The following is a 144,179-nucleotide window of genomic DNA, read 5'->3' as shown; positions in this document are numbered from 1 at the left end:
TATTTTTTTAAATTTTTTTTCAGTGTTCCAAGATTCATTGTTTATGCACCACACCCAGTGCTCCATGTAATATGTGCCCTCCTTAATACCCACCACCAGGCTCACCCAACCCCCTACCCCCCCACATCTTAATATTTTCTACTTAAAGATGAAGTGTGAAGAAATAGTAGGAAAACGGTGATAGCCCCGACATGAAATTTTAACCTCCCTAAATTCCCCTGATTAAAAAACTCTGTAGACAACGACTACCAGAAGGTATCTACACAGCCCCAAATGCAAGTGATGATAGGACAAACCACCAAGAGCTACAGAGCTGTGTGGTTTCAGCAAGAGACAGCAGAGAGAAGCAGCAGAGACATGGGAAAGACTGAGAATACCAAACTAGCCAAGAGGGACTCACTGGAAAGCTCAGTGGGCCAATCTGAGGACAGCAGCTGAAACTGAAAGGAGCCCCGCCCAGTCCAGGAGCAGATGCATGGAATGGGGACGTTTGAGTTCTGAAGGGAATGGAGAGGACTTTGAGGCCCATCAGCTGTCAGAGCTAACTAACCTTAACTCCATTCCCAAACTGAAGAGAAAGTGCTGGGAAAATGAAAATAGTGCAGATTAGAGAAAGAGGAAAGAGATGATCCAGAATTGAAGAGAGGAAGGAGCCAGGAGGTCTCAGAAAGTAAACCAGGAGCCTGGTGAACATAACATTAAGAAAAGAGTGAGCTTTAAAGCCTGAAGTTGAAAAGGTATCTTAACCCACCCATCCTTCAGCTCCTGATCAAACCTATAGTTTGAGTCCCAAACTAGCAGGGCATAACAGAGGGCAGAGAAACATCTCTCATCTCTCATCTCATAATGCAACTTAAGCATTATGGGGATGCACTCAACAAAATCCAGACATAAGACAAATGACCTGATTTCTTCAAGATTAAATTACACAGCAAAACAGGGATGGGGAAAGGAGGGGAGAGGGATATTTTTAAAGTCTTTAACCTGCAGATTAACATTTCCCTCCAGGAGGAAGAAATCTCTATAGAACCAGGAGCACCAAGGGCAAGAGAAGACTGATACTCAGCTCAAGCAGTCAGGAAAAGAGAAAGCAAATTCTTCTTCCCCCATCTTTTTGTTATATTCAGTTCTCAATAGATTGGATAATGCCCTCCCACATTTCGGGGGTTGGGGCAATTCACTTTACTCAGTCTACTGACTCGAATGATAATATCTTCCAGAAACACCCTCGAGATACCCTGAAATAATGTTTTGTTTTGTTTTTTAAGATTTTATTTATTTATTTGACACACAGAAGGAGAACACAAAGAGGTTAAGCATTAGGCAGAGGGAAAGGGAGAGGCAGACTCCCTGCTGAGCAGGAAGCACAACATGGGGCTCCATCCCAGGACCCTGGGATCATGACCTGAGTCCAAGGCAGATGCTTAACCGATAATGTTTTAACCAGATAGGTAGACGTCTCATGATCCAGCCAAGTCGACACATAAAATTAATAATCACACCATGTGATATAATGAATGCTGTTTTAAATTGTTAAATTGGTTAATTTGTTAAGCAAAGATAACCAATATAGGCCTGCTCCCTTTTAAGAATTTTCTAAAAATATGTAAATGTAATATGTAAAATGTAATATGTAAATATTATAATTATATAATATATGTTATATATATTATATATATATATATATATACAGACACACACACCCTCTTTTTTGGTATTGTTTTCTTGCCTATTCTTTGCTGTTTATATTTCCTGACTAGTGTTAGAATCACATTGTCAAATTAAAAAAAAAACCATTGGGATTTTAATCCAAATTGCATCAAACTATTAAGTAAGTAGTTAATAATTAATTTAAGGAGAAGTTAAAATTTTACATCATTCTCTTCCTAGCCATTCTATAATGATTCAAGTCTTGTATGCCCTTCACTAAGATCTTGTGATTTTTTTTGTCATAGGTACATTATTTTATGTATTATTGCAATTATTGAAATAAGTAAAATATACATTTTGTTTTACTGAATGAAATCTATTTTCTCTTTTTTTTAATTTTATTTATTTATTTGACAGAGAGAAAGAGAGCATAAGCAGGCAGAGTAGCATGAAGAGGGACAGGGAGAAGCAGGCTCCCTGCTGAGTAAGGAGCCTGACATGGGGCTCGATCCTAGGACCCTGGGATCATGACCTGGGCCGAAGGCAGTTGCTTAACTAACTGAGCCACCCAGGCACCCCAAGTCTATTTTCTTTTAAGTAATTATTGCTGGCATGTGGAAAAATTACCAAAGCCTTGCATTATACTCAAGTATATAAGTAACTTTATTATCTGTTTGTGCTATCACTGGAGTTGAACATCCTGCCTTGTGGGCAGATTTCTCAATATACAAGACAGAAAAATGAATACCATGGCAATCATATTTCTTTTCTGTATCCTGTGAATTTTAAGATTATCAAATTTAGTTATTAAGGTCTACAAGCAGCAGAAATAATGACTACTTTTCTAAAAACTCCGTATTTCTTCCCTGGCCTAATATCCTTCTCCTTTCACAATCTACAAAACTTACCATGTCAATTCTAAAAAATACTAGAGTTAACTTTTATTTTAAAAATACTTCCTACACTGTTGGTGGGAATGCAAGCTGGTGCAGCCACTCTGGAAAACAGCATGAGGTTTCCTCAAAATGTAGAAAATAGAGCTACCCTATGACCCAGCAATCACATTACTGAGTATTTACCCTAAAGATAAAAATGTAGTGATCCAAAGGGGCACATGCACCTAAACGTTTACAGCAGCAATGTCCACGATAGCCAAACTACAAAAAGAACCTAGATGTCCATCAACAAAGGAGATGGACAAAGAAGATGTGGTATATATATACAATGGAATACTATGCAGCCATCAAAAGAAATGAAATCTTGCCATTTGCAATAACGTGGATGGAACTAGAGGGTATTATGCTGAGCAAAATAAGTCAATCAGGGAAAAACAATTATCATATTATCTCTCTGATATGAGAAATTTCAGAGGCAGGGCGGGGTGTTGTGGGGATAGGGAGTGAAAAAAATGAAACAAGATGGGATCAGGAGGGAGACAAACCATAAGAGACTCCTAATCTCACAAAACAAACTGAGGGTTGCTGGGGGGTGAGGGGGTAGGGATAGGGTGGCTGGGTTATGGACATTGGGGAGGGTATGTGCTATGGTGAGTGCTGTGAATTGTGTAAGACCTGTCACAGACCTGTATGCCTGGGGCAAATAATATATGTTAACAAAAAATTTTTTAAATAAAAATAAATAAAAAATAAAAGATTTGCCCATGCTATAGATCACCTTTATTATTCTTGAGCATTCCGTTGTTCAAAAGAAATGCAGTGTATTTTCTGTTTTACTGTTGATTACTTTGGTGTGTCTAGCTTTTGAATATTAACATTGCTACTATGAAAAAAAGAATAAATAAATAAATATAAATATAAATATAAATACCTCTCTAGGAACACCTGCTTAAGCATCTGCCTTCAGCTCAGGTCATGATCCCAGGATCCTGGAATCCAATCCTGCATCAGGCTCCCTGCTCAGTGGGGAGTCTGCTTCTACCTCTCCCTCTGCCTGCTGCTCCCCTTGGTTGTGCCCTCTTGTGTGTGTGCTCTCTCTCTCTCTCTCTGTCAAATAAAAAAATCTTTTAATCAATTAATTAATTAATTAAAATGCCTTTCTTATTCAGACCAGTTAGTCTCCACCTGTTTCTTTGTCACTGACATCACTAATGTGATCTCAATTTTGCATGCCCATTATGAAAAAGCCAAACCATACTTTTTCCTGACCCTTCACACTTGCAGCCACTATTCTGTTTGGGAAAAATCATTGTGCATCCACATATTCCTATCCGTACCATTTTGTGTATATGCTTATCAATGATATCTAAAATGGCAAGAATAATAAATTTAACATTGGAAAGGAAGAGCCTATGGGAAATAAGAGCCTACCATGTCAGGCCCCGTACTGGTGGCTTTATGATTCTTACAACAACTCTAGTGAGGTAGGTATTCATTTATCCATTTTATAGATGAGGAAAATGATTCTGAAACCATGGGTTCTAGTTCAAGGTTGTTCAACCTAGATCTCTTGGACCCCAAAGAGGTTTCTACTCAATCAGAGCTCCTCAAACTCTAAATATGCACACAAGTCATGTGAAGATCTTGTTCAAATGCAGATAAGTTTCTGTAGGTCTGAGATAAGGACTGAGATTCTACATTTCCAACAAGTTCCCAGGTGATGCCAACACTAGTAGTCTCTATCTCTGTATCACACTTTGAGTAGCAAAGCATGTTGCACAGAATTTAAGACAATCTGACTCATTGGAAGGAGCACAGGCTTTGGAATTTGATCATCTAAATTCAAAATCTAATGCAGTTACTTAGCAGCCTTCTAACCTAGCATAGATTCTTTCTGAACCTCAGTTCGTTAGTACAAAATATGGAGGAAAATAAGACCTGCTTCACAGTATTGTCAGGATAAAAAGATAATGTATGTCCAGCATGTGACACATAACAGTGGCTTCTCCTTGATTTGCCTCTTCTTGGGAACTTAGAATACTGCTGTAAAATCTATAGCTGTTCAATATGTGTACTTCTTGGTGGCAATGACAGAAAACAACTAAAAGTGATTTGGGCAGAAGGAATGGAAGGATATTGGGGATTTCCTTGTAGCCCAGCTATGAGAAAGGCAGTTAGACTCCTGGAACCAAGGACTCAGATGCTGCTGGGAATCTCTCTCAAAGACCTGTTTGTCTCCTAGTGCAAATTCGATTCACACTGTTTCACTGCAGTCTTGTTTCTCACGGGTAGGAGACTTGGATGCCAATAGTTCGCAAACATTACAGCTTAAGGTTTCCACCATCAAAGAAAACTGAATCTAGGCTCTATCTTTCTGGTCCAAATTTTAAAACCCTTGAAACAGAATTTTCTTGTCCGCCCTTTAATCCAGCATCACTGGTCTGAAGGGCAGGGGCTCAGAGAAAAGAGTATTGCTAGTGAAGTACCAGCTACTTCATTGAGTCAATTGGTGGTGACTACAGTGAAAAACCTTAGTGCCAAAGGAAAGAATTGGAAGAAACCTCAGTGCTTGTCCTAGTTGTGACACTAGTTTTCTAAGTGACTGGGGGTGAATCACTTGATTCATCGTCTTCTTTATTTGCATAATAAGTGCTTTGGATTAGAGATCTGAGCTCATATCCAAACATGAAATTTTATGAGCCTATACATATATGTGATAAAAATGTATAATTCCTTCCAGTTTAACGGTTAGCTTTTGGGGGCAAAAAAGATCTCTCAAATGGCACGATCTTCCGTTAGTATTTTCCAAGCAATTGAAGAATGGGAGGCACACATGATGAGGTCCCAGTGCTCCATTCCAGGGCTAGCGTTCTTTAACATTGGTGAGTGGCCCACAAGTCACTTTTGAAAGGAGAATACACTCAAAGTTGACAGAACTATCTGTCGTTTGTTATCACCTGTCCCTGGCCTATACTGTCCAATTTGTTTTTATTTTTGAGCAGGACAACCCCACCCTCCCTTTACTTTACAATCACCACAAGTAATAAAAATATATCCATGGTTGAAGGTTTAGCTGAAAAGGTATGAGTAGAAAAGACCCTCCTGACTAGCTTCCAAGAAGGTTGCTATTACTTTACAGGATTCTGTCACCTCATTCACGTATTCATTCAACAAATATCCATCAAAGTCTGCTACGTTTCAGTTTTCCAGGTGCTGGGGATACAGCAGAGAAGGCAAACAAGATCCCAGAGTTCCTGGTACTTATTTCCTAATTAAGAAGATAAATAATAAATGTAAAATAAAGACATGGATAAAATAATATCAAAGGGCCATAGTGCTATGAAGAAAATTCGTCTTTAAAAAAAGTGACTAGTGGGGGCGCCTGAGTGGCTCAGTGGGTTAAGCCTCTGCCTTCAGTTCAGGTCATGATCTCAGGGTCCTGGGATTGAGCCCCACATCGGGCTCTCTGCTCAGCAGGGAGCCTGCTTCCTCCTCTCTCTCTCTCTCTCTCTACCTGCCTCTCTGCCTACTTGTGATCTCTGTCAAATAAATAAATAAAATCTTAAAAAAAAAAAAAGTGACTAGTGGGGCGCCTGGATGGCTCAGTCGTTAAGCATCTGCCTTTGGCTCAGGTCATGATCCTGGGGTCCTGGGATGGAACCCTGTATCAGGCTCCCCACTCAATGAGGAGCCTGCTTCTCCCTCTCCTACTCCCCCTATTTGTATTCCCTCTCTCACTGTGTCTCTCTCTGTCAAATAAATGAAAATCTTAAAAAAAAAAAAAAAAAAGTGACAGAGAATGCATAACAGAAGAGACCTGAGAGAAGGGTCAGTAGGGAAGGTATTTCTAAGAAGGTAATACTTGAACTTCTGCCTGAATAAGCAGAAGACGTCTTTCACCCGAACATTTAAAAGAAAAACATTAGATGTTCCTGAAGCAGGAATTAATATTGTGTGGTGGAGAAAAAGAAAAAAAGTTCAATATGAATTAAAAGGGGAGTGATAGAAGATGATTTGGGAAAAGATGCAAGACCAGATCATGGAAGCCAGAGAAAGAATTTGAGTTTTATGCTAAGTGCAATAAGAAGGTTGAATTCTATTGAACAGAGAGTAACACAATATGATTCTTACTTTTATGATCATTTTATGAACTGTGTGAAAAATGGCTTGGGGGTGCCTGGCTGGCTCAGTTAGCAGAGCATGTGACTCTTGACCTTAATATCCTGAGTTCGAGCCCCACACTGGGTGTAGAGATCACTTTAAAATTTAAAAATTAAAAAAAAAAGGTCTTCCACATTGGATTGATTCCAAATATATATTACCTTAACTTTAGAAAACCAATTATGTAATTCAGCATGTTAACAGACTAAAGGAGGAAATCTGTGATCCTTTCAATTAGACGCAGGAAAAGCATTTGATTAAAAATGTAAGATCTGGGGCGCCTGGGTGGCTCAGTGGATTGAGCCGCTGCCTTCGGCTCAGGTCGTGATCTCGGGGTCCTGGGATCGAGCCCCGCATCGGGCTCTCTGCTCCGCAGGGAGCCTGCTTCCTCCTCTCTCTCTGCCTGCCTCTCTGCCTACTTGTGATCTCTGTCTGTCAAATAAATAAACTCTTTAAAAAAAAAAATGTAAGATCTGTTAATGATTTTAAAAATTAACACATTCTGTCTGGCATGTAAGAAGCTGGGAAGTCATCACTTCACCCTAACAACAAGTTAAAAACTGATAAACTGAAAAATCAACAACTCTCCTCAGAGTTGAAGATAAATGAGGTCAAGGGTAAATCGCTGTCCCTATAATTAGAGAGGCCAACAGGAGAATATAGAGAATCACAGCTTAGTGGAGAAAAAACCCATAATCAGAAACCTCCTTGGGAGCTAGTGGCTGGAGGAAAAACTGAACTGTAATTGACAATTACTGGAATTTCACTACAGACCATTCTGAGAGTTAAAAACTTCAGTACATAGTTAATGGGTGGGGGGAGGGTCACACTTTTGTTAGTTTTAGTTCCTGGAGTTCTACCCGGGTTCTCAAAGTGAGTATCAGAGAAAAATCTTCTTACATTTCTAGCAACCAGGAGGTAGAAGGAACTATTTTTGAAATATGCAAGAGCTAGGGCACCTGGGCGGCTCAGTGCGTTAAGCCTCTGCCTTCCTCTCAGGTCATGGTCCCAGGGTCCTGGGATCGAGCCCTGCACCAGGCTCTCTGCTCAGCAGGAGCCTGCTTCTCCCTCTCTCTGCCTGCCTCTCTGTCTACTTGTGATCTCTCTCTGTCAAATAAATAAATAAAATCTTTAAAAAAAAAAAAAGAAAGAAAGAAAGAAAAGAAATATGCAAGAGCATTCTGTTCTTGATAAGATCTGCACTCAGGAGATACTATTTAACCAGAGACTAAGCTGTGAGGGTCTTAACAAAGCCTCACTGACCTGGGAGAAGAGAAGAACCCAACTCCAGCCCACTCTAGCCAACTTGTTCCTTGTAAGGAAGTGGGGGTGACTAAGAAGCATGTGTGAAGTTCACAGTCCAGAGGCATAGGCTCACTAAAAGACTAAGACCTACTCAGAGGGCTATAAAATACTTCCCCTGCAACCTGCACCTACCACCACATCATTAAAGGCCTACTTATAGCAGTTCACTCCGCCCAGGATATCATGATTGGATATTAAGACCAAAAAATTACAAGGCATACTAAAAGGCAAAAAAACACAATTTGGAGAGAAATAGCAAGCATCAGAACCAGACTCAGATATGATAGGATGTTGGAATTATCAGACCGGGAATTAAAACAACTATGAGTAATGTGCTAAGGGATCTAATGGATCAAAACACTGTAACCTAAATGAAGAATGCCATTATGTGTTTATTAGGAAACCAGACATGCCATATACATATATGCCATATATGTGTGTGTGTATATATATACACATATATATGTATACATGTATACATATATATACATATATATGTGTATACACATACACATATGTGTATGTATACATACATGTATACATATATATACATATATATGTATACACATACACATATGTGTATATATATACATATATATGCCATATACATATATATAATGTCTGAGCTTGAGGATATCTCAACTGAAACCTCCAAAACTAAAAAGCAAAGAGGAAAAAAAGACTGCGGGGAGAAAAACAAAAATCTGAACAGAATGTCCTAGAATTATGGAACAACAACAAAAGATGTTACATTCTCATATAACAATGCAGATCTAATAAGTCTCATCATACAACCCAATGAGAAAGTTGAAGGCAGAGATTGCTCAAGTAGGCAGGACAAAAATCCATCCAGTACCCCCATACACTCAGTCATAGGCTAAAGAGTATGGCATTGTCTCAAATGCTGGAGTAGATTCCAAAGTTGCTATAGTGGAGGCTGTCAGCTAATGGAACACCTCACCATTCAATGGCAAGTTCTTTCTTAAAGGGAGATCTGAGTAGCCCAACTCCAAGGCTGCCACAGTCCCTCTCTTGCACCAAATAGATCCACTATTTCACTCATATAGGAAGTAACTTCTCCTCTCTTGCTAATGGATAAAATCAGTAGAAGGAAGAAATGACAGCCCCATTCTTGTAGGTGATCTCCAGACTGCAACTTGTCCTCATCCTCTAATCTCTGCTATTCTCTCTCACTCTCAACTGTCATCCCTGCAGGTCTAGATGGCTTACCTTTAGGTGTGAATTACACCTTTGTTCCAGAGGGGTCTGAGCCCCAGGTAACCATTCACTTTTCAGGCTATGGTTGCTAAACTTCTCCAGTCACAACTCCAACTGGGTAAGGGATAACCAAGAAGTACCCAAACTGATCACTTGAGTTCCACATGGTTCTTCCCATATTGTTCCCCATTATATAACAGTGTCCTACTGCTTTGAGATAATTGCCCATGTCAAGATGTTGACTCCTCTTCTCAGCTGCAGATTCCTAAGTAAGCAACATCTAAAGTGCCCAGGAAATAGCCATATCTTGTAGTTCAATGAGCTTATAGGTGTGTCCCCTGGATAGTGCATCCCCTTTAGGGACCAGGACCTCTATCCCACAGTTGCAGGGTTATTTCAGGGATAGGAAGCACTATGTCCTCCAAAGGATAATTATGAATAATGATAGGTGAGGCTTAGTCCTATCTCAGTTCCTTGGATCCTGGTCCCATGTGTATTTCTAATTGAGAACACGGTGTCCTATGGAGATCTCTAAATCATATGCATCAAGCAAGATTCAGCATCAAGCAAGATGATGTTTCAATCTCACAAAATACTACATTTGTCCCTAGAGATACCCTTCTATTAACCATCTCTTCAATTCTCTGTAGCTCAAGCCTGCTGCTATGAATTGAATGTTTGTGTCCCCCCAAAAGGTATATGTTGAAAGCCTTAAAACCCAATATTTGGTAGAGCTTTTGAGAGGTATTTAGGTTTAGATGAAGTCATGAGAGAAAGCCCCCATAATGGGATTAGTGTTCTTATGAGAACACCAGAGCTTCTTCTCTCTACCATGTAAGGATACAGCAAGAAAAAGACTATCTACAAACCACAAAGAGGGCCTCACCAGAAACCACCACCCATTCTGAACTGATAGCTGATTTCTAGCCTTGGAACTGTGAGAAACAAATTTCTGTTGTTTAAGCCAGTCAATATATGGTATTTGGTATAGTAACCCAAACTGAGCAAGACAGCTTCCATTCAACCTCTCTGGATAGTACAATAATTGGAACTCCCTGGCTTTTGACATATAAGCATTACTCTTTGAGCTCTATAGCTTTAAGATCCAATTATCCCCATTGATACCAGCCTCTCCTACCATTAGGAGAGCCTCTCCTACATTAATCATAGACTGTAAAGTAGAACTACCACTGACCTAATTAGTGATGTCCCTCTCACTTGTGCATTCAGGATGGCCTTCGTAAATAGTATGTACTCTGGATCTTGGACCTTAATTCCCTGGTGGGTTTTCTGGCAGCATATAATATGAACATTTTGGCAAGCTCCATCTCCAAGTCTTTTAATCTCTTCCTCCACCATTAGCCACGGTATTTTAGGCATTTCGATTTCATTCAGCGTGGGCCCTTATCTTCTTCAAGCTTCTTACAGTCACTCTAGCAATGACCTTACATCATGCTCTGGGGTCTTTGTCATGATGTTAAATCTCATGTTCCAAGACAGTGATCCCCAAGTCAATAACCTCTTCCACATCCAGTCTTAAATTTTAGCCATTTTGATCAAGAACTTTCCCTGGGTCCTGCCAGTACTTGCTGACCAGTTCTCACAGCTCTTTTGTGGTATGGTCTTTCTTCCCCTTTTTGGTCAAGTCATTGGATTGTGATTTAATCTTAGTTATTGGCCTGAAAGCCAGGAGAGTAAGCAAGGACACATCTTGAGAGAGCCTCTGCTGCCTTGCAGAGGAGAGACCGTGAGAATAGGAGATGGAAGTGCTAGCTTTTAATAGGGAGGGTGACCCAGGCTCTGAGGGTTCAGAGGAATCTGGGATTCAAAATCTTTGGGATTATCTACACAAATGTCCCAATCCCATGTGTCAGAGCCCTAAGCTTCCCAACCACAGCCCCAACCTTAGCGTAGCAGGCCTGTCTTAGCTGAATACGCAATTGTCTTTGTAGCTTGGTGACTCAAAATGTTAAATCCCCAGTATGGTTTTCAGAAATCTCTGCTCTCTTAGTTCAGGAAATAAAGGCCTTTAGGAGTTACCAAAGAGGTCCTATGACCTTCACACCCAGTTTTCAATTGTTTGTTAAATGCCCTCAACATTCCATTTATCCCTCTGTTGTTGGGATATCAGTGCAACTTAATAACAGCCAGCTAGTTTCAGTACACATGTCCACCCAACACCAGGCACTTTTCAAAAGCCTGAATTATTGCACCATTGAAGGTTCTCACCTCCACAAGAACATTTTCCCAAATCACACTGGTGGAAATGTTAGCAATTTGCTGCCAGCTTGAATATACATTCTCTTTGCCTCATATTCCACCTAGAATGGGACTATCATTGCCAGCCAATCCCCAGGCTTCACAGCTGGTTCCTCACTGCATTACTTCAGGTACTTGAGCAGGTAGGCACAAGGTAATACTAGGAAAGCAAGAGGTTTACTGGAGGTTGATGTCTACAAAAATTAAAGGGAATGAAGCAGACTGGACAGGAAAGCCTTCAAGAAACAATGCAGATCTGACCATCTTAATCAGCCCAGTGGGGAGTGGCAGGATGAAAAATGCTGTTAGAACTCTTGTATCCTATTTTATAATATGTCTGTTTGAATATAGAAACAATGTTTTATGTTAATTACTGCCAGGGGCAAAAATGAGTAACAGCACGCGCTGTGGCAAATAGACAAAATGTTGTAACACTGAAGGCATTGATTTTATAAAATTGGATTGAAGCCAGCTCCTACCAAACATGTTTTTTATTTCTTGTCAATTTTCTCTTCTTTCTTGAGATAACGATATTTTGGAGACCCTAGAATCCCATGAATCTGTAGATAGAGCCTAACAAGATGTTTATTTGTATGTTTGTTACTACATCACAAGCTATGAAGGGAAATCATCAAAAGAAGAAACTCAGAATGCAGCTATATACATATATATATGTATATGTATATATGTATATACATATATACAAAGATAATAGGGTGCAAGCAGAAATTCAGGCTAACGTCAGGCCTCCTGTGAGAATGTGTCCCTAGGGACATAAGAAAGACAATCCAGGGTCAGCACCTTTTACAACTTTGGGATTAATTGTCAAAAGACATTTTCAATGGAGAAAGTGAGCTTTTACCATTAAATCTATAACTTTTATCACATGTAAATTAGAAGTCTCAAATGGGTCATGATTCTTGAGATCAACTTTCTTCACACACCCTCAAAAATCATTTTTCATTGGAGCAATGCTATTGTTTTCGATAAAAAAAATGTTCACAGCCTGTCATTTCTGCCATCTTGTTAAACATGCTAAGTAGAGAGGCAAATTTTCTCAAATGACATGTTCTCAGTAAAAGATACAGGATTAGTTAATAAATTCAGGAGATAAGCACTCCTACAGCTTTATATGTGATACCCATTTGTTCATTTTTTTCAGTTGTTCTCTGTTCACTTAAAATTCCATATCTTATTGAAAATATTTTTGTTTGCCTTTGGCAAACAACAATGATTTCACAAGTATTCTCATGGCAAACAATAGTAAAGAGAAATCAATGAAAAGTTGATCAATGACTTATCCTCAACATGATAGTGTTATGTTTGTTTGATGGCATGTTTTAACCATATCAGAGTGTGTCTTTTGATGGTATAGTTCAAAAAGTTCCATTTTTTCAGCTTGGATAATAATTTTGGAAGCAAAACATTTTGATCAAATATGCAGTACCAAATCTTCACCAAATTTTCTTCTATTTGGCAGCTTCACTGCCAACAAGAATTCTGAAACTGATTTTAAATTTTGGTTTTGTTTAACTCTTCTAGTTATTTAGATGCCAACAGGCTCAGTGTATGGTGAGAGCCCCTTTCCAAGTTGGCAGATAGCCATCTTCTTGCTGTATCCTCACTTGGCTGATAGAGTTCTCTAGTCTCTTCTTATGAGGTCACAATTCCCATTGTAAGGAACTCATCCCTATGATCTTCTCTAAACTTAATTAGTTCCTCAAAGCCCCATCTCAATATCATCACATTGAGGGTTAGAATTTCAACACATTCATTTTGGGAGGACACAATCATTCAGTTCCCAACAAAAGGACACGTAAAAAAACATTCATATGCAACTCATACTAGAGTTCTTTTAGATTGTTGAGACCAACTTTTATAATTTCACATAACATCCCCCTTATGTCATTCCATGAAATAAATTTCTTTCATATCTCAGTCCGGGGGGGGGGACAACTTTTTTCCACAATACTGCTTTGTTTCTTAAATGAATAACATTGAATCCTTTAATTTGATAATTGTGGAACCATCCACCAAGTTAACCCCAATGATCCCCATCTCCTGATACATTCTTATGTAGCTGCATCCACAATGTAATAGAGTTGGTCTGTGTCACCAAAGAGAGTATCATAGAAGTAATAGTATGTTATTTCCAAGATTAAGTCATTAAAGGTAATGTCTCCTGACTTCTTTCTTGAATCACTCACTCTGGAAAATCCAATTCCATGCTGTGATAGCACCTAGGCAACCCTGTTGAGAGACATGGTGAGGAATTAATGCCTTCTGCTACCAGCAATTGATCAACTAAGACCATCAATCTCAGCCAACAGCCATGTGTTGAGCTATCTTGGAAGAAGATCCTGCAGCCCCAGTCAAGCCTTCAACCAATTGCAGCCCCATCTATCATCTTAACTTCAACCTCATGAAAAACCCAAGCCAACCCTCAAGCTATACCACTCCTGGATTCCAGACATAACAAAAAAAATTTTAAGCGGTAAGTTTTGAGGTAATCGGTTATACAATAATAGTTTATCACTCCGCTTCCCTTTTTCTTTTGCCTGTTAGGAATCCTAAATTCAAATATGAGTCTCTCCTCCAAAATTTAGGAATTAGACTAAGTATTTTTTTTTTTTTACAAAATGAAGAACTATAAGCAGGGTAAGTTAACAGAATAAGGCTAAAAATAAACATTGCAGCTAGACCCAAGCTTGAAGTTTTTTTCAACATGGAAGCAACAAAGTTACTATCTGAGTCTTTCTTAAAGGATTTGAACATAAGGTCTGGGAAAAAATAAAAATATTCACAAAATTATAAGTTACCTAAACAAAGATTATGCTTTTATCCTCTGCATAATGATTCCAAACAACCAGTCTATAAGAGATGTTTTCACCAGTTCACTAGAAAGCAAGAAAAATAGGGTAATGCAGTCATTTTCATTAAATTGAGTTTATTCAATTTAAATTTATTTGTTGATAAATAGACATTTTTCCAAAGAAGACATCCAGATGGCCAACAGATACATGAAAAGATGCTCAACATCACTCTTATCAGGGAAATACAACTCAAAACTACAGTGAGCTATCACCTTACACCTTTAGCCTCAAAAGGGCTAAAATTAACAACCGGGAAACGACAGGTGATGGCAAGGATGCAGAAGAAAGGGGAACCCTCTTATACTGTTGGTAAGAATGCAAACTGGTGCAGTCACTCTAGAAAATAATATGGAGTTTCCTCAAAAAGTTAAAAATAGAACTATGATCCTGCAATTGCACTACTAGGTATTTACCTAAAAAATACAAAAAATACAAAAATACTGATTCAAAAGGGCACATGTTTTTAACATGTTTATAACACCAATGTTTATAACGGCATTATCAACAATAGCCAAATTATGGAAAGTGCCCATCAACTGATGTCCATCAACTGATGAATGGATAAAAAAGAGGTGGTATGTACGTATGTGTATATGGCAAGAATGAAATCGTGCCATTTACGGTGATGTTGATTGAGCTACAGAGTACTATGCTAAGCAAATAAATCAGCCAGAGAAAGGCAAATACTATATTATTTCACTTATATGTGGAATTTTAGGAACAAAACAGATGAACATAGGGAAAAAGAAAAAGAAAACCAGAAAACAGACTCTTAACTACAGACAATAAACTGATGGTTACTGGAGGGTACATGGGTTGGGGATGGGTTAAATAGGTGATGGGGATTAAGGAGGAAAATCATGATGATCACTGTGTGTTGTGTATAAGTGATAAATCATTAAGTTCCACACCTGAAATTAATATTACACTATTGGTTAACTAGGTGAAATTTAAATAAAACCTTGAAAAAATAAATCTGTTTATGTTGAGATTATGTTCTTTCTTTTTTTTTTTTTTAAGATTATATCTAGGGGCACCTGGGTGGCTCAGTGGGTTAAGCCTCTGCCTTTGGCTAAGGTCAAGATCTCAGTGTCCTGGGTTCGAGTCCCGCATCAGGCTCTCTGCTTAGCGGGGAGCTTGCTTCCTCCTCTCTCTCTCTCTGCCTGCCTCTCTGCCTACTTGTGATCTCTCCCTCTCTCTGTCAAATAAATATATAAAATCTTTAGGAAAAAAAAAGATTATATCTATTTGAGAGAGAAGCAGAGATAGTGACAGAGAAATCAAGAGAGAGCACGAGCGGGGAGAACAGTGGGCAAAAGGCAGAAGCTTAACACAGTGAGCCACCCAGGTGTCGCAAGATTATGTTCTGTCTATTCTTGATGCATCTTCTTTTAAAGTATAATAATGATAGTGTATTGTGGTGTGGGTTTTTTTAATATTCTTAACCATACCGTTTTTCTCATTTCTCCTAGCATTTATGTGTTTTTGTTTGGTTTTGTGTTATTAAATGTTCCACAGTGTTAAACCGCTCTGCAGGAACCTGGGTTACCAGAGAAGTATTGAGGGATGCTGAGGAAGTTGGAAAAGCAGTGCACAAATCTCAAGGCAGGGGAACATCTGAGAGGGAAGAACATATATACTTTCAATACACGCTTTGTTTTCATAACACTAACTACACAAGCAAAAGTTTAATCAACTTGCATCTCAGAGCTTCTCCTCCCCAACCTGGTTGAGTTTCATTGTTTCAAAGCAGTAGACAGGTTCCTATCTTTGGACCTTAGAGACAGTACAAGAGATTATCTAATCCTTTTGCTCACTTAACATGATCTATAGTCCGAAGAGTATCTCCAGGTAGCATATACACTATGTTTCAAATGTGTAGAATTGGAAGGCAAAATTCATCAAATTTCATTAAAGTGGTCTAAATTCATGGCATATTTTTACATATTGTGTCATCTTCTCATTACTAGACACAAAAATATCATTACTATGAAAGGAACATCCTATGTTTGTTTTAGAGGTTTTTAAAAATATTTTATTTATTTGAGAGAGAGAGAGAGAGAGAGAGCACAGAGGGAGAGGGAGAAACACACTCCCCGCTGAGCAGAGAGCCCAACTCCGGGCTCTGTCCCAGGACCCTGAGATCATGACCTGAGCCGAAGGCAGACAACCAAATGAGCTACCCAGGCGCCCTCATCTTTTAATTGTTCTAATGTTTTTTAAAAGGGGCCCTTGAAATAATTGGGATCCACTTGTGCTAAATAAATGTTTTTGGATAGATTATAGAAGCCAGAAAGAAGAAAACAGAAAAGAAAGAGTGAAAGGCTTGTATCTTCTTTTCCATAATACAAGCTCCTGAGAAAGGTTCTTAACGGTGATAGACTTTCAGTCTGACACATAATTCTTTATTTTCTTAATAAGGTCAAGTGGTTCCATGCTGCTATCTCCAAATGAAGTAAAATTGCCTCACTTTTAAAGGTAAAATTCTTTCTGTTCTCAGATAATCTGAAGAATGTGTTCATTAAGTCTAATATCCTACTTACGAGTTGATAATAAGTCCAATTTTCATAAACTACTCCAGAAAATCAGTAATTACTTCATAAAAAGAGCTCCAGTTTCCACAAGTAAGGCAAGTACATGGTTACAGCCTGCAGCTTATCAGGGAGGAGTCTGGATATTCTGCGTCTCCCGTGGTGTTTTGAATGTTTCAACATGCCTCCAGGACTGTCCAGTACCTTCCATTCCAGTTTATCTCACCTGAGCTTTGGGCTCTCTGTGATAAACTGCATAGTGTGAACTCACATCTTTCCCAACACTGCGTATCATATCCTTTTACTAACAGAAACACATGTTCAGACTTCATCCAACCAGCTTTTTAAAGATTTTATTTATTTATTTATTTATTTATTTATTTGACAGAGAGCTTTTTATATTGTGAGGTGATCTCTGATACTCTTCTGCTCCCTTTTAGCAGACGGACCTGCGAGAGAATGGCAACCAGTTAACTTTCTCCAACAGCTCTTCCACTGCTGATCCCTCCCTCTTCAGGAATTGTTTTCTGTTCCAGGTTTGCATTCCTTTCAAATCCGGAAAATAAATAAAGCTCAGTAAATGGTAAGAAAAATCACTGCACCTTGGGGTGCCTGGGTAGTTCAGTCATTAAGCATCTGCCTTCAGCTCAGGTCGTGATCCCAGGGTCCTGGAAGCCTGCTTCCCCCTCTCCCACACCCACACCGGTGGCTTGTGTTCCCTCTCTTGCTGGGTCTCTCTCTGTCAAATAAATAAGAAAATAAAATCTTAAAAAAAAGAAAAATCACTGCATCTTGAAGATGGAAAGGATCCTCCCCAAAAAAAGTCTAAACTAGTGCTTGATTCAGCAGCACATATACTAAAAAGTCTAAACTAATTGAATTTCTACAAGAGGAAAGTGGGGCCCAGAGTGGCCTATGTGTCTTAACTAATTTGCTACCACCACTCACTACAGGAGCCAGGATGAGAATTCCAGATCTCCTGGCATCAACTTAAGAGTTTCTCCTGGGTAGAAATCCATGATGTTAATGATACAACTGAAGAGAGAATTGGGGAAAAGAAGGAAGATGAAATATTCAAATACAGCATTCTCTTTCTAATTTAGTACCTCTCAGGAAACTCTGAGGAGCCCTAAGCCTGGAAGGCAGGAAGTCCTCCTTCCGGAGTCTCTTCCATCACAGCAAATGCTGGCTTAAAAAACAACTTAATTTTACACTTGCCTTGAAAGTCTAGTAATGATGTCATGGTAGACTTACGCAGCCAACATTTCTTTCAGAGCCACAGTTTTCTAAAAGTGAGATAAAAACCAAAATGGTATTTTCATTTGCACAGAATGCAAAAAGAAAGGAAAGGGGATGGAGGGAGAAATAGAAAATGACAGTATAATAGGTATGTGACAATTGAAGCCAGGGAATAAATTAAATTGTATTTTCTGACCTTAATTTACTTAGGATTTTTTTCAAATATCAAACAATTACACAATCTACCTAATTTTTAAATATTAAAATGATCGGGCATCTGGGTGGCTCAGTTGGTTCAGCATCCAACTCTGGATTTCGGCTCAGGTCATGATCTCAGAGTCATGAGTTTGAGCCCGGCCCTGGGCTCTACACTGAATGTGGAGCCTGCTTGGGATTGTCTCTCCTTCTCTCTCTGCCTCTTCTTGCTCATGCTCTCTCTCTCTCTCTCTAAAAACAAACAAACAAAAACATTAAAAATGATCATTAGGAAAACATTAACAAACTTTGAACAGACAAGATATGTGAACCCAGGGGACAGCAACACAGGACAGAGGGTTACTCCGAATCACATCAAATTCCATTATATTACTTTAGAGTGTTCTTATGTTTAAATATATTAGTTTTTCTGTACCCACCATCCCTTGAATTTTATGTCAAGCTCTTCCACTGACTTTGCTTTAATACAAAGACTCGAATCTGAAAAATCATTACACAGTATTAAATAATACCATCTTTTATGACACTTTCCAGCTTTTTTTCAAATTTTAATTATGGCTTAAATTTTTAAAGGAATTATGAAGGGTAGTACTTCTCAAAAAACCAACAGAGAATCATGTTGATTAAAAACAACATTACAAACAAGATGTATAAAAGAGCAACAGGTACATGAAAAGATGTGCAACATCACTGGTTACTAGAGAAATGCAAATTAAAACCACAATGAGATATCACCTCACACCTGCTAGAATGACCACCATCAAAAAGACAAGAAACAACAAGTGTTGGCGTGAATATAGAGAAAAGGGAGCCCTTGTGCACTCTTGGTTGGATTGTAAATTGGTGCAGCCACAATGGAAAACAATATAGAGGATACTCAAAAAATTAAAAATAGAACTACCATATAAGGCTGCAGTTCCACTTCTGAGAATATACCCAAAGGAAACAAAAACACTAACACAAAAAGATATCTGACACCCATGTTCATAACAATATTATTTACAATAGCCAAGACATGGAAATAACCTAAGTGTCTACTGATGGATTAATGAAGAAGTTGTACACACACACACACACACACACACACACACACACACACGCACAGTGAAATACTATGCAGCCATAAAAAATAATGAGGAAATCCTACTATTGGGGACAACATAGGTGTTCCTTCTTGAAGGAATCATTCTGAATGAAATAAATCAAACAGAGAAAGACAAATACTGTATAATCTCACTTGTGTGTGGAATCTAAAAAAAAAAAAGTTCATAGAAAAAAATCAGACTTGTGGTTCCCAGAGGCAGAGTGGGGCAAGAGAATGAAGGAAGGTGCTCAAAAGGTACAGACTTACGATTATATGATAAATAAGTACCAGGGGTGAAACATACAACATGATGACCATAGCTAACACCGATGCATGTTACATAGAAAAGTCGTTAGAAGAGCAAGTCCTAAGAGTTCTCACCAAAAGGAGTGCATGTTTTCCCTTTTTTCCCTATTCTTTTTATCGCATCTATATGGGAAGATAAATGTTAGCTGAACCAATGGTAATCATTTCACCATATATGTAAATCAAACTATCTTGCTGTATGCCTTAAATTTATACAATGATGTATGTCAATTATTTTGCAATAAAATTGGAAAAAATGGCAACATCAATTTTATTACACTAGGTGGCAGCAAATAATTAGAAGGGCCAAATAAAACATTTGGGTATCACATAAATATTGAAGCACTAGAATGAATAAAGAAATAATGATAATATTTGAGAAAGACAAGTATAGCTTCTACCTGATCCTGAACATTCTTTAAGATTACCCTTTATTTATTCCTTCACTCAACAAACACTAACACATACTTTGACTATTACAAAGGGCAATGGCAGTATTTCATGCTGATTTTATAATCCTCAAACAGCACATGAGGACTTAATCTGATGCTCTTGTACAGGCAAGAACAGTGTTTTGGTCTTCGAATACTCCCTGTTTACTACATAACTGATAGATAGTAGGTTCTCAGATTTCACATTCAGTTATTTGCTAGTTTCCAATCACAACACCAGAGTTCATACCTCTGTAGTTTGTGTATGAGGTTCTGTATCTGGAATTAAGTCCAATTCCCCCCACACACAGCCCACTATCACCCCCTTTCACATGCTCTCTCTTTACCAAGCCTTCAGTGACCATCAGAAGCAAAGCAGAACTCCATCTTCTATGTTGTCACAGAATTCTGAGAATGCCTGTGTTACATTTGACTGTCTCCTCCACTAGACTATGAGCAGGGTTTTATATAGCCGCTACCCAGCACAGTTTCTTTCACAGAGTAGGCCTTCTGTAAAATGTTGAAAGTTTTAACTGTGTTATAGGAAATCAAGCGTCTATGTTAGGGGTTTGATTATAACTTGCAAATATAGGTACCAATATTTTAAAATGTGATGTGGTAACATATGGATAAGACTTGTGAAAGTGTCCAAAAAGCCAGAAGTGCCTTCAAGACAGATTCAAAGTTCTTAATAATACATTGTTTCATAATATTAACACTTAAGAGAAATATGAGGGGCGCCTGGGTGGCTCAGTGGGTTAAAGCCTCTGCCTTCGGCTCAGGTCATGATCCCAGGGTCTTGGGATCAAGCCCCACATCTGGCTCTCTGTTCCTCGGAGAGCCTGCTTCCTCCTCTCTCTGTCTGCCTCCCTGCCTGCCTATGATCTCTCTCTCTGTCAAATAAATAAATAAAATCTTTTAAAAAAAAGAAATATGAGGTCAAGGATGAGAAGGAGAAATGGAGAAGAAGAAAGAATAGGAGGAAAAGAAAGAAGAGAGTAAGGGGAAGCAAAAGGAGAAGAAGAGGGAAACAGGCACAGAGCACTGCCAGACACTATTCTAAGGATCTTATTTGATTAAATCTGTATAACACCCCTAAGGTAGATACTATTAATATTCCCATTTTACAAAAGAGGCTCTTAAAATTTAGGAAACTTACTTAAACTCAATGGCAATGAGTGATTCCATTGAACTTTAGCTTTGTCTGGAAACCAATGTCATACTAATTCAACACTCAATCTATTATACAAATAACATTTAGGTTTTCTTAACACAGCCATATAACTTCTTGGTTTTTCCATCATACAGTTTAGGAACAGGGGAATTCAAGTAAAATAGTGTAAAATCACCACTGAGTACCTCTAACTTACACTATAATAAAAATCTTTGCCAAAGATGGTGTGGATTGTGGAATTTGAAGACAGTGATAGTTGATAAAATTATGAGCAAAACAGAGAAAAAGCTTCTAGAATCTATTCATAGACCTCTTTCTCTTATAGGATATTCAATCGTCTCCTCCAACTTTACTTTTCCTCCAACTTTACATTTACCATTTGCTTGCCTTCTCTCACCACCACCCTACTACTACTTCACTCCCAGAATCTGTATTCCCTTCTATTTCTTTGGCTTTTGTCAACTATCCTGAATTAAAAAAAAAAAAGGCAAAGGAATTAGAGACAATGCAGTTTTCTATACACCAGTAAGGAAGCAACAGAAAGAGAAATCAAGGAATTGATCCTGTTTACAGTTTTGCCAAAAAACATAAGACACCTAGGAATAAACCTAACCAAAGAGGTGAAAGATCTGTACTCTGAAAACTGTGGAATACTGATGAAGGAAATTGAAGATGATGCAAAGAAATGGAATTTTTTTCTTTAAAATTTGTATGGAACCACAGAAGACCCTGAATAGCCAAAGCAATTTTGAAAAAGAAAAGCAAGGCTAGAGGCATCACAATTCCAGACTGCAAGCTACATTACAAAACTGCACATATCAAGACAGTACAGTACTGGCACAAAAACAGACACATAGATCAACGGAACAGAATAGAAAACCCCAAAATGGACCCACAAGTGTATGGTCAACTAATTTTCAACAAAGCAGAAAAGAATATCCAATGGGAAAAAGACTCTTTAACAAATGGTATTGGGAAAACTGGACAGCAGCATGCAAAAGAATTAAACTGGACCACTTTATTACACCATACACAAAAATAAATTCAAAATGGATTAAGGATCTAAATGTGAAACAGAAAACCATTAAAATCCTAGAGGAGAACACAGGCAGGTAACCTCTTGGACACAGTTGGAGCAACTTCTTACTAGATATGCCTCCCGAGGCAAGGGAAACAAAAGCAAAAATTGGAACTTCATCCAGATAAAAAGCTTCTGCCCAGCAAAGGAAACAATCAACAAAACTAAAAGGCAATCTATGGAATGGGAGATGACATATACAAATGACATTTTTGCAAATGACATATCCAATAAAGGGTTAGTAACCAAAATACATAAAAAACTTATCAAATTCAGTACCCAAAAAACAAATAATCCAATTAAAAGATGGGAAGAAGACATGAATAGACATTTCTCCAAAGAAGATATCAAGATGGCCAACAGATATACGAAAAGTGCTCACATCATTCATCTCACAGAAATACAAATCAAAACTACAATGAAATACACCTTACACCTATCAGAATGGCCAAAATGAACAACCCAGGAGGGGTATCAGGTGGCTCAGTCAGTTGAGCCTCGGACTCTTGATTTAGTTCAGGTCACAATCTCGGGGTCCTGGGATCGAGCCCTCCCTCGGAATCCATCCTCAGTGAGGAATCTGCTTGAGATTCTCTTTCCCTCTGCCCCTCCCCCTGTGCTTTCTCTCTCTCAATGAATAAAATCTTTTAAAAAATAAATAAATAGGGGCGCCTGGGTGGCTCAGTGGGTTAAGCCGCTGCCTTCGGCTCAGGTCATGATCTCAGGGTCCTGGGATCGAGCCCCGCATCGGGCTCTCTGCTCAGCAGCAAGCCTGCTTCCCTCTCTCTCTCTCTGCCTGCCTCTCTGTCTACTTGTGATCTCTCTCTGTCAAATAAATAAATAAAATCTTTAAAAAAATAAAAAAATAAATAAATAAAATAAAAAATAAATAAATAAATAAATAAAGTTAACAACACAGGAAACGACAGATGCTGGCAAGGATGCAGAGAAAGGGGAACCCTCCTTACACTGTCAATGGGAATGCAAACTGGTGCAGCCACTCTGGAAAACAGTATGGAGTTTCCTCAAAAATTTGCAAATAGTATTACCCTACAACCCAGCAATTGCACTGCTAGGTAGTTACCCAAAAGAAACAAAAATACTGATCTTAACTGATACATGTATCCCAATGTTTAAAGCAGCATTATCAACAATAACAAAATTATGGAAAGAGCCCAAATGTCCATCAACCTATGAATGCATAAAGAAGAGGTGGTGTATGTGTGTGTGTAAATATATATAAATATATAAATTTGTATATAAATGAATATATATGCAATGGAATATTAGTCATAAAAAATAATGAAACCTTGTCATTTGCAACAACATGGATGGAGTTAGAGAGTATTATGCTAAGTGAAATAAGTCAGTCAGAGAAGGCCAAATACTATATGATTTCACTCATATGTGGAATTTAGGAAACAAAACAAATGATCAAAGAGAAAAAGAGGGAAAAGAGAGAGAAAAACCAAGAAATAGACTCTTAGTTATAGAGAACAAACTAATGGTTGCCAGAGGGAGATGGGCTAAATGGGTGATGGGTATTAAGGAGTGTACTTGCCATGATGAGCACTGGGTGATGTATGTAAGTACTGAATCAGTAAATTCTTCACCTGAAACTAATATTACACTGTGTGTTAACTAACTGGAATTTAAACAAAAACCTGAAGGAAAAAGAGACAATGAAGTGAGGAAAAGAAATCAAAATAAACAAATAAAAATTATTAATGTACTGAAAAATTATAGAAGATAAGAATTTATGAAACAAGAATACGATGTTATAGAGGCAAGATATGTTACTTATCTATTGCTGCATGACAAATTACTCCAAAACTTAGCGACTTGCAACAAACATTTACTATTTCACACAGTTTCTGTAGATCAAAAATCTGGAAACAATTTAGCTGGATGGTTCTGGCTCAGGGTTCCGTGTGAGATTGCAGTCAAGCTCTCAGCTGGGACTGCAATTCTCTGAGGACTTGTCAGGGGCGAGAGGATCCTCTTCAACATGGCTCACTACATGGCTGTTGGCAGAAGACCTCAGTTCCTCACTATATGGAACTTTCCATAACACTATGTGTGTTCATAGCAACTGGATTCTCCCAGAGCAAGTAATCCAGAGAAATAACAATAAGAAAACCATAGTATCTTCATGACCTGGTATCCAAAAGTCACACACTGTCACTTGTACCTTTTTCCTATTCATCAGAAGCAAGTCACTAAGTCCAGCCCATACTCACAAGTAGTAGTATTCGGCTCTACTTTCTGATGGGAGCATCAAAGAATTTATGAACATACTTTAAATCACCACACAAGAAGAATAGCTTCAGGAAATTAAATATGATCAAAGTATAACCATCAAAATAAAAATTCAATAGAAGCATTAAAAGGTAAAGTTGAAAAAAACTGACAAAAATCAGAGATGGCTACCACATGAAAAATGGAAAGAAAAATAGAGCTTTAATCCAGAAGCTCAAATTCCCATCTAGTTGGAATTTCAGAAAGAGAAAACAAAGAAAATAAAAGGGGGAAAATAATTAAAGACAAAATTTTTCCAGACCCAAAGGATATAAATCTCCAACTTTGTAAAAAGGCTTCCTTACTGCCTAGTACAAAGTATAAAAAATGACCCAAACCAAAACATGATTACACTAGAAATAAAGAGGAGATCACAAAAGCTTCTAGAGTAGAATTTTTATTAATTATAAGTTTTTAAGCACCACCCATCTGGTATTCAAATTCAATATGTTTGCAATGGAGACTATAAATCTTTAAATCTATTAAGATCTCCAGGCATTTTTAAAGATTAGCAAGCTTAGAATCTTTGGTTTAAAGAGTTCTGAGGAGAATAAGATAAACATCTTCATATTTAAGTATCTCCTTTCTCTAAAATTGTTGGACATATTTTTATCATATTCTGTTATAAATTAATCCATTATTTATTTATTTATTTGACAGACAGAGATCACAAGCAGGCAGAGAAAGAGGGGGAAGCGGCTCCCCGCTGAACAGAGCCCGATGCGGGGCCCCATCCTAGGACCCTGAGATCATAACCTGAGCCGAAGGCAGAGGCTTAACCCACTGAGTCACCCAGGTGCCCCTTAAATTAATCCATTTTTTTAAATGTGTGACAGAATTTTCCCAATTTTATAGAATTATGGTGGAGGGAGGAGAAAAGAGTCTTTAAAGCACATCTTAAACTAAATTTTGGTTCCATGTAACATTCTTCTGAGATTTATACACAAGGATTGGTAACCTGTTCTCTAACAGCACTAAAGGAAGAATAAAAGGAAATGACTTAAACTACAGCAAAATAGCATTCGGGTAAGGAAGTTTCCTGACATTGAGGTTTGTTAAACACTAACATAGGTTCTAGGGATATTATAAAATTTCACCTTGGAGAGTTTTTAGAAAACATTTCCCATCTGTCTGAGTTTAGAGAATAAGCCTGAAGGAAAGAAAGATGGTTAGAAGACCAAATACATTCATTTATACAATAAGTTCTTATTGAGCTACTGCTAAGTGCATGGTACTATGTTAGGTGTTGAGTATTTCAAGACAGCATTTTTCAAATTTATTTGATTACAGATTATTTCTCAAATGAGGGTGTGTGACTATATCTCCATCAGGAGGAACTTCCAACATATGATGCTTATTTTCAGAAAAAGGAAATAGAAAAAAAACTTTCACCGATTAATTGCTCCAAGAAATTATATTTATTGACAAAATTTATCAAGCTTCGTAAAACAGCTTTCATCTCAAATTTGTGTTGCGAAACATGATACACATTTAAAATTAGGTTTATACACATTAAAATAAAATAATCAACTATTTTTTTTGAGCTTGTACTAGTGTCACCCACACTCAATAGAAGGGTATCATGCAAGTCATGTACATGCAGGAGAAGAAATCTTGAGGGCCATATTAGAATTCTGCCTATCACATCCAACCAAACCTTCAAGTTTGAGTCAATCTGGTTCTCAACTCTGGTATCACATTAGGATCTCCTCGAAAACTGTAAGATCCTAATATCAGACTCATTTAGTTGGTCTGAGGCAAGGCCCGAGAAGGTTTTTTTTGTTTTGTTGTTGTGATTGCGGTTGTTTTTAAAGCTCTCCTTTGTAATTCCAATATTCCACCAGGGTTGAAAACCACTGGCATAGAATAAAAATCTTTCAGATATCCAAAATCTCAAAGAATTTACTTTCAATTCACCATTTCTCAAGAAGCTACTAGAGGAGTACTCCTCTGAAATTAGGAAGTAGTAAGAAAGAGGAAAACACAGGACTCAAGAAACAAGGACAGTAAAATCGGAAATAGCAAAGGGCAGTCCCAGATGACAGGCAGGGGGAGCTTAGAAAGTAACTAGTCCAGACTGGAGCAAGAGGTTGAAGGGTCCAGGAAGAGGTCTCAGAGCAGCAAGTGGAACTGATGGATTATCTGATATATCTGAGCAATGAAGAAGAGAACTAGTATTAGGAATATGACATACTGGTTGTGTAAGTGGGGGGAAAAAGGTAAGAATTGTTATATGGGAAAGTTATACACGTGATAAATGATGCAAAATTAAAAGACAGAAAAACATGTACTATTTAGCTATGAAGTTAATATTAATAAAGTCATAGCATAAATATTCATTCTTAACTGAAAATTATAATTATACTGAGAGTATAGAATAAAGGAAGAATATATTTGTGTCTACCTAAAGGAGCTAAAACAAGAAATTGCAAAGTGGTTCTATAATATGAATTTCTGAAATAACTAAAGAGTTTAATGGGTTTGTCTTCAAAAGTAAAATAGAAGGTGTGGGAACTGTTTTTTTATGTAATCTTTTCACTATTATATTCTTTTCAGCTATGTGCATGTGTTACTGCATTAGAAGTTTGGTTTTTTTTAAAGAACAGAAGGAAACTCAACAGCAATAACGTTAAAAGAAAACAAATTGGTGATGGGATGTCAGTTTTCACTTGATAATCAGCAAAAGTTTAAAACTCTAACATTATCAATAATTAGGAAAGATAAGGGGAAATTCACAACTGATAGAATAGTAAATTTGTGTAGCATTATGGAAAGCAATTTAACAATCTAGTAAAATTGAAAATGTGCACACACTGCCACCTAGAAATTTACATTCATACATGAGAAATAGAAGGATAGCTGACATAGCGTTGCTTGTATTATGGAAATTTTTAAACAATATGGAAATTGAAAATAACTTCTCTATTGATTGGCATATTACTAAAATTCATTTCTTCATTCAACAAATATTTACGGAATGGCTACTATGCATCAAGTACTGTTCTGAAAACTGGAAACAACAGTTAATAATACAGACAAAAATCTTTGCCTTTATGTAGTTTACATACTCATGGGAGACGTGATAAATTAAGGAGTAAATAATATTTTAGATGATAATACAAGCTATTGAGAAAAACAAGGCTGGGAAGGGATAAAAGGAGCCCTGGGAAAGTGTGTGTATAATTTTTTTTTAAGATTTTATTTATTTATTTGACAGAGAGAGATCACAAGTAGATAGAGAGGCAGGCAGAGAGAGAGAGAGAGGGAAGCAGGCTCCCTGCTGAACAGAGAGCCTGATGCGGGACTCGATCCCAGGACCCTGAGATCATGACCTGAGCCGAAGGCAGCGGCTTAACCCACTGAGCCACCCAGGCGCCCCGAGTGTGTGTATAATTTTTAAAAAGATGGAGAGGAAAATCCATACTGACATTTGTAATAAAGACTTGAAAAAAACAAGTGAGCAAGCCAAGTGAATATAGGAGTTGGGGGTGAGAAGACTTTTAAAAAGGTAAACTAGATCAACATATATGTGAAAAAGATAATGTTGAGTAAAAAATGGTTGTAAAAGTAAATGGATCACATGACACTCTTTTAAAAATTAATTTAAAAATAATAATACTGGGGCATCTGGGTGGCTCAGTGGGTTAAAGCCTCTGCCTTTGGCTCAGGTCATGATCCCAGGGTCCTGGGATTGAGCCCTGCATTGGGCTCTCTGCTCAGCGGGGAGCCTGCTTCTCTTCCCCTCTCTCTTTGCCTGCCTCCCTGCCTACTTGCAATCTCTATCAAATAAATAAATAAAATATTTAAATAATTAATAATAACACTATTTCTTATTCCTAGATATAGGTGGGTAAAAGTTGAAAAATGCAGGTAAAACTAAGAAAGAAAAATAGCAAATTAAAAATAGTGTTTGGTTCAAAAAAAAATAGTGTTTGGTTCTGGGGAAGAGAAATTGGAATGGAATTTGGGTAGGGGTCAAATGGTACTTCAGCTTTACTGCAAGGTCTCATTTCTTTGATGTAAAACAATAAATTTCACTCAAGTATAACAGACTGTTAAACAATTGTTAATTCTGGGTAGCAGGAAAATGGGTTTTGTTATATCATTTTTTTGGTACTTTCCTGAATTTAAAATTTGTCAAGAAGGTTAACCAATACACTTTTTAAGAGAATAGTGAGAACAGAATAGAACTATCAGATATCAAAATGAATAATAAAGCTACCATAATTCAAATACTGCCATGCTAGCATAGACAGAGATTAATGGAACAGAGTAAAGTCTAGAAACAGATTCAGCTGCATATAGGAATTTATTACATGAAAAACATGGCACTTCAAATAAATGAGGCAACCAGGAAAATGGCAAAGAGGCACAATAAATCATTTACAAAAGATGAATATCTGAAGAGTCATCCAAATTGCTGCATGTATCAGTAGTTTGCTCCTTTTTATTGCTGATTACTACTTAAGTTGGTTGTAACTTTCGGATACTTATTTTGTAAAACAATTGTTATGTATCTACATTGGGAAAAAAAACTAGGAAGATGTACACAAAAGTAAAAATAACCATCTTTTATCCTTTAGGAATACTTTTTCTCCCCTCTAAGCATTTCTTTATTGTTATGTATTATTTTTAAAGGAATAAAAATATCATTTGAGTGAGGAAGCTCTTATAAAATTACATTTGTCAAAACCCAACACTTTAATAAGAACAGAGGTTTCTGCCTTATTATCATATAACACCCACTAACCACTAGGAATGATGTTTGTTGAAGTGGACACTCTCAATTCACTGCAAACTCAAGTCCATCTCTACAATTTGTTTTTATTGTCACACAATGTAAAAAAATCTGTTTCACATGATGTTTCACCAAAGGGAAGAAGAAGAAAAGAAGAAGAAAAACTGGTGGTTTTTCAAATTCAGGTATTCATGAGTTAGAGAACACTAAAAATTACTTGGTTAAATTAAGATTAGTTTTACCTGACATTGAAATGGCCCTTCTATCAGAACCTCCAAATCCTACCCTTCTCACACAGCTGGTATGACTAACTACAAGGGTAGCACAAATACACATATTCTTGTTTTTTCCTAGGTAGAAATACTTTAGCAGAGTAGTGTGCAAATCCTTAGACTATACAATGACATTGAAAACATCTTTAGCAACTGAGGAATTAAATTTAACCACAGCTATTGAGTACAAGAAAATTGTTCTCTATTGTGGTCAATGTGCAAAACTTGTTTTCTTAGTTATTTTTGCATTTTTAAAGCAGTGAAATTCGCTATTCTTCCTTAAAAGCTGTTTCTCCCACTGAACCTCATAAAAATATCTGCAGTGTTTTACTAACTGTGCTCCCTGAGGTAAGGACAAATAAATTTATGAATAGGAAACTACAGGTTCATAGCAGAGATATAGAAACCATAACCAGTTAGAAAATTAAGAATTGAAAAATATAATATCTAAAATATTAAAATTTCCTGAGTGGGCTCAGTAACAGAAATGGATATAAAAGAGACAAAAGTAAGTGAACTAGAAGACAGATCAATAGAAATTATCCAATATGAGAGATATATAAGATAAAAAACAATGGACAAAGCCTTAAAGACAGGAAGGACAATATCAAAATGTCTGACATTCTTGTCATTGGATACCCAGAAAAGGAGAAATAAATTGGGATACAAAAATATTTGAGGAAATAATTGCTGAAAACTTCCCAAATTTAGCAAAATATATACAGTTTCAAATTCAAGAACTCAACATACCTAAGTAGAATAAACTCAGAAAAAAATACCTACACACATCATAAATCACTGAAAGAAAAAACGTTAAATATGGAAGTAATCTAGAGAAAAATGACAAATTACATATGGGGGGAATCTATTTGAATGACCATAGGTGGAGCCTAAGGAGAGTAGAAAAGCATCTCTAAAATCATAGCGAAAAAAACTTATTAACCCAGAATTCTGTAACCAGCTAACATATCCCTTAGGAACAAAAACAAAATTAAAAAAAACCCTCAAAGGAAGGGACGCTAAGAGAATCTGTCACCAGCAGACCTACTCTAAAGGAAATGCTAAAGGAAGTTCTTCAGGTTAAAGGGAAATGATACCAGAAGGAAACATGAATTTTTAGGAATGAAAGAAAAGGAATAGAAATGGATGAATAAATATAAAAGACTGTTCTTCCACTTAAATTCTCTAAAATATGTAAAATGGTTGAAAGAAAATATTAAAAAATTATCTGAAGGGGTTTCCATATATATAAACATAATATATATACCAACTATGACATAAAAGTCAATGAGCGGGGAGAGAGGAAGTATATGACTGCAAAGGTCTTTCTACAATTTACCTGAAGTGATATATTACTAACACTCAGTAGACTGTGAAAGTTTAATATAGGTATATTGTAAACCATAGAGCAAATACAAAAGAGAGAAAGATGATAAAAAAGACAATATATAAATTAAAATGTAAAATTAAAAATATTCAAATAATCCAAAAGAATGCAGGAAAGTAGAAACAGAAAAAAACATAAAGGAACAAATAGAAAACAATAAAATGGCAGGCCAAATCCAACCATATCTATAATTACATTAAATATAAATCATCTAAACATAGCAATTGAAAAAAGATATAGTCAGATTGAAAAAATTTTAAAAAGAAAAAAAAAGCCCCAACTATGTGTTGTCTACAAGTTACTCATTCTAAATATAACAACATAGATGAATAAAAAGAGAGATCCAACACTAATCAAAAGAAAGCTGGAGTGACTGTATTAATATTAGACAAAATAGATTTCAGAACAAGGCTATTAGAGGGACAAAGAGATATAGTACATACAGTTAAAAAGAGTCAGTTCATCAAAAAATCATAATTCTAATTGTGTGTGCACCTAACAGCAGAGCTTCAATATATGCAATATACAGCAAAAATACATAGAAGTGAAAGGAGAAATAGACAAATCCACAATATGCCTGGAGACATCAATGCTCCTCTCCCAGAAATTGATAGAACTGGTAGAGAACACCAGTCAGGATATAGAAGATCTAACAGCATTATAAACCAACCTATATAATTGACATTTATAGAACATTCCACCCAATGACACACATAAAATGATCTTTTATAAGTGCAAATGGCACACTCAGTAAGATATTTGGGGCAAAACAAACTTATCAAGTTGAAAAGAACATAAATTTTATGTTTTCTGACCATAATTGAATCAAAAAGTGCTATACAGTAGATCACTTTGTTATCCCTTGGTGTATTTTCACTGTTGAACTTGGCAATTTTATACATCCAGAGTACATTGCTGCATGCCAAACTGATTCTTCTTTTCAAGTGACTTCAAAGCTCAGCAATGACTTAAGTGCTGTTAGAGAATATTTTGGTCCACAGTGCACATTTGAATATTAGTTATCTTTATTTTCAATGGAAATAAATCCAAAAGGCAAGTAGCTATTACCATATTTTCAATGTGTTAGAACAGAATAATTGTTTCATCTTGGACATTTCACCTCCTAACTTTGAAAAACTTAGAATACAATTCTTAAATTCTGAAGAATTCCATTTTTCGTTTGACTGACAGTCTGAGAACTGCTATTTCAACTTTTCCTTTAAAACACTCTTCCTACAGCCACAGGACACTTGAGCAATGGGTTTTGTCATATAGATGTCTAACATACTGTATACACTGAAAAACAGTGCAAACGCTTTTAAAAGCAAGATAAAACACATGATAGATCAGTGGTCATCAAATAAATCAAATGCATCAACTGAGAATTGGGCAATAAATGCTACTCCTGCAAAGTGAATAATTACGCATTCAAGTACCAGGTATGGCATATTCTGCTATGATACATGATTTCTTAAGTGCCGATCATCACATAACAAAAAGTATACATTGTAACTTGCATTTTCTTATTTAAACATAAATTTTGGAAGGAAAAATATACCTAGGAAAGACTACCTATTAATATTTCACAAAACTCTGTGCCTGGAAACATAGTTTTGGAAATGCTGCCTTAAGGTTTACTTTGATTCCTGATTCAACGTTGTTTGCTTCCTCTTCCCGCCCCCTGCCCCCTCCCTTAAATTCCCTGCTCTGGAGTAAATAACATCATGTCCTGAAACTACCGGAAAAAACCCTGGTTCAAGAGAAATATTTAGAAACATACACCTCTGGAATGTGAGATGAAAATCAGAGCTTAAGAAAAGAGAAAGAAAACAAGAAATAGTCAAAGTATGAACACATAAAGGAATGAATCTCATTTATGATTGCGTACGGACGTGTGATGTTAAAGCAAAAATTGGTTATTGGTCAGGTTTTTGCCCTTGGATGACAAATGAGACTATAACCTCTCTAGGGTGGGTCACTTCCAAGACCTAAAAATTCAATAAAGAAGGGTTGTTTGAGGACTTGTATTGCAGACTTCAATCACGTTCCGAGCCTTTTCAATACAATGAAAGACCACCAGGGGGAGAAACGCGAAGAACACTGGACCTTTATTAGAACCGCGATCGCAAAAGGCAACAGATCCCATTATTCTTAAAGAAAGAGGTGGGGGGAGTGGGATTCTGTAGCAAACGACACCAAAGCTTGAATCTGATCTAAGGCTAAGAGAGCTTTTTTGAAGTCTCCGTGGGCACTACGCGAAAAAAAGGTCTTCTTCTCAAGTCAGAACTGAATCCTACAAGCTGACTCAAATCTGAATTTAAAAACATTGCAAAAGGTCTCCCCGGAGTGAGTCAGGATTGCAGAGGGGGGTGGCAGTGTATTACTCTTCCGATTTGGGCTATAACTTAACTTTACATTGGCAGAATGACGCGCACCAACGCTTCCTAAAGTGCCTTCTTTCTAGTATCCATAACCATTTCGGGTTCGCCACTGACAACCGCGGTGAACCACCAAGGCCCCTTCTCTCGCCCCCAAACAAGAGGAAATCTCATTTCCTCTATGGGCGTATAAGTGAAAGAACTCATTCGATCCCTATATCTCTACCCTAGCCTGCCTAGTGCCCCTGGAAACAGATACACAACATATATGCCGTTCTAGGATGACACAACATCCTCACTGCTGCAAAAGACAGAGCACAAACACACCCGCTACAGAAAAGTACCCTTCCACCACACCAACTTCGGGCGGAAAAACAAGGCGCAAGCGCACTGCCACACTGTAACCCGATTTGCCCACTTCCCCCTCCCGGTCTCAGCAATTTCACTTCCCCTCCTTTGCACATCTGCTTCCGGGGTATTGTAGACTCAGCCCCTCCTCAGTTCTTACCCTCCTCTGCCCGAGGAGGGGGGGGAGCCGAGGGGGTGGGGAAGAGTTCGTTGTTTGTTTACACGATGTGAGCGGAAAAAGAGACCAATAAAGTTTATTCTGGAAACAAAAGGAAAAAAAAACAGGGTGACAGAGAAAGGAGACGGGGGCGGGGGCGTGTGGCGGGGGCTAGAGAGAAGAGGGAGCTAGAAGGAGAAAGCGGCAGTTCCGGTGCCGCCACTGCGGCCGCTGAGGTCTTGGGCTGCTGCTGCCGCGGCCGCTGGGGCTGGGGCCGCCGGCGAGGCAGGGCTCGGGCCCGGCCGGGCAGCTCCGGAGCGGCGGGGGAGAGGGGCCGGGAGGCGGGGGCCGTGCCGCCCGCTCTCCTCTCCCTCGGCGCCGCCGCCGCCGCCGCCGCCGCCCGCGGGGCTGGGACCCGATGCGGTTAGAGCCGCGGACCCTGGAGGAGACCCGAGCGTGAGTAGAGCGCGGACTGGCCGGGCGCGGGCGCGGCCGGGCTGGGAATGGGGTGGGTGTGAGGGCCTCTCCGGCGCGCCCGTGGTATTGGGCGGGGGCTACCCACGGGTCGTCTCTCAGGGTCGACCCGCTGCAGACTTCGGCTGTGATCGCCGCTCCCTCTTCCCCGCCTGCCGCTGGCCTCACCCAGATGCAGAGGCGACGGCTAGCCTATTACTCTCCTTTCCCCCTAGCCGCCGCCTCGTTCCTGGTTTCCTTCCTCTCTCATTTTTGGGGATGGGGTGGCTGGAATCTGAGGAAGTGCACCCAGGGCCGCCGCCCCGTGGCAGTAGCTCGGTGCCCCGCACCCTTGCACGCCCACCGGGCTCGCGGGTGGTCGGGCTGCCGCGACCACCGCGGCGTGAGGGATCCTGACGGAGCCGCAGGCTGTTCCATAGGGGCTGTCATGCCCCAAGACACCGGCCCTGCCGGCCAGACGCCCCTGCGTTTGTCTCACGCTGAGTTTAAATCGCCCGGCTGGGCCAGAGAAGGAAAACCGCTCCCCCCACCCCGCAGTTCCCCTCCCACCCTTCCTCTCTAGGTTGTTTTTTTGTTGTTGTTGTTTTGTTTTTTGTTTTTCCTTTTAACCGAGACAGTCAAACGTGTTGGATCTTTCATTCATAGACCCTAGACATTGTCTCGTGATTTGTGTCTTTACTAAGTCTATTATGTGATGCCCGTTTCATAGCTCCTAAGTGGTTCAGAAAGGTAGGGTACGCCCAGCATTGGACTATGTAAACACAAGACGTTCAGCCTGTTTTGACCGTGGCTTGAGGGGTTTATTTTAGGATGCTAAAGGAATAGTGGTGATGGTGGCAAGTTCCCAGACTTAGGAATCGAAAGCTATGTCTTAGATGGGGGACTGTTTACATAGTTCTACGAAGGGTAAGGGAGCGCAACAAGAGGGGGGGCTTTAAGGAAAACAGCTCGTATATTCTTTAATGAATTAGAGTTGTGATTTCGTTTTAGAAAAAGCTTCCTCATTCCAGCGCCTTTGTGCACATTCGGCACATGGGTTTGCGATATAATGTTTTGAATCTATTTTGTGAGGCCCCGGAGAACCCCTCGAAAACTTGGGTAGATAAACTGCTGGTAACTCAAGTCAGATGATTTCAGTGGCCACATTTGAACCACTGCAGGCAGTATTGGTCGCATGCTTTCCTCCTTAGATAATAGATTCTTGGGGGTATTTGCTTACAAATTTGCTTTTATGCTGGATTGTGTATTGTTGAGAAGAGACCTGAAAAAACCTTAAGATACCATGTTACTAATTTAAATTGGATAAATCAATATTTTATGTCTTTATTAGGCCCTTGAAGCAACTGCAGTGTAAGAATTTATTCGTATGTCTGTGTATTCAAGTTTTAAGATTTTTTAACTGAAGTGTTGTATTCTGGTTGACAGCATAGATCTCTAGATAAACATCACATGTAATGGAAATTTTTAATTATCAGATTAACTGTTCTGCAGTGTCATCAACCAAAATTATCTGAGGAGGGCCCAGTAGGGTGTGTGTGTGTGTGTGTGTTGGTGTTTGTTTTGTTTTTTAAGTTTTCTTGTCTCATGTTTTGGGATAAAATTAAATAAAATGACATCCATAACTTTTTTCAAAAGTTTCTTGTACATTTTTCATCTCTGTAAAATAGAGTGCTTTTCTTCACAAACTAGGTGGTTGAAAGAAATGATAGTACATCTTAATAGCAATAGCTCCATGGAGGAAATACCAAGAAAGTAAATGAATATTAACTTAATATTCAGTTGACTGTGAGAATAAAGTTTGAAAGGCATTTCTGTCAGTTTTAGTTGAAGAATTAAAAATGAACCATATGTAAATGCAGAACGTGTTTTATATAAAGTTTTTAAATTTTAAGTAAATTGGATATAGCATGAAAGATGTGACTGGATACAGTACTGTACTTGAACTGAAAGATTACTGCAGGAATGTGTATATTCTCATGGGGCTGGATATATGTAAAAGGGAGACTAAAAGAACAGTGACTTTGCCTGGCTCTGTGTATGGAACAGTCCTTCTGGAGGCAGAGCTTCCTTCCTGTCAGGATAAGATCCTCTCCATCCCAAATAAGTATTCCCTTAAAAAAAAAAAAAAAAAACAACAACAACAAAAAAAAAACCCACCTAAATTTATAAATAAAATACTTGTATAAGAACATAGATCATAATAACTTTTTCCTAAAACAGTTTACCTTGTATGTAGCTTTCCTGATTAGAGCCCTTCACTGAACAAAGAGTTTTAACATTTGTTGTTACCATTAAAGGGCATTTACTCTGTTGATCTGTTTATTTGAAAAGAGCTAACTTAATCCCAATTGATCTCTTTAGTAACTAGAGTAGCATTAAAAAGATCAGTTCTCTATTTTATTATTTTAATATCTTGAATTCCAAGGTAGCTGTGATTCTTTTTTTTTTCTCATTTTATTTATTTTTTCAGCGTAACAGTATTCATTCTTTTTGCACAACACCCAGTGCTCCATGCAAAACGTGCCCTCCCCATTACCCACCACCTGTTCCCCCAACCTCCCACCCCTGACCCTTCAAAACCCTCAGGTTGTTTTTCAGAGTCCATAGTCTCTTATGGTTCGCCTCCCCTCCCCAATGGGTAGCTGTGATTCTTTAAGTGAAATGTGTTCCTTAAGCATCATAAAAGATCTCATCTTTGGTAAAAATATTTATGATCCTTAAAATTGTGCAATTTTAGCAGCATAAATCATGGAAGATTGTGGTTTATATTTTATTAGCAGAGTTATCAAGCTGTTTTCTTAAGTGTTGTCTTGAGTTACAGCAGTCCTGTAGGCAGGTAGTATTACTGTCTCTGAGAAATGACATTTTAATCTAAGGTCATACAGGTGTCGGGTGACAGACTCATTGACAAAACCAGTGTTTTCTGACTCATTTTACTATATCAAGCTACCTCTAACCTGCTTCGTCCTGCGTTTTAATAGCCAAACTAAGGCCTAGAGAAGTTAATTACTTAAGATCACTTTTTTTCTTTATTTCCAGGAAAAATATATGTTTTAAATTCCCTATATTGCTTAAACAGTAGTTTTCAATCCTGGCTACACATTAGAATCATCTAGTTAGCTTTTTAAAAAGTACCAATACCAGGGTCTCATTCCCAGAGATTCCAATTTAATTGGTCTGAGATAGGGCCCAGACATCTGTGATTTGTTTGTTTGTTTCAAAGTTCCCCAGGTAATAGTAATAGACAAGATTATAAAGCCCTTTCTTTCAAGGACCTGTATGATTTGGTCCTTGCTTGTCTCTAGGTTCATTTCTCTCCCACACCTTCCTTGGCCTTTCCCTGATCTCTTGTGCAAATGCTCTTCCTGAAGTATTTGCGTACTCCATACCTCTTCCTTAACTGGCTGACTCCTACTTGTTTTTCATAACCACCTCCTTTGAAAAGTCTAGTCTGAGTTAAGTATCCCTGCTTCCTGTTCCCATAGCATTTTGTATTCCCACTGTCATAGCATTGATTCACTGCATTATAATTGCCTATTTATTTCTCTGTATCCTCCACCAGGATATAAATTCCATGGGAAGGATAGGGAATCCTTCTATTTTATATACAGTTGTATTCTTATTGCCAAGCACAGTAGCCAGTACATAATAGGCGCTTATTAACTGAATAAATAAATATATTGGCAACAGATTTCTTTACAACATGTATGAATTTACAAACATCAATTCGGTTTTTATTCCTGCCAAATACACTTAATATATTTGGTCACTAAGGATGTATATCCCTGAACTTGCCACACATATAATTTTATTTGGAGACAGGCAAGACATTATAAATTATATATAAATTATACCAAGCATGACTCAACCCCAAACGCACACACAAGCAATAATAAGGATCATTATTATGCACAGAACTCTACTGGGAATCAGAAGACTTGAATTCAAATCCCAGTTTCACCACAAGCATTAGGTCCTTAGGCAAATCTCAATCTTTTGGGGTCTCTATTTACTCTTCTGCAATACAGAGAGATTGTACCAACTGCTCTACATGCGACTCAGTAGTCTAGCCTTAAAATCTAATGAATACTAAAAATACTGGCTTTGGAATCTGAGGATCCTTGGTTCAGTACCTGGCTCTTAACAGTTACTGGCAAGATTACTTTGGACAGATTTCCTAATCTACATAATGGTAGTAATTACTATTCAGTGGAGTTGTTATTGTTGAATTAAATGAAATATAGATCCAAGAGAGTTTTTGTCCTGTCTCACATTGTATCAAATGTTCGTTTCCTTTCCCCTTAGGAAGTGTTAGATCTCAGGAGTGGACTTATCTGAGGTAACAGAAAGATAGTTTATGTAATCCTATTTGCCACTTTGCTAACTGCTAGCATTACAGGTGTGACTAGGGACCAAAACCAGTGTGGATTTTAGTTTCATTTTCTTAGAACCACATTGCACTGTCAAACACTCAGGTGTTAGTCCGCCTACTTGGGAAGTAATTGTGCCTAGAACTTTCAACCATGACAAGGTATCAATACATCTATAATAAATAATATGAAGGAAGAGAGAGTCTGGTGATCTTAAACTATCTCCAAAGCCAAGTGAAATCAGACTTGACCATTCCAAAAGAAGGGGACAAATTAAAACTAAGGGTGATTTATAAAAGAAGACCCAGAAATTTGGTGAAATTTCTATTCACAAGCTAAAATTCAGGGACCATTACTTAGTAATTTCTAGGAGATATAGAAAATATACCTCTGGTCAGGACCAACTCCAGAAGATAAAATTGCTCTTGATGTCACTTAGCAATTACAGATATCAACAGACCGAAATTATTGATATTTTTCATATTGATATTGATATTTTTCTCTATTTAAATATATAGTTATTTTAGCCTTTATTTAGTAATAAAGAGTAACCTTACATGCGGTGTAATAATACCTATTTGCTGAAGTTTCTTGATACCAATTTTATTATCATATTAATCAAATTGGTGTGCCTGAGTTTTCCCTTAAGTTTATGTTTAGAGTGAATTTTAAGATGCCTGGGTAGCTCAGTCAGTTAAGCATCTGCCTTTGGCTCAGTCATGATCCCAGGATTCTGGGAATGAGTCCCACATGGGGCTCCCTGCTCAACAGGGAGTCTTCTTCTCCCTCTCCCTTTGCCCCTCCTTCCTGCACATGCTCACTCTTTCTCTATCTTTCCTTCTCTCTCAAAGAAATAAATAAAATCTTAAAAAAAAAATAAAATAAAGTGAATTTTATTGCCAATTATTTTGGGGAAAATACCATGCTAAGAATTGGGGAGGAGAAGCTAAAATATTAGGGCATAAAAAAGAAATATGAAGGAACACATAATGAAGTTAGAGGATTCAACTTGAAAGCTTGAGATTACCATCATTGGAAGCGTTATTAAATCTTAAATGTACCAATAATGTTTTATAGGCATATCTTATTCACATTTAGTACTTTATTCTGTGAACTAATTGATCCTAGTTAAGGAATTTTTAGGTGCTTTCTCCCTCTTCCCAAATACATAGTTTGGGGAGTTTAAAGTTGAAATGTGCCAATAAAGAATTTGTAAGTTTATAAGAAATATGATAGCTTAGAGCTTTTTCAAGTTTAATATTTCTTAAGGTAAAGCTGTTTTTAGTTTGGATTATAGAGCTCTAATATAGAGGGCTAAGGGATTAATTCCAGTCCCAAACTGCTACTTTGTGTTTGTGTATGGGGAGGAAGAGGCAGATTATATCAAATTTTTGCCTCTTTTTCTTCATTGATGGGATAGGAATTGTATTATGTTACTTGCTAAGTTACTCATATAATTAATGAGATAATTTAAGTGATCCCAAATTACATAAAATTAAGTAAGGAAGAATGTATACATACTAATCATTATTCTAAGTTTATATCTACTACAAGAATAACATATTTCATATTTAGCCCAACAATTACTCATTTCTTCTGTATTATTTTAGTAGCTACCTTGGTAATTTATCAAATTGTTATTTATTAGGAATTAAGTTTTAGTAACTTTCAGCGTATAATTGCAATTGTTACGGGGTCTTTGTATCAAAGCCAGCATTACCATTTGAAATAAAGGTGGGATTAAAAAAAAATAGTAAGAATTCTTACAGATCCTACCTATCTGGTACACTTCAGAGTTTAAATATTTGTTTAGTGGAAGCCAAAGAAGTCAATGTTGTGATTTAAAAAAAAAAAAAAAAAAAAGCTGCAACAGGATAGAATCATATACTCTGATCATAATTCTCTTGCTAAACTCAATACTAACTCAGAAGTTAGTAAGACTCAGTGGAGAGATGCATCTTACAAAGTACTAGAGAAATTTAAGGCAATATTATAAAGATAATTTGAAGCATAAATTTTTGAACAGGAAGAAACCATGTGCATTCTTGTTACCTTCAGCACCTAACATAGTGCCTAAAAGTAAGTGGCCAATATGCATTGATATTTTTGCAGTAGGATCATAATTGAGAATCAAAATAATTTTCTTATCTTTTATCAATTTGTAGCTATGTACTTTAAACTATCTGAAAAGTAAGTAAATTTCTCTGTGCCAGTCTAGTTGATGATATATTTAGTATAGACTTGAAGTATATCAGAAACACTTTTCAGTAAGTTGTTAACTAGTTGCATATTTCTGTTGCTATTTGGAGATATTTTTAACAAAGATTGATAGGTTAAGGAGAGGCTGTGTGCTATGGTGAAAACAATATAAGATTAGGAATCTAAAATCTGGATTCCATATTGAACTATTAACTAATTGTTTGGTTTTAGATCTTCATCTTTTAACACTTGTTCCTTTTACCTACACAATTTCTAATGTTCTTTACAATTCCAAAATTCTGAGAGATTCCTAGTATTTTAAAGTCTATTTTGGAGGCCACCTGAGTGGCTCAGTCTATCTTGGGCTCAGGTCATGATTCCCAGAGTCCTGGCATTGAGCCCTGCATTGGGCTCCCTGCTCAGAGGGGAGCCTGCCTCTCTCTCTGTCTCCCTCTGCCTCTCCCCCAGCTTGTTCTCTCTTTCTCTCTCTCTCTCTCTCTCTCGCTGTCACTCTCACTCTCACTCTTGCTCTCAAATAAATAAAAAATAAAATCTTTAAAAAATAAAATAAAAATAAAGTTTTTTTGATGTCAGGGAAAAGTAAGCCACTCCCTAGAAAGGAAAGACAGTCTATGTCAGTTTGTTATATTTTCGGAAATTAAAATCTTTCTGTCTGCCTGTTTATAAATTTGCACGTATTTGAAGGCCCTTGTGTGAAATTCTGTGGCATAAACAAACTGCCATCAGAAAAGAACGGACTGGAAAGTTTTTTTTGTTTCTGTTTTTGTTTTTCTTTCTGAAACCATCAGTGTCTTTGGAGAATCAAACTACTTCAGGCGTAGCCATTTTGGTTACTGGCACTGAGAGTAGTTGAATGACTGACAGGCATTGCGTTTGCACACATCCATTTGCACACCAGTTGCCAGAGTTGTGAAAGCCAGCAAACCTGTCACAGTACCCTTAATAGCCACTGGTCACCATCCTTACTTGTTAAAGACTTCTAGGAAACTATGTTCCAGAATTTCCTTTGGTGACCCATCCTACGAGATGGTTTTCAGAAAATGTGTTCTAATTTTAGGAATATAATTTCAGAAGCAGAGTAAGCCTTTTTTTTTTTAATATATCATTTTTGTGCAGACAAATACAAGGAAAGATGACAAAAATCATTGTTCTTGATTGGAAAACATTGGTGTTTATGCTACTAATTTGTTGTTTCTTTAACTATTCAAATTACTCACCTATAGGGTTTGAATATTTTTTAACCAGCAAACTGTTCAAGTTATGAGATACTAGTTGGGTTTTTTTAAAAAATATTTTATTTATTTGTTAGAGCATAAGCGGGATGGGGGCGGAGGGAGAGGAAAAACCCGACTCTCCGCTGAGCAGCTGAAGGCAGACACTTAACCAACTGAGCCACCCAGGTACCCCCATTTAGAGTTATTATGACTATGTACTCATTTTTCAGCAAGCTAAACACATTTCTGTGGCTTATTTTTCTTTGAGAGATCATACTTTTCCAAGTACTTTTCTGATGGACTCATTGCAGGTCTGGGCCTGAAAGAACTATTGCATTTTGAAACAATTGCCTCTAGCTTAAAAGTGAGTGAAATGTGTCTGAGTGTGTGTTTGTGTGTGTGTGTGTGTGAGAGAGAGAGAGAGAGAGAGAGTTTTCTTTAGGAGGTTAGCTTCTTGGCAAGTGCAAAAATAAAAATCTTAAGTTTTTTGCTAAGTAAGCTACTATTCTGTGAATATAGATGTATGGAACACATCATCAAATATAAAGCATCATTAATGGGAAAAATTGTGGAGAAAAAGATTGAAATTAGGACTATTAAAGTCCAATCTGAAATCAAACCATATATGAAAAAGGCAAAGGAAAAACTGTTTCGTACTGTCATTTTTTTAATTATAAATATTAGTAGTAACATTTTAAAGTTATTTTCCTGGGGCACCTGGGTGGCTCAGTGGGTTAAAGCCTCTGCCTTCGGCTCAGGTTGTGATCCCAGAGTGCTGGGATCGAGCCCCGCATCGGGCTCTCTGCTCCGCGGGGAGCCTGCTTCCTCCTCTCTCTCTCTGCCTGCCTCTTTGCCTACTTGTGATCTCTGTCTGTCAAGTAAATAAATAAAATCTTAAAAAAAAAAATAAAAAATAAAGTTATTTTCCTTCTGAAGATTTCCTTAAAATCTGATGGCTATTATTATTTGCATTTGAGATTCCAGTGGGCAGCATCTTAATATATTTATGAAAGAGATATCTGTATTCTTTTTCTCTAGCTATATAGCAGTTGTAAAAGTTGAACATAACTTTTTGAAAGCAGCTTCTGTACTTGATAATTATCAATGGTAGTAACACTCAAAGTAGTTTGGAATATTAGTAATTTTATATTGTGGAGACTGGTTGTTTTCTCTTCACTAAAAATGACGAAACTTCAAGTTACTTAGTGATATTATGGGACTCCAGATTTCTTCAAAATCACTTTGAATAATTTTGACTAATTCTGTGGAATAAAAGGCAGCATTTTTTACAGCCATGTTATGTTCATAGGCACTATTAATGTAGCTAAATGTATATGTATATATGCATTTGTATACATGTATACATGTGTATGTATGAGTAGCTAAATGTATCTACTAATGTACAACTACTGAAGCACAGCAACCATATCATGCTATGGTCTTTTTTGTTGAGTATAGATATCAGGCATATAAATTAGTACATTTCTCTTGCAAATAATTTTTTGCCCAGTCAAAATGAAGGTAAGTAATTTGACAGTAGGACAGAATATTTGAAGTCAGGACAGTCTTAGAATCTCCACAAAATATGGTCAGTGTACTTGGCTTCTTTAATTTTCTTTTCTTTCTCTGAAATATATTATGTCATAATGGTTAAGATCATGTACTCTGGAGCCAGACTATTGAGATTTGTAGTTTTGTAGCTTAAGGCAGGTTATATTACCTGTCTGGGTTAAATATTCTCTGGGTTAATACACATTTCCTTGTTCGTAAAAAAAGGGATGATAAGAGTACCTACATCATAATATTGTAATGAGGATTAAGTGACTAATACATTAAAGCATTTAGAACATTGCCTAGCATGTAGTAAGCACTCAATAAATATTTGTAGCCTCCTTGAAAGTACAAACTATGTCATATTCACCAATTTTGGCGGGGGGGGTGCTTTAACATTATGTAGTGAATTGAATTTTGTCCATTCTGCGGATTTACATATGGATCCAGTCTCTGGAGAATAAATAGTAAGATTGCCTTCTAACGAGCTTCTTTATTACTGCTTGCTTTTTGTTCTGTTACAACTCTTAAAATTTCATTCTAGCTCTAGGAAGCTGAATTCTGTTTTATACCTTCATGCCTAAGTGAAGTTAGCATATGGAGATTTAGTTTGATAGGAATGAGGTTTTGATGGACAGAAGATACCAAGTAAATGGATGTACATTTTCACATCTAGTCTAATTGTATTATGGATTGATTTTTTTCCCCCATCAATTCCTGGAATCTCAAAATCCCCAGCAGTATCTTAATAGCACTCTGCCATTGAAGCAGTACTTGTTTCAAACTAGTAGGCATTTCTTTTCCCTGTCCTCCATGTCCTAAAGACCATAGTTGTGTCATATTGTCACATAGTCCCTATGTTACATGGCTTTTATAAAATTCGCATGTCATGTTTTAAAGCTGCTTGTATCTCACCCTTTATACTTGTTATGAAGTCTTTATTAAATACAATATTTAATTTTTATGTACGATTTTGATACACAGTTTACACTCATTGGATTGTGTAAAACTTGCAGGCCATTTATGTGAAGATAAGGAAAGCAACCATGTGTTTTTATTTTTCTGTGAGTTCAGTCTCTTAATTCTTTGCCTTTAATTACTAAGTTACCTGCATAGCATCACTGATACAAATCTTTGAGTCATCATCTTGTCAGTACCTTACATAAATGAGACAGACTGTTAGTTCATATTTAAGTTTTTGGTAAATATATGTGTTTGTTTTCTCACCTCCTACTTTTTAGCAACTTAAACTGCTCTTGATGGTCTCACACCAAAACTTACTCTTCTCAAGCTGATGATCCCATTGCTTGTATCTCTCATATCAGATTGATAGTAACAATAAAATCCATGTACTTTTTAAAAGCTTTATATATAATTATTATTACCAATTTATATGGAAATTGCTTTAGAAAGGATCTATAATTCTGGCACAGTTATTCAAAATTCCATTGTTACTTTTAAAGAATCATTAAGCATACTTCTAAACATTTTTTATACATGTAAAACTCTATAGAATTTCATCTCTTTTAAGGGATGTGTGCACAGTGAAAAAAAAATTAAACAAAACATGACAGTGGACTGCCCTAGTACTGACCAAGAGTTTATTGCCATACTATGTGGTTATGATTAACCTACGCATTGAAGTTAAGAATTAACTACTTATTTTAAAATGGTATCATGGAGACTTACAGCTGACAACCCATGTGAGAAAATTTCCTTGATTTTCTAAATGTACACATTAGTGTATACTTTGAGTTACCTCAAACCCAAACTTTAATATCATGAATGTGGGAAAGAGGACTATTACAGATTTTGTTTACAAAGTCGGTAATAATGTTATCTCCCTTAGTCTTCACATTAGCACTTCCATACATACGTAGTCTCTCCACTACACACAGTAGGAAACTAACGTTACACATCTAATCAGTAGAGTGGAGTCTCATCACACTTAATTTACATGAATTCAACTATATACACTCAGCCAAAAGTAAAATGACAAAAGTAATCATTTAAATATTGCAGTCCCTTCCTGCTACTGAGCTTTTGTTTCAAAATAGACATGAGATTAAAGATGTGAATCTCTGTCACCTCAGATGACCTCAGCATGTAGGTATGAACATCTCAGTGTTGAATGTGATTCTGTTAGTCATATGTAATGTTCATACAACATGGCTTATAATGCCAAACCTGAAGCGCTTAACCAAAGAAATAGGAATTTATTCCAATGCTGGAAGAGAAACTGCTGTTTTAGACTTACTGAGCAATTGTGTTGGTTTCCAAGATGGCCTGCAGCTATTGCCACAACAAACCACCACCTCTACGCGTGCATCCTCTCTGCTACATACATGCACATGCATAAAGCTACACCCTTTTAAATACATATATTTTATATGTTGCACATATAATTTTATTGTGTGTTCTCGTTTGCTGTAAATATATTCTGTCTATGCAGAATGTTTCTGTACAAGGCGGTATACAAAAAATGTGTACATCATAATTTATGGGTGATTTAAGAAATTTTTCAAGGAAAATGTTGACTCTGTACATCCACAGACTGTATTGTTTGCCACTGTATACCCAGAGTCTAGCACATTGCTAAGCACAAAGTTTATTGCATTCCTGGGGAAAAAATCTTTAATACTTAGGTACTTATTTTTAAAATATAAATATACATGCAGTAATCTTATTTTCTCAGCTCAAATTTTGAAGCTTTTGAAAAATCTGCTTCATATCCCAGATGAATTAGTCTTAAATCATTTTAGAACAGTATGGAAATAGAATACTAGAAATTACAGCTATCTCATAACATCTGATCCTGATGCGACCACTGGACTTCGCGTTACTTATGTTTCTTTCTCTCATCTCTTCCTTTTCATGTGTATGTGGATGGATTTGCTAAAGGAAACTCAGCCATACTACACAGAATTATTTTATAAAAACTCCGACTATGTTTCTGCTAACTCTTCCACCTAGAGAAATGGAAATACTAAAAGGACATCCAAATAAGGGGACAGATCTGCATGTTACTCTAACCTCCTTATGTAGTATTCATTCCCTTTGTACAAACACCCACTTTTTGAATCTCCTGTCTGATCTGTGCGGGAAGGTAGAACTTCCCCCAGAGCCTTGGAAAGAGAAAAGTATACCCTGTGCTGCCATGTGCCAGTCTTTCTAGCTGGCTAGAAAATAAGACTGCTGGGCCAAGAAGACATGATCTTTCTCACACTGGGGGAGAAGAAAGGGTTTGCATAGTGAAATGGGACATTTGCTTATAATTCTAGATCAGAACCAGAATACTAACCTGCCTGCCAATCCTGTTACCCTGAACAATCCACTTAGATTTTATGAGCCTGAAAAGTTGTCACTAGATGGCTAGTGACTAAAAGAGATATTTCCAAGGTGCTGTGTTCCAGAAATGAGCTTGTGCAAACTTTAAAAATGTAGAACTCAAATAGCAGCTGTGAATAAGATAGAAATAAAAATAATTCAACAGGGGGTGCCTGGGTGGTTCAGTGGTTAAGCGTCTGCCTTCTGCCACATCATGATCCCAGAGTCCTGGGATCAAGCCCCAGAGCTCTCCGCTTGGCGAGGAGTCTCCTTCTCTGTCTCCCACTCTCCCTGTTTGTGTTCCCTCTCTCACTGTGTGTCTGTCAAATAAATAAGTAAAATCTTTTTTTAAAAAATAAATAAATAATAAAAATAATAATTCAACAATACATTGTCTACTTTATGATTATCAAGTATCTAAGAATGCAAAGATGGCTGAACATGAAATTTTATAATGCATAGGTCAATGAATCTGATTAGGAACATGAACATATCAGCAAACATGGAAAAGAAATTAATAATTTCCTTTTTTCTCTTTAAAAGCCAGGAATGAAGAGAAATTTCCTTAACAAAGCATATCAAACTAAAAGCTAAAATAATAATTGATGGTGAAACACTAAAGAAGCAATGACTATTAAAAACTCAGAAACCCAGGGGCACCTGGGTGGCTCAGTGGGTTAAGCCGCTGCCTTCGGCTCAGGTCATGATCCCAGGGTTCTGGGATCAAGCCATCAGGCTCTCTGCTAGGCAGGGAGCCTGCTTCCTCCTCTTTCTCTCTGCCTGCCTCTCTGCCTACTTGTGAACTCTGTCTGTCAAATAAATAAATAAATCTAAAAAAAAACAAAAAACAAAAAACTCAGAAACCCATTATCACTGCATTATTATATAACATTCTTTAGGAAGTTCTGACCAGTATAGTAAGATATGAATTAGAACAAAGAGAAGTAAATACTGAAAAACTGCACAATCCCATTTTTGGTGTGGTATGATTACATTCCAAGAAAACCAAGAGTCAACTGAGAACTTATTAAAACTAATAAGAATGTAGAGTAACTAGATTTAAGACAAATACTTTAAATTCAGTAGTTTCACCTTTATAATAGCAGTACTTATTTAGAAAGTATGGTAGAGGGGTGCCTGGGTGGCTCAATTGGTTAAGCATCTGTCTCCAGCTCAGGTCATCATCCCAGGGTCCTGGGATCCAGCCTGCATCAGGATCCCTGCTTAGGGGGGAGTCTGCTTCTTCCTCGGCTCCTGCCCCTACCCCTGCTAGTGTGTGCTCTCGCTCTCTCTCTCTCTCTCTCTCAAATAAATAAAATCCTTTAAAAAATAGAAAATATGGTAGAAAAAAATCACATAACACATGACAGAAAATATAAAATTATATTAATAAGAAATGTGTAAACCCATGTAAAGAAATCTGAAAACTGGAATGTCTGGGTGGCTCAGTTAAGCATCTGCCTTTCATCTCAGATTATGATCCCAGAGTTCTGGGATTGAGTCTTTGCTGTGCAGTGAGCCTGATTCTCCCTCTGCCTGCCACTCCCCCTGCTTGTGCTTGTGCTCTCTCACTCTCTTTCTGACAAGTAAATAAATAAAATCTTTTTAAAAAAGAAAAAAAAAAAAAAACCCTGAAAACTACTGGGATACAGGCAGGGGTCAGGGTCCAGGGCAGTGCAGGGAGAAGAATATCATGTGCCTGAATGGGAAGTCCCAACTATTACAGATATCCATTTTTCTCAACTTAACTTACACCTTCAGAAGAATTCTGATTTTTTAAAAATGTGTTTGAGAAATTAACAAGATGATTCTTAGTTTTGTCCAGAAGACTAAAGAGGTAAAAAGTGAGATAACTTCAGTGAAAAACCGAGAACAGTGACAAAGAACTAACCACTATAGCCCTATCAGATACCAGAACATACTATAAAACTATAGTAAACAAAAGAGTTGGATACTGACATAGCATTGGTGGTAAAGTTGGCAAAGGGAACCAAAATCCCAGAAATAGATACTCTAAATATGATAAAGCAATCCTCGGAAATCAGTAGAAAAAGGAAGACATTTAGTGCATGTTTTTGAGAGTGTTAAATAGTGTTCAAAATAAACTTGAATCTTTATTTCATCTTATATACCAAAATAAACTCCAGGTAAATTGAAGAGTTAAATGAAATAGAGTGAATATCATTATACTAGTCTCTCATTTAAGAAAGATATTTATGTGGATGGGGAAATACCTTCCAAACCTTAAAGAACTGGAAGGACTTATGAAGGGAAAGTTCATTAAATTTGACTCAGAACATTGACATTTATTCTGTCCTTTTCTCCCACCTCCCTTCCCCCATACTAATGAACAAATTAAAGATGTCCAGAGCAGGATTGAAATTTACAAATATGTAGCAGAGGTTTGTCTCTAGTTTATTTACTTATTGGATAAAACCATTTAATTGGTGGGGGGGGGGCCTTCAGGGAAGGAAAGCTTGAAGAGCTGGGAGACCAATGAGATCCCACAAGCTCGGCCAGCTGAGATCTCCACAACTTCACTGTTACAGAAAACCAAACATTTACCATTAAATTTTAAGGTCTTTCTACAAATGCTTTCAAAAGCACCAAGTTCAGGTTCATATACTAAAGTGGAAAAAAAAACAAATGGGAAAATGTTTCTCCCTGACACATAAAGAAATGAAACTTTAAGAAGCAGTGATACATTTTTACTTTTTGAGTTAGCAAGTAATTTTTTCTAGTGGTTTTGTTGCTGATGAATGTACCATGAAATGTGCTTGTTCATATATTTCTGTTGGCAGTCTAAACTGATTAAGCTCTTTGGAAAGCAAGTCAGCAATTTTTATGCCTTTTTTTTTAATTTCCTTTTTTATTTTTATTTATTTATTTATTTATTTTTATTTGTTTATTTTCAGCGTAACAGTGTTCATTGTTTTTGCACCACACCCAGTGCTCCATGCAGTACGTGCCCTCCCTATTACCCACCACCTGGTTCCTCAACCTCCTACCCCCCCACCCCCGCCCCTTCAAAACCCTCTGGTTGTTTTTCAGAGTCCATAGTCTCTCATGTTTCATCTCCCCTTCCAGTTTCCCTCAACTCCCTCTCCTCTCCATCTCCCCATGTCCTCCGTGCTCTTTGTTATGCTCCACAAATAAGTGCGACCATATGATACTTGACTCTCTCTGCTTGACTTACTTCGCTCAGCATAATCTCTTCCAGTCCCGTCCATGTTGCTACAAAAGTTGGGTATTCATCCTTTCTGATGGAGGCATAATACTCAATTGTGTATATGGACCACATCTTCCTTATCCATTCATCCGTTGAAGGGCATCTTGGTTCTTTCCACAGTTTGGCGACCGTGTCCATTGCTGCAATAAACATTGGGATACAGATGGCTCTTCTTTTCACTACATCTGTATCTTTGGGGTAAATACCCAGCAGTGCAATTGCAGGGTCATAGGGAAGCTCTATTCTTAATTTCTAGAGGAATCTCCACACTGTTCTCCAAAGTGCCTTTAAAATTAACATACTTTATGATCCCATAATTTTATTTGCAGCATTATGTATGTATAACAATGAAAATTTTAAAACAGCTTAAGTATTCCATAATTCAACTGCTCTATCTCCCATAGAAATAGGTGTTCATAGAACACTATTGTTTTTGAAGAGTTTACAATAATTTGAGGAAATGTTTTTGAAGTGAAAATGCAAGATAAAAAATCATTATACTATATAAAAACAATAGTATAAACTGAGAAATAAACTAAAATCTTTATAGAAAAAAAAAGCCGTAAGAGAGAACCTCAAAAAAAAGGGTAATAATAGTTGTCTTATACATGTTTTTCACTCTTTTGTTTTCTTTGTTCATCCATGCACTGTTGCATTTTAAGTAGGCCCAGAGCATCGTCGCGGATCTTAATAGACACTTCAGTCAGTACTGAAGTGAATGAATTTCTATAATAAGCGTGAGTTACTTTTGCATTAAAAGAGATATGAATACAATCCACATCTAAGTTAAGAAAAGGAGAAGTGTGGGAAGTGCTCTAGAAAGGAACCTGATTAATAATATCTTACACTTAGATTTCCAGTTTTCAAAATGTTTTCACAAATCTATTTCATATGATCATTTTTTGTTAGTATCATCACTTGCTAAGTCAGGAATTTCTGTTAACCTTTACTCTCTCCTGCTTGAACAACCAAATCCAACTAATCACCAAGTCTTGGGTATTTCTTTCTTGGAGAAATGTCTTTTGATTTCATTTTCACCTCTTCTCATAGTCACTGCCTTATTTTAGTTCTTTCCTGTATCACTGAAGTACCCTGACTTGTCTCTCCACTTTTATTTTCCACACTGCTGCCAAAATTATCAGATGTGTAAATAGCCAGCAGAATTTCATGAATGTGCTATAATAAATGGATTCTGGGGAAGAGAACAGGGGAGAGATTGACACTGCTGCCACGCTCTTGCCAAAATATCACTCATCCTAAAATACAAAATTGATCTGCTTTCAAGTTTAGTAATTCCTTGTGACCTACATTGTTGCTTCTCAAGCTTTGAGTGTTTAAGAATCATCAGAGAATTTGTTACAATGTAAATTGCCTCAGACTCTAAAAAATCTGTTTAATGCAACTGTGGGCCTGGGAACATACATTTTAACAAGGCTGCCTACTCTTTATCCTATACTTGTGATTCCAGGACAGAATTTTGAAGAACAATGATCTTGGAATAAAGTACAATCTCATTAATTTACTATTATTCTCATAATTTGGCACCAGTCTACTTTTCTCTATGCAGTTTCCATACTTTACCTCTCTGAACATCTTGCAGTCTAGCCATTGTGAACTGCCTCAGGCTCACCTAGGCCTTTCTGAACTTCTGTGCTCATCAAGCTTGGACTGTTTCTGCTGCTTAGAACCCTTATTGCTATGGCTGCTCCTACCCAATAACTTGGTGACCTGGCACACAATCTTGAGCTTCTGGGTAATCTATGTTAAGTATTCCTGGACTCGTTCTCCTAAACCAGTCAGTCTCTCCCTCCTCTGTTTTCCCATAGCCTCTGTTTCTTAAGAAGATATGCTTATTTGCATATCTGCCTTTCTCCATAGATTATAAGCCTTTTGAAGTCAGGGATGTCATTTTATTTATCTTATACTTCTAGCATAAGCCTGGTCCATAATAACTGCTTAATAAATGTGTGTCACATCATTAAAAATCCAATGAAGAAGTGATTAGTCCCATTTTTCAGTGAGGAAAATAAGGTCTTAAAAAGTTAAGTATTTGCTTATAGTTACCCAGCTTGTAAGTATAGACTTGAGATTCATATGTCCAAGATACCTGGCTTCTTTTCTGGCTTTGGTCCTTACAGTTAAGGTAAACTGTCCCAGTAAAATTACGCACATGCCCTTTTACACCCCCCCCCCCCACAACTCATTTATCAGTTGATCATGTTTGGGGCAGAAGGTGTTTCAATAAACTTTCTCATCATGTTCACTCTTTATAAAATAAAAAAAAGAACTGATTACTAGATATTAAACTGTTTGTCTTTCAGTTTCACATCCAACCTCCTGTGCTCTACTTTGTGATGCTTACTTGTATCCCTTGCAGAAACCATATTATGGTACCTAATGGGGTTTCCACAAATGCTGGTTTAATTAAATTCAGCTGACATTTATGTAGGTAACATTTTGTTCTGCAACAATTAAGACAAAAAGATATATATGTCTAAGTATTCAAGTAGGTTTCCACCATATTTTCTAAAGCTTCATTTTCATAGTTTGAATGTGTTTAGCCTTACTGTAGACTTCAATCTTAAGGTGTTGATGGAAATCAACCACCAGCTGCAAAGTTCAGATCCAGAATGCCATAGAATACATGTAGCTATGGCTTGAACCAAATGTTAGCAATGAAATATTTAGTAGCAACTGTTCTTTTAAAAGAAACATTTTAGATAATTAGAGTCATCTCGTAATATCCTTATACCCAGCTGTCAGCTTTTTACTTTTTCTGCCAATATTTCTGGAACTGAAATCAAGAAAATGGAAATTAGGGTACTATACTTTGAAATACAGTAAACACTTGAAAAACTGTTATACCTTATAAAGATTTCCAAGTAGAGTGCCTCTGTCAGTATCTCGAAGATATTTATAAAAAATAAATTTCTACAATAACCCCAATATTAAGCTGAAATATATGCATTGGTAAATAACAGGAGCATTTGAGAATTTGAAAAACTGCCTCTATGAATAGCCATGGACTCGAAGATTATTGAAGTAAATTTGAGCATTTTAATTTCGCTTTGAAATTTTGTTTCTTAATTTTGTTACCATGTTTAATCAGCATCTCACTATCGTTATTTCAATTCTCCCTTCCTTTAGCATTTGTCATCTTTCTACTTTGAACATACTCAGATCTCCATTTTCTATCACATCAACTTTCAGTAATAGTCCGGATTCCCCACAATACTAGGCAATGACATTACTCCATTTTTCCTTTCAAATATTCTACCCCTTCATATATTAGGTAATTTTTGCATTTTCAGGTAATGGTAACATTTACATTCTGTACTATAACCATGCTTAACCACTTATGTTTTGAATATAGGTAGATTTTTTTTTTTAAAGATTTTATTTATTTATTTGACAGAGAGAGATCACAAGTAGACAGAGAGGCAGGCAGAGAGAGAGAGAGAGAAGCAGGCTCGCTGCCGAGCAGAGAGCCCGATGCGGGACTCGATCCCAGGACCCCGAGATCATGACCTGAGCCGAAGGCAGCAGCCCAACCCACTGAGCCACCCAGGCGCCCCTGAATATAGGTAGATTTTAATAGTTGAAACAAATACTATTTACATGAACATGATTATGTAAAAATGTTTTATTTCACAACTAAATAGAACTCTAGCATTAGATTTCTTTCTCTGTTCAACATCATGAACCATACAAAGAATATTTTTAGCATTTCAGTCACATGGTTCTTTTCATACACTCTATGAATTGCTCAAAATTGTACTGTTTTGTTCATATTTTGAGCATGATTTTATTGTGTATTTGGGGGTTTTTCTCTAAAGTTTCCAGTTACCTTTTTTTTCTATTGTGAAAATAATCATGTACATTCTTCATATACATGTCTCTAATTCTATGTAATTTCTCAATTCCTTTCTCTGCTGCTTAGAGTCAGTTGTATTCTTTGTCCTGAATGTATTTTACTTGGGCCATACAGATTTCATCTGCTAGCTCGAGTTTATTACTTCTTATACAGTTGATAAAACTTCATTCTAGGATTGCTTTTTCTTATTTTTTGTATTGTTTGGTCACTAGGTCTGTTCCACCATTTCTAGTATAGGATATCTTTTTTTTTTTTTTATTAAAGATTTTATTTATTTATTTGACAGAGAGAGAGATCACAAGTAGGCAGAGAGGCAGGCAGAGAGAGAGGAGGAAGCAGGCTCCCCGCGGAGCAGAGAGCCCGATGCGGGGCTCGATCCCAGGACCCTGAGATCATGACCTGAGCCGAAGGCAGCAGCTTAATCCACTGAGCCACCCAGGCGCCCTCTAGTATAGGATATCTTGACCTCTGTCTTGACCTCCATCTTTGGTTGGCTAGAGTAGTAAATCAGGTACGTCAGAATTGGTTCATGGAAGTAAAACCCATGGAAATACCTTTATTTTTTCTTGACACATGATAATTTGCTGGATATAGAAATCCCAGTCAAATTGTTTCCCAATAGACTTTAATTACTGCAGTTTTTCATTACTGATTATTTCTTAGTTTAATTCCAGTGTAGTTAACATATAGTGTTATATTAGTTTCAGGTGTACAATATTCACCACTGTTACTATTGTTGAGAAAAGTGTTGCCAGTCAGATAATTGTTCCTTTACATATTACCTATATTACCTAGTCCCCACCCCCACCACCCCCACCGTGAAAGCTTGTAAGGCTTTTATCTTCTATTGTCTGGTATAGAGGAGTTTGGGGGGGTTTTTTTACACTTATTCTGCTAAGTTGTCTCTTTTAATATAAATACAAAAGTCTTTCCAGCTCAGATGCTTTTTATTTCTTTAGTTTTCTTTCTCCATTTTTCTTATTTCTTTTGGAATAATAAATATTTGGTTGTTGGACCTCTTTGATTCATCTGATGTATCTTTTTACCCCTCATTTTCAATATATTTCTTTTTGCTCTGTGTTTTAGCAGGTTTTTTAAATTTTGAAAATCCAGTAGGTGAAATTCATCATTTAATTTGCCTTTTATTCTGAATAAAGATGTGTAATTATCATATGGTTTTTGGTCATCTACATTTCTTTTTCTGTGAACTCTCAGTTAATATCCTTTTGTCCATTTCTTATTGGGTCATTCCTATTTATATCATAGGGATTTCTCCCATTGTCAGTTATATGAGTAGTAGATAATTTTTACTTGTTTATCTTTTGTCTTTGCCTATGGTAGTTTTCCACTACATGAAGTAATTTTTGTTTTTTGTGTAGTTGGATTTATTCATCTTTTTATGGTGTCTTGATTTCACTCAGGAAAGACTTCCTCACATATATGAAAAAAGATCATCTCAGGTTTTCTTATAATACTTTTGTGTTTTATTTTTACATTGTAATTATTATTCTAAGTGGAATTTCTTTTAATGTAAGGTGTAAATAGGGAAGCCACACTTCTCTTCAGGTGTTCAGTCTGTTATTCCAAATGGTCTTTTCCCTATTGATTTGAAATGACACCTGTATTATATATAGTACATTCCATATCTATTTTTCTGTTTAAATTTTCTGTTCTGTTTTGTTACCTGTCATGAACTATATCTTAACCATTGTAATTATTGTGCTTTTATAATATATTTTAGTATCTGGTAGGACTAGACCCTTTTCTCTCCCTTCTTTTTCCCTCTCCCCTAATTTCTCCTGGGTTTTCTGCTGTTTGTTTGTTTTGTTTTGTTTTTTTTTTTTGAACGTTAGAGTCAGCATGGCAAATTCTGCACACACAAACCATACTAGTATTAATTGGCATCATGTTAAATGTATAGATTATTTAAGGGAGAATGAACATCTTTATGAACTTGAGTCTTCCTGTCAAAGAATATGGTCTGTTTTTCCTTTCCTTTCAAGTCATTTATGTTATGCAGGAACATTTTAAAGTTTTCTTTATCTTAAAGCAATAAAAATTAAACTCCCCCCCTCCTCCATGTGGCTGGTCACTTCTACCAGGATCATCTATTAAATAATATATCCTATTACCTCACTTAGAGATTGTGGGTTTTTTTCTCCCATACAAAATTGCAGCAACTACTTGGGTTCATTTCTATACTCAGTTCTGTTCCCTGGATCTTCGTCAGCCAATATTATAAATGCTGTTTTTTTTTAAATGAAGCTTTAATGTCTGTTAAGGTTAGTGTTCCCTCATTGTTCTTTTAAACATTCAGTATTTTAAAAGCTATTATAAAACTTCTTACACTATAGTAAAGGCTCTCTCTCACACACACACAAAGAAAGCTACAGACCTGCCTCACTTCAGGTATTAGTTATCTTATATAAAGTATTAACTAATGGATTCATAGTTTGTGAAAACATACACATGCACACTCCACAATCAAATGGCATTTATACCAGTAATACAGTGGGTCATTTTAACTTCAGGGTATCAGTAACACACATACACACATACATTCTCTCAATCACTCACACAAAACACACAGCCTTAGTAAAATATGAATAGAAAGCTATTTCTTGACATATTAAATAATAAATATCCCAAACCAGAAACTTCAGTCAGGCTTAATAATGAAAGATTCACATTCCATTCATGTTTTCATGTTATGAATAACAAGGAACAATCAATAACTTTTCTCATTTGTGTTGGTGTACAATACTAATGGAGTTAAGGGAAAGAAAATGAGTATAATAATGGAGAAGACAGATTATTAACAATCCATTTTCATCTCCTAACTTCCCAATCATATCCTTCCCTCCAAAGTACGGCCAGGGTTTGTAGCATATGATTAATTCTAGGAAGAAAAATAAAAGAGGATAAAGGAAAGTATATTTACATATGTTTTTATCCATATTTTATTAGCATAAAATTATAATCAACATTTTCTTTTTAAAATATATTCTGACTCTACCATTGTATTCCCTTTTTAAATCTGTATTTAATTTCCATCATTAAAATAATTGCATCTTCCAGTAATGACAACATGATGAGGTTGGGGGATTCTCCTCCATAGAAAACAGGCACGGGAATATTAGAGTAACTATAATAATATCAGTGAAGATATATTGTAAAACAAAGAGTGATACTAGAGACACAGAAGGACATTTCATAATTATAAAGAAATGAATACAGCAGGAAAGTATAAAAATTCTAAGTATATATAAATGTAAGAGAAACACAAAATACATGAAGCAAAAGCTAACAAAACTGAAAGGAGAAACCTAATTCTACATTTAGAGTTGGAGATTTTAGTACCCTTCTCTCAACAGTTGTTAGAGTAATAGGCAGAAAAACAAGATAAAGAAGACTTGAGTAAGGCAAATCAACCTAACTGACATCTACAAACACACCTACAACTACAACACATTCAAAGTGGACTTGAAACATTCATCAAGATGAGCCACATACTGACCCACAAACAAAATGTATTAATAAATATGAGAAAATTAAAATTATGCAGTGTGTTCTGCAACCACAAGGAATTAAATTAAAAAATCAATGCCAGAAAAAAAAAATCAATGCAGAAAGAAATAAGGAAAATCCCCAAATATGTAGAGAATAAATAACACGTTTTTCAGTAACCCATAAGTGAAAGAAGAATTCACAGGATAAATTGGAAAATATTTTTACTGAATGAAAATAATACAACCTATGAAAATATTCCTTGTATAGCTAAAACGGTGCTAAGAAAGACATAGCTTTAAAGACCGATTTCTAAGAAAGCCTAAAATCAGTATCTGAGCTGCTGCTTTAAGAAGCTAAAAAAGAGAAAGTAAATAAAAGAATCTAAATAATAAAGATCAGAGCAGAAATCAAGGAAATAGAAAATCAGTGAAATGAAAAACTGGTTCTTTCAAAAGTTCAATAAAATTGATAAACTTTTAACTAGAATGATCAAGAAAAAAGATGCTAATTAACAACATTAAGAATGAAAGAATGGGGGTCCCTGGGTGGTTCAGTGGGTTAAGCCTCTGTCTTCAGCTCAGGTCATGATCTCAGGGTCCTGGGATTGAGCCCCACATCGGGTTCTCTGCTCAGCAGGGAGCCTGCTTCCCCCTCTCTCTCTGCCTGCCTCTCTGCCTACTTGTGATCTGTCAATTAAATAAAACCTTTAAAAAAGAAAAAGAATGAAAGAATGGATAGTATTAAAGATAGTATAGATACTTAAAAATATAATAAAAATATCACAAACAAATTTACAGTAACCAATTTGACAACTTAGATGAAGTGGACAAATTCCTTGAAAAATACAAATGACCAAAATGGACTCAAGAAGAAACAGAAAATCTAAGGCACCTGGCTGGTACAGTTGGTTAAGCGTCCATCTCTTGGTTTCCACTCAGGTCATGATCTGAGGGTCCTGGGATCCAACCCCGCATTGGGCTCTGCACTCAGCATGGAGTCAGTTTGGGATTCTCTTCTCCCTCGACCCCACCCCCCAAAACTCACTTGCATTCTCTCTCTAAAATAAGTAAATCTTTTTTTTTTTAAGAAAAAAAGGGGGAAATAGACTTATATAAAGAAATTCAATTAGTAATTTAACACCTTCTAATCCAGCCCCCAAAGGCATAGCTGGTAATTCTGCAAAAAACGAAGGAATTAAAAATACCAGTCCTACCCAGATTTTCAGAAAATGCAGTAGTAGAAAATGTCACAGTGATATAAAATGTCATTTTATGAGGCCAGTATTACCCAGATGCCACAGCCAAATAAAGACATTGCAAGAAAAACAAAAAACTTGCAGACCATATTCCTCATGAACATAGACACAAAAACCCTTAACAAAATATTAACATATTAAATCTCGCAATATATAAAAAGGATAATACACCATAGTTACGTGGGATTTATCCTAGCAATGCAAGGTTGCTTTAACTTCCAAAAATCGATTCTATGTAATATACCATGCTACTAAAATAAAGTTGAAAAAATTGTATGACCATCTCTGTAGATGCAGAAAAGTACTTGACAAAATTCAATACAAACTCAAACACTCTCAGCAAACTAGGAATTGAAGGCAACTTCCTTAACCTGATAAAGGATCTTTATGGAAAAAAAAAAAACAACAACAATATACTGGGGCGCCTGCGTGGCTCAGTCAGTTAAGTGTCTGACTCTTGATTTCAGCTCAGGTCATGTTCTTGGTGTTGTGATATCAAACCTCCCATTGGGCTCTATGCCCAGTAGGCAATCTGCTTGAGATTTTCTCTTTCCCTCCCTCTCTCCCTCTTTCCCACCCCAACTCTTGTGCATGCTCGCCTACTCTCTCAAATAAAATAAATCTTAAAACAAAGAAATTCTCTCTCTCTCCCTCTGCCCCTCATGCTCACTCACGCTCACTCGCTCTCAAAAGAGAGAGAGGGACAAAGAAAAGAAGAGAAAACAGAAAAGAAAAGAAAGGAAAAGGAAAGAGAAAAGAAAGACTTCGTGGTGAATTATTCTATGCATTTTCACTTAAGATCAAGACCAAAGCAGGGATGTTTACTCTTAGCACTTTTATTCACCATTGCACTGGAGGTCCTAGCTAGTGCATTAAGACAAGAGAAAGAAATGAAAAGACTTACAGAATAGAAAGGATGAAGTAAAACTATTATTGTCAGGTGACATATATATAGAAAGTTGTAAGGAATCTTCAAAAAAAAAAAAACTAATAGAACAAATGATGCGAATTTAGCAAGGCTGTAGAATACAAGATAATAAATAAGAACTAATTGTATTTGTATATATACTAGCAATGAGCTATCCAAAAATGAAATTAAAAAACAAAATCAAAATCACAGTAACATTATATAATTACTTAGAAATGAATTCAAAAAAGATATGCAAAACCTGTACACTGGAAACTACAAAGTATTGCTGGCAAATTAAAGAAGACCTAGATTAATTGAGAGAAACACCATGTTTTTGAATTGGAAGACTAAATGTTTTTAGGATGGCAGTTCTCAAAAAATTTGATCTGTAGAGTTAGTACAATCCCAATCAAACTGTTGTCAGTCTTTTTCATAGAAATTGACAATATGATTCTAAAATTTATATGGAAATGCAAAGGCATAAAGTAGCAGGAAAAAATTTAAGCACAAAATCTGAGGACTTACTACACTTGGTTTTTAGACTTTCTATGAAACAACAGTAGTCAAATGGTTCAATATTAGCCCAAGGGTAGACATATAGATGAATGGAAGAAATTTGGAGTCTAGAAATAGAATCATACTTAATAGGATAATTATTTTTTACAAAGGTGCTAATGTAATTCAAAGGAGAAATAATCTTTTCAAAAAATGGTTCTTGAATACCTAGATGTCCTTGGAGGAATTTTTTTTTTTTTAAAGATTTATTTATTTGACAGATAGAGATCACAAGTAGGCAGAGAGGCAGGCAGAGAGAGAGAGAGGAGGAAGCAGGCTCCCAGCCAAGCAGAGAGCCCGATGTGGGGCTCGATCCCAGGACCCTGGGATCATGACCCGAGCCAAAGGCTGAGGCTTTAACCCACTGAGCCACCCAGGCGCCCCCCTTGGAGGAATTTTTAAAAAGATCCTTAACACAGTTTTCACCAAACCCCTAAATTGATTCAAAACGGATCCAGACCTAAACATAAATGCTAAAAATGAAAACATCATGACAAGTGAAAGAAGTTAGACACAAAAGATTACATACTGAGTTATTTCAGTTATATGAAATTCCAGAATTAGAAAAATCTACAGTGACAGAAACCAGATTAATAGTTACCTAGGACCTGGGATAAGAATGCAGATTGAGGATTGACCACAAAGGGAAAAAATTTTTAGGGGTAGGTAATTGACTGTTTTTAACTTGATTATGGTGGTAATTTTCACAGCTGTTGCACATTTACCAAGACACATTGAACCTAATTTTAAATTACCTCAGATAAACTGAAATAAAAATACAATCATGTGATTTTAAATCACTACTGAAAGATTTATTTAAAAGTTTACTACTCCTTCCTCCCATCCTCTCCCCTGAACTTGTCTTGCCTTATATAATTCTTCAGGAAAACCACTTTCAACTGTTTCAGCTACTCATATTTTCTAGCTTGTAATAATGGGGTATAGCACTATCCCTTGGCCCACCAATATTTGACATTCATTTCTTCTTGTAACATGATTTTAACTCTTTCTAAGCCTTTTTTTGCCTTATCTCACATCCTAATATATTTAGTTATTACTGGTTAAATACACACTTAGTGTTTTCATTATTATGACCATAAAATTATTATTCAGTAATGAAGCAAATGTGTGCATGTGGTTATATCTTTTCTGGATTTCATTTTTATTAAATAATTAACCTCATTTAAAAATTCTGCTTACTTACCATTGTTATCTGAGTGTCTTCCCATACAGTCCTTCTTTGTAATATCTTTCACCTGTGAGACAATTAGTTTGTTATTTTCCTAAGATATCCTTCGTAGAGGCTTCAGCTTTTCTGATTTAATCATTACTATTACTCATCTTTTTCTTTTTATTCTGCCTTCTAGAAAATTGCCTTGACTATAACTTCAAATTTTTATTGAACTTTTTTTCAGCTTTTCTTGTCTAATTGTTCTTCTCTTATTGGTTCTTCATCTGGCTAATAGTATACAATAGTTTCTCTTGGAATATTTTAGTTTCCTTGATATTTTTTCTGTTCCATCATTCTGATTCTCAGCACTCCCATGATGTTTCAGTCTCTGTCCCTAATATTGGAGACTTTCCTGAAATACATAAAATCCTTGACTGTCATTTATATTTAAAGCTGGTAGACAGTGGAGTTTGAGGGCAGAACTCTTGTCTGTTGGTGAACTGTGCTGTAGGAAATCCCTAAATATTATGTTTTTAATCCTTTTCTGGAGAAAATTTACCACCTCCTATTTAAAGTTTCTTGCGTCCTAGGCTATACTGAAGAAAGGGGCTTTCGAGTCTCATTAGACTTCATGTAATCTTCTTGTTTTAGTCAGAGCTTTACCCTTATCTACTTCTGTGTCTGTTTAAATCCCAGGTCATTTGGGTTTAATTTTTCCAGAAACTACACCTTCTGATTTCTAAAGGATTGGGAAGTCATTGGCTGTACTAGTTGGAGTTAAAGACCTGAAATGCTAGTAGTTCCAGGTATCTCCTAGTCCCAAACCTTTCTGAGATTCTGTGACAGTTGGCTTCCTTCTTATCTATAAGCACTTAAATTTAATATTCCTCATCTCATTTATCATTCTTTTTTTTTAAATCCTGTCTATATATTATGGTTTAGGGTGACAGTTTTCTGGCTTCATCAAAGAAAGTGTTTGTTTTTTTACTCTCCTTATTTAGGAGTGAGTTGGGGCACAAAGGTCTTTACACCAATATTTTGAAATCAGAAGTCTGTTCCCTTCCTTTTTATAAACACACTGCTCTGTTGCTCTTATTTCAGTCCTTACTGTATTTTAATGATCATATCAGTACATACAGTTATATATCATTCATCTTAAGAGCTGTGTAGTATTTCATAAAATGCACTACTATAACTTACGTAACCATTCCCCTGTTGATAGGAGGTTGTTTCTAGCTTTTGCTTTCATAAACATTGCCTCATTAAATATTCTTTAAACTACTTTTGGTGAATTTTTTATAGACATATCCATATAACAAATTCCTATTGGTGGGATTGCCTAGTCTAAGAATATGTACATTTTAATTTTTGAATCATATTGTCAAAATTGTCATCTAGAAAATTTACATTTCCACCAACTTTCTAAGAGTGCTATCTTTATAGTAATTAGTTTCATCTCAAATGTTTTTCTTTTAATTTTATTTATTTATTTGCCAAAAAGAGATGGGGGCAGAGAGAGAATGCACAAGCAGGGGGAGCAGGAGGCAGAGGGAGAAGTTCCCTGTTGAGCAAGGAGCCTAATGCGGGTGGGACTCAATCCCAGGACTCTGGGATCGTGACCTGAGCCAAAAGCAGATGTTTAATGCTTAATGTTTTTCAATATGATAAGTAAAAAATGGAAATATATCATTGTTTGTTTGCATTTTTAAATTATTTTCTTAAGCTTATCCCATTTAAGTTTCCTTTTCTCCAGACTGCATTTGTACTGTTTTCTTACTCATCTTTTTCTTATTGACTTGTCTGAGCTATTTGTAAATTTCCAAAAAAAATTAGCCTTTTGTCCTATGTATTAAAAATATATCATTACCAGTTAGCCAGTGGTCTTTCCATTTGTTTTGTGGTACTTTTGCCAAGCCAGATTTTTTTACTTTTTCTTAATCGTACTTATCCTCCTTTTTCTGTATGTCTTCTTGGTATTATAATGTTAATATATAAATAAACCATAGTTTTCTTTTATATGAACAATGACCAATTATATAATGGAAGAGAAGAACTCATTTATAAAATTAACAAAAAGATCACTTATCTAAGAAATAAACTTAGTTGCTGTAGCAGAATTTACATGAAGAAATCTTTTAAAACTATTAAGGCAAAGATTTCTTGGACAAGACTTAAGAAGCACTGGTCATAAAAGAAAATGAGATAAATAAGACTATCAAAATTAAAATTTTGTGCTCTTCAAAAGACAACATTAAAATGAATAGATATACTACAGAATGAGGAAAAAAAAATATTCTCAGTACTTGTAAGTGGCAAAAGAACTTAAATCCAGAATATCTAAAGAACCTCTGAAGTCACCGTTTAAAAAAAATCAACTACCTGGTATAAAAATGTGTAAAGACTCAAACAGACATTCCACAGAAGATAAATGGCCAATAAGCACATGAAAAAATGTCAACATCATTAGTCATCAGTAAATGCAAATTAAAACCATAGTGTGTTTATACACCACTCCATGCCCACTAGAATCTAAGCTAAAATAGAAAAACTGGTATAGCTGACTAGTTATGAGGATATAGAACAACTGGAATTCTCATTTATTTGCTGGTGGGAATGCCAGATGGTCATTCACTTTGGAGAACTGCCTACAAAGTTAAACATAACACTTACCTTATGTATTGGGAGGTCACCAAGACCACCCCCAGGTTTAATGGTTTACTAAGAGAACTCCCAGGACTCTGAGTGTAATCGTGCTTATGACCATGGTTTATTACAGTAAAAGGGTACAAACCACAGTCAGCAAAAGGAAAAGGTGCATGGGGAGAAATCCAGGGTAGATTAGGTGCAGGCCTCTGAGGGTCCTCTTGCAATGGAGTCACGTAAGATACATGTAATTTCCCCAGCAAGAAGTTGAGACAGCATAAATTAAATATAGACAACCAGGAAGTTTGTTAGATTCAGTACACGAATATTTTGAGACTGATCCTTCTGCCTAGCGCGTACCCAAATTCCAGAAGGCAAGCAGGTATTTAGAATAAAATATTGTTTTCATAAACAATTTAGGCGTAGTGAGCCACTTTCATCACTTAGGGAGTTGAAATCCTTTCCGAATCCATGATCCAAGTTCCCAGACCTTGCAAGCAGGCCTTCTTAAGGATAAGTAGTCAGTCAGCATACCATACAACCCAGCATTTTACTCCTAAGTATTTGCCAAAAGAGATGAAAGTCCACTAAAACAAAAACAAAAAAACTAATATAAGAATGTTTATGGCCAAAGCCATAACAGCCCATATATTCAACAACTGGAGAGTGGATAAACAAGTTGAAATATATTTTGGACTGCTACCTGACAATTTAAAAGAATTGATTACTGATATATTAACAACATGGGTAAATCTCAGATATGATATTTTAAGCAAAAGAAGCCAAACACAAGAGAGTATACACTGTGTGATTCAATTTATATGAAGTCAAGAACCTGTAAAAGTAACTTACGATTACAGAAATGAAAATGCAATAATCTAGGGGCAGAGAGAGAAATGAATTGGAAAAGAGTGTGAGGTAATGTTCCAGGTAATAGATATGTCCTATATCTTGTTTTGTATGGTGTTTACATGGTTGTAAAAAGTTGTCAAAAGTCATCAAACTTAACACTTAAGATATGTGCAGTTCACTGTTAATTATAGTATGTTAATATATACTATGTTATTTATATGTTTAATATAACATATATTATATATATATTATATATATATAATATATATTATATATTATATTTATAATATATAATATAATAATATATTATTATATAATATATATTATATTATAATATATAATATATATAATATATATATTATAATATATATAATATATATATAATATATATAATATATATATATTATATATATTATTATATATATTATATATATATAATATATATATATATAAAATATATATATAATATATATAAATATATAATTATATAATAAATAATATATAATAATATATAATATTATATATTATATTATTATTATAATATTATATATTATATTAATATAACATATATTATATATAATATATATAGTATATATTATATATTATATGTTATATATATAAACATATATATTATATATATAATATATATTTAATAATTAATATATATGTTAATTATATAATTATATATTTATATATAATTATAAATATAATTTATAAATATATATAATTATATATTTATAAAAACAAATATAATTAATATATATGTTAATTATAGTACAATTAAAAAGTACTAAAGAACATTGAAAAACAAACTTAGATAAGTATAAGTACATCCTTGGATAGGAAAGATATCTTGTAAAAATGTCAGTTCTCCCTAAATTAGTACAAATCAAGTTTCTCAATCAAAGTACAAGTTTTGCTTTGATCTTTGTTTTGAATTTCACAAAATGATTCTAAAGTTAATCTGGAATTATAAACCAAGTTTAGTGAGACTGTGAAGGGACAGAAGGGAAAGCATTGGGCTGAATTTATGGGAAAGGTATGATTGAAATGGCAATGAATGGGAATAGATGTGGGAGAAAGAGCATGGACTCTTACAAGGCAAAGAAAACTAAAAGAAAAAGATTGAGAAAGGTTAGAGCTTGGAGTTTGGGGGGGAAACGTAAGCACAGAGCATAGTTGTAATGGTTGGTGAGGCTTTGAGTTTGAAGTATATTCTAGAGAGCAGAAATTCACTATATTACTTTAATTGAGTAGTGATGGGATTAGATATATGTTTTAGGCAGCCAGTTTTAGTGACATTGGATAGCGAATTGGGGGAAGGGATTGAGTACTGTGTTTTCAGGGCTTTTTACCTTAGTTCTTACTGTACACTTAAACATCTCCTCATTTTGTACCTGTCAGAAATCCTACCGGTCCTACCAGATCCTACCAGCATCTTTCCCTTAAGCAAGGACATACGTACACTTTCTCCTATAATTACTATATTCTGCCTTGTAGATTGTAAGGCAATAAAGTTTAAAACTCTGTCCTTTTCACCTTCTCTTCTATGCACATGTGAATGGTTTTTTTCCCCCTCTTTACTTTGTCAGTATCTTGTAGATAGCAATGGCTTTATGAATGCTTATTGAATTAGAGACCTATCCTTGTTCCATATGAGAACTCCTTAGGGTTTAATAGTGAAAGAGAAGATACTCCCCCCAAAAGTGATGAATTTTTTGGTGATTTAATGGGTAGAAATGATATCATACAAAAGGAATTGAGAACTCCAAAGTGTCCAACCTTAGAGATTGAGAGAGTGGTGATGAATAAAGAGAGTTAAGAGGTGCTAATAAAAGAAACAAAGGAGACCAGAAAAATATCCTAGCAAGATTATTTTGACTTGATTTTAGGAAAATTTGTGGGGGGGGGGGGACTTTATATCATTTAAAACATCATTAGTTCCTTATCTTTTCTTAAAAAGACTTTATTTGAGAGAGAGAGAAAGTGAATGAGAGAGCACAAGCAGGGGGAGTGGCAGAAAAAGGGAGAAGCAGAGTTCCTGCCAAACAGGGAGCCCAACCTGGGCTCAGTCCCAGGACCGCAGGAACATGGCCTGAGCCGAAGGCAGATGCTTAACCTACCAAGCTACCCAGGCACCCCAGTAGTTTCTTATCTTTGTAACTTTTACCTTTTAATAATGAAGATATTTTAAGATGAGATATAAAATATGAACCTGAGAACATTCGAACATTTAACATTATGGAAATAAATATCCACTTTTAGAATGTCCTCTACATATTTTACAATGACTTTGTAATAGATTAACCAAATAGTGAGGGAGGGTGTATGTGTGTGTGTGTGTGTGTGTGTCTGTCTGTCTGTCTGTCTGTTTGTCTCTGTATTTTGTCCTGGGAAGATGATATTCTGACAGGACAGAACAAAAGAGCAGTACTGAAAATAGTTAGACTAAAGGTTGTTTTTCTCTCACCACACAGCAGATATGTAGAGTAGTAAAAGCAGACAGATGGACAGTTCTGTCTAGTTTTGGAGTGTTCAAATAGAGAAAAGAAACATTCTGTTCCATTTATTCAGAAAAGGAATTTCTAGGCTAAATTACTGGTTTCAGTAATAAGTTTCATATTCTGACCAAAGAAACATTATTTTTTTACCCTGGGGATAATGACTCATGCTCTTCTCAGAATTTTGCTTTTGTGTAAACTAAAGTGCAGTCATAAATACAGCACTGTTATTTGGATCTTAGTGCAAATGATACCATTGTGAGTAGACTAGTAGTGGGTAAGAACACTAGTATTGTAAAGCCAATTGGAACAAAGGAGCCAAGCACAGGTTTTAATTAGCTGATTCCTAGAGATGTGAAAGTAGATTTTTTTTAAACTAATAAGCTAATTATTGTGGTTTTGTTAATTATGCTATAAAAATAGAACTTTTTTATCTTTGAGGAAAACTTTGAGACAAAAGGTGAATTTCTGACTTGGCAGTATTGACAGTGGGAATACTTTAAAGAATTTCTTTCTGTGCCTTTTTTTCTTATGCCCCACCAAATTGGTATGAGACTAACAAATTGTGACCACTTAGACCAGTAGGCAACTATCAAATAGTAGAAATTATTAGTATTGACTAGATGAAGTTAAATGTTTTTGGCCCAGGGGCGCCTGCGTGGCTCAGTCAGTTAAGAAGAGTCTACCTTCAGCTCAGGTTATGATCATGGGGTCCTGGGGTTGAGCTCCATGTCCAGCTCCCCACTCAGGAGAGCCTGCTTCTCCCTCTCCCTCTCCCACTCCCCCTGCCTTTTGTCCCCTCTCTAGCTGTTTCTCTCTGTGTGTCAAATAAATAAACAAAATCTTAAAAATAAGTAAATCTTTTTAAAAGTAAGTAAATAAAAGTTAATGGTCTAGTTTTGTTTAACCTTAATCTTGCAATTAAGAAATAGAGGTTTGAATGTGCTTTTTATGTACCATAATAAATGTTTTCCACATTTTCATATCAGCCTTCTCCATCATGTATCCATCTCCATAATAACCATTACTGAGCACAGACTCAGAAGTATCTGTTCTTGTCCTCCACAGTATCTCTCTCCAACTCCAGAACTCCCTTCTCTCTTCACTTTAGTATTTGCATTCATTCCCTTTCTTGAGTTATTACTCCCTAGTGAATGTTTAGAACTTTAGCTTCTTTATGTTTCAAACTTCTTACATCTCATTCTGTGCCTTTATTTTACTTTCAGCAAGATTACCTAATAAATTGTAATGTGTGAAGCACTTGTTGGGATAATAGTTTAATGACTTAGGTTAAATAACTGGTTTACAATTTTTTGTCAGTTGATACATTTTCTAAGGAAACACTTTAACTTACTGAATTATTATAGGGTAATGTATTGTTTAATAATATGCCTTAGGTGGACAACAGATGACATATTGAACATCAGTGAATAAAATAGAAATATTCTACTTACTGGTCACTTATGTTGCTATTTTTACAGTGATACCCATTTCAAATAGTCATTCACATTGCTTTCATTTTAAAGTATAATAACTATAGCTTTTCAGATATGTGGTGTATTACACCATATTAACTATAAGTGAACAATAAATGTTTAAAAAGGCAAAGTAAAGACCATCTACTAATACTTCTCTCTTATCAAGTGGATTCTGAGGTACTGTGCCCATATTGTATTGGCTTAAAAAATAGATTTTTAAAATATTTGTGCTTACGTGCCTCGACGTTCCCATGCTATCACTCATAGAACTTTCCTCTTCACATCTTGGCTAGGTGGTGCTTGTGCTGAAATTAAGCTCCTCTCTCTCTCTGATTGCACTTCTGGGAGATCTGTGTCCTTTGCTTGCCAAATAGCTATTCAGCATTACTTCAAATTTTGCTTTAGTGAAATAACCCCTTTATCATAGGTCAAATATTGAAGGATAATAAATCACTATTAAATTTGGTCAATTATTACTTGCAGTGGAGTTTTTTCCCCATTACTATTAAATACTAAACTATTCTGCCATTGTCAGAAAATGGAGCAGATGGCATTTTGAATTTAGAATGTTGAGTTGGTTAAAAAAAAAAAAATGAAAATAATACTCCAAAGCAAAGAGACCCTCAATGAAATATGTCTGGATTCAATTAGGTGAATATATTGTGTCTGTCAGTACCTCCAATCAAAGGTAGCTCTCTTTATTGGAGTGGACTAGGTTGAACATTTACTATTTTATCATTTTGGGATTCTTTTCTCTTTGTCTGTGGACACAAACTACCTGTTCTGTACAAGGAAGAAAGAACAACTGGGTCTACTGAGAAATCTGTAGTTAACCCAAGTTTCACTTTATAATGGCAGTATAACATTGGTGTGCAAGACTCATCTTTTCATAATCAAGAAAGACCGTAGGGTTAACCAGTGGAGTACAAACAAGTTTTAATGCATCTAGACACTAGAGAGCTACCACTAGCAGGAATTGTACCTGACTAGAATCCCCAGAAGTAATTAAACTATGTCTTCATCTCATGATATAAGTAAATAAGGTAGCTGTTCATGCTTGATGAGTAAAGAAGACAAAAAGGAATAGTGTGAAGCAAGTGTTTTCGAGAAGTTCATCCATCCTTACCCATAGTGGCAGGAAGACTCGGAAGAAGATTCTTGAGGTATTCAAAGATATGGAAAGGCTTACAAAGGCATTATACTATACTAGAAAAAAAAATAAAGAAAAAAGAAAAGTCATTTGATAAACTTGAAGTAAATTCTTACTCCTGATGGCTTATGGAAACCTCTTGCCTTCAATTTGTTACAGGTCTTTAAAAGAATAGTCAAGGGAGGGAGCTGGAAGACACATTGCTACAGTTACCTCTTTCTACATATTCTTATTTAAGATATTTAATCTAGATATTCTTGGGCTTCCCAGTGAATTTATCTAGCTAGGATCTGGATGATATACTCTTTTTGTCTCTTCTTTCTCCATCATTAGCAGCCAGGAAATAACAATTTTATAAATCAACCAAGTCTAGGATGGTGTTAGATTCTTTAGGGCAAGAAAGAATGAAGTTACTTTTTGTGAAACCTCCAGGCTTTTGAAAAAAAAAAACAGGGGAGAGTTAGTTTTCATACTGATTTTAAGCTGAAAAGTAGAACCCTTTATTCTTTTTTCTTAACCTGTAAATCAAGAAACAATGTGTGGTGGGGAACATCTGTGCAATACCAAATAATAAATTGCTTTATTTAGCAATTTATTATTTGGTAATATTTGTAAAGGGAAATTACTACAGACTATGAACCCCATATTTTAGTTATTATCAGTAATAAGTTTGGTTGTAAACTTACTTGTAAAAGGTTAAACATTAAGGTCCTTTTCTCTTTATGTTCCTTTGCAGCCTAAAATGTTTGCTTAACAGAAAATAGGAGTAACATTTCTTTTTTTTTTTTTAAGATTTTATTTATTTATTTGACAGAGAGAGATCACAATAGGCAAAGAGGCAGGCAGAGAGAGTGAGAGGGAAGCAGGCTCCCCGCCAAGCAGAGAGCCCGATGCGGGATTCGATCCCAGGACCCCGAGACCATGACCCGAGCCGAAGGCAGCGGCTTAAACCACTGAACACTGCCATATTTTGCATTTCCTTCCTTCCTTCCTTGCTGGGCTGGTCTTTTCATTGATCTCATATTGGTTAAGTTTTCATGGACACAACCAGGCACATAATTGGGGTTCTCTTTTCCCTGTCTTGTTGAAGTATACTTTTGGCCTTTCAAGATGTAGGTACACCTATACAATTTAAATATTTGAGGATTATTTCTCTCTTTATATGAAAGAGACTAGTTTGTAACAATTCACAAGGAAAGTTTTTTTCTCTCGTACAAAGTTACTCTCCACATTATACCAAATTTCCTTTAAGTATTGCTTCAGTGAACCAGATAGTATATTATTTAATGTAGGAGATGAGCTGTGTTGTTGGTTTTTAGCCCAAAAAGATCAGTCTTGCTTATTTTCAATCAAACCAAATATGATTAAAAGCCTTTTTTTTAAAAAATATGAAGAGAAAATCAGTGGTACGGTCTATATAATACCCTTTTACTTCTCTCTTTTCCTAACTGGTCATTATTTTTTTCAGTCCAAGAATCAAAAATATTAGTTACTATGACTTTGCATTTTCATCTCTATCACTCATTGCTTTTTCTCTCTTTTTCTTTAAATAAGAAAACCAATATAATTTCATATATACATAAAAAGAAGTAGATTTTACCAATTATATATGATTCTAAAATAAGAATTTTTTTTTAAGATTTTATTTATTTGACAGAGAGAGATCACAAGTAGGCAGAGAGACAGGCAGAGAGAGGGGGAAAGCAGGCTCCCTGCTGAGCAGAGAGCCCAATGTGGGGCTCAGTCCCAGGACTCTGAGATCATGACCTGAGCCAAAGGCAGAGGCTTAACCCAAAGCCACCCAGGTGCCCCTAAAATAAGAATTTTTGTATATATTTCTTCTGCCATTTTCTTATGTCTCTTGTTGACTTGTATTTGATTGTTTTTATGTTTTATCATTATTGAAATATATCAAATGTCCACATGATGCTTACGCTCTACTGATTGTATAAACTGAGTTCAACAGAGACAGGCCTCAGGACACCTGGGTGGCTCAGTCAGTTAAACATCTGACTTCAACTCAGGTCATGATCTCAGGATCCTGGGATCAAGCCCCATACAGCTTCATGCTCAGTCAGGAGTCTGCTTTCCCTTTCCCTCTGCCCCTCTCCCTGGCTCATGTGCTCGCTCTCACAAATAAATGAATAAAATCTTAAAAAAAAAAAAAAAAACAGAAACAGGCACAGGCTTCATCCTTTAAGAATTTTGCAGTTCAATAAGAATACAGAGACAAATATAAAGATGAGGACAGAGACATTTATATAGACTTCAAAGACATAAGTAAAATGTTCTGCATCAAAATATTTTTTTAATAATTATAAAATAAGCTGAAACACTTAAGTTCTGGCTCCTTTCTGGACCCATGGATCTAGATAGCATGGACCCAATAGATAAGAGAAGGAACCTTCTTTGAATTTCCATGTACCAAGCACTATGCTAGGATTTTACATGTATTGTTTCATTTAACTCTTATCAATCATTGTGAGATAATAACTATTTTTATTCACTTTGTGCAAATAAGGAAACTCCTGGAGAAGTCTAAAGAATTGCAGAGTTCTCTGGGGCACCTGTGTGGCACAGTCAGGCAACAGATTCTTGGTTTCTGCTCAGGTTGTGATGTCAGGGTTGTGAGATCGAGCCCCATGTTGGGCTCTGCACTCTGGACAGAGTCTGCTTAGGACTCTTTCTTACTATCCTTACGCCCCTTCCCCCCTCACCTTGCTTACTTTCAAATAAATAAATAAAATCTTAAAAAAAAAAAAAAAAGAATTGCAGATTTCTCCATAAGGTTGGTAGAGCAGTGATCTCAACAAAAGCAAAAACCCTGGTTAGACCATTTCTCTTCTACCCCTAGAACTAGACTGGGTTCATATATGTTGTTTTCTTTGCTTCTCAACAGTGAATAATACCATAGTTGAAAAAAAATGTAGAGGTTTCCAAAATGTTTTCAGCTCCATTGATTATTTGTTCCAGGTATTAAGATGTTGAAGCTTAAGTCACTGGTTAGATTTTCTTTATGGAATCATTAGCTTTGTCCTTTTCTTTGGGCAGAAAGAGGCACCCATGAGTCTGTCCACCTGCCTTATCAATACATGCCATCAGTCACAAGGTGGGCTGGTTAATAAGGAGAAATCAAAGAATTAGAGCAAACGTATTCTACTACTAGAAAAATAAGGCAAAATATTAATGTGTTTTTCATTTGAAGTATTAGTCATTCTTTCAGTTCTATATTTTGGAATCATAGCTTACCAGATACTGCCATCTGGATCTAAAAGCGTAAATGGGGTTTCTAGAGTTGCCCAATTTACTGTTGACTTTACTGCCTGCTGCTTGTTTTATGTGAAACTATGATAATCTGCCTTGACTCCCTCACAAAGAGAAAATAAATATTTCCTGGAAAACTCTATGTCACTGAAGAGTCATTTGTCTTTTTAAATTGTATGATATTGTGAAATATCTTTTTTTGTATTTTTGTACCTTAACTAGGTTTACTTTTCCTCATAATCCTGTCTATATTTCTACCCATCACCTCTATCTACTAATATTTAGTCTCTTTTTGAGCTTAAATTTTAAGAAATTTTATCACACACTAAAACTTGAATTTTTGGAGTTCAAATTGGGAAAATTAGTGACTCCATATTTTGAGGTTTAGTGAGGTTTCTTTATATAAAACATAGAATTCAAGTTCCTTATTTAATAATCTAAGATCAAGTATTAATCTATACTGAATTAATAACTCTGATGTTTACCCTCAGTTCTGCTAGTCACACTAGATTCTTTTAACCCACCTAATAAAGTCTTTGTTCACATTTATTGATAATCAAAAGTCTACAGGGACAGCAGGGTGGCTTAGTCAGTTAACCATCTGCTTTCAGCTCAGGTCATGATCTCAGAGTCCTGGGATCAAGCCCTGTGCTGGACTCCCTGCTCAACCAAGAGTCTGCTTCACCCTCTTCCTCTGCCCCTCTCCCCACTCATGCTCTCTCTTTCTCTCTCTCAAAATAAATAAAATCTTTAAAAAAAAAAAAGTCTACGTTGACATAGACATTACTGACTTAGACCTTAATTGCTTGTCGTTATTTTTTTTTTAATCGATTAGCACAGACGCTTCCTAAGCCCACTTATGAACCTCATGTTTGGGAACTCTTATTTTAAATAAATCATTAAATCTCTGAAATGTATTTTTAAATCTCTGAAGTGTATTTCACAGGACTGTGAATTTAATAGTGAAAATGAATTATATTCCCTTCTAAAGGAATTTGAATTTTCTACATACCGGTCATGAGAACTAGATTTTCCACCCTGAAATTGTTAAGGTCTCTCTCTGAATAAGAGAATGAGTTAAATCTGTTTTCTCATGGTCAGCTTGTAAAGGTCAGTGAAGGACAGCATTTTGAAAGAAGTGGATAAAATGCATCCTTCCAGCACTAGTGTATATTACAGCTGTCCCTTTGGACTCACTCCAACAACAGCTCAGTGACTCTTAGAGGAAGAGAATTTTAGAGGCCCCTACTGGGGCTCCTGGAAAATCATACTGAAAAACACTTCTTTCCCATGCATTTCCACTGCAGTAAAATTTGTTTAAAATTATGCTTCTTACCTTCAAATCCAGTTAGTCTCTCAGTGCTTTTGATTTCCCTTTATAAGATGTCTTTATCCATCTCTTTCTTCTATTAACTGTTGCTACTTCTCTTTATTTCAGGCCCTGGGACTTCCCTTGAGCTAACTTTAACAATTTATTTTTCTACTTCTTATGCTCTAGGACTGTAGTGACCCCAAAAAAGATCCTATCCTGAAAAAGTTCATAGTCTAGTAGAAAGTCAAATATGGATATAGATAAATTTAATAAGAATGTATTAAGGTACAATTATAGACATATATGTAAGAGTCTGGGTAACATTAAGTAACGAAGTATTTAAAGTAAGTTTTAAGGAGAGTAATCAGATCTTAGAATTATTCATCCAGATTTTAATCATGTTATTTCTGTAGCAAGTATAGAGGCAAGTTGTTTCTTTTGTCCTAAATCAGACTAAAGTAAGGATCCATTTGGTAATGTAAAAAAACAGGGAAGTATATTTTCTAGTTAACAAGTAAATAAAGAGATGCAACTAACTGAGTTAGCAGCAAAACTGCATGTTAATGTTTTCTCGTTGAGCTCTCTGAGAATGAGGGTGGAAAATATCTTGTCAATATATATCTAAATATACTCATATATGTTCATTAAATCAAATAACATTGGTTAAAAGTATCAGTTAAATAAGAAATAAGTATTTGTAAAACTTTTGTTTGTTCAGTAAATACTTAGGAAGCTTCTGTATTTGTGGAACATAGATATCTAGAAAACACAAGCTACTTATTTTAACAGATTATGGCTGTTTGAGATGATTAAGCTGCCAGTGGAGTCAGTATAGCTATTGCCCTAAGTTTCTAAGCATACATTTCAAAATAGCTTTCTTATTTTAATGACTTTCTGATGCAGATGTAATATTATACTTTAAAAACAAATAACTGTTTTAAATATAATACACTTTTGAAATTGAAGCCTGAATTAAAATATCTAATGTATACATTTTATTTTAAAGTAATCAAGTCAGAAAAAGTCTCTGCAGTCTTAGAATGTATTTATAGAGACTCATAAATGCATTCATACGTACATACTGATTTTGGTTGCTGCATTTTGAGATGAATATTAATTAGCAAAAGAACACTTTAAGCAATGACAAAGATGAAGATAAACTATCCTTGAATCATGGTTAAAGGAATTGGGGGTAAAAAGACCCAGAGAAAATTCTAATAGCTGACAGGCATGTGAAGAGATAGAAAAGGCAGGAATGATGGAATGAAGTTTAGAAATGATAACGTTTAGGGTTAACTTTAGAAGTGCTCCACAAAAATTTCTGTATCAGATAATGATCTCCCAACACTGAAAATATTCAATTTAGTGACTTCTGAGATACTTTCCTATTTCAGGATCTTAACTTCACTGGCTTAAAATTAATGCCTCCTTTCCACCTCAACCCTGAAGGACTTCGAGTGAAATTGTAGAATTGTGGTCCAAAAAGCAGGGTTAAGGATGATTTATTACATGATGTCCACTTAGAAATTCTCCAGTTGAGGACACCTGGGTGGCTTAGTTGTTAAGCATCTGACTCTTTTGTTTGTTTGTTTGTTTTGTTTTGTTTTGTTTTATTTTTAATTTATTTATTTTTTCAGCGTAACAGTATTCATTGTTTTTGCACAACACCCAGTGCTCCAAGGCATCTGACTCTTAATTTCAGCTCAGGTCGTGGTCTCAGGGTCCTGAGATTGAGCCCCACATCAGGCTCCATGCTCAGCAGGGAGTCTGCTTGAGACTCTCTTCCTCAGTCCCTCATCTCACTAACACTCATGCTCTTTCTCTCTCAAATAAATAAATAAATCTGTTAAAAAAAAAGAAAATTCTCAGATTGATTTATTGGGTAATTCTGATGCCTTGTCAGAAGCGAGCAAACTTTTTCTGTAAAGGAGATATTAAGTGTTTTAAGCTCTATCGTCTCTATAGCATCTGCTCAACTCTGTTGTTGTAGTGGGAAAACATCATTGATAATATACGAACACAGTTTATTGGCTGGGTTCCCATTTAAATTTATTTACGAAAGCAGACGTTGAGCTGGATTTGGCATGTGGGTCATAGTTTGACAATCTTTGCTTAAAACAATGAAACCTGAAAATACTGTTGTTATATTAATATAAGCAAAGAAGGGCTTTGAATTAAAAAACAAATTGTTAAAATGTCATTGTCTTCTTGGGCTGAAAGAGAGCACATTAGATGTTTAAATTGTCCAATGAATTAAGAACCCCTCAACTAATAAAAGTCAAGTGACAGTGGAGACTCGGAGACTGTTTTTACTGTTCATTTCTGCTGTCTGTTTTGTGCTTAAAGTTGTCTTTACTCCAGGTGAGCAATACCATTGCCCTCATTTGGACTGCTAATGCAGATCCAGCCCTAACCAAGAAATAAACGTGGGTTCAGGCCTTCTAAGAACCAAAGACTTTAAGTGCCTCCTGCCCAAACACAGTGAGTAACTGAAGAAGAGGAGGCTACTGTCATAGGCAGGCTGGAAAACAAGGAGATGGGGGCCACTTTAAAAAGCATCATCTCCAACCTGGGGTCTGTGGAGGGAGGGCCAAAAATACACTCAGACTCTTCAATAATACTGAAGTGCTTTGCTGTATTGTGTTTCAGAATAGCGCAGTAATTGGTTTTATAATAAGGATGTTATTCATCAAGAAAAGGGTAAATTGTGAGTTATATATACTTTTATTTAGAAAGCAGGAGCACCCCAATTGAAATAGCTTATCATTAGATATATAAAAAGTTAGGAAAAGTAAAACCAACTTATTTCCTAAGAGTCCTGAATAGTTCTGATTTTTCAGCATTAGAATATTTCGTTCTGACATACTGAATTCAAAAGCTCAGTAGTGTTAAGGCTGAGGTCTGGTGCAGGAGCCTCTTATCCCAGGAAATGGGTCATGGCCAAAAAAGGGTTACCCCTCATGGGTCACTCAGTATACATTGATGGGGAACCTGGTGCTAAACCATTGGCAGACCCTGCTTCTGGGTCAGGGTTTCCCACATAGTGGAATAAAGTTCACTGCAATCTATGGAAAGTCCGCTCTCAACACAAGGGTTTGTAAAGAAAAGAAAAGAAACCAATAGAGTAGTTCTTTACTCTTAAAATATTTTATTTTTAGAGAATACATGTTGTGACTTCAAACTGCCAAACTGTAGAGATTAAATTGAATATTAACTTTATAGTGATTTATCCCCCTCTGTTGCTTTTCAAATTTCCTTTGTAAGTAGATTATGCACTTGCATTTGGATAATTCCACCTTCTTTATCAGCATTTAATTTATGATTTAATTAATCAGCATTTAATTTCTTCTATAGTATAAACGACCTTTTATTTAAAATGTTACATATGCTGATTTCTTAACTCTAGGGATTTTTTCCCCCAAATTAGAGTAATTGAGAAGATACCATTTTTATACCTTGGTTTAATGCTTATTTAATTATATCCTGTTATTTGAAGAGAAACTTTTTTTTAGAAATCTGAAATTTAAAATCATGAAAAAAATATAATATTCTTTTGCTCAAAATACTTTAGAAAACTCCCATTACTTACATCATACTACATAAAATTCAAACTCCTTAACAAGGAGTCTGTGCACCTTTCTGGCCGCTGCCTACTTTTCCTCTCTCCCTCCTTGCTACAAACCCTACTTATTCCCATGCACTTCAAACTCAAGTAATAAAAAACAACTTGTATTGCTGGTAACAGGCTGTGTTTTTTCATGGTCTGTGACTTTGCGCACATACTCTTGTGGCAATCTATAACACTTTCCTCATGTCCAAGCTTCCCGTACCTTTCCTGCGATCCCTGCTAATCTATAATATTCTACTTAAATTTTACTTCTCTGATGCCTTCCCTAACCTCCTCAAGCAGTTGGAGATTTCCCATGACTTAAATTCATATTCTGTCCTACAACAATTTTCCGTTGTCAAAGTTGTTCTTATCTTTCATTCCCCAATGAACTCCGAGTCCCTCAACAACCAAAGTGAAAACATTTTATTTACCTTAGTTTTCATAGCATATTTAGCTTAGAGCCCAGAACAAGTAGATATCCCTCCAAAAAAAGGCAGAGGGGGTTAGCAAGGTTTCCTTACTTAAGCTGTAGATAACTGTACCATTTCAATAGGAATATTAGGAGTCCAGGAAACTAGAGACAGCTATGAAAGTACCAGCCTCTGAGCCACTCAGTACTATTCCAGTCTTGTAGGGGAGCATGGCATTACCAGTGCTACCTTCAAGGTTCAGCTCTTGAAACTAGCACTCCTTTATAAGGCTCCTTATTACTTATTACTTATTACAGCCTCCCACTGTAAAAGAACTCAAGCTGCTTTTTCCCATCCCTGTCTGGTGCCAGCCCTGGGTAATTCATAATAGCTTGAAAAGGTAGTGTGGGTGTACTTTGCAGGTTTATTAATATTTAACATTTATTGAATGCTTACTGTATGCCAGTCTCTTTGCTTACATGTTTTTCATATATTAACTCATCTCATACAACAACCTGATGAATTTTCTGCCATTATCCCAAGTTAACAAAACAGAGTGGGGAGAATGAAGTTCAGGGAGATGAATTAAGCCGAAGCAAAGCAGCTATTTACTAAGGTAGTGAGAATTTGAATCCAGTGTAACTTTAGAGCCCATTTTCTTATTTACCACCAATGAGTATTACCTGGTCATAACTGAAACCCAAATAGCAACATGATTACAGTGTGTACTTTGAAATCATCTAGACCTGCATTCAAAATCTGTATCTAACATTTGTGAGCTCTGAGCTAATGATTTGTACAGAGTAAGGCCTGACATCAGAAGACAAAGTTAATATCGTCTCTCTTCTATTTAGTACTACCACAGTGCCAGCCATTGCCTGCCTTCCAGGATCTCCTGGAAGTGTTTTATGGCTATGATCACATGTATTCTCTTAATGAGAAGGGTGTGTCTTGAGCATTCAATAATCGTTAACTGACCATAAATATACTATAATAGGATAAAGATTAGAACCAGTAATCTCTCTGCTATACTAGCCTTCTCTTTTGCTAATTTTTAGGGAACATGTGAGACTCTGAGATGTTATTTATTATATAAAATAGTTGCCCTTGTGATTCCATAATGTGGACCTGTTAGCGCCATTCAACAAAGAAAACTATAAACACAGCTGCTGTTTTGGTGTGGCTTGTGGTTTGGTTTTGTTGTTATTTGAACTTTTTGTGCAGACAGGTCATCACTTAAAAGTAGTCATTTGGCATTTCCCTTGCATTCTTCAGATTTTTTTGTATGTTTTAAAAAGCTTAGCTTCAGTCACTTCTATAATTATGCCCACAGATTGGTCCATCTGGTCTTTTTACTAACCAATGAATTTTCATTTAGAAATGTAAGAAATAGAATAATTATGTTTTAAATCCTGTAACTTAAGTGGGTCTCTTTTATAAATTTGAAGAAACATTTTCAACTATTAAAAATCGCTTTTACATTCTCTATTGTCTTCCAGCTGATTTCTGTATTTCTAGAGATGGGGGAGGGTTTGAAATTTTTGCTGTTTCTATTTCTCACCTCCTTCATGTATTGGAACTTTGAAGCATACTATAAGTACTTGTTTGCAACCTAGAGCCAGCAAAAAAGTCTGCTCAAAGTAGACCCTGTTGCCCTTTCCGGCTCACACTGGCTGTAAGGTGAAAGATGGATTGTAGGGGGCAATCCTAGATCCAGGGACACCATTTAGGCCTAAGTAGTGGTCCAGACAAGAAATATTGTGGCCTGACTGAAGATACTAAGAGTAGTAGTGGAGTATGCAGATTCCAGAGATAGAATTAACAGTTTGTTGATGCCTTAGACGTTGAGGGCATGACGTACAGGAGTCAGATAAGACAAGTTTCTGGATTTAATTACCTGTGAATTTAATTATCCTATACCAAACAAACCCATAATCTTCATACTTTTGACTTTGCCTTGGAAGGGCAAGGGCTATGTCTGTCTTCTTCAAATTATCATATTCCCAAAAAAAAAAAAAAAAAATTATCATATTCCCAGGACCTAACATGGTCCTGTGGAAAAGCCCCAGTACTTTTTTCTTTTTTTTTTTTTAGCTCCAATACATTTTTAGTGAATAAACAAAGTATCATATATGCCTGTTGTCCATAGTGCCTGATAGAATAATCAAATATAGTAAGTTATCTGGGACCTTTTGATTCATTTCTCTAGCTTTCATTTCTTTTTTATAGTCTCTCAGTTTACCTTTTCCTGTGCCTTTATAGTATAGCTTGCTGAATAAAAGAAAATATGAACAACAAAAAACAAAAACTTGTGGCTTTGTGGATTTTGTAGTATCTTCTAAAGAATCCCAGAGATTTTTGACATCTTTAAAAATGAGGACTTCAAATCCTAATAATACTTTGTATTTTTAAAAATATAAAAAGTACTTAACACTGTTAAAACATTTTACTAACAAAGAGAGTCAGTGGGTCTCATTTGTATGTAGATCAATTCATTTCAATCAGAAGTATTAGGGTTGGGTTATTTGATAAAGTAGATGGATCATTCAAATTTATCATCATATCTCAAGGAAAATGCATAGATGGCACTTTATATTATAGTGAATATATACACAAATTATAGTCTAAAAGCAGAATGGTCTAAGATGTCACTTGACAGTAATGCAAAGAAGGAGATCACAAAGGTTAATTTAAGAAAAAGACTAAGCCATGTAATTTCTCATTACCGCAGGGTAGAGAGATAGGGAGTGAAAAGGAAGATTTGACTTCTCTCATCTTTACTCGCCTTTAAAATGAGAGCAGTGGACCCATGATCTTTCCAGTCCAAATTCTGTTGCTCCATAAAATAGAATGATAAAAGTGATATGTGATGGGAATTTTAGTTTCAATGTTCTTCCCATAGGGTCGGCTCTGTCTTGGTAAGACCCGACCTTAAAAAAATCTATTAAAATAATACGTTTTTAACTAAATGATTTTATTAAATAATTAAATACAAGTGCTTTTTCTAATTCCTCCTTTGGAATCAATTCGTTCAGCCTAGTTTGGAGCAAGAGTCCCCATCAAAACATTTAAGGTGAATTATTAATACCCTAATCAATTCAAACTACAGAAAATGAGTTTTTACATTTAGTAATGCCATAAATATATTCTCCTGTAGTTTTTCTTCTAACATATTTTTTTTTCCCCCTTTGGTTTAGATTTCTGCTTTGGGACAGCCACTCATCTAATTCCTTAAAATAGTTTTATATGTAAAACTTGTAAAGGATCAGAACAATGCCTCCAAGACCATCATCAGGTGAACTGTGGGGCATCCACTTGATGCCCCCAAGAATCCTAGTAGAATGTTTACTACCAAATGGAATGATAGTGACGTTAGAATGCCTCCGTGAGGCTACATTAATAACTATAAAGCATGAATTATTTAAAGAAGCAAGAAAGTACCCTCTCCATCAACTTCTTCAAGATGAATCTTCTTACATTTTCGTAAGTGTTACCCAAGAAGCAGAAAGGGAAGAATTTTTTGATGAAACAAGACGACTTTGTGACCTTCGGCTTTTTCAACCCTTTTTAAAAGTAATTGAGCCAGTAGGCAACCGAGAAGAAAAGATCCTCAATCGAGAAATTGGTATGACAGTTTTTGTCTAAATGGCATTGTTGTCCTATTCTAAAAGCAAATAACTATGAAACTTAACTATTTTCTCATTACTAAAATATTTCTGTCTGAATCTATTAACTTCCTTTTTAACCTTAAATAAATAGATTTTGAAATAAAAACCATTACAAATCAAAAGTATTTTTTGACTACTTGGCCAAGGAACTATTTTTAATAGTATCCTATAAATTTTTCTTTAAGAAAATTTTTATATCCCAGTTTGGTTTTGTTACTCTTTTTAAAAATTACATGGATGTTTGCTTCCTTTCCTCCAAGCTGCGGGAATATATTATGTGTTATATGTTAAAAATATTTGAGTCTTTGTCAACTCTTACTTTATGTATTCATCAGAATTTCTTTAAACCCAGAGAGACTTCTTTATTGTATCTTCCAAATGCGTCAAGTTCCCTATATGTAAGAAACATGTTTGTACTGTATGTTTAAAAGAATGTTATATCCTTTATATAATTTTTTTTAAGGTTTTGCTATTGGCATGCCAGTGTGTGAATTTGATATGGTTAAAGATCCAGAAGTACAGGACTTCCGAAGAAATATTCTGAATGTTTGTAAAGAAGCTGTGGATCTTCGGGATCTCAATTCACCTCATAGTAGAGCAATGTATGTCTATCCTCCAAATGTAGAATCTTCACCAGAACTGCCAAAGCACATATATAATAAGTTAGATAAAGGTAAGAAACTTGTCAATCTACCATAATTGGTCACTATAGTAAAAATTTCTATCTCTTTTTATCTTACCTAGATGAGAAGCTTCTTGAAGATAGGGCCTGTTTATACTGACAAGATATGGCTGAGTGCCAAATATATATGCATATAATAAATATTTATTGATTGAATGAATTGTAAACATACAGTGCTGATCCTGGTGAATTGTGTATCTTACAATAAAACTAAAAAACTTTGAGTTTGAAATTCATTGTTACACAGTTATAACTGATTATCTTTTTACAAATAAAAAATGTAAATAGAAATACTTTATGGTGTGCCTGGGTGGCTCAGTGGGTTAAGCCTCTGCCTTCGGCTCAGGTCATGATCTCAGGGTCCTGGGCCCGTGTCTGGCTCTCTGCTCGGCGGGGAGCCTGCTTCCTCTCTCTCTCTTTCTCTCTCTCTGCCTACTTGTGATCTGTCTGTCACATAAATTAATTTAAAAAAATCTTTAAAAAAAAAAAAAGAAATACTTTATGAAATTTTAGGAAAACTTTGCACATTTTTGTGATATATATACAAAGAAAAATAAATTTCTTAATATTAAATGCAATAATTAAATCTGATGAAGAGTGATAATATATAGACTTTTGACATTTAATATATCGATTTCTAGAATTAAGTGAACATGGAAATTTATATACTCTGGGGAAATGGAAATGTCATTTGTATCAGATAAACATTCTGTATTTTTCAAGATAACAAAGTGAAGTTTTCAATTTGAAGTTTTAGAATAAGTTAGCTTTCACACACTATTAAATATAAAATTCTGTTGGTAGAATGAGTTAAGACATCTTATTACTATTTCACTCTTATTATTCAAAATAGTTTAAAGCAGTATAATGTAAAATCTTCATTTGAAATTCTTTTCTACTTTAGCATACCTTCTAAAATGAAAGTCTCTTTTCATTTTCCACTAACATTGTTTATGAAACTTTTCCTACAGAAAAGTTGAAAGAATTGTACTGTGAACACCTGGACCACTCTACCATAGTTTTAATCTTTCCATTTTCATCACCTTCCGTCCTTCCTCCCAGCTTAATTGATCTTAAAAGGAACACATTTAAAATTTCATATTCTTTCCCTTCTTCCACCATCTGTTCTCTCCTTCTGATTCAGAATTTGCATTAAGTCTCCATGATTCTTTCCCATAGTTGCCAAAAACTCTTCTACTTTAGGTACTGTTGAACCTTTGATACCATCATGAGTCACTCTTCACAGGGGTTGTACTCAGGAAGTATGTGATGCAGTTTAGGATGGAAATTAGCTTGACCTCAGGTATTGTGACCCACTAGTCACAGTTTTGCATGCTTGTCATGAAACATGAGATTTGGGCATGGCTGGACAGCCCTGTCATATTTGAAAGATTTGTGGTTTCTGCCTGATATTTACCTGTACTTAATTAGTTTGATTATAAGTCATTTCTGATTATGGTTAGAATAATGGTAGTACATAGTGCATACTTTTAAAAATTTGTCTCTTGAAAAATGAAATACATATAGTGATTGCATCTAATAATGTTTTCCTGTTATAGGGCAAATAATAGTGGTGATTTGGGTAATAGTTTCTCCAAATAATGACAAGCAGAAGTATACTCTGAAAATCAACCATGACTGTGTGCCGGAACAAGTAATTGCTGAAGCAATCAGGAAAAAAACTAGAAGCATGTTGCTATCATCTGAACAACTCAAACTCTGTGTTTTAGAATATCAGGGCAAGTATATTTTAAAAGTGTGTGGATGTGATGAATACTTCCTTGAGAAATATCCTCTAAGTCAATATAAGGTGAGTAACAAGCTTCAAAAATAATAATATGAAATGTAAAAGTTGGGGACAAGTATCTGTATTTTTAGGACATTTTGAAAATTCATTGATTAGTATTAATGAATAGCTTCATAAGTTTATTTTTAATACTCTATTATTTTGGGCAGCTGGATGGCTCAGTCAGTTAAGCATCTGCTTCAGTTCAGGTCATCATCTTGGGATCCTAGGAGCAAGCCCCACATCAGGCTCCCTGCTCAGTGGGTGCCTGCTTCTCCCTCTCCTTCTGCTTGTGCTTTTTCTCTCTCTCTCACTCTCTCTCAAAGAAATAAAATTTTTTTAAGTTTTAAAATGCTGTATTTAATTTGAGAGAAATGATGAATTTGAGAGAACAGATGCTTTTTTTTCCTTTAGATTTTATATATTGATATTTAGAGTCCGACTATAGATACACGGATAAGCTGATTAACATTGTTCAGATAAAAACAGTGTTTTCATAATGAGTATCCTCTGGTCATTGTTTTTAATTCTTTTTTTTCTTTCCTTTTTTTTGCTTACATGTTTGTTGCTTTTAAAATGAAACACCTTATAAGAAATGGCTTTTTCCCTCCTCTCTTAATCTTTTACAGTACATAAGAAGCTGTATAATGCTTGGGAGGATGCCCAATTTGATGCTGATGGCTAAAGAAAGCCTTTATTCCCAACTGCCAATGGACTGTTTCACAATGCCTTCATATTCCAGACGCATCTCCACAGCTACACCATATATGAATGGAGAAACATCTACAAAATCCCTTTGGGTTATAAATAGTGCACTCAGAATAAAAATCCTTTGTGCAACCTATGTGAATGTAAATATTCGAGACATTGACAAGGTAAAGTCAAGTGTTGATGTTTATTATATAAATTACATAAACTTTTTTACTGAACTATGTATAATAATCTGTTGGCCTGCACTGTTTTCAGATAGCTAGAACACCACTCCTCTCCCTCAGCTGTGCACCATTTACAGTCTTTGTCTGTATGCTAATATCCATAATTCTAATATTCTAATCATTTTAATTTCCATAATCTAAGTTCTTAAAACCATGAGTTTTATAGAATTCATTTGGCAGCAAAACCTGACCTAACCTGAAGCAAGAATTTTTATAGCTTTTATATATCCCATTTAGTGTAAATATGCATATGTTTTGTTGTAGAAATACTAATGTCTTTATAGAGTACTGTTCCAACTGCTAAGAATATGAAGTGATATTTAGTATATGTACCAATTTATTTTTCTATAATATGAAAAACTCTGAATTATATACCTGGCCTAAAGGAATTAATAATATTGGTTCTGTAATAATATTGGTTCTGTAATTTGTGTGTATATAACTCTATGGTCAACTAATCTTCGACAAAGCAGGAAAGAATGTCCAATGGAAAAAAGACAGCCTCTTCAATAAATGTTTGTATATATTTTTATACACATACTCTTTTTTTTCTTTTTTAAGATCTATGTTCGAACAGGTATCTATCATGGAGGAGAACCCTTATGTGATAATGTGAACACTCAAAGAGTACCTTGTTCCAATCCCAGGTAAGGAAGTATATGGATTTGTATTTCCAAAAGCCATGTTAGTATTTAGCAGTATAATCAATAAAAGTAGTAAATTTTTTTGCATCATTAGTTTTATAACAAGTCATTTAAATTACCAGACATTTACACATAGACCATAAGAACTTTTAGTCTAATGAATATCCATCACAGGATCATTTTGTCAGTTCTTCATAAAATTTTATCTGAAGGGTTTTTCTGATTTTCTCTTCCCATTATGTCAAGTAGAGAACAGGATATAGTTGAATTTTGTGCTGATGATTCCCCACATTAGATCCATAAACCTAGTATTTTATTCTTAACCTCCATTTACATTTACATTAAGAAGAAATGAGAGTTGGCAAACAACTTCAGAGCCAGACTACTGTGAGGCACTCACATCACTCAGAAGAGAAGATCTTTAGGATATTTAAATAGTCTTTGGGAACAAATCCATTTCTGAGAGGGAGTTTGGAGGAACATTTTAAATGATTACTGCCTAGAAATGCAATGAAGAAATAAAAGGTAATATAATCCAACAGTTTGCCATCCTGCTACTTGTTTGGCTCTTTATAGAATCATTTGGGAATTAAGAGTCTACCCTGAATATAATAGAAACATTTTAAGAGCACTCAAATTGTTACTAAAGGTTAAAGGTGAATTTTGTAGACTAGCAATAGAGACAACTAGTAAAACCTCCAGAAGTAAACTTTGTAATGAATTTAGACTGAGTTCTAGGAGAATCAAGAAAAAGTTATGGTCTTATAATTAAGTTGCTAGAGATGGCCACCATTCTAGAGCCTAGGTGAAGCTTTTTCTACTAGGAGGAAGTAAAATAGTTCCTTATCCTACCTGAACTATTGTCAGTCAGAAGTACAACATTTAATTAGAAGTTACACTGTGAAACAACTACAGGATCTTTTTAAATTTTTGTTGTAGCAGGAAGAGTTTATTTCCCATCTATACTGCATATATTTCACAGGTTGGGTGGAGTGTCTGTGTGAGGAACAGAAAAACAGTATTTGAGGAAATACTGGACAAAAATTTTCCAAACTTGTTGAAAACTATAAGCATTCTAAGAAGTTCAGCAAGCTCCAGCCAAAGACTCCAAAATAATATTGGGTAGATATATCCTAGTTGTTTCAAGTACTTGAAGTAAACTAGTTTTATAAAAGTAAAAGGTAAATTTTTTTAATAATATGAGATTAAAAGCTCAAAATTTTTGTAAAGTAGCTATTTAGATAGGACTTAAATTTGATTACCTTTTCTTCAAGAATTCTGTAGTTTAGAACTTCAGGCCAGTATCTCTGAAGAGCATAGATGGAAAAATCCTCAACAAAATATTAACAAACTAAATCCAATAATACATTAAAAAAATCATTCACCACAATCAAGTGGGATTTATTCCTGGTTTGGTAGTTACAGATTGGTCAACATGATACCATATATCAGTAAGAGAAAGAATAAAACCACATGATCATTTCAATAGATGCAGAAAAATCCCTTCACAAAGTATGATAAAACTTTAAACACAGTATGTTAATGGGAATATACCTCAACATAATAAAGTTCATCTATTTAAAACCTACAGCTAACAGGGGCGCCTGGATGGCTCAGTGGGTTAAAGCCTCTGCCTTTGGCTCAGGTCATGATCTCACAGTCCTGGGATTGAGCCCCGCATGGGGCTCCCTGCTCGGCAGGGAGCCTGCTTCCCTCTCTCTCTCTCTGCCTCTCTGCCTACTTGTGATCTCTTAAAAAAATAAAATAAAATCTTTATAAAAAAAAAAAAAAACCTACAGCTAACATCATACTCAGTGTTGAAAAATTGGGGTCTTTCTCCTTAAGATCAGGAAAAGGACAAGGATGTCCACTCTTACCACTTTTACTCAGCATAGTACTAGAAAATCCTAGCCACAGCAGTCAGACAAGAAAAAGGAATAAAAGGCATCCAGATTGGTAAGGAAGAAGTGAAACTTGCACTATTTGCAGATGACATGATACACTATATAGAAAATCCTAAAGACTCACTGTTGAAAAAGAAAACCAAAGTTGGAGGCATCACAATTCCAGACCTCAAGCTGTAATCATCAAGACACTATGGTAATGGCACAAAAACAGACACATAGATAAATGGGACAGAATAGAGAACCCAGAAATGGATGCTCAACTCTATGGTCAGCTAATCTTCAACAAAGCAGGAAAGACTATCCAGTGGAAAAAAGACAGCCTCTTCAACAAATGGTATTGGGAAAATTGGACAGCCACATGCAGAAAAATGAAACTGGACCACTTTTTTTACACCATACACAAAAATAAACTCAAAATGGATGAAAGATCTAATGTGAGACAGGAATCCATCAAAATCCTTGAAGAGAATACAGACAGCAACTTCTTGCTAGACACATCTTTAAAGGTAAGGGAAACAGAAGCAAAAATGAGCTATTGGGACTATATTAAAATAAAAAAACTTCTATATGAAAAAGGAAACAATCAACAATAAACTAAAAGACAGCCTAATGAAGGTCAACAAATGACAATAAAGGGTTAGTATCCAAAATATATAAGGAATTTATAAAACTCAACACCCAAACACCAAATAACCCAATTAAAACATGGGCAGAAGACATGAACAGACATCTCCAAAGAAGTCAGACATCCAGGTAGCCAATAGACACATGAAAAGATGGTCAGTATCACTCATCATCAGGGAAATGCAAATCAAAAGTACAAAGAGATCCTACCTCATACCTATCAGAGTGACTAAAATAAAAAACACAAGAAACAACACTGTTGGAGAGTTTGTGGAGAAAAAGGAACACTTGTGCCCTATTGCTGGGAATGTAAACTGGTGCAGTCACTGTGGAAAACAGTAAGGAAGTTCCTCAAAAAATTCAGAAAGGACTACCCTATGAACCAGTAATCCCACTACTAGATTTACCGAAAGACTATGGAAACACTAATTTGAAAAGCTATGTGCCCTCCTGTGTTTATAGCACTATTATTTACAATACCCAAATTATGGAAGCAGCCCAAGTGTTCATTGATGGATGGATGGCTAAAGAACTGTATATACACGCAAACACACAGGAATATTATTCAGCCATTTAAAAAAATCTTGCCATTTGCAGCAACATGAATGAAGCTAGAGAGTATAACACTAAGCAAAATAGTCAGAGAAAGACAAATACCATACCGTATGATTAAATGTGGAATTTAAGAAACAAAACAAATGAGCAAAGTGGGAAGAAAGAGACAAACCAAGAAACAGACTTTTAACTATAGAGAACAAACAGAGGGTTACCAGAGGGGAGGTTATGAGGGGATGGGAAAAACAGGTGATGGGGATTAAGAGTACACTTATGATGACTACTGTATAGAATTGTTGAAGCACTGCATTCTACACCTGAAACTAATATAATAGTGTATACTTAACTATATTGGAATTAAAATTAAAACATTTAATAAAAAAGAATTTTCTAGTTAAAGGGTAAAATTCCTATAGTAATAGTATTAGGATTTAAGTAGATTTTTAACTTTTCTGTATTCACAAAATTAAAATCAAGGATAAAGAATATGAAGTTATTAGAAGGGTAGAAAAGTTGATTTTTTAAAAATTCTTACTGAGATTGATTATTCTAAATCCATATTTCCATATGCTAGATAAAGTAGAAACTTAATGATTTCTTCATAGAGGTTACCAGTCCTCTCCCAAAATCAAAATAAATTTGGTCTATATATATCAAACCATTGCCTAAAAATAAAGAATTTAATTGATATGTGCGTATGCACGTGTCTTTATGGACTTTAGAGGAAGAGAGAAACATGTTTTTGTCAATTAGCATAGTATTGAACAGCTACATTTATGGGACATAGCTCTTTTAGAAAGTGTGTAGGATATTTTTCATTAATTATGAGCAATTCGAAAGACTTATAAGTAATAAAAATGCCTAGGAACATCTAAGTACATGTATCTTTAGTATTTCTTAAATTATTGTGGACTTATCAGATCCAATAGTATTTCTTCTACTTGCATTTATTTCTTTTCCCTTTAGAATTTCTTGGGGCGCCTGGGTGGCTCAGTGGGTTAAAGCCTCTGCCTTCGGCTCAGGTCATGATCCCAGGGTCCTGGGATCGAGCCCCACATCGGGCTCTCTGCTTGGCGGGGAGCCTGCTTCCCCCCCCTCTTTCTCTGCCTGCCTCTCTGCCTACTTGTGATCTCTCTCTGTCAAATAAATAAATAAAATCTTGAAAAAAAAAAAAAGAGTTATCCTTAGAATTTCTTATTACTAACTTCACCCATTTAAACATAAGTCTTCTCTGCATCAAAGGACCATATTTTTTTAATCTTTGTCCATAAGTAGAACTTACTTTACTGATAATGCTTATACCTTAGTATGGCTAATTAAAAATAGAATTTTTACTATTATATTGTTAAGTCATTTTATTTATAATAAAAAAATAGAATTATGAAAAAGTTCTTTGAAGAAATTTTCTAGGTTAATATCTAGAAGTTGAACTTTTACTGTGGACCAGTTACTATTTTCACTTGTGTTACCTGACTAAGCCAGCCATGCACCCCTTTACTTGTGTTATCTCATTTAATCTTCACAACAATCTTAGGAAGTAAGTACTATTATTAGTCTTATTTCACAGATGTGAAAACAAACAAAAGCAAGGGTCACACTTTTTTTTATTTAAATTCAACATGTAGTACATTATTAGTTTTTGATGTAATGTTCAGTGATTCATTAATTGTGTATAACACCCAGTGCTGATCACATCACAAAGGGTCACACGTTTAATAAAATAGTGAACAGGAGTCTACTCAAGGTAGTCTGAGCTGAGTTTATATACTGGTAACTGTTGTTTCAAAACAAGACAAAACAAAGTGTTTTGGGGGCATCTGGGTGGCTCAGTCAGTTAAGCAACTGCCGTCAGCTCAGGTCATGATCTCAGGTCCTGGGATGGAGCTCCACATTGGGATCCCCGGTCATTAAGAAGCCTGCTTCTCTCTCTCCCCCTCTGCCCCTCCCCTGGCTTGTGTTCTCTCGCTCTCTGTCAAATAAATAAATAAAATGTTTTTTTTTTTTAAGTGTTGTTACTTGGCTCTTTACAGATCTGTCCACCAAGTATAGACAATTTCACATATAATATCCAGTAAATTAAAAAGAATTTGTCATAAATATTTGAATATTTTTGTCATCACTTTGTATAGCAACTTTTTATTCTTTATTATGAATGTTAACTGTTACCTCTTGTCAAGTAATTATTCTCAACTTCAAATACTTTCTGCTTTACATATCCTTCATTTTATTTGCATAGTGACTGACTTAACGGGTTCTTCTGAATAAAATTACATCATATGTAAAAGTAAATATAATTGTAATCATAATAGAAAATCTCACTCTTGTTTAGTTTCACTCTTTCAAATGCCTTTTCTATAAGCTAGTTTGTTTTTGTTTTTTTTTTTACTGCAGCATAGCACAAATGTACAAAAGTATATAAATGATAATCATAAAGTTCAGTGAATTATCACAGAGTTAATACCTATATAACTACTATGCTGGTTAAGAAATAGAACATTTACCAGAAATATGACATTGCCCCTTCCATTAACCTTCTCACCTCCCCAAAGGCAACAGCTATGCTGACATCTAACATTATTTTTTAGTTTGAACTGTTTTTGAATTTTATTTAAATGTACTCAAGAAATAGATACTCTCTTATATGTAGCTTCTTTCACTCATGTTTGTAAGATTTCATCCATGTTGCAAGTAACGTGTTTATTTCCATTGCTGTATGGTATTCCATTATATGAATATACTGCAATTTGTTCTACTTTTGGACATTTTGGATTGTTAACACTTGGGGGATATTTGCAAATACTCAACACTAGCAATGTGTGAGATTTCCTGTTACTACACCTCCTTATCCTCCCTTGGTAACATCATTGGTATCATCAGCCTTTATAGTTTTAGCCAATCTCTTATATAGTGATATCTCTATGAGATTTTTTTTTAATTTATTTATTTTTATTTGTTTATTTACAGCATAACAGTGTTCATTGTTTTGGCATCACACCCAGTGCTCCATGCAGTACGTGCCCTCCCTATTACCCACCACCTGGTTCCTCAACCTCCCAACCCCCCCACCCCCCCGCCACCCCTTCATAACCCTCTAGTTGTTTTTCAGAGTCCATGAGATTTTATTTTGTATTTTCTGGTTGACAAATAATATTGGCTACTTTTTTATGTTTATTGGCCATTTGGATATGATCTTGTGAAGTATGTCTATTCCAGTTGATTTCTGACCTCTTTTTATTTGATTTTTTGTTTTCTTGATGATTTGTAGGAGTTGTTTATATGCTCTGGATAAAGCCTTTTTTTTTTTTTGGTAAATTCTTTTTTTCTTTAAAATTTTACATAGGTGGAATGAATGGCTAAATTATGATATATACATTCCTGATCTTCCTCGTGCTGCTCGACTTTGCCTTTCCATTTGTTCTGTTAAAGGCCGAAAGGGTGCTAAAGAGGTAAAGTATTTCAGAAGGAATAATTATTTTTACCTCTAAAAAACTCCTAATTACACTGCTTTGAATTTTTATCAAGAAGTAGATTTTTTCTTTATCTAAAAAAATTAGTCAAATATTTTTAAATTTTTAATAAATAAATGTGTCATAGAAGAATACCTCAGGAGAGCTTCCCGAGTTTATTTACAAGTATGTCCTGAGTTCACATGGACAAAATTTTTTATACATGCAGAGTGACTGACTACCCACAAATATCTGTTACGTGACTACATACCAATATCTGCCTGGCTTGCTTTGGTTCATATTTCCAATTTATAATTAAAGAAAAATTTCTGTTATTTCAAATAGGAAAACAGAAAGTGCTTGTATTTTCAAAAAAAAATTGATATGACTTTATATTATATTATAGCTATATCATTGTAGCAATAGTTACTGAATTCTTTCTGTGAAGGAAAAGTGTTTTGAAATGCATTTTGTAGGGGCACCTGGGTGGCTCAGTCATTAAGCATCTGCATTCGGCCCACGTCATGAGCCCAGGGTCCTGGGATCAAGCCCCACATTGAGCCCCTCATCAGGCTCCCTGCTCGGCAGGAAGCCTGCTTCTACCTCTCCCACTCCCCCTGCTTATGTTCTCTCTCTCTCTGTCAAATAAATAAATAATCTTCTTAAAAATGCATTTTATAATTTAATCCACAGAGTAGTGAATATGTTTCTGTTCATTTTTCGAAGGAACACTGTCCATTGGCCTGGGGAAATATAAACTTGTTTGATTATACAGATACTCTAGTATCTGGAAAAATGGCTCTGAATCTTTGGCCAGTACCTCATGGATTAGAAGATTTGCTGAACCCTATTGGTGTCACTGGGTCAAATCCAAATAAAGTAAGCTTTTTATTACCACAAATTAGAATTTTTTTCCTTTTTTATGACAGTTAAGCACAATATATATGATAACTTTTATTCCATCTCTTAGGAAACACCATGCTTAGAGTTGGAGTTTGACTGGTTCAGCAGTGTGGTAAAGTTCCCAGATATGTCAGTGATTGAAGAGCATGCCAACTGGTCGGTGTCTCGAGAAGCAGGATTTAGTTATTCTCATGCAGGACTGGTAAGGCAGATCACTGAGTTTTCTTAAGTATCAGTCATAATCAGTCGATTTGGGTTTATCCTCTTTGTTTGGAGCAGGGTTCATGGGGTTTAGTTACGCTGTCATAGCTCTTATAGGCTCTGGACAGAGTTGCAATATAATCACATTCTCTGTATGCTAATACTGTTACTGAAGTTCTGTCTCTTCTTAGTTTAGTCAGAGCCCTAGCCTGCCTTCATTTAACAAATATTTATTGAATGCCAAATATATGTTTATATTTATTGTGTCAGAGGTAATAAAGTTTCGACCTAAAGAGACCTCCATTGCATATACAGTCTAATGGTGAAAATAGACATTAAAGTGGTAAAAGAAATGTGTAAGATTATAAATCATGGTAGGTGATATGATAGAAAAAACAGTAGTATCCCAAGAATGACTACAGAGTGTTGGGGTGAAAAGCCAATATGTATTGGGTTCTAGAAAGAACTTTGTACTTCTCTGAGATAGTAACCTGAAAGTTGAAACAAAAGTATGAATATGAGTATGAGTATTCCAAGTTAAGCTTGGAAGCAGAGGAGAACTTTGTTACCACCATACTCCAGGATCCCCTAGAAAAGATTACATATAAAAGGAGGTTTAAGTATGAATCAAGTTGTCTGATCTTGGCCATTAATTTGGAACCACAGTATAAGCGGGTTCAAAGACCATTAACTCTTATTTCTCAAGGGCGAAGCTGTCAGTGCTAAGAGCAGATATTTTTGTTCTTTGTTGTCTCTTTCCCTGGTTTTCAAATTTATCACTTTTTCTTTGGCCTGGTTATACATTATGGCTAGACCAACCAATCAGTATGAGGCCAAGAGGTCCTGAAATAGGCCTACCTGAGTAGTAGCAATGCCTAGGGGCAGTTGGAATCCTGCATTGAGGAACTTTATTAGTTTACAGCTGTGTTCTCAGTAAGGAGTTTACAGACCCTTTTGTAAACTGCTTAGTAATAATCATAACCTTCCTGCCAATATACTTTAAGAGATATGTAGCAGGTATTTAGAGAAGTACAAATTAATTTAAAATTGTTACTGAATTCTTTCAGATACTAAAAGTACAAAGGAATTCTTTTTCTTGAAAAATGTAGCCACTATTTTGTAACTTTGATTTCTTGTGGATAATTCTAACATCAAGTTAAGTGCTTACTGTGTACCAAATGCGATGCCAGTCACTTTTCACGGTTTATCTCATTTAATCTTAAAAGCAATCTCTGTGAGGGTAGTATGTGTATAATTCCTATATTGCCAGTAAGGAAGCAGGCTTAAGGAGTTTAAATAACTTATCCAGTATCACTGTTTAATAAGTATTGAGCTTCTGGAGCACCAGGGTGGCTCAGTGGGTTAAAGCCTCTGCCTTTGGCTCAGGTCATGATCCCAGGGTCCTGGGATCGAGCGGGCATCCGTCTCTCTGCTCAGTGGGGAGCCTGCTTCCCCTTATCTCTCTCTCTCTCTCTCTCTGCCTGCCTTTCTACCTACTTGTGATCTCTGTCTGTCACATAAATAAATAAATAAAATCTTTTAAAAAATATAAGTATTGAGCTTCTAATTCTTAACTATTTTGCTGTACCTGAACAGAAACTCCTTAATTTTGAAATTGGGACTGAAATATTGATGAGCTAAAAATAAATATATAGATAAATAAATAAAATTAAAAATAATAAAATTTTAAAAATTTTTAAAAAGAAATGTTGATGAGCATTCCCATGAATTGTCCATAGTGCTATACCATTAGTTATACCTGTAAACCAAAGGAATTGTGAGAGTCGAGTCACTTTAAGACTCATTTATCTCCTATTTTTATTCATACATTCACTTTATCATCAGAGTCTGTCTCAATTAGCTTTTGAGTTTCTTTTTGAGCGGTCCTAACTCTTAGAGATTATGCTGAGTGAAATAAGTCAAGCAGAGAGAGTCAATTATCATATGGTTTCACTTACTTGTGTAGCATAAGGAATAACACAGAAGACATTGAGAGATGGAGAGGAGAAGTGAGTTGGGGGAAATCAGAGGGGAGACAAACCATGAGAGACTGTGGACTCTGAGAAACAAACTGAGGGTTTTGGAGGGAAGAGGGGTGAGGGTTTGGGTGAGCGTGGTAGTGGGTATTATGGAGGGCACGTATTGCATGGAGCACTGGGTGTAGTACATAAACAATGAATTTTAGAATACTGAAAAAAAAAAACAAATTTAAAAAAAGGATTGATATTTTATGACTTTTTTTTCTTTCTGAGAAGAATTTTTTCTTTAAAGAAAAAAGTTGTTTTTAATAGAATAAAACTGGGTCAGTTTTTCAGTTACTATTGGGTCTATTGAAAACTTCTATAAACCTAAAATAGAAACAACATCAAAGGTCCTGGAGGTAGAGGGAACAAAATTACACTACTTGAGAATCATTACTTCAGACTCTAATGATGATGGTAAAATTGATCATATAGGTAAAACATCAAATAATATCCTAGATGAATTTTCTCGAACTCAAGATATGATGAGTGAACGATATATTTCCAAGAACAAAAAGGAAATACTGTATTCAGTTAGTCATTCAACAGGAATAACTTCATCAAACACTATTTTTTGATGAGAACCTGGACCACACACCTCATCTTTCTTTCCAGTTTTAATGCTGCTATACACCAGAATTTATTTGATACACTTTTTACGTGAATAAACATCACAGGCAGGTGTGTATGCAAAGATGAGTGGAAGGAAGAAAGTGATACAGAAGTACAAAATTGCTTGGATTACTATAAAAGTTCTCAAAACAAAATTACATTTTGGCAGTTGCAGTATAAGAAGAAAAATCAGGCGTGGTGATAAGCTAGAACTTACTAGATATGCATTTGAAGTGTGGAATCACGATCTGTAAGATGTGTATGTTCCAGGCTCATGCATGACAGTTGATGAGCAAGAATTTAATGGCATTCAAAGGATGTTGCCTGTTTTGATTATGAATTTAGTTCTGCTGTGTTTAAATTCTTTTTTTTAATTAATTATTTTTATTAACATATAATGTATTATTTGCCCCAGGGATACAGGTCTTCACACTTCACAGCACTCACCATATCACATCTGTGTTTAAATTCTTAATAAGATGTCAAATAAAGTTGTTTTTCACAATTGTTTTTCACAAAATTTTTTCGTAGTTTATTAAGTTATTTTATATTAAAAATGAAAACAACTAAAAAATAAGCCAATAATATTAAGAGTCGCTTAGACCAAGATGATAAATGCTAATCCTGGTGAATCAAGGGTTAAGTATTTATCTCTTACCTTGAGTATTACAATAGCCTCCTAAATGGTCTTCCTCAGTCTACAAAGCAGCTAAAATAATCGTTATAAAGCATAAATCAGGGGCACCTGGGTGGCTCAGTGGGTTAAAGGGTCGGGATTGAGCCCTGGCATCAGGCTCTCTGCTCAGCAGGGATCCTGCTTCCCCCTCTCTCTTTCTCAGCCTGCTTCTCTGCCTACTTGTGATCTCTGTCTGTCAAATAAAATCTTTAAAAAAAAAAAATCAAATCATGATATTCATCCTTTAAATAGCTTTCACTATTTATTTTATTTTAAAAATAAAATCCAAACCCTTTCATCCTTTAAATAGCTTTCACTATTTATTTTATTTTAAAAATAAAATCCAAACCCTTTACCCTGACTTGCAGATTGTTCTGAACATATTCCTCCCATCACTCTCCCTTTGTCTCCTGGGCTTCAGGCTCACAGGTCTTGTTCCTTTTCCTCCCGAATACCAAACTCATTCTCTTCTTGGGTCACTTTCACTGTTTCCTCCACCTGCAGTAGTCTTTTCCCTGATCTTAGTGTGGGTACTTCTTTCTTATCATTTGGACCACAAATTAAATATTCCCTTCTCAGAGGCCACTTCCAAATACCCAGTGTAAAGTAGCCACTCAGTCATTCTTTGTTATATCACATATACTTATTGCCAGTTTTTTTTATTTGTTCATTTAATTTTTCACTATAATGGGGATCTTGTTAGTGCAGGTTCTTTTACTATTTAAGACCCTCAGCAGGAAGAACAAAACAAGGCACATGGTACATGTTTTAATAAATATTTGTGATGGACATGTGCCAATAATATTTCTTTATATTATTGGATAAATTAATAATATTTAAGTGTTGTTAATAAAATGTTAACACATGTTAATAGAAACCAAGTGGCATGAATACCTTCTTCCATTTTTAGCCATTGGGAATATGTGTAACCCATTCCAAGGGGATGTATACTTGTTTTCATAATATATTAATATACATTCATAATTATTCATTATGCAGTTAATATATCTGTATTTAAAGGGGATAAATATGTTACTTGGACTCTTGGAACTATACCAAAGGTTATGGTGTTTTTATTTTAGTTTCCAAACATTAAACATCCAGTGTTTTAACAAGGGTATTTCTTTTCCTTTTTTCTCTTACTTATTTTTACTTTTTAAATTTGAGAGCCTTGCAGTGATTATAAGGATGTGTTTGAGCAAAGATTATGAAATAATTTACATTTTTATTTTATTATTTTACTATTTCTTATTCCAGAAACATGAGCAGATTAGTTAATAGAATACTAGGAAGGGGCCTTTTCAGGAAGAGAAGTCAGTTACTTACTTCTACCCCCAAGTATCCCAGTCTGGTCTTATCCCTGACTCACTTTGGCAGTTACTGTTCTGTGACTGGTGGTAATGTTAACTAAGATACTGGATTTGTTCCACAAATACTGCCTTAAGCTGATTCTCCCCATCCCTGAAAATAAAGGCTTGTGATGAGAATAACTATATCACAATGATTAATAAGCAGTGTAAAGCTGCTGGCCATTGTCTGTTTTTGTAGCTCACTCATGAATCCAGGGGAAAATATGGCAAAGGAAATCATATAAGATACTACTTTTTTTTGCAGAGTAACAGACTAGCTAGAGACAACGAATTAAGAGAAAACGATAAAGAACAACTCCGAGCAATTTGTACCCGAGATCCTCTATCTGAAATCACTGAGCAAGAGAAAGATTTTCTTTGGAGCCACAGGTAAATGTTAAGATGAATATTCCCTGAAACAACTGATTTTGGCTTATCTTGCGGGTTCTTCAATACCTGTTAAAGTACGTAAAGCATAATTTACATGACTTTTTGTCATAAACAATATTCTTTTTTAAACTGTGGATAAAAATCAGTATTTCTAGAAAATCATGCTGCATTGGTACTAACCTCCCACCTTCAAGCCTTGAAGGCTTTTTTAAAATTCTAAATCCCTGGTATGACTTTTTTAAAGATTTGTTTTGGGGGCTTTTTTAAATGAAATTCAAGATAAAAAAAAAAAATACCTGTAGCTTTAGATCAATTTAGTTGGGATGTAGTTGGTCTAGATATTTCAATTTTTAGGTGTTCCTTCCATTTTTTTCCTTATACTTCCTCAAAGTAATAGTGCAGTGCTTTATTTTCATTTATGAAGAAATTACCCCACTACTTAGGAATTATACAGTGGTTTATTTAAATAAAGCAGTTGCAGTGCCTTTCTATAGAAAGTCCATTGAAACATAAGTTTTGTCCAGTGACTACAGTAGAAGTGGCAAGTCTCCTCATAGGTTTCTGTTGGGTGGGTGGGTAAAAAAGGAGCTATGTAGTATTATGAAATAAATTCATACTTTTTTCCAAAGTATCTGTCTTCCATTTGGATTATTCTTTTGTCTTCCATGACATTGTAACTGTCTAAGTATTATGTGTGCATAAATATGCAATTATAGTGTTAAATGCTGATTTCTTTTGATTTTAAAGTAGGCTAGTAATGGTAAGTTTTCAGAGTGTTTGGAAAGATTACATAGTTAAAAATTTAGATATCTAGGCCTTTTGATTAACATGCAAGAATGTTTTTTGTTTTGTTTTGTCTTTTCCACACAGACACTATTGTGTAACTATCCCTGAAATTCTACCCAAACTGCTTCTGTCTGTTAAATGGAATTCTAGAGATGAAGTAGCTCAGGTAAATGCATGTTTGAGATTACAGAATAACTGTTGTATAAAATTCATGTGTCACTCAAATTGTTTTCTCTCAGAAAGTTTGCATAAGAGGTGAAATAGACCATGTTTTCTTTTAATAATATAATATAGTGGGAAAAAATACCATTCACACCACTAATAAAATTAGTTAGAATTGAACATTTTAAACACCAGACTCATAAGGAGAGTTCTTAACTAATTTTAAAAAAAGAAATTAAGACATTGTCTTAGAGGGTTCACTCACAATTGTCTTTCCTTTTTAAATATGATTTATTGTCTTTGCCATAACAGATGTACTGCTTAGTAAAAGATTGGCCTCCAATCAAACCTGAACAGGCGATGGAGCTTCTGGACTGTAATTACCCAGATCCTATGGTTCGAGGTTTTGCTGTTCGGTGCTTGGAAAAATACTTAACAGATGACAAGCTTTCTCAGTACCTAATTCAGCTAGTACAGGTAAAATAATGGAAAATGGAAAAATAATGTTTTATTCTAAATCCATGCACCTTTATCCAAACTGTAGATCTTCACCTACACTAGTTTTATGCTTTTTTAAAAAATAGGTTTTATTACCAGTAGTACGTGCTTAATTTCTAAAAAATTTTCTTTAAATCCAACCATGCAAAAACTGACCCTGATGGATGCAATGTTGTTTTTATGTTTGTATTTAATCACATAGGTCCTAAAATATGAACAGTATTTGGATAACCTGCTTGTCAGATTTTTACTCAAGAAAGCATTGACTAATCAAAGGATTGGGCACTTTTTCTTTTGGCATTTAAAGTAAGTCACATTATTTTCCCATTAAATTCTTTAGATATATATTACTTGCTTTCTTAACAGATCTATAAATATTACTTATATACTGTTATTTTTGTCTGAAAGAGTTTTCCGTAATGAAAGTATATTGTACCAGTCGTAAGTTTCCCTTCAAGTTTTTCTCTTTAGTATTAAATAAGCAGTAAAATTCAAAACTGAATTTTATATAGAAATGAGACCTGAAATATTTTTTTATATGGTTTCACTTATTTGTGGAGCATAACAAGAGACCTGAAATATTTTTAAAGACTTTGATATTACTTTAAGCAAAGTAAAATTTGCTAGGTTAATATTGGTTAATATTGCAGTTGATTTCACTGTATGTGTGGATTAAAATATCCAAAATAAAAAAAAAAAATCCTGCCTTGGAATTCAGAACAATAATGACAGAAATCCCAAGTTTCTTACTAGAAAACAAGCTAATTAAGAATTAAAAGTATTTGGGCACCTGGGTGGCTCAATTGGTTAAGCGACTGTCTTTGGCTCAGGTCATGATCTCCAAGTCCCGCAATGGGCTACCTGCTTAGCAGGGAGTCTGCTTCTTCCTCTGACCTTCTCCCCTATCATGCTTTCCCTTTCTCTCTCTCTCTCTCTCTCTCAAATAAATAAATAAATAAAAGAATTAAAAGTATTTTGTAGAATATGATCTAATACTCAGTGAGATTATAAGCCATACACTTCTTCTAAATTTAGATTTATAATTAACTTGATTTTTTAATAATTAACTTGATTTTTTTTATGTTAAAATAAATCAAAATGGAATCCTGAAGCTAAGTTTAAAATAATTAAATTCAAAGACTGTGTAGAAAGAGAATATGTATGCCACAAGAGTCAAATAGTATTCACTCGCTCTTCACTCTCTCCCTGTTCATTTTATTACTTTTTTACTGAATTGTTTCATATTTGTATATCTTTCAAGTTTTATTTAAATTCCAGTTAGTTAACATGCAATATAATATTAGTATTACATATTAGTATGATAATATTACAGTATAATGATTAAACACTTCCCATACAAAACCTGGTTCTCATCATTAAAGCAAGTGCACGCCTTAATCCCTGCCAGCTGTTTCACCCAGCCCCCAGCCACCTCCCCTTCAGTAACCATCAGTTTGTTCTCTATAGTTAATACATCTCATGCTAAGATTAGTAAATGAAAAGTAGTTGAGGTAGGCCTAAAGTCTAGTTTATTAAATTTATATTTCCAGGAACTATCTTAAATTCTTGATTATTTTGCTTCCAAATGATAGATTGTACATAAGTTTATTGTTAGTATGATGATAACATTTATTGGATTTCAAAAATGGGTTTGCATATTTTCTTTAAAAAAACTATATACATATGTACTTATTTAAGAGCATATATATAAAATGCAGTGTGTGTGTGCGTACATGTGTGTATTTCAGTCTTTTTTGTTTTGTTTTAATCCTGTGCTCTTTTAGATCTGAGATGCACAATAAAACTGTTAGTCAGAGGTTTGGCCTTCTTCTGGAGTCCTATTGTCGTGCATGTGGGATGTATTTGAAGCATCTAAATAGGCAAGTTGAGGCTATGGAAAAGCTCATTAACTTAACTGATATCCTCAAACAAGAGAAGAAGGATGAAACACAAAAGGTAAGTGACTCTTCAGTTTGTTTTTGAGACTCTGCATTGCAGTGGGGCAGGGTATTTGAGAGCCCAGTGTAGATGCAGATTGTGGGTGTTAGAATCAAGCATATCAGGATTTGGATCCAAGTTTCATTGCCTCTCAACTATGTAATGTTAGACACATTATTTAGACTTTGAGATCTAGTCTCCTCATTTATAATTGGCAATGATACTTTCTGCATAGTGTAGTGAGAATTAAATTACATGAGATGCACTGAAGCACATATCACAGTGCCCAGAACGCAGGCAGTGCCCAGTAAATGTTAGTCCTTTCTTCTTCCCCTTCCTTCTCTTTTACACAGCCCTAACTTTTAAAATTATTATTCCTTATTTTGTGTCATTTTTTATCTTTTAGTAATGGCCCTGAAAATAAGTGTAAAGAAATTAATTTGTACATTGCTAAGTTTAAGGTGGACTCTTAGTCATGCTTTGAACATTATCACACACTCTGGTGATCTGTAATCTAGCCTAGTGTAACTGAGGAATATGAAATGTAAGGATTTTTCATGACCTTTTCCTCCTATCTATCTTCCTGTCTATCATGTCTACCACATCCTGTAGTAAAAAGTGAGATCATTCCTCACCTCTAATGAAATGAAAAAAAAAAAAAAATCCCAGTATATTAGTCCCCAAGCACAAAGAATGTAAATTAGCAGTACTGAATGAATTTTTCCAAGATCTTCATTGATACTGCATGAAAAAAAAATTTTAAAGAAAGTTACTGTATTAATCTAAATGTCGTTGAGTGAGTGACTGAGCTGATTTTATTGAAGGTCAAATAAATGATACTAGAAAATAATGGTGGGAGGCGCCTGTGTGGCATCTAACTCTTGATTTGGGCTCGGGTCACAACCTCAGGGTCATGAGATCAAGCCCGGGATCGGGCTTCATTCTGGGCATGGTGCCTGCTTAAGATTCTTTTTCTGGGGGCACCGGGGTGGCTCAGTGGGTTAAGCCTCTGCCTTCGGCTCAGGTCATGATTTCAGGGTCCTGGGATCGCGCCCCACATCAGGCTCTCTGTTCAGCAGGGAGCCTGCTTCCCCCTCACTTTCTCTGCCTGCCTTTCTGCCTACTTGTGATCTCTCTCTCTGTCAAATAAATAAAATCTTTAAAAAAAAAAAAAAAAGATTCTCTCTCTGCCCCCACTCCTTGCTTGCACTTGCTCTCTAAAAAAAAAGATTTTTTTAAAATAATTGTACGTTTCTGATGCTGGAATCATGAGCTAGAGGGGACTAGCCTGCTTTGAAAGAATAAAAGTTATAATATTTATATTGTACCAGGTAAGAAAAAAGAAACTAGATATTAGTTAAATTTACAAATATAGTCATTTCTTTTAGTTGGAATTTTCATATCACAGGTTGGCTTTGATACAGTGAATTAAATAGGAAGGTGAAAGTCATTACTCACTTTACTGTTGGCTTAAATGGGATTGTGATGGGGAGTGAAAATGCCATAGGAACAAAAGCAGTTTCTTTGAGTGGTTTCCTGCTTTATCGTAACAATGATAAAGCACTGGAAGCAGTGTGCTAACATTAGGGTTGATAGTGCTAGAAAAAGAAATGCCTTTACATGAGCAAGAGCTGCTGTAGTCAGTGATGACTATATTTTCCAGCTACTTGCTTCTCCATAGTGAAAACAACACAAAACAAAAACAAAACTTTATTACTAAAATTAAATTATGAAAATAAATTTATTATGAGTTCCTAACTTCTAATCTCTTTTTGTCCCCTAATTACCTTTTATATTTTTGATAACTAATGATTTCCTAAAATAAAATGGCAGTCATTTCATGATATAGCTCAGCAGTCTGGGCTCTGGTTTCAGGTGATTAAAAAGATATGTTTCTGCATACATACTGGAACCTGAGTATGGTGTGCGACTCAGACTAACAAATGTTTTTATAAGCCCCTTTCCAAACAATTTAGCCTCACTAGATTCTTTTTACTAAACAGAGAGAAAATGAATACGGTTTTTTTCTGCAAAGCTTAAAAGTAAAGTTACTAAGCTAACCTGATATCTCCATAGTTTTTCCTCCATAGGTCAACAAACTTTTTTGTGAAAGGCCAAATAGTAAATATTTTAGACTTCACAGACCATTCAGTCTCTGTTTTAACTATTCAACTCTGCTCTTCTGCTGTGAAAGCAGCCAGTATCTAAAGGAAAGGGCATGGCTATCTCCAGTGCAGTTTGATTTACAAAAACTGCCATAGTTGACCAAGCCCTGCTCGAGAGCCAAAACATTGCCTGTGTCAGCATGCAGTGTTCTTTTTTTTTTTTTTTAAAGATTTTATTTATTTATTTGACAGAGAAAGATCACAAGCAGGCAGAGAGGCAGACAGAGAGAGAGGAGGAAGCAGGCTCCCCGCCGAGCAGAGAGCCCGATGCGGGACTCGATCCCAGGACCCTGAGATCATGACCTGAGCCAAAGGCAGCGGCTTAACCCACTGAGCCACCCAGGCGCCCAGCATGCAGTGTTCTTATAGGAGAGTACACAGGGCTACCCCTCCTGCCTCTGCCTGAAGTGTGTTGCTCTGTGTGATAGAAACCTTTCTAATCAGAAACATGATATGGATTCATAGACTATACAATACTGTGGTTACAACATATAAAAGAGATTAGCGGTTAGTTTTACCTTTCATGAAATCAGTTTCTAAACATGATTATGCTCATTTTTCAGGTACAGATGAAGTTTTTAGTTGAGCAGATGCGGCGACCAGATTTCATGGATGCTCTCCAAGGTTTTCTATCTCCTCTTAATCCTGCTCATCAACTAGGAAATCTCAGGTAATGTACCTTACTGGAAGGTTTTTATTGATATATTGAAACAAGTAACCTTCCTGGAAAAAATCTTAAGAAAAGTTTAAAATTATAATTAGAATGTTCAATTACATATGCTTCCCTCTCCCCTTATCCCACCTAGTAGAGTAAGTTGTTCAGTTTTCTTAAGTTCAGAACTGCATTTATTCAGAATGTGTTTTTATTACTTTAATAATAGAGTTTAAAACTTTTTCTGGCCAGAATTTCTGGTTTCATTTCAAAAATGAAATGTAATATCTGTAAAACGAATGGCATATCCCTATATTTGTTGAAAATTCATATGCTATTAATGTAAGAAAGTTTTAAGTGTAATTTTTTTTATACTCCCTTGAATAAATGAATTCATAAATTAAGTGGAGAAGCTTTTAAATTTTTATAACACTTAAAAAACTATATTGTCTGTGTATTTTAAAATAAATTTGAGGGTAAAAGAATTTTAAAAATAAGGTGCCTAGTGAATGAAGTTTTTAACTATTTTAAAGGCTTGAAGAGTGTCGAATTATGTCTTCTGCAAAAAGGCCACTGTGGTTGAATTGGGAGAACCCAGACATCATGTCAGAGTTACTCTTTCAGAACAATGAGATCATCTTTAAAAATGGGGATGGTAAGGAAGAGTATTAATGAGCTTATGATGCATGAATTTCGCTATCTTTTTATAAACAGGATATTTATGAAGCATGAAGACTATTGAAAGCCATGTAAGGAATATGTGTGTGGTAAAATATATAATATTAAATGTCTTAACCTTTAGAAAATGTACGTATAATTATTAAAAGTAAAGAAGTACTAAAGTTAGAATTGAAAGGCCTGAAATAAGTTTCTATTATTTACTTAGCTGTGTGAGTATCCATTCTTTCTATAAGTATTTGATGTACTAGGCCGTCAAATTGTAAGAATAAACAAAACAGAGTCCCTGCCTCTTAAAGTTTATGGTCTAGCAGGGAGAAGAGACACTTTAAACAAATAATTACAAAAATAAGATTACAATATGGTACAAAAGAAAGGTGTAGTCTGCTAAGAAATCATATAAAAGAAGGTCCTAATATACTTAGAAAACAGGCTGCGGCAGGAAGCAGTGGGAGGATCATAGATGAATTTCCACTGGGAAATGATATTTCAGCACTGAATTCTGTTAACCCCAGTATTTATAAACAGGTTCAAATTTAAGGATTCAAAAAATAAGTACTTTAAATATATTAATTTAAAATTTTTGTGAAATACATTGTTATAGGTTTATGCACGTACTTTAGAAATGGGTTAAGAATCAAAATATTGCTTCCTTATAGATTAATCTGAAAAGTAAATATAGCTGTATTTATTTTCTGTTTGAAAGCAACATGATGACATGACACCAGGTTTGCATTCATGGAATTAAACGGTGACACATATTATTTGAATTGCAGATTTACGGCAAGATATGCTAACACTTCAAATAATTCGCATTATGGAAAATATCTGGCAAAATCAAGGTCTTGATCTCCGGTAGGTAACCAGTAAGGCAACATATATGTTGAAAGTTATCCTAAAAATGTAAACTATTAGTAAACATCGGTTATAAAGCATAAAGGGGCATGTATCTATGAAAAAATGTAGGGAATAGTAATTAATACTAGTTGATTACATGTTCATTTATCTTCCTCTTCCTTGGCACAGAATAGCAAAGAGATTCAGCAAGGCAAGAAGAGGTGTCTCTAAGTCGGCAAAGACTGCAACTGTGTCTGGAATGTGTCTGGAACTTTTTAAGACAGAACATAGGAGACACAAAAGCCCCCTATTTTCATTCAGAAGTTAAGATGTTAAAAGAAAATTTCTTTTGTAATGTAAATTTTCTAATTTTAAAACTTTATATAGCCTCTAATCTTAAATCAGTTTGACAGCAAAATTTATGAAAAGAACTCGTCTTAAAGCTTTTGCTATTCTGTTTGTTTCTGCCCAACCTACAATTCTAAGTTTTCTGTCGTGCTTCATCTGGCCCTAATTTGTTTCTGGTTTTCAGTGTTCCCTTCTCTTTCTTGTCTCTTTGCAAATCTAGAGTCATTCCAGCAAGGGCCACTCTCTCCGAAAGAATTTTTGTCCATAAGTGGGCATAGGAGTCAACTCCAGCTGCAGCAGCAGAGCAGATTAGGGTTTATTTGTATGCCTCCTAAAGATTGATACGTAGTATGTAAAAATACATCAGTGACACATAGTAGAATCATCTTGTTGCAAAGAAGAAAAATGGACGTGTCAAGTAATTTGCTAAAGCACAAAATTAGGTCATCAACTTCAAATTTTTAACTCCTGATGCTATATTTGGTCCCTTCTGCTTTCCAAAAAGAATGTTATACGAATCGAGCTTCCTCTTTTGGTATAATTTCTGCGTCTGAGAGATACACATGCCATTACTACCATTGCCCCCAGGAAAGTACAAAACAGAAGAGAATGCAGAACTAGACAGAGTCAAGGATTTAACTATATAACTCTGGTATTTAACTGTAAATGAGTGAGTGTGCTAAAAACCATTTAAAGTTAAGCTAGATCATTGGAAAGTAAGTTGGATCTTCAAAAAGTGTTTAAGTCTTAGAGTATTTTCTAAATTTTTTTAACTTAAGTAATTTAAGTAAAAATTTTTATTTAAAGTTTGATTTTAAATAAAAAAAATTTATTTTCAAGAAGTCAGAGCATTTTTATTTATTCTTGCCAAAACTTGGATTCTCTGCTGCTTGTTTTGGGCTTTTTTATGTCACAAGCCTTATAGGACTGTCTGACTAAACTGTGAGCATGTTCAGCACTAATAAAATTAAAATGTAAAGTAAGAGAGATGAGCAGGAGTACAACCTTAAGAAATTCCCACATTTACCAGGGTAGGTAGAAGGAAAGATTCCATAAAAGAAATCATCAAAGGGATAGGTAGGCCAGAGGAAGTAATTCACAGAACCCAAAAGAGGGGAGAGATTCACAGTATCAGGTGCTTCAAGGGATGTAAGAGCATAAGGACTACAAAAAAACCTTTAGATTTGATGATTCATGATTAACTATAAGAAGAGTTAAGTCAGGGGACGCCTGGGTGGCTTAGTTGGTTAAGCAGCTGCCTTCGGCTCAGGTCATGATCCTGGGATCAAGTCCCACATCCTGGGATCAAGTCCCACATTGGGCTCCTTGCTCGGCAGGGAGCCTGCTTCTCCCTCTGCCTCTCCCTGCTGCTCTGTCTGCCTGTGCTCGCTCGCTCTCCCTCTCTCTCTGACAAATAAATAAAATCTTTAAAAAAAAAAAAAGAGAAGAGTTAAGTCAGTAGAGTGGTAGGCATAGAAGTTATGCTACATGGAATTGAGAAAATGAAAATAAGTGTAGACTATTACTTTTCTAGGAACTTAAGAAGTAAAAAAAGGATGAAAAGCATTGACAGTAGCTTATGAGAACAACAGATCAAGAAAAACTAGACTTTAGTACTCATGTGCTAACTGGAATGTTTTTCTCATTGTCTCTTTAACTGCTCACACCTCCCTTGAATACATGTCCTTTTTTCTACACTGTGATGAGTGGGAATTACCCATATAGCACTTCTGCTGCATACCCAAATATGGTTTATCAAAAAAAGGTATTTGTGGGTTATTAGAGTTGCAAGCCATACTCACTGCTTTTTTCATGGAACACTATTTTTACTTAAAGAATAACTAATAAGGCACCTGAATGGCTCAATCGGTTAGGCATCTGCCTTCAGCTTAGGTCATGATCCCAGGGTACTGGGATCGAGTTCTGCATCAGACTCCTTGCTCAGTAAGGAGCTTGCTTCTCCCTCTACCCTTCCTCCCTGCTCATGATATCTCTCTCTCTCTCAGATAAATAAATAAAATCTTAAAAAAAAATAAAAAGAAGAATGGGTTGGGGGGGGGTCCCTGCTCAGCAGGGAGTCTGCGTCTTCCTCTCTGTCTCTGCACCTCCCCCTGCTTTGCGCTCTCTCTCTCTCTCTCTGAAATAAATATTTTTTTTAAAAAATAACAGAAGCCAATAATAATAATAATAGATAAGCTTTGGTTTTTTGAGACATGGGTATTTGGCAGACATTTTCTTGAAAATGAATGATACGAGCCTATCTCTTCAAGGTGAACAACTGACAGGATTTGTTGTCAAAGATCAAATTTGAGCTTTCAAGCAAAAATGAGAATTTGGAAAAAATGGAATATGGAAAAAAACCATAAGCCATAAGAGTGCTCTCAAAGTAAAGACTTTTCTGATGATATCAGTGGTAATATTAACAATTGTGATTTTTTTTTTTTTTTTAGTTAATATAATGAAAAGTATCACCATCTGAAAGATCTTTGTAACTTGGTGAACTAATATCTTCCAAATGACCAATGCAGGATATATAAAGTCATATATGAGTAGAAGTTCCATTCAGAGGCAAGATTTTAATGGAACAGTATGACGAGTTTATTGATACGATTTCACATTCCATATTACAACTTGAGAAACTACCTTTTGTCAAATTTTGGAATAATATCAAAGAAAAATATCTACAGTTATCTGAAAAGGCTATTACAGTACTCCTTTTTCTACCTACTTAATGATACAAGGCCAGACTTTCTTCATATGCTTCAATTAAAACATTGCTTTAGATTGAATACAGAAGTATATAGGAGAATCCAGCTCAGTACGATGAAGCCAGACATTAAAGAAATTTGAAAATACGGGAAAGTGTCACTCTTCTTACTAAGAATTTCTTTTTAAAAGATTTTCTTTATTTATTTGCGAGTGAGAGAGAGTGCAAGAGCAGAAGAGGGAGAAGGAGACAGAATCTGAAGCAGACTCTGTGCTGAGCATGGAACCCCACGACCACGAGATCATGACCTGACCTGAAATCGGGAGTCAGATGCTTAACCAACTGAGCCACCAGGGGCCCCAAGAATGTTTTTTTTAACATAAGGTTCTTTGTTTCATAAAAGATGTTATTTATATTACTACATAATAGTTTGTTATTTTTAAATGAATTAATACTTTAATCTTTTCCTCTATTTTAATTGCTAACATAAGTAGATATGACACACGTAAATAAAAGTTCTTTGGGATTTCAGTAATTTTTATAGAGGAGTCCTGAGACCAAAAGTTTGAGAACTGCTGCCCCAAAGTATTACTTAGATTTCAGCTAAACAAGCTGAAATTCACCCATATTTTTAAAGTCATAAATGTTTATAAAATTTTTATTGCCACAATAATCTTAATGCTTTTCTCGTATTCAATTAGGTGCTCTCTGAATTGAAGCTTTTAACAAATGATGGCAGATAATTTTGAGGATTTTTCTAATTTTAAAAGAAAACCAAAGTTAAAGGAGTAAAGGTCATGAGACCTTTATGAGTAAAAGTCATGAGACCATGACAAATTTGCACAAAGGACATTCCTGCATTAGCCTGTTAAAATATTTGCTGTTTTAATATTCCATCACTTAATTGCAAATGTCTTGATCCTTTTCAGAATGTTACCTTATGGTTGTCTGTCAATTGGTGACTGTGTGGGACTTATTGAGGTGGTGCGAAATTCTCACACGATTATGCAGATTCAGTGCAAAGGTGGCCTGAAAGGCGCTCTGCAGTTTAACAGCCACACACTCCACCAGTGGCTCAAAGACAAGAACAAAGGAGAAATGTGAGTCTGTTGTTCTTTTCTTCCTACATCAATTTAAGGTTTTGTTAGACGAGTCTTGTAATGGTTGTGTACATTTCTCTGAGACCAGAGAAAACATGTACTTATTTTGGGGAAAAAAAATGTGCTCACCTTTTGAAATACTTGATGAGATTTTATCTTTGAATGATCAGAATTACTTCAATTTCGTTGAAAACCTATATACCCAACTTTATACATCCAATTTTTAGGTATCTAATGTGTTTTCTTGCTTATTCTTTTTTTTCAAGATCAATGTTGAACATCTCAAAATTTACTTTTAGTTCATTGTTAAAATGATGAGAAGAATTTTTTTTTCATTGTTAAAATGATTAGAAGATTTTTTTTTTTCATGACACCTTCATTATTTTTTCACCATAATAAGACTTATGCTTTAGTCAGAGGATATCCAGAACGGTCCTTTCTACCTCAAATCTTTGGACATAATTACTTCCTCCTCTTAACATCAGTGATTGTTTTCACTCTTCAATACAGACTTCGGCCATCTTTTTCCAATTTGGACTGGCTTACTCTGTGTTAAGACACTACTCATCAGGTGTTTATTTTTTCTCTGTAGATATGATGCAGCCATTGACCTGTTCACACGTTCATGTGCTGGATATTGTGTCGCTACCTTCATTCTGGGCATTGGAGATCGTCACAATAGTAACATCATGGTTAAAGATGATGGACAAGTAATAGCTTTCTCTTTTTAAAATGTTTTGGCATTCTTAAGTTTATTAATTCAGGATATTGCATTTCTGCATTTGTCAAGCTATAATATGATTCTTTATTTTTGGAAGCTGTTTCATATAGATTTTGGACACTTTTTGGATCACAAGAAGAAAAAATTTGGTTATAAACGGGAACGTGTGCCATTTGTTTTGACACAAGATTTCTTAATAGTGATTAGTAAAGGAGCCCAAGAATGCACAAAGACAAGAGAATTTGAGAGGTAAGTTCAAGAAATCAAAAATACAAAATACAGAATTCTTTCTGCTCTATCAAAAATAATTGATATTTTTCAAGCAATTTAAAATATGTTTTATTAACATTCTGGCCTGAGTATTTTAATGTATTTATTGTACAACACTATGAAGAAAAATGGGAAGAAAAACCAATTTATTAATTAGTGAAGGCCTGAAATTAATTATTTAGTTAATTAAGGCCTAAGAAAGTGATTCTTAAACTTTTTAATATATTAAAGGTTTTTATTTACTGTTGCTTAAATAATTGGACGGTATCTTCTCTATACTGATAATGTATAGTGCTTAATACAACATTTTTTAGTCTTACAATTTGAGGAAATCAGTAAACTGTAATTACCACATTTATTTATGACTTTTCTGATCGCCTTCTTGGTATATCATCAGTCTATCTTAAACCTAAAAGTACTTTCAAAAGCCTTGTATAAAATTCCATTTTATCTGCGATTCTGTCCTGGTCCTAGGCTAAATCCTAAAGGCTTTGGTATGGACCAGTTCTTACATTTAATAAATTCTTAGTAAACTGCTGATGTACCAGGTATTATTCTAAGGTGCTGGTGATAAGCAGTAAACAGAATCCTTATGGACTCACGGAGGTCACATCCTAGCATGGGGTGAAGAGGACAGAAAGTGTTGGTAAGGGGAGTGGGGAGAGGAATGTTATTTTTTATAGATTTGCTCAAGAAGGCCTCTCTAATGATGTGACATTTGAGCAGACACCTGAAGGTATTAACCCCGTTTGCTCCATACTGATTACACTGTTCTTATCACTTATAGGTTTCAGGAGATGTGTTACAAGGCTTATCTAGCTATTCGGCAGCATGCCAATCTCTTCATAAATCTTTTCTCAATGATGCTTGGCTCTGGAATGCCAGAACTACAATCTTTTGATGATATTGCATACATTCGAAAGACCCTAGCTTTAGATAAAACTGAACAAGAGGCTTTGGAATATTTCATGAAACAAATGAATGATGCACATCATGGTGGCTGGACAACAAAAATGGATTGGATCTTCCACACAATTAAGCAGCATGCTTTGAACTGAAATGATAACTGAGAAACCGAAAGCTCATTATCTGGATACCATCCTGCACTGTTAATAACTGTCAACAGGCAAAGACCGATTGCATAGGAATTGCACAATCCATGAACAGCATTAGAATTTACACAAGAACAGAAATAAAATACTATATAATTTAAATAATGTAAACGCAAACAGGGTTTGAGAGCACTAAACTAGTTCATTTCAAAATTAAGCTTTAGAATAATGCGCAATTTCATGTTATGCCTTAAGTCCAAAAAGGTAAACTTTGAAGATTGTTTGTATCTTTTTTTAAAAAAGAAAACAAAACAAAAAAACCCCAAAATATATAGAAATGATGGAGAAGGAAAAAGAATGACGTTCTTTTTTTGTCTTGCAAATGTTCTATGTTTTGAAATTGTGGACACAACACAGTCTATTATTGCATTAGGTCCAAGGAAACTGAAGTTTGGTGTTAAATTACATTGAGATTAGAAAATAATGAAGATTTCTTATTTTTCCATTGCTGTTCAATTTATAGTTTGAGGTGGGTTTTTTGACTCCTTGTTTAATGAAGAAAAAAATGCTTGGGGTGGAAGGGGCTCTTGAGATTTCATCAGAGACTTTTCCTTTTTAATAAATCAAACCTTTTGACGATTTGGGGTCTTATCTGCAAAGTTTTGGAAGCAGTCACAAGTGAGACCTGTTATAAAGTGGTGTTTTTGGGTTTTTTTCTGGACAGTATTTACAAGAATCTGATTCTTATCTCCCAGGGAAATTCTGGGCTCCCACAAAGTACAATAATCACCACAGAGAAAGAATGAGCAGGACTAGTTCTTGCTTCAGAATTGTACAGTATTCACCGTAGGTTGATTTTTTTCCTTTTGCAATTGAATTGAATACATTTTTCATGCATGTTTCCAGAAAATAGAAGTGAGTATTAATGTTATTAAAAAGATTATTTTTTTTATTAAAGGCTATTTATATTATAGAAACTATCATTAATATATATTCTTTATTTACATGATCTGTCCCATACTCATGCATTGTTTTGCACCCCAAATTTTTTATTGTTCATAGCAGCATGGTCAGCTTTCCTCTTGGTCTGTGGGTGAGGCTCAGGCACTATCCCATTTATACCAATGACTAGTGTATAACTGCCTAAGGAAAACAGATTAAAGTTCATCTTCTTTCGTTTTATTTCTTTCTGTTTTCATATGACTCCCCCATTCTCCATCTTCCTTTATAGTCGATAATGCCTCAGTCATGAAACTAGTTACCAAAATTAACACAATATAGAGTATCTTCTTGATTGCTTCAACCCCTCTACCGAGGTATGCTCATGAATAATACTTTGTAATATGGGGGAATAGAAACCATGAACTTTTTACCTTTTTAGGCTATTTATGCAATATCTGGATAATAAAAGTAGGACCTTAAACCATTTTAAGATCATGTCCCATTTCCACGCAATTAGGGCTCACTGTCCAACTTTATTAAATTGCATTTGAGTGCAGGATACATTCTTAAACACTTGGGGAAACATTAACCCAAGGTGTAGGGGCTATGCTAGTCATCACTCTAGAATCTGATATTTTACTCAGCATTTGAAATGAATGATTAATGCCCTAGGAAATAGCTTTAGCAAATGTCCAGGTGCCACACCAGAAAAAGTGCAATAATTTACTGACAGTTTTCTAGATTAGGCATATTATTGGAGTACAACTTTATAAAAAATGTGCATTATATACTCTAGTAAAACAACATCACTTAAATGATACTCATTTATGAAATCAGTTACCTATAATAGAAGTCTTGAATAGTAAACAAGGGACTCTAATTCAAATACTCTTTAATATTTGGCTATTTTAGAGCCCTTAAAGGGCCTAATTATTGGAGACTTAGGTACTTCACTAAAGCATGTATATAATATTGCCAACAAGAAAAATAAATTTGAAGATTTAGGGGAACTTATTTCTGTAAACTGTCTTGGAATAGTTAAGAAGAATTTAAACTCCCATTTTAAGCAGGAAGCCAAATAGATTCTTTTGCAGATGTAGATTTCATAACTTATTAAAACTTCTTTAACATTTTGTGCCTTTTATATATATTCAGTTAATACATACTAACATCCCAGTCTTTTCTGTATCAGGGATTAATTACAGGAAAATTCAATGAAATGGTACAAATCTGAAACTCTGATGGTGGAAACTGAAGATTTAACAGAACCCCGTTTTACCTGAGTGCCAAAAAGCTTTGAGCTTCCTTGCACAAAATTTACATAATTTTTGCATGTCTCACATCAGTCCAGCTAGTCCCCTTCCCATGGGACCTCTCCATTAAAACACAGCCACAGAGCTTATTTCATCATTTACATTTATTTTCACAGTTACTGCAACCAAGTTAATTCTGTTTGAAGAAGTGTAGATGAATTTACAAAGAATGTAGGTTAAGCGATCTAGCTAAAAGCAAAGCAAATTTTAAATGAGTCCAAGCAGAGTTAAAGCAAACAACATTAAAAATAAGAAAAAGGGGTCAGGTAGTGCTCAGAAGGCAAAGAACCAGAAATTGAATTGAATGCTACACGGGGTGACTAGGCTGTCAAGTCAGTGGTAAGCCATTTCCAGGTACTTCAGTGTCCGTTCACTTCCCATGGATTGGTCAATTCCTGTGGCCAAGCCATCCTTGTCATTGAATGTGGTATATCTAACTATTGACTTTACAGTTTCATTTGGTCACTTGAGAAATAGTTCCTTCAGTGACTTTTTGGAGGGAGAAAAAAAAAAAGCAGGTTTAAAGAAAATAAAACCTAATTTTAAACATATTCTAGTAAGATATAATCTGAAAATCATGTTTTAACTTTTTATCATATTCTCAGTATACAAAATCATTTATTTTGAAGATTTTTAGACTGCTGTTAATTTGAAATCTGTTAATCATATTGTAGAATTTCGTTTTTTAAAAAGATGTTTTTAATTGGATTTTTTAAAGAAGAATGGAATTTGGTCACTATTTTGTGATAGAACCTAAGCTTTTTGTGGTTCTTAGTGTCCTCTGTAAAACTCACTGTCAAAGTAATCAACTTTGAGGTTTTCCCTTCTAATCTGCTTTATATTAGGAAATGGGAACCTGGTGAATATACAATGAATTGTAAAATATTTTAATGTGTAATTTTTTCAACTGTGAAACTATGAATATTGGTTTTTTTGATGAAAACAGCTGCTGACAAAGTATTTTGTGTAAAGTGTAGTTCTTATTAATCAGGAAAATAATCAATGACTTGATTAGTATGTATATACCCTCTTGGATTTTATTTTCAATGGATTGGTGATTTTCATATAGGTAAAACACAGTCCATCTGTATTCTTTTTCCATCAAAAATTGAGTGATTTAGCATTATAAAAAATTATGAGCAGCCTATCTATTTTAAAAGAACCATGGAAATTTCACAGCACATAAACCTGGATTTGTTTCTTAATGATTTTGTAAATCCATCTAATTCATATTCTGACCAGTAGCCCATGCTTGCCAATTCTTTGAAAAAATTTGATTTCCAGCATTATTTTAAAAGCGAGCGGTTAACTTTTTCTGAATGTTTTAACTTTCTTTTGTTTCTATGTCTGCACAAACTGCAGACCTGGGCTGGACCCACACACTCAGAATCCACCTTAAAAAATCAATTTGATGTCCAAGACATCACTAAAATATTTCAGTTTAAAGACTATATGTGGTGTTAATGGATTTTGGTGCTTCTGCTATTTAAAAACAACTTTCATACTTCAGATGTTTCTGAGAAGAGGGGAATGCTGAAGGAGGGGGTAGAACAGGGAGGAGTTATTTGAATGAATCACATTCTTCATATCCATCCTGCTCAGAAGAGGCACTTCTAAGGGAAGCCTTAGATGGAGCCTTCTAAGAGAAGGCAGAAAGTTGTGAGTATATTTGTATACCATGAGGGAACTAACTCTTCATCAAGGATGATTGTAAAGGCTGAACTATAAAACTCAGCACTGACGGGATCTTCAAATAACAATTCTTGGTGACAGAGTAATACAGCTGGGCTGTTTTTTAAAATATAAACCCAAACCATTTTTATCTTTTAATTATTATATTAAAATTATAAGTGTATCTTATGTGCCGTGGCCTGGGAAGCCTTTTTTTCTTTTCTTTCAAAAGTTACTTTCACTTTCTGAAAAGATCGTGGGGTTTAGCTCAAGATAACTATGGTCCTGAAGAAATTGGCTTGGTAACTACCTCAGAGGGTTAATAAGAAAAAAATAATAATAATAAATGAGTCACAATTCAATACTTCAGGCTCTGATGTTACAGAAATTTCCAGAGCACTGTAGTTTAGATTTATAAAAAGTCAGAGTTGGCATGCCATATTTTTAATGGCATTGGAGACTCGAGAAAAATTTTTGGTTAAAATGTAATCATTGTTCCAGCCATGGAAAAGACTATAGCTCCAGGAGGCTTATGGTACTAGATTCTTGAATTTGGCATTCAAAATTAGCTGTGTTCTCTTTTCTTATTATTAGTGAAATTGGTATGTGTATATTTGCACACATTTCTACTTGTGTACACATTGCTTGCTAGCCCTAGTCAAGAGGCATCTTTTATAAAAGGTGTAAACATCAGGTTCTAAAGTTCAGAAGTGTTTAGAATCTATTAGGAGTTTCCCAAGTTGGGATGTTAGTTTTTAAATAAGCTTATTTCGTCCAAGTATTCCACTGATAAAAGTTTCACACTTCCTTTTTATTCATGAAGCGCCATTCCTTTTCTTTAGGTTTAGACATGTTAATATTACAGCCATGCTAGTTAGCATAAAGTGACAGTTATGAGCCATAAGGAAATTTTCTGACTTAATTTTTACACAACTACATAATGAGTTTTAGTGGGCGGGTTTGGGGGGAGGTTGGAGGGGAGGGAATCAGTCTATTGTACGTTTAGGTAGTTTAGGTAACTGATTTTCACTACCAACAGTAGACCAACAGTAGACACCATTCTTCATGTTGGTAAGTATGGAAAGGTTTTTTTTTAATGCGTTTTGTAAGCCAATTAAGTCTATAAATCTCTCTGAAACCTTATTTAATCTGTCACTACAATAATTTTGTAGTTATGCTAAGAGCCATGTATATTTTTAGGTGATTCTTATTTTTGTTCCTCCTTCTAGGTAAACAAGGAGGCAGAAAAGTTTCATTGTTTTATATTTTCTCAAAGTATCTTTAATAAGACTAAACTTCTTCATTCTAGTATGAATTTCCAAATGTAGTCATCATGATCTACCAATTTCCTAAGAAAAAGCCCCTTATCAGTTTTAATTTTTGTTCCAAAGAGTGGTTGAAGAGCTTGGACTTCATGTGGTTTCTAGAAATGTTTTTGGCTATGGAACCTAAGTTTCAAATACAATTAATAGTTTCAATGTGACTTAGTCCTTGGGCTTAATTGGGTTGAATAAAATCTAAATATATCCTTTTGGAACAGAACACTTTAATATTTGGGGGAATGTGGCACTACCAAAAGAAGACTACTAACACATCAAATGTTGACTTTGTTCCAGGAGAACCCCCACCACCCCTTTATTGGCCCCTTTTATTGTACCAGATCTATTTCTCTATATTTTGTCATTCAGTGAATTGAAGTCCTATGGTATAATGCACTCATTAGGAGAAGAATGTTTTTAAATGTTCTTTTAATGATGGCCCAAAAAGGATTTGACACAGCAAGATGCATGTGTTACTGTACTGAGAATATAGAATAATAGTGTCACTAAATTTAAGACCTCTTCCCAGTCTTGCTGTTCCTAGCAAGAAGTTTGGCCTGTGACTGCACTTACTGTTTGTGCTCATCAGAAACTGTCAATGTCTGCTTTTCTTTTAACTTTGCAGTCTGTAACATCACGCTGTTTATTAAAAAAAGAAAAAGAAAAAATGACTTGTGTCCAAACAATCCTTAGTGTACTATGTACTTTAAACAACAACAACAAAAAAACTGTGATAATTACATTTTGCCTTTTTTTATACTTAAAAGCAAACCGGTGTTCCTAATACTCAAAATTGAGCTGAACTTGAGTTCTTACCAATAATGACTAAGAATAGTTGATTGAAAACCTGAAACTATTATGTCTTAAAAGGCAACTTTTCTGCCCCAGTAAATTGATGAATATTGAGAGACATATCTGAATATTAACTTCTTTTAAGCATAAAGCATTATGTGTTTCAAGCAGAAATATATGTATATACGTACACGTATGAATGTGTTTGTATATGCAGACAGATTTTTTTCAAATCAGTTAAAGACCAGAACCTAAAAAGTGAGGTTAGGGTGGAAGCAAACTGGTTTTGCTTTCAGTTATCATAAACTTTGCAAAGGGAAAGTCTGGGCTTTCCTTGGACTAGTAATACATGTGGGCATTGATACTTTGTACTTCTAAGCAATTAACAAATAATTGCTTAAATTTTCTTTGCCAAATGGTTTGCATGACTTTGAATTAACATTGTTCTAAATTGACTTTGTTCTCCAAGCATAATGGCTCTCTTTCCTGAGATGAGATCAGGAGATGAACCAAGTAGCTGCACTCTGTGAGTGGAAAACTGTAGTAATTGAAATACTTCAGGTTTCACACTTTAACTTTTTAGGTTTTAAATCAGTGGTTTTGAATTTGTTAGGAGAAAAAATCCCAAGAATTTAATGTTGTTAGATGCATGTCAAACTAAGAAATGACTAGAGAGGTGCCCTTAAGAAATCTGTAGACTCTCAATTTGCAAAACGATTTAAAATATGTGTGTATACATCTATTTTATTTCAGGAAAGTCTGGTATACAAAATAATTTACCACAAACTCTGAAACGGCATGTTCTGGACCTTAAATATATATTACATTTAGCCAAGGGAAGGTGGGAAGGAGTCTTCTCCTACAGTTCCCTACACTAGCCCCTACAACCAGCTGACCAATGAAAGGTACCAAGGCTGACTCAATTTTACTTTTTAATAAGATTTATATATATTTTAGGTGTACAATATGATTTGGTACTTATGTATAGCGAATAATTATAATCAAGCTAATCAATGTATCATCTCACATAGTTACCTTATGTGTGTATCTGCGTGATGAGAACACCTGAAATCTACTTTCTTAGAAGCAAATTTCCAGTATTCAAGATAGTATTATTGTCATCATCTTCATGCTGTACATGAGATCTCTAGACTTAATTCATCTGATAACAAAGTTTGTTCACTTTAATTAACATCTCGACATTTCCCCCACTCCCAATAATCACCATCCTACTCTATGTATCCTACTCTGCCTCTGTGTATTTGACATTTTTGGGTTCCACGTATAAGTGAAATGCAGTTTTTTCCCCCCTTTGTGTGTATGGCTTATTTTACTTAGCATAATGCCCTCTGGGTTTATCCATGTCATTGCAAATGGCAGGGTCTCCTTTTTTAAGTCTGAATAATATTCCATTGTGTGTAGATACACACCTCATGTATGTGTGTTTTCTCTGTGTGTGTGTGTGTATAAGATCACAATTTATTCATCTGTTGATGGACAGTGGTGGTTCCATATCTTGGCTACTGTCAGTAATGCTCCACTGAACTGGGGAGTGCAGATTGTCTCTTGGAGGTACTGATTTCATTTCCTTTGGGTATATACCCGAAGAGGGATAAGGCTGGCTGAACATTGAAACTTAGAAAACAATTTTTTTTACCTACTAACGTTTTTGAGCACTTTTACTAGATGCCAGAAGTTGAGCGAGGTATTTTATATACTCTGCCTTGTTTATTCCTTAACCCCATAAAGGAAGAGGTTATCCTCATTTTATAAGTGAGAAGAGAGAGGCTTGAACCTTCATTTCAGTTCAGCAGAATTGCCCAAAGATACATATCTAAAAAGCTGTAATGATGACCTATGAATTCACATAAAATCCTCTGAGATAAGTGTTTTTTCTACCATTCCACACTAGAAAGAAGAGAAAGCACCAAAATTGTTCATTATATGTGAAGTCAGTATCCCCCCCCCCAACCACAGGGTTTCTATTTATTTTTTTTAATTTTCTCATTTTTTGTGAAGTCAATATTGCTCTAATTATCCAGTCTATTTAGTCATTTGTGACTTGAAATTCATATGAAAAAGCATATTGACTTAGCAAATTTTCTGTTTTGATTACATCTGCATATATAAGTTGCTTCAAAAGTCTCATTCTTTCTATTGTCCATGATATATGACTTTTTAGTAAAATTTAAAGATACTTCAAGGCACGTTGGTTTTCAGAACAAACTCTTTTCAACTCATATTCAGCTTACTCTGGAAAGCACTTGTTGGGAGAGCCTTGTGACATTCATTAGTTAGTAACCATAGTTGAGTCATTAATTAAAGCTCGGATATTTGCTGACTATCCATGGGGGACCTGTCTACAATGTGGATCATCTGACATGAATGTTAAATTTCATCTAGTACAGTCTCTCCCTGCTTCACATTTCTGGCCGTCTCTCCCACTCCCACCAGAATGTGCACAGAATAAAATGAGCTTATGGAAAGCATAATTAACTAGAAAAATGTGGCTGAAAGCAAAATTACATGGTACATGGCAAGGTTAAGTATGAATAGCTCCAAACTTAGTGAATTTGCTAGGCAGCAGCTTTCCTCCTCATTCATGAATGGGGAGGTAGAATGGTAGCCCACATTTTTTGGAAATTACCAGATTATTCTCTTCCTAACTTGATCGTGAATGACTTGATTTTCACTACGATTTTTTTTTTTTTGAGAAATATTTTGAGGTGAACTCTGTTGCCAACAATGAGACTGGCCATTCAGTGGTCAGCAGGTAGATGCCCTCATTGTGTACTCCACACCAACAGGTTCCACGAAAGCCGAAATTAGATCAAGCACAGCTACCTGAAGCCTGTGTTGCCATGAAGAAACAAAAGCACTGCCTTGGCTCACGTGGAATATGTGGGGTAGAGGAAAAGATGGTGAGTTTGTGGTTATTTATAGAATAAATGGACTACATAATGAGGCTTTTTAAAATTGTTTCTTCCTGTGTGAAGTATCATACTTGATTTGAATTGCCTCTACATGGTTAGTCTCCAAGCAGGCATCATGAGGTCCTCAGGCGCAAAAATTGCCAAGCATCCAAAGGCCAAGACCTTAATGTGGCCACCATCATAAGATTTCTCTGCTCCTTTCTTGGTTCCTCCCCATGCTCCACAGTTTGAATCGATGCTGTTCCATATAAGGTATTTTGCCACCTACCTCGTCTCTGTGTGGGGGGCTATATTTTTCACACAATAGGGACAGGTGCTGTGTTAATCTCACCATGCCGACAATCAGGGCACCACCTAGCAGAGTCAGCGTCGGCCAGAATAAACAGTGGAAGATAACCATTTGGTCGTACTTTTTTATGAGAATGACATCTTCAGATCGGCTGTCTGGACTGTAGAAGCATGAAAAAGGGGTCCCATTTTTGTGATCGAAGAATTCCTTTATGTCCAGAGCACTGTTGAGCAAATCATTCCTGTCTCGGTGGCACTTGGGTGTGTAAAAGCACTAGGGATATGAAGGAGGAAGAAAGATGAGGACACTGTCCCTGAAACCAAGCATTTAAGCAACAGTTTTAATTCTGAAAAGGCTTCAAACCGAAGCTATTCATGGAGAGTTTCAATCTCAGAAGGTGATGAAACCTGTTGCAGAGCCCATGGGGAAGGGTGGACAGGAGGGCACAGAGGGAAATGGCCATTTCCAGGCACGAGGCAGAAATGGGGGAAGGGATTCTTAGAATATAGACATGGCAGAAGAGGCAGTGAACAGCATTATAAGGACCGTGCTCTCTCCACATACAGGCACTTGGTCTTTGTCCACTCAAAAAATATCTGTTGAGCTCACTATGTGCTTTCAACACCTATGAATGCCTCTAGCCTAGCTGTCTTTATTTCCCATAGAAAATCTTTCCCTAAGGGATAGAGTGTTGAGGCTTCTGCCCTAGGCCCACAAAGCCTTCCTACATAGGCTTTGGTTCATGGAGGGCAGAACCAGTGAAGGGATGGGTCAGCTGGTGATTTTTTTTTTTCCAAAAAACTTGAGATTTTTAGCATATTCACTAGGCACTCATGGCACTGTGCTTAAGGCCTACAGAAATGTTTGAGACCTTAAAAACTATTGCATCCAAAACAGAAATCATCAGATGGATTAGTGCCCAAGTAAAGACAACAAAGTATAGCATGTTAACTAATCTAATGCAAGCTAACTTTTTCATAGTTGGGTGTAAGTAAACACTATAAACATATGAACCAATTTAGTAACCTATTAAAATCAAAATTATAATAATCCTTTAAATTTATTTGATAAGAAAAATTGTTTACTTGATTTAAGATGTGTTGTGAGTACATTTTCACATTTTTTATATGTTAGGGAGTAGGACTTCCAAAAGTAAAACTGCCCACAATTGACTCTGTTCACTGGCTCAGCTGGAAAATTCTAGACACCAGTTCGCAAAATTGGAATAATTCCTTTCCATTCTATATACCCCATTTTTTCCTCCAAGAATGCTTTTAGCTTCCTTTATCCTGTAAAGGCATTCACTGGAGGGAAAGAGCTTTATCCCTAGAGATGGTCTGGGGTACTGCACTCTGCTGGGGACAGTCTGGCACAGAAAGGAGGGCTGTAATTAGAACTCCTTCATTACATGAACTTTACATTACCTTGGAATTTATCTGGACAGCCTCTTCATTATAATGTAGGAGAGCTTTCTGACCTGAATGGGTGAGGTTCACAAACACCTGAAGACATGGGTACTTGCCCTGCCCTCGGCAGTCCACACCACAGGTGAAAGCACAGTCCATCCAGTCATCCATGATATGAGCGTGGATGATAGTACAGTTTGATTCTTCTCTCTGAGTGCTTCAATTGGAAAAAGATAAATGATCTTCACCCTCTACAATTTCATTTTTTATTTCTCTCTATCTTTTTTTAAGAGAGAGAGAGAGAGAGAGCAAGTGGAGGGAGGGAGGGGCAGAGAGAGAGGGAGAGAGAGAATCTCAAGCTGACTCCACACCCAGCATGGAACCCAATGCAGGGCTCGATCTCAAGACTCTGAGATCATCACCTGAGCCAATATCAAGAGTCAATGCTCAACCAACTGAGCCTCCCAGGTGCCCCAGTTTTATATTTCTAATGTGATAGCCCAAGGCATTTATATATTTAAAGGTAATGTAGAACCATTACAGAAGGTACATAGTGGTTAGGAATCATGGAGAACATTGTGAAAGGGGATAAACAGCAAACTGCTAAGTTTCATCTCAATTATGACCCTCTTGGTGTATTTCTAACTACACCAACCCTTTGATCAATGGTTTTCAAACTTCAGCATCAACTGAGCAAGTGTGTTAGTGGTGTATTTCTAACTACACCAACCCTTTGATCAATGGTTTTCAAACTTCAGCATCAACTGAGCAAGTGTGTTAGAGGGAAGAATTTGTGGATTCTATGGCTTCACTCCTCGAGATTTGTATTCAGTTGATCTGAGTTGAAGCCCAAAAATCTATATTTAGCCATATTTAAGATGCAGGTATTTGGCAAACCATGCTTTGACAAATATTACTGTAACCACATAGTCAGAAATCATACCCTCTCTCATGCTTTGTCATCTCAAGATGTACCCATTTTCCTGCCCTATGGAAATGTGCCTTTGGATGGAGTCCAACCACACTCAATGTGGCCCTGGGTCAACATAGCCTAGTAACAAGGTACATTTGCATGGTCTCTGTCTACTTCCAAAGAGCAAACAAATCATAGAAGGAATATCTCATGCGAAAACTTACTATGTTTTGCTATCAGTAAGTTCCTTGAGGTCAGGAGGTACATCCTATTCTTCTTTATGTTCCTCAAAGCAAGAAGCACCATGCCTCCCACATAGTAGAGGCTCAGTACATGTTACAGTGAATTAAATTTTATTGGAAAATGTTACTTTGAGAATTTTCTCATGTACTACACACACAGAATGTTCTAGGTGCTATGAAAAGTGGTAGGCAAAATTCCTGCTCATGAAGATTTTGTGGTGGTGTTGAAAAGACAGATCGGTATGAAATGATTAGAGGACAAGTTTTAGATAAAGGAAATGAGGGTCAGAGGAAATGCTTAATTGAATGTACAGCACCAGCTCCTCATGCACCCTCACACGTGTAAGCGGGTCCCTGTGTTTATTTCCTGGAGACTTAAACACAAGAAGTAAGATAAGCAAACTCTAAAGTCAATGTTTGAAATGCCTCATTGAAACTAGGGTCACACTATACTCCCATTGAGATCTTTGGTCATGAGTAAGCATTTTCTTTAATAAACTTGGGAGACGGTGCCATTCAAAATAATCTTGAGGCAAGGGCATAAAAAACAAACACTGGATGGAGCCTAAGAAGAATAAAATTTGAGGCAAGTAAAATACAAATATGGAAAATAAGGTTCTTTCCACAGGTTTAACACTAGCCTTCTTTCTCACAAAATTAAATTCTGCACTTATTTAGACCAGGAATCTTAAAATCATACTTTAGAGGCCCCTGTTTGTCTGTGTTAGAGCTAAGCTCTCCGAATTTCCATGCACAAGGACCAGGCCAGGCCTCTCCAGTAGAACCAGGGATGTATTTAGAGCTGAAAACATGAGCATGCTCTTTTGATAACACTGTGTGTCTATGTGTCTACAAGTAGGCAAAGTCCATAATTTGGTTGAAAGATAAGAGTCTAAGGGAGTAGGGACAGGTACAAGCTACTCAGGCCATTTTCCCTGAAGCAAAACCAGTCTCTGAGGTAGCACAAGATCACAAGGCAAGAGACAGAGGAGAACATACCACTCTTAAGCATTCATGTAATTATTTTAAGCAAACAATTTCTAGAAATGCTTAGAAAAGTAAAATTTAAATATGAGCAACAGTTTGGTGTTAGGTTGCAGAAGGTATCCTTGAAATTTCTCCCAAACTGTCACATTTAAAAAATAATCTGACCTGGATTTTCATACAAGTGCACATACATGTCTACACACACACACAATTTATTCAGCTTACATAAATATGTATAATATAGCTAGCTAGATAGGTAGATATAGATACAGATACAGATATAGATACAGAAGTAATAGGAAAAGGGAGGGAGTAGAGAGTAAGGATACAATCATGTATCCTGCAGACCATAATATCCCTTACAGTTATGAGAACTGGGCCACAAATTTGACTCTGAGCTTCCTAGCAGCCAAAGCAATGAAGGAAATACAAATACATATAAGATTCCTGGTGTCCACTGAATAAAAGCTGGTTGATCAGAAGCAGAACATATTCTCCTGGTGCTAATACTAGGGGGGAAATTCTGGGCACTTCTAATTGTAGCACTGTGTGCTGTAGTGAGGGGGACCTCCACATTATTGCCCTAATAATGTAACTTAGGAATGGCAAGAGATGAGTCTAATAAATAACAAAAGCAGGCCGCCTACTTCTTGCCCTATGACCCTTTTTCCCCACTGATCTCTTAGGCCTTCCTCTCCCCATTCTCCCAAAGTTCTATAATTCTTTGGCTAACCAAAGGGAAAGTGTCCCTTGCTTTTCCCCTGCCCCGTACTGCCCTCCCTCAAAGTACCCCCATGTTGTGTAAGCCATCTTCCAAAATTAAACCTGTGCTCCCCTGCCCTAATGAAATCTCCCATCCCTCCTATGGCTGCAAACTTTATTTAAGTATTAGGAGGCAAGGAGTCATATCAAAATGACAGGCCAGTTCTTTACTGGCTAAGTGACCTTGGGCAAGTTACTTGACCTTTCTGAATCTTAGCTTGCTCATTTTTAAAAGGAAAATTAAAACAATAAAATAATGCTACCATTAGCATTAGACCACAGACTTAAATAGGATAAAATATAGTATATTTTGGCATATAATATATGTTTGATAAATGCTGTTATTAGATGTATTTAATAAAGAAAAAAAACATAAGGAAACTAACATTTATTGAGCTACTACCATGTGCTAGATAGACATTATCAAACTCGAAAAACTCAATAACTTTTATTGTGCTCATGTAAAAGACTTAAATTAACCATTCCCTGTGCTATCTGCTTGTTTGTTTGGTTGGGTTTTTTTTAAAGATTATATTTATTTATTTGACAGAGAGAGAGAGCAAACACAAGCAGGGGAATGGCGGGCAGAGGGATAAGGAGAAGCAGACTCCCCACTGAGCAGAGAGCCCAATGTGGGGCTCAGTCTCAGGTCCCTGGAATCATGACCTGAGCAGAAGGCAGACACTCAACTGACTGAGCCACCCAGGCACCCCTGATATCAGCTTGTTAAAGGAAGAATTTATTACCTACATGCATATCTAATGTATGGATTAGTTGTTGAAAGTATTTTTCAGATCGAAGAGGGTGAGTGGCAAAGGAATATCTTCGGCTTTCTCACCACCCCTTCCTCCACCCTCAACTACCTCCCAGCACTGAGACAAACAGGTGTTTCTATCTTCCCTTAGATAATGATTAGGAGGGCTGAAGAAGCCACAACCAGCCTCTTCTCCACCACTGTGTTTGGTCTGATCTGAATTGAAAACTCTGGGTCTCCTTTCTCTGTTTCTTACCTGAGCAAGAAAGGCTTTAGAATGGTTATTCCAAACAAGAAGAACATGAGGACCGAGAAGCCCATCATTGCAAACCCTAGCAGCATGGCTCGGTCCTCTCCGGCACTGGATGGCAGCTTCTTGTGCACATCAGGGAGGTCTCCATCATTGTGGTCTACATTTCTATTCCTCCCTGAGGCAGAAAAGGCTGTCCTTTGGGGGAAGTAAAAAGAAGATATTTTAATAAACTCAGAAAAATGGGAGCATTTACCAACTCATGGTGGTCGGAAGGATGATCCCATTTGCCATCCACCTGAAGGGGTTGTGATCAGGTTCAGAGCAACACAATGAAATCCCACGTTCAGAGCTTGGTTAAAAACCCAGTCAAACAAGCTAAATTTATGTGTTATAAAATATAATTAATATAATATTTTTTACAAATAACAATAGTAAGAAGTCTTTAGAGATCTGTTTAATCAATGAATAGAAAAGAATTACCTATAAGTAGTTTTCATTTGGATAGTTTTCATATATATGTATGTAAATAAGTATTATGAACTTGGTTATCAGTTAAGGATACTGCACATTCCCCCTGAAAATAATTTTTACATTCTTCAATGAGTTCCATATGTAAAGAATGACTCAAAAAGTTCAGATTCAGAAGTAACAACATCTGGAAATAGTAGGATTTGACTTGTTCTTTTATACTGTTCTTTTATAGGGAAAGGCAGTAAATCTATCATGCAGCTTGGTGGCCCATGGCCAGTCCTTTCAGAATAAGGAAGTTTTCACTGCTCTCTTCTCCTCTCTGCTCTCCTCCTCTCTGTTCACTCACAGATCTGTGTGAATGGCCCTACATTTCTTCTCTCCCTCTCTCTGCTCTATACCCCCCAAAGGATGTGATAAGTTATTTCACAGTAGGGGTCCAGTGAACATTAAAAACCAAAATGAAGGTTGCTAACTGGTGACCCACGGACAGTATCCAGCCCACGGATAAGTTTTTGTTTTTTTTTTTTTAATTTTCTGTGTGTTTTTTTAATGTGGGATTAGTTGCTAACACTTTAAAAAATTGTGAAATTTGGGGGGCACCTGGGTGGCTCAGTCATTAAGTGTCTGCCTTCGGCTCAGGTCATGATCCCAGAGTCCTGGGATTGAGCCCCGCATCAATCCCTGCTCAGTGGGAGCTTGCTTCTCCCTCTCCCACTGTTGCTCTGCCTGCTTGTGCTCTCTCGCTTTCTCTGTCAAATAAATAAATAAAATCTTTTTTTAAAAATTGTGAAATTTTTCATAGAAATGCTGATTACTGACTTTTGAAAACAATCATAAGGTTTACACTCCTGTCTATGAACAGCTGGCCAAGCCAAGCAGAGGCTGTCCCTATGGACCGGCATGTATTCTCCAATTTGCCATAGTTTCACCACTTCCTATGGTCAATGTCATTGATTTGCAGATCTTTGCTCAGTAGGCGTATGCAGTCCCAGATGTAGTTCCACTTTAAGAATCTTAACAAAATCTTAAGCCAAATAAATGCAGTTATAATGGTAGAAACTCAGACACCATCAAACTGAATAAAAAGCTTACTAAAATGTAAAGCTGAGCAACACTTTGTCAAGGGAATTGCTAGTTGTTTTCTTCCAAAAGTATATTTTATACTTTACCCCCACATCCTTCCCCTTCCTCTCCCTAGCTGCTTTTCTCCCTGGCAAAATCTTCAAAATTCAAAGACAGTGAGGGGAAGGTCAAGTAATCCAGGATGCCCTAGGAGCCTGCAGTGGGAAGCACTGGTCTCAGAGGATTGCAGCACTCCTGGGTTAATACTACTTTGGGGGCACCTGGGTGGCTCAGTGGGTTAAAGCCTCTGCCTTCGGCTCAGGTCATGATCTCAGGGTTGTGGGATCAAGCCCTGCATCGGATTCTCTGCTTACAAAGGAGCCTGCTTCCCTTCCTTTCTCTCTGCCTGCCTCTCTGCCTACTTGTGATCTCTGTCTGTCAAATAGATAAATAAATAAATCTTAAAAAAAAAAAAAAACTACTTTGGGAATCAAGGATGTGGTTTGGGGATTTTTAATCTCTTTTGATATTTTACTCACCTTTTATCATCCCACCCTCAGAGAATAGGCAGGAAAATCAATTTTTTAAATGAAATTTGAGGCAGTACATTTTATAATTCATAAATAATTATAATAAAGAGAAGAGTTTTAGCCACAAAGTAAGATTAGATATTTTGTAGGTTTCCAGTACCCAATACCCTGTCTTTTCCCTCATGTTCTGAACTGGACTATAGTTGCTTCATACTGTAAGTCATCCTGGAGGTTGGTTGTGAGATACTTATGGAATCCATGCATGAAGAGGTTTATTATGAGGTCTCCCTGGCACTTGCAACATATGGATTTAATAGACCCAAGCATAATTGTTGATAGGCAAAACTGGCATAATTTCAGTGTGCATGGACAGCATCCACACAGGGGAAAACCTTTGATCATCTAACCCTAGTGGCCAAGATGCTAGTGTTCCTGAGTTCCATAGGAATATAACAGAAAGACCATTCTTGGCAGGCCACCTCCCACCCCACCCCAGGGCAATGCACAGATAGCAGACTGAAACACACAATCCTCCTATAAAAAGTCCTATTTACTTAGCCTGGAGCTCCAGCCTGAAGTACAGGCTTCAGGTTTCCCATACATCTAGAGACTAAGAGCCATTCCCAGGGAACATAGGAAGGGAGACACAATCCTTGCACACCTTCTTGGTCTTGCTATAGCTCAATAAGACCTCCCAGAAAGGAGCTTATACACTTGTCTAGAGCCCTAATTTTTGTAACTCTCATCCAGGAGACACCTCTAGATCACCTGATCTAAAGGCCAACTAGGTTTCCAGTTGCAGCCCCAAAGGACTGTAAAAATTTGCATACTTTGACAGCTGCTGCCTGAGGGGCTGGCTTCTAATCAGACTTAAGCAAGGTGCTAAATGAAATTCCTCCCCTTGGAACATTAAAAGGTCTTGACCTACCTGCTAGGACACATAAAGAATAAATCAGGCAGTTTAGACAACCATGAAGAGATAGCCAAGAGCTAGAGAAGGGTGAATGAGAAGATTCATCACCTAACCAAGGCTATTCCTTCAAGGCTGAGAGAAGGAGTTGTTTTGCCCAATACACAGACACCAACACAGAGTGAAGCAAAATGAGGAAACAAATAAATACTTCCCAATGGGAAAAAAACAAAAAACAAAAAACACAACCTCAGAAAGAGATGAGAAAGCTACCTGATAAAGAATTCAAATTAATAGTCATAAAGCTGCTCACCAAACTCAGAAGAAGAATGAGTAAACATGGTGAAAACTTCAAAAAAGAGAGATTATCAGAAAGTACCAAACAGAAGTCACAGAACTGAAGAACATAATAATGGAACTGAAGAACTGAACTGAAGAGTTCAATATACTATTGAATACCCAATGGCAAACTGGATGAAACAGAACACATCAGCAAGCTGGAAGGCAAAGCAATAAAACTCACCCTGACAGAGCAGCAAAAAGAAGAAAAATTTTTTTAATTGAAGACAACTTAAGAGACCAACATCAAATAGCACAACATTCACACTATAGGAGGTCTCAAAAGGAGAAGAAAGAGAAAATGGGGCAGAAAAGTTATTTGAAGAAATAATGGCTAAAAACCTCCCTAGGGAAGGAAACAGACATCCAGCTCTAGGAAGTCCAGAGAGTTTCAAACATGATGAACCCAAAGAGATCCACACCAAGACACATTATAATTAAAATGTCAAAAGTTCAAAGTAAAAAGAAAATCTTAAAGCAGCAAGAGAAAAACAAATTGTTATGTACATGGGGAAACCTCAAAAGGCCATCAGTGGATTTCTCAGCAGAAACTTTGCAGGCCAGGAGGGAGTCACCTGACATAGTCAAAATGTTGAAAAGAAAGGGGCGCCTGGGTGGTTCAGTGGGTTAAAGCCTCTGCCTTCGGCTCAGGTAATGATCTCAGGGTCCTGGGATCGAGCCCCGCATCGGGCTCTCTGCTCAGCGGTGAGCCTGCTTCCTCCTCTGCCTGCCTCTCTGCCTACTTGTGATTTCTGTCAAATAAATAAATAAAATCTTTAAAAAAAAATTTTTTTGGAAAAGAAAAAAATTCCAACCATGAATATACTACTCAGCAAGGTTATCATTCAGAATTGAAGGAAAGATAAAAAGTTTTCCACATAAGCAAAACTAAAGTACACCACTCCTAAACTGGCCTAACAAAAAATGTTACAGGGATTTCTTTAAGCTGAAAAGAAATTGCACTAGTTAATACCAAGAAAACATACAAAATAAAAAATCTCACTGGAACAGGTAAATGTTATGGGTAGTGAAGTAGCCACTTATAAAGTAATAAAATTAACGAAAACTATAATTAGTTAAGAGATACATAAAATAAAAACAAATAAAATATGACATCAAAAACATAAAATAGCTCTGGAGAGGGGAGTAAAAATTTAGTTCTGAAATATGTTCAAATTTAAAATCAACTATTATAGGGGTGCCCAGGTGGATCAGTCAGTTAAGCCTTTGCCTTTGGTTCAAGTCATAGTCCCAGTCTCCTGGGATGGAACCCCACATCAGGCTCTCTGCTCAGCGGTGAGCCTCCTTCTCCCTTGCCCACTGCCTGCCACTCCCCTTGTTTGTGTGCACACACATTCTCTCTCTGTCAAATGAATAAATAAAATCTTTTTAAAAACTTGAATTATATTCATAATATGATATATGTGAACCTCATAGTAACCACAAAGCAAAAACTGATAGTAAATACACACACACACATCAAAGAGGGAGAGAAAGGAAAAGAAAATCAAAATACAAAGAAAGAGAAGAAAGGAAGAAAGAAGAACTACAAAAACAGCCAACAGAAAACAATTAACAACATGTCAGTAAGTACACACTTATCAATAATTAATTTAAGTGGGGGCGCCTGGGTGGCTCAGTGGTTTGGGCCGCTGCCTTCGGCTCGGGTCATGGTCTCAGGGTCCTGGGATCGAGTCCCACATGGGGCTCTCTGCTCGGCAGGGAGCCTGCTTCCCTCTCACTCTCTCTGCCTGCCTCTCCGCCTACTTATGATCTCTCTCTGTCAAATAAATAAATAAAATCTTAAAAAAAAAAAAAAAATTAAAAAAAAAATAATAATAATTAATTTAAGTGTAAACATATTAAATTCTCCAATCAATATAAAGTGTCTAGGGTGCCTGGGTCACTCAGTGGGTTAAAGCCTCTGCCTTCAGCTCAGGTCATGATCCCAGGGTCCTGGGATTGAGTCCCGCACTGGGCTGTTTGCTCATCAGGGAGCCTGCTTCCCCCTCTCTCTCTGCCTGCCTCTCTGCCTACTTGTGATCTCTGTCTGTCAAATAAATTTTAAAAATCTATTAAAAAAATAAAGAGTATCTCTATGGATTTTTTAAAAAAGCAAGACACATTTATATACTGCCTACAAGAGACTCACTTCAAAAGTAAGGATACACACAAACTAAAAGTGGGGGTCAGAAAAAGATATTCCATAAAAATGGAAATAAAAGGAAAGCTGTTGTAGCTATATTCATATAAGACAAAATAAACTTTAAAACAAAGACTGTAATGAAAGACAGAAAGGAGCACTACATAATGATAAAGGGGGCTATCTAGTAAGAAGATACAACATTTATAAATACATATGCATCCAACTAAGAAGCACTAAAACACAGCAAATATTAATAGACCTGAAAAGGGGAAATTGGCAACAATTGTATAATAATAGAAGACTTTAACGCCCCATTTACATCAATTGCTAGATCATCCAGATAGAAAATCAGTAGGAAGACATTGGCCTTACACAACACATTAGAGCACATGGATATATATATATATATATATATATATATATATATATATATATCTTAATAGGTATATATATAGAACATTCCATCCCAAAGCAGTAGACTATACATTCTTCTCAAGTGCACATGGAACATTCTCTAGAATGTATTACACATTAAGCCACAAAATAAGTCTCAAATACAAGAAGACAAAAATCATATCAAGCATCTTTTCTGACCACAATGGTATGAAATTAGAATTCAACATGAGAGGAAAATAAATAACTACACATACTTGGAGATAAAATATGTTATTGAATAACTACTGATCAAAGAATAAATAAAAGGGAAAATTTTAAAAATACCTAGAGACAAGTGAAAACAGAAATATGACATACCAAAATCAACAGGATGCTGCCAAAAGCAGTTCTAAGATGGAAGTTCATATCAATACATATTACCTCAAGAAACAAGAAACAAATGATATAATTTTATACCTGAAGGAAATAGAAAAAGGACAAATGAAGCCCGGAGTTGTAGAAAGAGGAAAATAATATCAGAGTGGAAATAAATAAAACTGAGACAGAAAAGACAACAAAAAAGGGGCACCATGGTGGCTCAGTCAGTTGAGCAGCAGACTCTTGGTTTCATCTCGGGTCATGATCTCAAAGTCTTGGGATCCAACCCCAAGTTAGGCTCTGTGCTCAGTGGGGGTCTATTTGTAGATTCTTTCTTTCCCTCTGCCTCTGCCCCTCCCCCCCACATGGTGCAATCTTTTTTTAAAAAGACAATAACAAAGATAAATGAAAATAAGAGCTGGCTCTTTGAAAATACAAACAAAATTGACAAACCTTTAGCAACAACAACAAAAAAAGACAGAAGGCTCCAATAAATCAGAAATGGAAGAAAAGTTTCAACTGATTCTATAGAAATACAAAGATCATAAGAGACTACTATGCCACTACTACTATTAGAAGCCATCAAATTGGACAACCTATAAGAAATGTATTAATTCTTAAACACTTACAACTTTCAAGACTGAATCATAAAGAAATAAAATATCTGAATAGACCAATTACTAATAAAGAGATTGAATCAGAAATCAAAACCCTCCCAACAAACAAAAGTCTGGGGTTCCATAGAAATGGACAGAGATTTCACTGGTGAATTTTACAACACATTCAAAGATTTCTCAAATTTTTCCAAAACATTGAAGAGAAGGGAATGCTTCCAAACTCATTTACGAGGCCAGCAATACCCTGATGCCAAAACCGGACAAGGAAGCCACAAAAAAAAGAAAATTATAAGCCGATATTCTGATAAACATAGAAGCAAAAATTCTCAACAAAATATTAGTAAGCTGAATTCAACAAAACGCTAAAAGGATGATATACTACGACCAAGTGGGATTTATTCCACAGATTCAAGGATGATTTTACATCTGCAAATCAATCAATATGCTACACCATGTTAAAATAATGAAAGATAAAAACCATATGATCATCTCAATAGATGCAGAAAAGCATCCAGAAAAATTCAAAATCCATTTATGATTAAAAACTCTCAACAAAATAGATATGGAGGGAGAGAACCTCAACATAATCAAGGCTATATATGACAAGTCCACAGCCAGCCTCACACTCAATGGTGAAAAGGTGAAAGCTTTTTCTCTAAGATCAGGAACAAAACAAGGATGCCCACTTGTAGGCAACATAATATTGTAAGTCCTAGCTACAGCAACTAGGCAAGAAAGAGAATAAGAGGCATACAAATTGGAAAAAAAAGAAGTAAAACTGTCACTATTTGCAGGCGACATGGTAGTATATATAGAAAACCCTAAAGACCATCACAAAAACTATTAGAACTAGTAAGTGTATTCAATAACATTGTAGGATACAAAATTAATATACAAAAATTTGTTGTTTCTATACACCGGGAACAAACTACCAGAAAGAGAAACCAAGAAAACAATACTACTTACAAACACAACAAAACAAATAAAATAATTAGGAATAAATTTAACCAGGGAGATGAAAGACCTGTACACTGAAAATTATAAGACATTGACTAAAGAACTTGAAGAAGAAACAAATAAATGGAAAGATATTTTGTGCTCATGGATTAGAAGAATTAATATTGTCAAAATGTCCGTAAAAACCCAAAGCAGTAAGATTCAGTACAATGCCTATCAAAATTCTAATGACATATTTCACAGAAATAAGGACAAATAATTCTAAAATTTACGTGGAACCACAAATGACCCAGAATAACTAAACCAATCTTGAGAAAGAAGAACAAAACTAGAGGTAGCACCTGCTTGGTTTGAAACCATACTGCAAACCTGAAGTTACTGGCATAAAAACAGACAGAAATAAATGGAATGGAATAGAGAGCCCAAAAAGAAACCTATGTTTATATGCCAATTAATTTATTACAAAGGAGACAAGAATATACAGTGGAGAAAGGACAGTCTCCGCAAAAAAAGGTGTTGGGAAATAGGACAGCTACATGCAAAAGAATGAACCTGGACCACTATTTTACACCATATACAAAAATTAACTCAAAATGGATTAAAAACTTCAATATAAGACCTGAAACCATAAAACTTCTAAAAGAAACCATAGATGAAAATCTCTTTAGGATGAGTCTTAATGATATTTTTCTGAATCTAACTCCAAAGGCAAGGAAAACAAAAGCAAAAATAAACAAATACAACGACATCAAACTAAAACCTTTCTGCAAAGAAAAGGAAACCATCAACAAAATGAGAAGGCAGTATACTGAATCTAGGCCCCAAAGGAATCCTATGAAGTTTCAAGGACTATGTGTTCTCATTCAAAAGTAATAAAACACAGTAAGGGCCTTTGAGTGAGAAAAAACAGATTCAGATCCACAAAAAACTTCAGATATTTGGACAGTATATAAAAATGTATCTGTGAGGGGCGCCTGGGTAGCTCAGTGTGCTAAAACCTCTCTGCCTTTGGCTCAGGTCATGATCTCAGGGTCCTGGGATCAAGCCCCGCATCAGGCTCTCTGCTCAGCAGGGAGCCTGCTTCCCTTCCTCTCTCTCTGCCTGCCTCTCTGTCTACTTGTGATCTCTATCTGTTAAATAAATAAATAAAATCTTAAAAAAAAATGTATCTGATATGTTTAAAGAAACAAAGAAAGGATTACAAATATCAAAAACAGCAAGGCTCTGCAATATGACCAGGCCAATATTTAAAAGAATCAAATATAATTTCTAGAAATGAAAAATAAAGAAATTTAAATAAAAACTCCCCGGACAGATTTAACCATGGATTAGACACATCCAAAAAAAGAATTAGTAAACAGAGAGATGGACCTGCAAAACAGCCAGAGTATAAGACAGAGTTTCTGTAATGGAAAATACTAAAGAGAAGTGAAGAAACATGGAGAATAACTAGGAAAGCTCTAACGTAAGATCTATTCAGAATTCCAGAAATAAGAGAAATAAGTCAGAAGCAATATTTTTAAAAGATAATAAAATCTCAGAATTGATGAAAACCTAGTCCTCAGATTCCATAAACCCTGTGGGATAAAAATAAAGAAATCTACACCTAGACACATCACAGAGTTATTACACAGACACCACAACAGAAAATCTTAAAAGCAGCCCCCGAAAAAGGCAGATCAACCACAGAGGAATGACAGGCTGAGATGTCACTTCTCCATAACAGGAATGGAAACCTGAAGACAGGAATATTGTCAATAGCCTGAGAGAAATCATGTGAGATGGAGGACATGGGGAGATGGAGAGGAGAAGTGAGTTGGGGGAAATGGAGGGGGAGACAAACCATGAGAGACTGTGGACTCTGAGAAACAAACTGAGGGTTTTGGAGGGGAGGGGATGGGGGAATGGGTGAGCCTGGTGGTGGGTATTATGGAGGGCAGGTACTGCATGGAGCACTGGGTGTGGTGCATAAATAATGAATTCTAGAACACTGAAAAAAATAAAATTTTTTAAAAATCTTAAAAAAGTCACATGAGACACGCAGAGGTAAAAAGGTTGAAGTTTGTTAGGCAAAGTCTAAAGAAGAGCAAGCTGATGTGAACCTTCAGGTTAAAAAGCCTTTTAGAAGTAAAGAAGGTGATAATATTGATTAAAGAGTCACCTGGAGGGGCGCCTGGGTGGCTCAGTGGTTTAAGCCACTGCCTTCGGCTCCGGTCATGATCTCAGGGTCCTGGGATCGAGTCCCACGTCTGGCTCTCTGCTCCGAAGGGAGCCTGCTTCCCTCTCACTCTCTCTGCCTGCCTCTCTGCCTACTTGTGATCTCTCTCTGTCAAATAAATAAATAAAATCTTTAAAAAAAAAAAAAAGAGTCACCTGGAAGAGCTAACAATACTAATTTACATGTACCTAATAGCACTGCCTCACTGAAGAACTATAGGAAGAAATAGACAAAATCCACTGACAAAAGAGGGGATATTTTGGCACAACCTCTCTGTGAATGAAAGCTCAACCATATAAATTAGCGAGGAAAAGATTTGAGCAAAGTAAGCAACAGGCTTTATCTAAATGATAATACAGAATACTATCCCCTACAGAATATATATTCTTCTCAAACATATAAGCAACAGTTATGAGACCTAACCACAAACCGAGCCATAAAGAAAGCCTCAAGAAATGTCAAAGAATTCATGAGAGTAATGTACTTTTTACACGCTCATGTTACGAAACTTGAAAGATGTGGAAAAGCAGAGAGAAGAGAACAAAAATCACCCAAAATTCTACCACTCAGAGATCATTTCTATTCACTTACAGAGTTATTTCCCCCTCCTCTCTATTATTTTAAATAGAAGAAGATCATTCTGGACATAGTGGGATTTTTTTAATCTTGTCTTTTCACTTAACATAGTAAGCCCTCTTCTGTCACAAGCAATTCTTCGTGACCCTTGTACTGGCTCCATAATATTCCATCAATTGGACATCCCATCAGTTCCTTACCTAGTTCCTTATATTGAATATTGGGGTTTTTCCAGTTTTCTGAAAACATAAACAGCCCTGTAATTAACTTGTGGTATTTTTTTTAAGATTTTATTTATTTATTTGACAGAGATCACAAGTAGGCAGAGAGGCAGGCAGAGGGAGAGGGAAGGAAGCAGGGTCCCTGCTGACCAGCGAGCCCGATGCGGGGCTCGATCCCAGGACCCTGGGATCATGACCTGAGCCAAAGGCAGAGGCTTAACCCACTGAGCCACCCAGCCGCCCCAACCTTGTGGTATTATAAGCGCTTTTCATCCAAGGACCTCAAAGCATTTCAGAATGTCCTAATATGGGGGGGCACCTGGGTGGCTCATTCGGTTAAGCTTCTGCCTTTGGCTCAGGTCATGATCCCAGAGTCCTGGGATCGAGCCCCACATCGGGCTCCCTGCTTGGTGGGAAGCCTGCTTCTCCCTCTTCCTCTGCCTGCCGCTCTGCGTACTTGTGCTCTCTCTCTCTCAATCTCTCTGTCAAAAAAAGAAAGAAAAAATCTTAAAAACAAACAAACAAAGAACGATCTAATTTTGCTCTCTAGCCAGTAAGATGAGTGAATAGAATTTTTATTTCCTTTTGCCAGCAATACATTTCCACTTCCAACCAGTGTGTTACCTGGAGATGTTTAATTCATAGTCTAGGCAGTACCCACCCCCTTCTGTGGCTTCCTGGCAAACTGAACTGACTTTCCCACCAGCCCTTTTTCACCCATTGCTCCAGGCACTTTCTGTCTTAGCCTCAGGCAAACTTGATTTCAAAGAGCTTGAACATGCCCCTCTGGCTGAGATTCCCTGCAGAAGCCAGGAGCCTCTCCCTCCAACACTGTAGCTTATCAAGAAGGGTTCCTTAGAAACATGCTGCTCTTCCTCAAAGTTTAGTAATTCATCTGACCCTCCTTTCACATCTGCATGTAACTTCGAAGCATGGGGATGTTAAATTCGTATTTCCCTGTAATTTGTTTATGTTACAGAGAAGCTGTGGGTAATCATTTTAATCCTTCTATTTTTTAATTACAAAATTGTTTAACAACTTCTTTTGAAGCGCCAAACGAAGTTGCGTAAAGTCAGCATGGTTCATAGAGTTCAGCAAGAGGCAAGGGCAATCATCTGATTGTGCATCTCACCAGTGAAAATGGGAGATGGTCTTGCTTTGGGGAGAACACAACTGCTCTTATGTCTAGTTAATTGTGTTATGAACAGGGCATTAAAACTTGTTCCCTTGCCTGTTCGTCATTTGATTTTCTGCCATATAGTAATTCGCTTTAATTGTCTTTTCACAAAAGCATTAGTGCATTTCAAGGAGAGAAGGGTTTTTGCCTCTATCTCTGTCCCGCTTGTTCTGTCTGTGTCTTCCTCCTCCAACCCTCACCACCGCCCAAATCCCTAATCTCACTTTCCTTTGTTTCTTGAACACCCATGCCATTACCCATTACAGGATGTTGGAAGTGGGTGATGTGATGACCACTGTGGTCTTTACTGTCTCCAGTTACTCAGCTCCCGACTCCACTTGAGCTACTAACAAACCATCCACATTTCCAGATAAAGTGTGTGAACTTGGCTGAGAAATGTACCCCTGGCAAGCTTTTAGTATGCTTTTTCAAACACCTTGAGGCAAGGCTCCTCTTTCAATATCAGCATCCAGTTCTAACAGCTCCACCCACCCAAACCCAGAAGCAGACAGAAGAACTGTAACTTCACTGAAGGCTCACAGCCCCCCTGTTTTGCATTTCTCTGGGGAGGAAAAAAAGCTCCTTAAGATAGCCTTTCTCAGGGCACCTGGGTGGCTCAGTTGGTTAAGCCGCTGCCTTTGGCTCAAGCCATGATTCCAGGGTCCTGGAATGAGTCCCACATCCGGCTCCTTGCTCTGCAGGGAGACTGCTTCTCTCTCCGCCTCTGCCTGATGCTCTGCCTGCTGCTCTGCCTGCTTGTGTGCTCTCTCTCTCTCCCACCCTGACAAATAAATGAATAAATAAAATCTTAAAAAAAAAAAAAAAAAAAGATAGCCTATCTCACTTCCTCCCTTAGAGGGTAATGGGATAGTGTAGAGAGTAGTACATAGACAGCCTGCCAAGGCATGTAGAGACTATTACTGTCTCCACTTTATGGACAAGGGGATGAGGCAGACAGAAATATGACTTGCCCACAGTTAAATAGCTAGTTAAGAAGTGGAACTGAGATTTGAATCCAGGCCTGTGATTCCAGGGCCCATGCATGCTTCTCCAGGCAACCAAGGGCTGGTGGTAGTTTCCTAGCCCCCTCATGCAACCAAAGATATTCACTGAGCATCTAACATGTTCTGGGCCATGTTCTAGTGCCAGGGAAGCAAAGGTGAGTCAAAAAAAAAAAAAAAAAAAAAAAGAAGAAGAAGAAGTCCCTGGCCTTCAAGATTTGCAAGCCAAATGGAGGAGGAAACCAACAAGAAAAGTTGCAGCCCCATGATGCCAGGACTTCTAGGGAAGACACGAAGGTGCCCCCAGGATCCCCTGGGAGGCCTGGCAAGTGGGCAGCCTCAAAGGATGAAGACCAAACCTAAACCTAACCTTGCCAACTCGTTATGGCCGCCCTTCAGCCACTTAATCAGCAAGAGAGGTTCTGGTGGCAACTTACCTCCCCTGGCGCCGCCGGCCACCCTGGAGTGTAATTTGAACGGGGATGCTGAACGGCTGCATGAGAGCGGGGGGCTGGCAAAATGGACTCCTTTCACCTGAGTCATAGCCTCTGAGCGTGCAGGAAGGGTGAAGCTGACGCATCAACGGAAGTGGGGTCCCACCGGGAGCCACCAGTCCCAGTGCAGCCAGGCATCAGAAGTACCCTGGCCTCCCTGGCGGCCACGGGGTGGTGTGCAGAGCACATTTACCAGGAGAGCTGGGAAGTCAAGGCAGCCTGGCAAGAGGAGGTTCTGCAGATTCTTGGCAAGGCAGAGCAGGCAATCCTAGACGCTCAAGAAGACCCTGCATAGCCTTGGGCAGCCAGACCTTCTCCCCACGGTGGCCAGCGCCTGCCTCTGCCTTGTCACCTGTGTTCCGCTTCAGCAGCCGGGTGCATTACCATAGAGACCCAACCGCCTGCGGAAAGTTGAGGCCCAAGGGACCCTATGTAATTGGTGAGGGACATACCCAGGTCAAGGTTTATAAAAAAAGGAAATGTTTTACCCTAACCACGTTTCCTTTCTCACAAATTGTCTCTTAGAGATTTTTCCAGTTAATTGCATGTTCCGATTAAGAGAACTCTTTTTATATCATATGTGATGCTCCAAAAATTCAAGGGCCATAAAATAACTCACCATTAAAACTATATCAAAGTTGTAGAGAACTGTATCAAATACCATTTTATCTTACCCAGAGGATATTTGGAGATCTTTCAGTACCCTCAAATCATGAACATTAATTACCATTACAATGTAGCTTATTAAAACGTGGATAATAGAATGTCAGATAAACCATTTTTGCCATCTGTTTTTAGTAAAGGTAATATCATCTTATCATTCTCCAAAACATAGTGTAAGCATAATCTTGTCTGTAAATATCCACATATATATAGCCAGATTAACTGCTACCTGTAGCTATTTTAATATTATTGAATGAAAAAAAAATTGATATACTTCTGATTTGTATTCTTTTTCTTTTTTTTTCAAGATTTTATTTATTTATTTGACAGAAAGACAGAGAGCACAAGTAAGCAGAGCAGCCGGCAGAGGGAGAGAGAGAAGCAGGCTCTCTGCTAAGCAGGGACCCTGATGCAGGGCTCAATCTCAGGACCCTGAAATCATGACCTGAGCCGAAAGAAGCCGCTTAACCAACTGAGCCACCCAGGCACCCCTGTACTATTTTTCTATTAGAGTATGGACTAAGTCTTTTATAAACTATTTGTTTCTAATGAACTGATGCAATTTGGAATAAAAACTAATAGCAACTAAAATTTTTCTCCCTTCTGCTCCCTACTTGCAACTTAGCCTTGTAAGTCTATAACCTTTCTTTTCAGATTTAGATGTGCTAATGAATTCCCCTGCAATTTGGTATGTAACTCTCTTTAAAGTGGTAAATAATCTGCTACTATTTTTACACATTTGACTCCATCTCAGAAATATAATAGTGTTTGAGCCTGTGAGATTCCTACTTGGCTCCCAGCACTTGCATCTGTCTTTCCTGGGGCTTTCTGGTCATCCCCCTTTTCTGACTCTTGTTCCATTTATATGAAAATATTCCTGTGTAATCTTTAAAGATTTGTATTTATTTATTTGACAGACAGAGATCACAAGTAGGCAGAGAGGGGGCGGGATGCAGGCTCCCCGCTGAGCAGAAAGCCTGATGCAGGCCTCAATCCCAGGACCCTGAGATCATGATCTGAGCCGAAGGCAGAGGCTTAACCCACTGAGCCACCCAGGTGCCCTCCTGCGTAATCTTTGAACATTCACCTTGAGAGGATAGAGAGAGAAAGTGAGTTATTGCAAATTACTTCCAGTCTCCATTCAAGAGTTCTGAGAGACCCAGACATCTACTTTGGGTCCTGGACAAGTCAGGGCCTGAATATATCCAAGGTGTAGCTGTCATAATTGGCCATCTGAGATTGATCTCAGACCTAGCCTGTGCTTTGTTTTCTCTTCCTTTTTAAAGAGGGCCAAGATTGCAAGTCAGAGGGAGTAACATAACCTGTTGCCCTTTGATTTCCCTCCTACTGTGGCTTCACTTGGTAAGTGACTCACCTCTGCCCACCAATACCAGGCCACTCCCCTCTGGCACACACATACTTCCCTCAAGGCTCACAGTCTCAAAACACTAGAGCAATCAGTATGAACTGCAGTCCCAGTGTGTCTATTCAGGAGCATAGCAAGTAAGGCAGAAGGAGTATCATGATCAGAGACACCAGGTACATGCACCTTCACTGTCCATCAAGATCTCTGGTCCCCACTCTTGGTCCCCCAGACCATCCCTGAGCTCCTACCGTGCTCCTTCCTCTCAGAGTCGCTGGAGATCCCTCCCTGCTCCACAAAATATCCAGCTATGCATCAACAGTCAAACCCACCATGTGGGTCCCCTTCCTCTCTGGGCCAGAAGCTTTAGGCACTGGGTTCAAATCCCAGCTTTGTAACTTCACATGAGTTTAGACATTCACTGCTCTGGTTTTCCTCAGCAAAAAAGAAGTAAAGAAAACTCATGGTGAAATGTATGAGTACAGTGAGACTTAATTAGTGTCCATAAACTGTTGTGAGATCTATAGATAAAAGATGTTGTCGCAAAGTGTTAGCATTGTGGATTCCTGGCTCCAGAGTCCTCAGTAATTTTCTTTTGCATTTAACAAATGTTTTGTTCAAGGCAAAAAGAACCACCTTTCCCTTTCATCATGCTGGAGAAACTACTTCCTCATTCTCTTCCCAGTCTCTCAGTTACACACTACCTGCGACAGCTAAGAATTCTTTTGTGGCTAAAATTCTCCATGTTCCTGAAAACTGTATCTCTTTTCAAATTGAGACAAATAATTTACAGCAACCTAAAAGGTATGCAACGCAGTCTACGTACTTGTGTGTCCTCTGTGTATTTGTGGGTAGAAGAATAAATAAATCCCTAAATGAACCATCATTCCAACAAGAGTAGTTTCTGCTGATG

General features: G+C 36.2%; 2 protein-coding genes across 3 annotated transcripts; one reads left to right on the top strand and one right to left on the bottom strand.

The window, feature by feature from the left end:
- The first annotated feature begins 34,038 nt into the window (after positions 1 to 34,038).
- Positions 34,039 to 117,307, top strand: PIK3CA (phosphatidylinositol-4,5-bisphosphate 3-kinase catalytic subunit alpha). The gene is made up of 21 exons (XM_046002222.1): positions 34,039 to 34,455; positions 82,077 to 82,504; positions 83,011 to 83,220; positions 84,789 to 85,039; positions 85,645 to 85,890; positions 86,512 to 86,597; positions 93,021 to 93,126; positions 93,853 to 94,005; positions 94,097 to 94,231; positions 99,154 to 99,278; positions 100,149 to 100,230; positions 100,539 to 100,703; positions 100,927 to 101,030; positions 102,509 to 102,680; positions 105,391 to 105,497; positions 106,013 to 106,134; positions 106,934 to 107,012; positions 110,979 to 111,149; positions 111,742 to 111,859; positions 111,968 to 112,119; positions 112,928 to 117,307. Exons 2-21 carry the CDS (start codon positions 82,153 to 82,155, stop codon positions 113,196 to 113,198), a joined length of 3,207 nt encoding a protein of 1,068 aa, XP_045858178.1. The 5' UTR covers positions 34,039 to 34,455; positions 82,077 to 82,152; the 3' UTR covers positions 113,199 to 117,307.
- An 806-nt stretch (positions 117,308 to 118,113) lies between these two features.
- Positions 118,114 to 141,245, bottom strand: KCNMB3 (potassium calcium-activated channel subfamily M regulatory beta subunit 3). 2 transcript variants are annotated; one of them, XM_046002224.1, is made up of 4 exons: positions 141,184 to 141,245; positions 127,772 to 127,963; positions 123,876 to 124,074; positions 118,114 to 119,076 (listed from the first exon to the last, which is right to left on the bottom strand). In XM_046002224.1, the coding sequence occupies exons 1-4, from the start codon at positions 141,243 to 141,245 to the stop codon at positions 119,023 to 119,025; spliced, it is 507 nt and encodes a 168-aa protein (XP_045858180.1). In that variant the 3' UTR covers positions 118,114 to 119,022. The 2 variants fall into 2 exon arrangements, with proteins under 2 accessions (XP_045858180.1, XP_045858179.1); XM_046002223.1 differs by lacking the exon at positions 118,114 to 119,076 and adding an exon at positions 122,341 to 122,724.
- Positions 141,246 to 144,179: the final 2,934 nt, after the last annotated feature.

The sequence above is a fragment of the Meles meles genome, chromosome 4, assembly GCF_922984935.1.
Source record: "Meles meles chromosome 4, mMelMel3.1 paternal haplotype, whole genome shotgun sequence".
NCBI lineage: Eukaryota > Metazoa > Chordata > Mammalia > Carnivora > Mustelidae > Meles > Meles meles.
The sequence above is the reverse complement of the archived record's forward strand: the minus strand, read 5'-3'. Positions and strand labels throughout refer to the sequence as shown.

Excerpts from the sequence above, each read along its gene's own strand:
- PIK3CA (XM_046002222.1), top strand. The coding sequence starts at position 82,153 with ATGCCTCCAAGACCATCATCAGGTGAACTGTGGGGCATCCACTTGATG. Across the intron at positions 102,681-105,390 it reads AGAAGGATGAAACACAAAAG|GTACAGATGAAGTTTTTAGT; the intron begins GTAAGTGACTCT and ends CTCATTTTTCAG. Across the intron at positions 111,860-111,967 it reads TGGTTAAAGATGATGGACAA|CTGTTTCATATAGATTTTGG; the intron begins GTAATAGCTTTC and ends TATTTTTGGAAG.
- KCNMB3 (XM_046002223.1), bottom strand. The coding sequence starts at position 141,245 with ATGCAGCCGTTCAGCATCCCCGTTCAAATTACACTCCAGGGTGGCCGG. Across the intron at positions 127,964-141,183 it reads GGCCGGCGGCGCCAGGGGAG|GACAGCCTTTTCTGCCTCAG; the intron begins GTAAGTTGCCAC and ends CTTCCCCCAAAG. Across the intron at positions 122,725-123,875 it reads CTGTCCAGATAAATTCCAAG|TGCTTTTACACACCCAAGTG; the intron begins GTAATGTAAAGT and ends TCATATCCCTAG.